This window comes from Vanellus vanellus (genome assembly GCF_965231255.1).
Source record: "Vanellus vanellus genome assembly, chromosome: 15".
Taxonomy (NCBI): Eukaryota; Metazoa; Chordata; class Aves; order Charadriiformes; family Charadriidae; genus Vanellus; species Vanellus vanellus.
This window is the reverse complement of record NC_138920.1, coordinates 13,838,367-13,973,762: the sequence shown is the minus strand read 5'-3', so window position 1 is coordinate 13,973,762 and position 135,396 is coordinate 13,838,367. Positions and strand designations below refer to the sequence as shown.

The following is a 135,396-nucleotide window of genomic DNA, read 5'->3' as shown; positions in this document are numbered from 1 at the left end:
TCCTCACCTGGGAGGATGAGCGAGGAGCCCCCCATACCCACCCCGTGCACCATACCCAAAGCCCCACGCATCAATCCCACTGCAGCTTGACCTGGGACAGCTTGGTCTCTGCTTGTACAGGGTAAATGATGCCAGCAGCCAGCTGGGACAATACCGCAGCAACGCTTTACGCCATGCTACGTCTTCAAATCACCAGCCACTGCTGCCACGGACAGGCTGCAGAGCCGCCACCGTGATTCAAGAGCCACCGCTGCAGCCACACCATCACCCTGTCCCAGTAGAGGTGGGCAGGGGCCAGCCTGCCCGGCGATGCCCACACGGGAGCCGGCAGAGACTGGGTGGGATGGACAGATTGCTGCTGATCACGACTTTGCTCATAACTGCGTCACCCAAATGCAAAAATAACTCCACAAATAGCCTGGCTGGCTATCGCACAGCTGGTTCTCCAGGCAGCACAAACCCAGATTTTCCTGGGAGGAGGAAGAGGAGGAGAGAGGGTGAAGGCAGAAAAGATGCTGGGCAAGCGGCTATCCCATCCCCGGGACAGCTTCTCCTCTTTCTCCAGCCACAGTGCGGAGCCACTGAGACGGCTCACAGGGGAACCGCCACCCTCCACTGGAGACACCGAGATGTTTCATGCAGGAACCGCCACCCTCCCCTCCCGCCTCCGGTCCCTCCCGGCTGCTCTCCCTCCCCGCGCCCCGGGGCGGTGCGGCACACCTGGGTAGTGGCCTCGCTGCTCTTCTCCGGCTCATGTAACCTGAAAGGGGGAACAAAACAAGTCAGATCGACCGGCTGCTGCCCTGTTGCCTCTTCCCTAGTGATGGAGCAGCCGGGGGGTTCAGATGCAAAACAAGGTCCTCGCAGCAGCACCCAGCGGGACGGGTCCTCACTGGTGAGGATTTGCTCACATGCTGGTCCAGCTACATCTCCGCAGGCTGGAGACCCAGCTCCCACCCGCTTCTTCAGCCTCACCGAAAGCCAAACGTTTGGGTACAAGATCGCCACGGGGGCAGCACCACAACCAGGGGAGATCAGCAGAGCCCGCGCTCCTGCCTTCTCTTTCACAACAAGCTTTTGGGGATCCAGCTCCATCCCGATCCCAAGGGGATCCCGTCTGTGGGCTGGAGGTGTCCAGCTCAGAATGCCCCCGTGGCTTACTCAGTGACTAGAGGAGATCTGCACTTACCTAGCAGATGGCGAGCTTTTACCTGCCGGAAGAGAAAAAGTTTAGGAAAGAAATAGTCTAGGAAACAACATACCCCCCCCTCCCTCCACTCCCCAGGCACGTGATCCCACATGCAGAGACTGCTGCAAGAGCAGATACGCATCTTTTCCCCAGAGGCAAGTGCCTGCAGTTTTCTGGAGTTTCACTCCATTTACTGCAGGACTGTTCCTGGCAGAGGGCAGGAGGTGCAGGGAACGGGGGTAGTCAGACATTTTTAGGTACAAGGAACAACAAGCACATCTGTCTCTGCTCCTGGCAGGCATTGGCATGCAGCGCAACCAGGCAGAGCTTTCCCAGCAGCCTGCAAGCAACCTGGAGAGCTCTGGGCCATCCTCCCCTTTGGGCACGAGCTGCAAGCGCACCACCATGAATTCAGAATCCACACGCTGATGCTCAAGAGAGTGAGAAGGGGGTCAGAAGCAGATACTTCCCTGTTGTGCACTTGGTTTCCTTACCCTTATTTTGCTTCACCCGGATGAGGTAAAGAATTGCAGCCACCAGCAGGGCCAGCACAGTGCAGACCACTGCTACCACGACATAGATCGCGAGCAAATTGCCTGAAACATGAATGCAAAAGGTCACCACGGGCCCGAAAATGCTGGTACCAACAGAGTCCCTGCAGCCTTACACTGAGGGTTAGCCTGGTGATGCCACAAGCACTGAGGACAACAGCTCAGTACCTGCCAGCATCACCGCCCCCCCCCCCCCCCCCCCCCCAAACCCCCCACTATGGGGATTTTGTGTCCTTGAACCAGATTCTGGTGGGACTTTCCCAGGGGAGTGATATCATACAGTCCCCCTGCAGAGAACAAATCCCAGTCGATCTCACGCACCGTTATTTGTCTGGGATGCATCACTCATTCCGTCCCTGGCTGGGGCAGTGATCCACAGGGTGGCCATCCTCTCGATGGGGGCCTGGGAATCATGCACCACACGGCAGGTGAACACCGACTCATTCTTCTCCTCCACTGCTTTGATCTCCACCACGCTACTCAGGTTAAACAAGCCCTGGCCGGTCTCCATCAGCCGGGACATATTCTCCACGTTCATCTCTGTCCCGTTCTCCAGCCAGGTGACAGCCACGACTCCTGGGTAAAAATCCTTCACGTTGCAGGTGAAGTTCACGGTCTTGTTCGCCTCAACGGGGCTTGGCGGGTCAGCGACCACACGGACACTGGGGGAAACTGGGAAGAGAGGCAGTGCCTGGTGCCTGGTGTCCCAAGGCTCTGCTGCCAACGGGGTGCCCTGTCCCTGCCCTGGGACCCCCAGCCCCACAGGAGCTGGACACCCCGAGCACCGGTGTCCCCCCAGCCCTCACCTCGCAGGGTTTGGCTGAGCCGGTACGTCCCCCTCAGCGGGGCCGTCACCGTGGGGTGCTGCACCTCACAGATGAGCTGCGAGTGGACGTCGTTCACCTCCAGTGTTATCATCACGGTGCTGGACATGTCGTAGGAGGATTTCGTCTGCCCAGGGGTGATCTGGGGCTGCTGAGCCGAGATCGGGGTCCTGTCCTTGAACCATTTCACCCTGATGTCTCCAGGGAAGAACCCTCCGGCCGTGCAGGTGAAAGGCACCGACTGCCCCGGCCCCACTCTGCGACGGGGCCCTGACACGACCGGGGCGGTGGGTTTGACTGTGGGGAGAAGTGTGGGGCCGTCACAACGGGCTGTGCCACCCCCGCCCGGCCCCGGGGCTGCAGGGAGAGGGGTCTCCCACGGGTGGCATGGATGTGCCTGGGGACGGCCCGTGGGACCCCCTCCTGGAACGGGCCCCTGAGCCCCTTCCCCGGCCCCTCTCACCCCGAGCAGAGCCCACCGCGCTGGGCTGGGCTGTGCCGGTTCCCACCGGGAGCTGATCCGGGAGCCCCACTCACCGTATACAGACACCTCCGTGCCCTTTCCACGCTGAAACACCTCATCACCCAACACCGTTTTGGTGAACTTCACGCAGTAATAGGTGCCGGCGTCCGCGGGTTGAACATCCCTGATGTGGATGGTGAAGTCTGTGTTGGACCCATCCGATGCCCTCGTCACGCGGGGGAAGGAGCCCGTCTGCTCATAGATGGTCTGGTTCCCACTGCCCCAGCCCTTCAGCCACTTCACGGGGCCAAGGGGTTTGCCTGGGGTCGAGGTGCAGTTCAGGGTGAGCGTCTCCCCCGCTGTCACCGACACGTTGTCCTGGGGCTGCTGCAGCTCGAAGCCCTGACCCACCTGGGCACCCGCACCTGGGGGAAAAAAAAAAACACCACAAACCCACAGATGGAGTCTCATATGGCACCGCAAACCCAGCCAGGCTCCCCTCCATCCCCCTCCGGCCGCAGGACAGGCAGAACACCCAGCTCTGGTTAGCATGGACCACAGGCAACAGGGCTGTGCCAGCCCCGGGGAGAGGCTGCGGTTATGGCAGCGGGCAGAGACCTCTGCCCACAGGTCTCGGCAGCGGAACCAGACAGAGCTTTGCTAGATGGCCGCATATCATGCTCCATAGAGCTAAAACATGGAACGAATCCCAGCTGCCCACGCCTGCCGGCACGCTGTGCCTCCCGCCACGGCTGCTCGGCTTTGTCAGTCAGAATGAAAAGAGGGTATAAATCACAACGCACTCCAAAAAGCAAGCTCCGCTTGCAGATGCGATTCCCTGTTTTCTGCACTGAATCTGTCCCATTTCTGCATTGAATCCAAGCCCCGATTCGTTCCGGCGGAGCACAGCCATTAGCCAAAGCCGGTGCCAGTCAGGCAGACGCCATTCCTGCTCGTCACCGACAGAGGAGAGCAGTCCCCTTCGAAGCATCTCAGCAACAAGGCTCCCCAACCCAGCCCACCGCGTTGCACCTCCCCGCACCAACAGAAAGCCGCCCTCCCAAGTGCCCCCTCACCCATGGGTGCCCCCGCACCTTCCCCCAAGCACGGTCAGGCAGGGAGAAACCCCTGAGGTCTCCAGGAAAACCGCAGGAGCTCCGCTCTCCCCGTGTGTGGGCAGTACCAAAATCCACCTTGGGTGGACCTGCAGCCAGAGCCGGCAGGGCCGGGGGTCCGAGCTCGCTGCCGCGCAGGAGAGATGCGCCGGGAGCCATCCGGCTCAGCCCTGTGGGAACCAGCAATGCCACTGCTCCCTAAAAACAGCTGGAGCAGCAGAGACAGCCACCCCCTCCCCACATGGCTCCTCGAGGGGTTAATTTCGGCAACACTCGCCATGCCAATATAGTTATTGCGACTGAATTGAATGGGATTTCAATATAGGTCACTGCTTAAAGAAACATTTTTAAGCCACATGGGAGAAAGGTGGCAGAACCCCCTAAATCTGCCTGCTGATGACAGGGGCCAGGCACTGCTGGCCACTGCAATCCCAGAGCCGGCAAGCGGCATGCAGAAACGGTGTCACGGTCACCCAGGGACAGTCACGTTTGAGGAGGTAACTCCTGCTGGAGCCAAGCGGTGCTGGGAAGGTACGGACCAGCATCCCGGGAGGGTGGGAGATGCATCGGCACAGCCAGATCTTTAACCTCACTGGCTGGAGGGCTGCACCCGCGCCCCACGGCTCTCGCAGCAGAAACCCCCAGGGCAGCTGCGCCTGTGAAGGCTGCCCTTGGTACCCCCCACAGCCTCCCCTGCCACAGCCGTCCCCAGGATGGGACAAAATCCTCGGCTGGATGCTCCCAGGAGGACCCGCTGTAGGATGAGCTGCTCTGACCTCTCCTGGCCACAGCTGGCTCCCGCAGAGCCTGCAGAGGATTTCTGGCAGCTGTTAATCCCTTCTGACTTCCAGCGGTATTTGGTGTACCCACAGATGTTCTCACTGTCTGTGCAATTACTCAATCTTGATGGCCAGAGTTACCAGGAGCACAGCTTCTCCGGAGTCCTCAAGTTAAAGACTTTTGGCCCAGGGCATTAGTCCGCTGCATCTCCAGCACAGGCTGATACTCGCAGCCGAAAGCTTCACCCCTTCAAAGGGTTGTGTTTCCCTTCGAAGTCACACCAGGGCTAACGCAGCAGCAGCGCTCAACACTGAGACAAGTCTGTTCCAGAAGACAAGTGTGGAAGGACAAAAATCTGGTTTGTGTCACGTCCAAGCGCATCATCCAGGCTGAGCCTGGTCTTGTGTCTGAGCAGCGGTGGTCTGGGCTTCTGCAAGGTGAGCCCATGTTTCTCGGGTGACACACGAATCTGGGGGAGCAGAGCCCCTGTCCTCGGCGGGGACGGATGCACCCCATGTGCCGAGCACGGCGGTGACGCAGGGCACGCACTGCCGGCTCCGCTGCTGCAGCATCTCCTCAGCTTCTCCATCGCCCACTTTCACAAGAGGTGGTTGAGAAATGTGTAGAGGAAGTTTGAAGGCACAGAAGCATCATCCACCGCTCACCATCCGCCTCCTGCTGAGCACCCACAGGGGGACATGACACAGGCGGGGGATGGCGCTGCTCTGGGCACAGGGACCTGGCACCCCCAGTCACCCACCGCACAGACCACCACCACCACCACCCCCCCCAGCCCCTTCGCATACCCAGAGTGGCCGCATTGCTAATTGCTCACTCCACCAACAAGCCTCACCGCTCGCTCGTCAGTGTGGGGCTTTGCAAGGCAGCGGGGGGCCACGGGAAGCTGGGGGCCAGGGACCAGGTCCCCTCCCTGCCACAGGGGCTCTGCACCCCCTGATGAACATGTTGTTCACCTCTTCCCTCTGCAATCCTGCCTAAGAGACTTCTGCAGGGTGGTGACCCCCCCCGCCATGTCCCCTCGAGGGTCCCCCGCACCAGGGAGGGCTGCCCTGCTCAGTGGGGCCAGCGCTGCACGCCTGCAGCGAGCCCAGCGCTTCCTCCTCATCCTCCCTCTCTCCATCTGTCCCTCTCCTCGCAAGGCACGCGCTGTACCGGAGGGGAGAAAGCCGGGGGAAGCGCCTGCTTTGGGGCGCTGGAACTGACCCCAGTGCCGGAGCGTGGTGGGGACGAGCGGCACGGGCATTGCTCAACCCCAAACCTCATTTCTTAGTTGCAGCGATGGGATCTCAGAGCAGCATCCGCAAAAGTTCAACTGAGCGCGGCTGGGTACAGCCGTGCCCAGTGCGTGGCTGGGGCTGTAGCTCACCGCCGCCTCGGCACAACGTCCCTGCCTTCCTGGGCTCACAGGGATTTGTCTTTGCGGGCAGCAGGGCCGCCTCTCCGAGAGCCCGGGTTTGCAGCCGGGCTGCGGATGGTCTGCGCGTATCTCGTACCACCGAGTCCACATCGCCTCCTCGCCGGGCAGCGGCGTGCGAGCACCCTGCCCCGCTCCCTGTGCCGAGGGATTCGCAGGCAGGGAGCATGCTGTTGTCCCGCGACAGGCTGCCAGAGGTGCTGCAGTAGTGGAGCCACCACCACACGGGGCTTTTCTGACAGTGGTGCTGCTCCCAAAGTTGGTCCCGAGAGCAACCAGGGAACAAGGGCTTCGTGCTGCCTCCAGCGCTGCACGCCAGGAGGCTTCCCTGGCAGCTCTCCGTCTCTTGGTCACTGCAGCAAACACTGCGTGGCTCTAGGTAACCTCTCAGGTAGGACTAAAATAGGGCTTTTTGGTATTTTTCCATGTGTTCTGCTGCGAGCCATCACGCTACTTTAGCGACTTACACACAGCTCTGCTCGGCCAGCCCTCTTCAGATCACCCCATTCAGGGTCTGCAGGACATCTACCGTACACGAGCTTCAGCCACGATATGCCACGGTAACACCACGCTGCCTTCACGAGGCCCGCTCACACCTCCCAGCCAAGGAGCACAAGTCCTGGCCAGACCGCCCAACTTCTCCACCTGCCGACCTTGCGCCCCACAGCCCTACAGCAGGACTAACCTGACTCACCGCATGCTCAGAAACATCTTTAAACTCCAGCAGCAGCGCACAGAGTGATGCCCCCACCCCACCCCCCCCCTCGCGATGGGAAAACACAAAGGGGAAGTTGATAGAAAACCCCAGAATATGCAAGTTAGAAAATGTAAAGTTTCCACTGAAGCTTCTCTCCTCCCTTCCCCCTGCACGCAGCTTCTCCTTGCACCCAGGAGAAGATGTCTCTCCTCCTTCCCCTTTCTGGCTGCTCACCCCGAGGCGCAGCGGGGCTCGGAGCCCGGCCGAGCCACCTCCCAGCGGATATTTGCCAGCAGCGCACACGAGCCCCGTACCCTCCCGACGTGCCTGTGCACCAGCAGCGGGACGTGGGGTGCCTTCGTGCTGCAAACACGCAGGACACGTGGAGATCTCTCGCCGCAAGCATCGGTTGAGTGCAGACCCGCTTCCCACCCGCACCTTCGCGGTGCCGCCCCATGACACTATTTTCTTCGACTTCGATTTCAAACCGCCCAGAGTCGGAGCGCAATCCTTTCGCCACCGAGATCGAGGGGAGTTTAGGTTCTCTGACCCTGTAATCTGCTCTATCCTATACACGCCAGAATTAGCAAAGGATTTTAGAGCCCTGAAAATCATCACCTGGGTGCTCCCACCTACGTGGGAACTGTCTCGCTACACAGACCCGGAGCGCTCCCAGCCCGGAGAAGAGGCACAAGCAGAGGCATCGGGCCATGCCTGGTCTGGCAGAGCCTCCCTCCTCCTGACATTCTATTTAAGTTGAGAACAAAATAATCCCCAGCTCTCCCGCTGTGCTGCAAGTTTTCCATCCCGGTGACACTTTCCTCCCCCCGCCCCGTATTCCACCTTTTGAAGTATTTGATACGGAACAGATTGCAAGACGTCGGGGTTTAATTCAGGAGAAGCTGCCTGGATGCTTCCTGATAAAAATAGATTATTTTTTTTTTTCCTTCCAAAGGAGCTGGGTAAGGAGCTGCGGGATGGCGAGGGAAGGGCTGCGTGCTCCAGAAGCAACGTGCAGCTGGTCACTGGCATCCGGAGCCCCACGGTCACTCTCTGAAGGAACGGGCCGACGGGCAAGAGAAGCCCCAAAATAATCCTGCTGGAATTTCACCTGCAGCAGAGCTGCCCACAGGGGGGAAACTAACAGGTGCTGCCTATAAAAAGGACGTGGAATCTGCAGTTTGGGGGAAGACAAGAAAAGAGACCCCGTAGCTGCTGAGAGCTACGCAGATCCCAGAGCAGCTCGGGGACGGTTATAGTAAAGGCTATATTTTACATACGTGACATCAGAGGAAGCCTCGGATCACACGCAGCCACCATTTGCAAGCTTCCCTCCTACAGCATTAGCAGAAATTCGGCTTGAAAGCCAGAGCCCCGCGACCAAACAGATTTCCTCTTTAGAGGAAGCTCCGGGAAACGCAGCTGAAACCCTTCATCGAGAAACGCCTGCACAGCAGGGTTCTGCACGGCACAGATTTTTTGCAACGAGGCTTTGCAGTGTGGCTTTCCCAGCATCTCGCTCCTCTTTGCCCTACAGGAAGATCTCCTGCAGGACCTTCACTTTTCCCTGCTTCGCTTCTGCGGAAGCGCTGTCGGAGCGGCCGCTCTCCGGCAGCGGGAGCCTGGGCCGGCTCTTCTGGAGTTCAGGCTTAGTTTGAGCCCCAGGAGGGTTCACCACAGGGTCTCCACCGCATGGAGTAAACAAAAACAAAACAAAACAAAAAATTTTAAAAAAAATCTGCATGCTTGCACCTGAAATCAGGGACGCAAACCACCCCGCAACCCAGGGCTTTCTGCCCCAGGATGGTTCTTTTCCTAAGGCTGGCTTGGAAATATGGGGTTCATACTCCAAGGCCATGTTTAATTAAACTCAAGAGCTTTGCTCCAGCCTTTCCTTCATGGCAGGAAATTACAGCGGTTCACTGAGAAGCTGCACTCGCCGCCAAAGCCTTCTTGGCTTTCAGCAACAGGGAGTTTTCAGCTTGGGGCCAACACTTCTCAGTTGTGATCAGGCAACTCAAAGCAAGGAGTGTTGTGCTGAAAGCATTTGCTTTCTGCTCGAGTTTGTGCTCAACTCTCTGCCCAAGTAACGCTTCGATGGGAAATATTTCCAACGGGCCTGGAAGAACACGGGTTTCCCCCATGCAAGATGGTGTTTCACCCGCGCGGGTGCCTGGGCTGGGCTATTTGCAGTGGGATGTGGCTGGAAGGTGGGAAATTCAGACAAACCAGCCGGAAATCTCAGCAGGAAGATGCTCCTGAACGTGCACTGCTGTTGCCCCAGGAGGTTTGCACAAAGCACCCCGTCCATCCCCAGAGGTGCAGACAGCGCAAGGGCGGGAAGGAGAGCGATTCCTTAGCCATATCACCCGAGATGATCAGCACCAAAATGAAACATCCTAGAAAGGAAACGTCCTTGAAAGCAGCAGCCACCACAGGGCTTCGTTCCTGGTGGGGCGAGAAACTTCCCACTGCTAACGAGGGAAGGGAAACAGCCAGGGAGCGGCGCGTGCCCCCATCATCCCTTTCCATGCTGCACCCCCAAGCTTTTATAAGGGGCTTGGGGGAGCCACAAGCCCTGGGGAGAGCTGGGGCACCCGGAGGGGAAGCAGCAGGAGCCTGAGGTGACCCAATGCTCGCAACGGGGCTGGGTGGTGCAAGGTGCCTGGGAAGATGGTGCAATCCCACCACTTTGGTGCTCAACAGTTGGGTAAAGCAGCAAGAACTGCATACTCTCGGGGGTAAAGCAGGGGGGTAACAAGAAAAACAAGTTTCCAGCAGAGGAGGGAGGCAGCCCTCCCCAGAACCTCCCCCCTTGCCTTCTCCACCATCCTCCCCATCTCCAGGCAGCCTCTGAGTGGGAATTTGGGCTGCTTGCAGAGATTTGCCTCTCACATAGCTGGCAGGGGGTGCGAGCAAATGGGTGGAAACGACATGCCTCTTCACGTCTCTGCCTAATTCCCTCGTCTCGCTGGAAAGGGGAACGTCTGCCTTGAAGTTTGCTTCTAGAGGAGCCACCGAGCGAGGGCCCTGCTCCCCCCTCTGCCATCACCGCGCTCTAGGTCATCTCACAGAAAGGTCAAACCAAACGTGCGCGGCGAGAGAGCATCATGTCGCGCGCAGGAGGTGTGCGGCAGAGGGGCAGCAGAGAGGAGAGATGAGGATGGAAGGGGGGGGGGGGGAAATATTAAAACAAAAAAAAAAAAAAAAGAAAAACCCAAGCCAAACCACAAGAGAACAGCAGGGTAAGAGGGAGCAGGAGAGCCCGGGGCCCGTGGCTTACCTGGCCAACCGCGCAGGGAGACCAGCAGCAGGCAGGTCAGCGGCCAGACGGCCCGGCCGGGGCCGCGGGGAGGCGGCTCCATCGCGGGTTGGTTCTGGGAAGCGGAGATGAGAGTGGCTTCAGAGCGCGGCTCCGGCTTCGGGCTTTGAATCACGGCTGGAGAAGGAAATCGCTCTTCTCAGCCCCAAAATGAGGAAGGAGGGCTGGGCTCCCGCCTTCCCCCCCCCCCCCCCCCTCCCGCCCCCCCTTCCCCGGCTGCGGGCGGAGGGAGAGCCACGCACACGCGCGGCCCCGTGTGTTTGCCCGTGGGCGCTGACCCGGCCGGGCTCGGGCTCGGGCTCGGGCTCCGCCGCCACCGGGCGCTGACGGGGCCGCCGCGGCGGAGCCCCGGGGCGGGCGCATGCCCCGGTGCCCAGCGGAGCCGCGCCTGCCTCCCCCGCCGCCGCGCCGCCTCCGTTGCCGTGGCACCGGGGAGGGATGGGGCCGGCCCCGGCTCGGAGACCCGACCCCCCCCCCCTCTCCCCCCGCCGCCTTCCCACCCCCGGCTCCGGCCGCTTCCCCGGCGGCGGGAGGGGGAACGAAGGCAGCACAGCCCGGACCGCAGCGAACTTGCTTTTGTAATGTCACCTCGGCGTGCCCGGTGTGCTGCTGCCTTAAGGTGGGCTGGGGGGGGGCACCCCCCGGGCCGGTCCCGGGACCCCCGGGGGTCGAAGTGGTTCCCGGCTCCCCCGGGGCAAGCAGGACACGGAGCCAGGGCGGAGGAAGGATGGTTCAGTGGCCCCAGTGCTGCGAGGACGGGGGCTGGTGTCCCCTCGCTTGCCACAGGCTTCCTGTGGCAGAGTCAGCACGGCCGCGGCACGCAGCCCAGCATCCCTGCGCTGGAACTGGGGGGCAAAAGCACAAGGGTGCCGGGGGGAACACACGGCCTTGGGGGTCCTGAACACACAGGACGTTTTGTGCCATCCAAGGGACCGCACAGGGCCAGCGGCTGAGCCCATGGTGGAGGCACGAGTGGCATTTTGGAGGTGCCATGGGGACAGGACAGCTCAGCCCACAGGGGTCAGGCAGAGCGAGGAGAGGACTCTGGTGCAGCACAAGCAGCTGGAGGGTGGGTGGGAAGGGAGAAGAGATGCCCCCACAAGCAAGGGATGCGGGTATGTCTCGAGTCACACCCTGGGAGCATGGGGGCATCCCTGTGACGTCCCTCAGCAGGAGCCCATCTGAGGGGGAGAGGACAGGAGCCCACAGCAGTGAGAGGCAAGAGCTTGAGGATGAGGCAGCTGAGATGGGGCCGAGGGAGGGCAAGGAGGAGGAGGAGGGTGTCGGGACATGAAGATCCATGGGATGTGTGTGCCCCTGCACTGCCCTGCTTCTCCCTGACACAAAGTCCTTCCCAGGGGAGGCACAAGGACATTCTCCACTATCTGTTCCTGCTGCAGCTTCTCCCACCACCCATGGGCACTTCAGTAAGGCCAGGACAAGGACCAGCTTGTTTCCCCCATGCCCTGCATGAGCACGGTCACCTGCAGCCAGACATGACCCTGGCAGTTCCCAGCAGGAGCTCCAGCAGGTCCCCAAACCACTCCGCTTTCCCCTCTGCCCACCCAGGGATGGGGTAGATGCTCTGCAGACCAGGGCTGAGCGGGTGCTCCCAGCCCCAGCACACCCAGGCAGCACCACAGCATCCCAGATCACACCCAACTGCTCTCCCACACCAGTCCGGGCCCAGAGGGCATCACTGGGTGCCATGCCGTGCCAGGGGACCGGCTGCCGGCTCCCTCCTCCCTCCCCAGGCAGCCGCTGGGGCTGTCAGCTTTATTTAGAGCTTCACACAAACACACACCAAAGATATCTGAAGTGACTTGGCACCATCAATCCGCGCACGGCGTCAGCCTGCGTGCGTTCCCATCCCCGCCAGCCTCCCCCTCGGCCCCAGCTACGCCCATGTGTTGCATCCAGCCTTAATTTAGCTCACTTTGCTGCTGGGAGCCGGGACCGGCCTCCCCAGGCATCTGCACTGCACCTCCCTCCGGGAGCACCCCCAGCAGCTGGAGGCAGCACTCACGGACTGCAGCCGGTGTTACTCCTACTGTAAAATTATTTGTGGCCAGCGCTGCTCCTGGGGAACCAGCTGCAGCCGTTGTTCTTATTTCCCCTTCGCACAGCTGGCGAGGAACTCGAGCAAGCAGCAGGGACCCAGAAGAACTGTCGGGTTTGGCCTTCGGCACACACAGCAGTGCGGCGCGGGAAATAATCAGTTTGCGTAGGGATGGGACGTGGGATTAGCGGTGGTTTGTGGAAACCGTGCAGCTACACGGCCATGGGCAGTGCGTCCCACCCATCCCATCCCAGTCTGGGAACAGGGACCCTCAGGGCGAGCGGGTGCCCAGCAAGAGGGAAGACGTTGGGGACATGCCGTAGCCGTTCACAGCTGCTTTCCTGGTTATTTTTAAATGGCAGCACAGTTCCCGGAGGCCCGGCTGACTTCAGCCTGTCTGGGCTGTTCTCCCGCTCGGCGTTGAAGGTTCAGACAACCTGTTTCGAGGCGATTACAAAGCAGAGACAGCCCATACGCGAGCAGCAGCCGCCGCAGAGCGCTCGGGAAGGAAAGTTAGAGCTTAAAAAAGCTCTGCGAGAGAAGGTACCGCGGCAGAGCAGATGGTGCAGCGTGAGCTTCCCGGGAAGAGCTGCTATTGCTCCCCATTAGGAAGCATATGGGCCGGCTCAGCTGCCTCCCCTCCTGCCCACGGCCCTTCCACTCAGCATTGCGGGAGCTCCCCCCCCCCCCCCCTCAAACACCGGGGGTTTGGGGGGAGCCACCCTGGGAGGGCAACCCCTGCCCCATGGGTTGGCAACCAACCTGGGGGAGAGGAGCCCGACGCCCAAGACGGAGCGAGAGCGCAGCGTTTCGGGGAGGCGCAACGCCATCATCAGTCGCTTCCTTCTGCACCAAACACCCACGGCGAGCAGGAGGCTGCTGCGCCGGCTGGCAGGGCGGGCAGCGCTGCCGGGCTCCCCGTGCTGCCAGTGGGCAGCGCTCGCTTTTGGAGCATCCTCAGGCTTTAGCTCAAAACCACTTTGCTCCCACAGGGATGTTTTTGGAGGCCGGGTCTCCCCAGGGAGCCTCGCAGCAGCCAGCATGGGGGCCGGGGCAGCATTTCGGGAGAGTTTTTTCAAGAATAGGTTGATTTTCACAGCTTTGAGGCACAACGAGGAACTTGCATCACGCTGCCGGCACCCTTTCGGGGAAGGCACATGCTCCAACCAATCTGAGCCAGACTCACCCACGCCCACAGATTTGGGTGCTGGAGGGATGCTCTGGTTCCCTTCCTGGGGACGAAGGCTCCAGCCAGAGCTGTCACTGCTCCCAGCAGGGGCCCAGTGGGCTTCTGCATGTCCCTTTTTCAGCTGGGCAGCAGGACCGGCTGTGCGAGTGGCTTCTTCCCCAGGAGGAAAGGGGGGGGGAGGGAATCCTTCCCCACACAGGGGCTCCCAGCCAGGGGCAGCAGCACCCCATATCTGGGAGGGCCCCCCCAAAGAGACCCTCTTGTCTGAGCCCAGCAGCATCCAACGGGGACAATTACAGCCTCACCAGGGCGATCCCAGCTGACAGTCTTGCAGCACTGGTTTTACCCAGACTGTTCTTTCATCCCCTAATTGGCAGCCTGTCTGATCCCCTCCCAGCACCAATAGCCCATGGGGGCAGCGGTGGCTCTCTCCGCTGAAGGGGGATTCACAGGTGATAGAGATGGGAGAGTTTTCAGTTCCTGCCCTGTGGTGCCAAACCTGTGCCTATTAATGAGCCGTGTTTCACTAACGATGGAGGTGATCACGGTTCTTTTCCTGCCCTGGACTTTTCCCCTCGGGGTCTCTGCTCCCCAGCCCCAGACCAGCATGGTACGCTGTGGTGGGAAGGTTACCTATCTCCTGACCAACTTGCCACATGGCACCAGGACACAGCATCTGTCCCAGAGGGCTTGTGGTCTCAGTGCAGCCTCAAAACCCAAACCAGCAAGAAAAGCCGAGATAAACATAGGAAAAACACCAATACTTTGGACATCAGCCTAGAAAACAGCCTAAAACCAGCATCCAGCAGTGCTGTTTTGGGGCTGCGGGTGCAGAACCATGCCCAAGCGTCAGCAAACAGCCAGCACCCGTGGGAACCCTCCATGTTAAACCCGAATAGCACATCGCACGCCCCCACCGGGGCACTCAGAGTTGCAGGGACTCGCTGCCCCGAGGACGCCAAGAGCCGCTCGGTCATATCCTGGCCCAGGCCCAGCCCCAAACACAACCCAACCCAGCCCAGCCCCAGCACCCCGGGAGATGCTGCTCTCGTGGTTCACCACAACAAAACGAGGTGTGCAACCACATCAGAGAGCTGAGACCGGCCCCAGTACCCACACAAGGTCTGCTCCAGTGCACGCAAGCCAGCACACCCTCCCTGCACTGGGGAACAACACGCGCATGGGGATGGGCACGCTCACCCCGTCTCTCCTCCAGCTCCAAAGCCAAACTTCAAGACCCCTCCAGCCTACGAGCCAAGCGGACACATCCTACAGCCCTCCCACCTCTTCCCATCACCCCTCAGGCTTCCGAGTCAGCACCCTCACAGGGCTTTTAGCCAGGAGAAAAACACACAAATGTCTTCTAAAGTAGGTAGCACCAATTACACTGCTGATATTTAGGGCTTCCAGCACAACAAATGGAGCTTCAGCTTCATTAGGTACCATGCCAATTTAATCCAAGACATCCAGTACAGAAGGAGCTTAAATTAGTTTATCCGATGTTAATTTCTACCAAGCAATATGTTAACACGGGGATGGAACGAAGTGACCTGCAGCCTGTTTGTGAGGAGCAGCACACAGGGGTGGCCGAGGCGGACCGTGACCCAGGGTAGGGGCAAAGGCACCCACCGCAGGAGCACCCCAGCCCTGCAAAATGCTAATTTAAGAAACAGGGGTGTGTAGCGTACCTGTCTGCTCACGGCATGCTCCTGCTGCAGCACCCACCTCCAGGAACACCTCACAGATAGGGGCACCCAGCCACCCCCTTATGTGGGAGAGACCCTGGGGGCTGTCATAATGAGCTGCAGGTGCTTCGTTAGGGCTGTGATTGCCAGAAGAAAGGCAGGGGTGGGCAGCGGAGGCTGCTGCGTGAGCAGCCTGTGCGTGGGCTTTGCCCCTTACCTTTTGGGGTGGGGGGGACGGACGGCTCATGGGAACTGCCTGTTATTGCTTTGGCCAAGAATTTACAGTGTGATTTAGGGCTGAGTTGAGACATCTCAGGTCCTTGTCTGGGCTCTCGGGTCTCGGCGGTGCAGATGGTGCTGGGGGCGAGTGGGGAGGAGGCGCTTCCCGGCGCGGGGGATTTTCCGAGGACGCCACCTCCACACTCGCCAGCCGGACCCACCGCCTGTTACCGCAGCCTCCTTGGGGAGCCGGGCTCCTCATCGCAGCCCACTTAATTTTAGTGGCACTCGAGCACTCTGTCGGGCCCAGCTGGTCCCAAGTCCATAAAAAAACTTTCGGGGAGGACGAGGAAGGGATGCCGGCACTGCCGGCCCCACACTGGACTTTGCTGGGCTGGAGTGGTGCTTGTGGTGTTCACGCACCATCACCCTCAGCTCCGGCAGCAGTGGCAGAGCCCGGCCGGCGTCAGACCATCCACCATCAATCATAGAATTGCTGAGGTTGGAAGGGACCTTTAAGATCATCAAGTCCAACCATTACCCTACCCTGACACAACCACTTCTAAACCATGTCCCCAAGTACCACAGCTACCGTTTTTATAAATGCCTCCTGGGATGGCGAATCCACCCCCTCCCTGGGCAGCCTATTCCAATGTTTGATAACCCTTTCAGTGAAAATTTTTTTCCTAATATCCAATCTAAACTTCATCTGACATAACTTGAACCTATTTCCTCTCGTCCTATCACTTGTCACCAGGGAGAAGAGGTCAGCCCCCACCTCTCTACCCCCTCCTTTCAGGTAGTTGGGGAGAGCAATAAGGTCTCCCCTCAGCCTCCTCTTCTCCAGGCTGAACAACCCCAGTTCCCTCAGTCATTCCTCATAAGATTTGTCCTCCAGACCCCTCACCAGCTCTGTTGCCCTTCTCTGGACACCCTCCAACACCTCAATGTCCTTCTGGTAGTGAGGGGCCCAACACTGAACACAGTACTGGAGGTGGGGTCTCACCAGTGCCGAGTACAGGGGGGGATGATCACTGCTCCAGTCCTGCTGGCCACACTATTCCTGATACAGGCCAGGATGCCGTTGGCCTTCTTGACCACCTGGGCACACTGCCGGCTCATATTCAGCCATCCACCGTCACTCGCCAAGCAAAAAGCGAAGCATGTGGGCTGCAGCGGGGACCGTATCCGCACCACGGCTCACCCATCCCAGGGCCGTGCAAGGCTCCCGCGCTGCTCCCGCTCGGCAGCGGCACCCTGCGGGATGCTGCAAGCCGGGCAACGCCGCCAGGCTTCCTTAACCCAGCCCTGCAGGCTTCCGACGGGGGGAATTCCTCCTGGCTGTGTCAGAGCAGGAAAGGTGGCTTATATCCTGTGCCTGGCCTGGAAGCTGCCCCGGGCTGACCTGGAGGCGATGGGCAGAGGGACTGGGGTTTTGGGTGAAACTGCTGACAGGTTGGGAAAATCCGGCTGCGTGGGGCGGCTCGGAAGGACAGGACCTGGCAGGGCTGGCGTTCGCTGCCCGGTTAGCTGCCGTGAGCGCTCGGAGGAGCCGCGACGACCTTTGTTCGCAGGCAGGATCCTGCCCCTTGCTCTGGAGGAGGATTTGCTGGCTGGCCGTGGGCACAGCGGTTGAGCAACGTCCGAGAGCAGTCCCACGCCGCAGCCCCCCGGGTCCGCAGAACGTGCGCAGCGCAGGGACGGGGACCGGGGTGAGAGGCAGCCCCCACCCAGGGCAGCTCACCGGGGGGCACGGGGCAGCCCCAGTCCCACAGCCCTTGTGCCAGCAGTTGCAAAGCTCAGGGGCTGTGGGGGATATCTGCGCTGGGGGGCACGGCTGGGGCTCACCCCAGCTCTCCTGGGCTCCCACCGCAGCACCGGGGCTGCCTGGGGCTCTGAAGGTGAGCGGCGCCTGCCCTGGGACCCTTCCCCACCCGGGGATGGGCATGGAAGGGATGCTCAGCCCCAGGAGCAGCCGTGCTGTGGCAGGGAGGGGAGAGCAGCCAGGGAGCTCCAGCCATGCAGGGGATGTTTCAGAGCCGGGTGTTAATCGTTGATGGGCTCCTGGGAGCTGTTTGAGCCGAAGCCTCCATCCCTGCTCCGGAGGGGGATGCTCTGCACCGTGTTGGCCCATGGGGACACGGTGACGGTGCCTCTACCCAGATCCCCACAACGCACAGGCAGTTTCCCACCCAGTCCATGGCCAAATTCTTGTACTGGGGGCTAACGGGTGGCCTTGTCACGCTGACACCAGACAAATGTACTCCACCCTCTCGAGCCCCTGCAGCTGTGGCTCTCCCCAACAAGCCAGGTCCCTGCCAGAGCTGCTGGTGGTTCCCCCGGTCGGATGCAGCCCATCCTCCTCCAGCTGCCCCCTGGTCTTAATTTGGGGGCCGCCAGTGCCGTGCCCATGCCCGGGGATGGCCAGGGACCTTGCGGGACAGCCTGGAGGCCAAGGGCTCCCGGGGTACTGTGAGTGGGGGGACGGGATGCAGACTGTGGAGATGCACGTGAGAACAGCTGGTACCTTTGAGCCCACAGCCCCGTGGAGTGATGCTAGAGAAGACCTTGGTCTCCCCTTGGCGGTACCGCTAGGACCGTGGTGGGGTGAGGAGCTTGGCCGAGGGAGGAGCGATATCATCTCAGTTTTCTTCTGCCTTTTTTTTTTTCCCTGCATCCTCTCAAAGTTCTTTGTTGATTGCAAATTGTTATCATGAAAGCGCATCCAACGCTGCAATAGCAGATAATGCTCCGCGCGCTCCCAGGCACGGCTGCTGTAACTCACTGAAGGCTGGGCTGCCTGATAAAGTCCTGCGGCAGCTGCAGATGAAAATAAAAATGCTAACGCGGTGGGATTTATCATGTTAAGCTATCTCAGCCCATCGTTTCCTGCTTGTCAGAGCTCTTACTGGAGGCACTGGGACGGCTGCGGGACGTTGAAGCCCGGGCTTGGTTGGGGCACTTGTGCTGTTGGACCTTGGCCGGACAGGGACCCGCACCTCCGCAGCCGGGGAGATGCCCCAGCGGAGGGCTGAGCCAGGACACATGGGGGTGTGGGAGACCCCGTACAACCCCACGTCACCCTTTACTGAGTGTTATTAACGAGGGTGCCGAGAGATAACGGCCTGGCTGGCAGCGAGGGCTTTTACTGAGGTTATTTGTGAAAGTGCTGTATCTGATGCATCACGGCGGAAACAGCAATTGCACAGCAGCTGGGATGCGGGGGGGATGCATACCCCCCCCGAAACGGCCAGACCCAACCCTGGAGGGGGGTGCTGCTGTCTTGACCAGTTCCCAGCACCGCCAGTGCCATCCCCAGCCCTGACACCAGTCCCTGTGGTGGCCGTCCCCATGCTGTCCCCACGGCAGCTTTGCGGCTTAGGGGCCGCGTGCCGGGGCTTGGGGCTGTTTGCTTTGGCCCTATTGAGACACAGCACATCCACAGTGCCTGACCTCCGCGGGGCTGGGGCCATGCTGGTCTGCTGCTGGGAGCTCGCAGAAAATGCTTCTGCAAGGGGTTTGTGTTGTTTTGTTTTTTGGTTTTGGATTTTTTTTTTAAGCTGAAGGGCAACAAAAAGCAGGAGGATTAATCCGGCTCTGCAAGATCCACCGCGCTCCTGGTGACTGCGTCGGTCCCAGGGGTCTGGCCTGGCCTTGATAAGGAGCTGCGAATCAAAGCTGCGAAATGCTGCCGTCCTGCGCCGGAGCTCGGCCTGCTGGAGCCGTGGAGGGGGATCAGGGATTTAAAGGGCCTGAGTGATGTCTAACAGGTTTAGAAAATATTGCCTGGGATTATCTACTAGCAGTGGTGACCAGAGATGTCTGAGCCGAGACGCACATTGTCACCAGCTGATGTCTGCTGGGGGGGTGCCTGCACATGGGAAGCCTGTTCTGCGTGTGTATGTGTGCCTGCATGCGTGTGCATGCGTGTGCATGCGTGTGCATGTGCGTGCACCCATGTGTATGCGTGTGCAGTAGCGACAGCTCTGGGATGGGGCTGTAGGTGCGAACAGGGCTGCTGGCCTGGTGGCAACGCAGGGTCTGAGCCGTGTACGGCCCCCGGCGGCTGCCAGCCCTGTGCTGGGTCTCAGGTGCCAGGAGGGAACCCCCAAAACCTGGTGGCAAAGCATCTGCCCTGCAACGCGCACGAGGGATGCTCCAGCCTTCGTGGCGCTGCAGCCCTTTAACAGCAGCTCCTGACCGCCAGCATTAATGATATCCACCCAATTAGCCGCTGCGAGCTCTGCCGAGCCCGAAGGATTAGCAAACGAAATCATCATCCCAAGGCGTAAGCAGTTAACACCGCTAATTAGTCATCGCGTGAATCCTAACCCAAACACCACGCCGGGCGCAGGCAGCACTGCGGGCAGGGGGCTGCTGCCCGCCCGGCCGGGGCTTCCCCCGGCTCCTGGAGACCGGGAGCTGTTTACGGAGAATTTACTGGGCTTGGGGATACGATATTTTTACACGTTGCCATAGTTACCGATACCATTATAAAATTAAGCCTGAACCTTGCAGAAGAAATGGATCTGTCAGAAGCAATTATTTTAGCGAGCGCGTCGTTGATGGTGCCGTGCTGCCCACCGCGTGGCCGGCAGCGAGGGGCCGAGCCCAGCCGGGCTGATGGAGCTCCCTCCCCGCCGAAGGTTCCGCAGGGGCCGCATCCTGCTAACGGGATGCTTCTGCGGGCCGAGGCGCCAGGCAGGCTGCCGGAGCACCGGGCTCGCCTGGCTGCGCCACGCTGGGAGCCACTGGCGCCGGCACAGCCCCTCCGTGCTGGCAGCGCTGCCGGGCACGTCTGGGGCGAACAAAAGCCCACTGAGAACACGCTTTCAGCCCTCTCCGAGGCTCCCTCCCGCAGCGCCTGTTCTCCCCTTTCTCCTGCCTCTCTAAATATTTTTTTTCCCCTTTCCCTGCACTTCTCCTCAGAGGGACACTTGTGCGGGGCTCGGGGCGCTGCCAGCGCCGGGGCTGCGGCCAAGCACGGCCAAGCTTTAAGGTCATTCCATGCCAGGAGGAGCGGGGAGCCCTGGGGACCCCCGCAGCATCCTGCCCTTGCTGCCGGCCGGGGATGCCCTGTGCCACCCACTGCCACGGGAAGGGAAGGGGATCTCCCCAAAGGGTTCCCCCATCCCGAGCAGTACCCCCCAAGTATTTTCCCCGGATAAAACCCACTGGAATATGCCAGGTTGCGTGCAAGGCTCAGTCAGGGCGTGATGCGCGTGCGGATATCAGGGGATGAGGACCACTCCAACGTGTCACTGCCAGTTGACCCACCATGAGGAGCCCCGGGCATCCCCAGTGCAGGCAGGACACCCCTCCTGCTCGCCCTGGGACCCTCTCTCGAGCACTGGCAGGACCAAGCGCAGCAGCTGGATCCACCTTCCCTGTGCCAGCTCTGGAGGGCTGTTGTCCCTGAGCAATGTCCCGTCAAACACCGAAAGCACAAAGTGAGCCTTTCTTAAGCACTGCGTGTTCCTGTTCGTCCCACAGTCCTGGAAATCCCTCTTTAATCATTGCCAGAGTCTTGGCCTCCACGACATCCTGCAGCGAAGGACCATGTGGGCCAAAGGAGCGTTGGGCGCAAAGGATTTCCTTTGAAATGTGTTTGACACTTTCATTTTCACTGTCTGCCCCTTCTGATGCGATAGAAGAGTTGGGGAACAGCTGGAGGGCAGCCCCCGATCTGCCCCACACCCCATCAGCTCCAGGGATTTAATGAAGATAATACCAGGTCGGACAGAGAGGTTCGCAGTAGCAATAGCTGCAATAGCACAACCTCCTATTAGACACCAGAGAATCCACACGGACAAGCAACATCCTCCAAGCACCTTCACTTATCCTCAGCTTAAAGCCCTGGATGGCAGCCCGGGGGTCCCGGTGTACCTCCCCGTGGCCGCAGGGCCAGGCTGCGGCGTGGGCACAACTGGGCAGTGCCCGGGAGCCCACCTCCCCCCCAAACACCCCCCGGGGGGGGGGTCCCACAGGGCGCCCCACTGCCAGGCGGTGGTTGTCCCATTATGTGTTTTTCACTGGGGCTGTGCTGGGGGGGGGCTGGAGCAATCTCCGCTGGGCTGGCGAGAGCCCTCACTCCGTCAGGAACTCGGGGGGAGGATGAGGCTGGCAGTGAGGCTGCGGCACCGAAACAGTTCCTATGACAACCCCAAATCCCAGACCTGTTTATCCCCTTTAATAAAAATCCACAATAACCGTGAAACCAGGGAATAAGATTCAATAAGTAAGACGTGAAATAAATCAGGAACAGCGTAAAGCGTGTCACTGTTTTACTTCGGCTTCGTTCCTTGCTTTCCAGGGAAAAGCCTGAGAAACGGGGAGCTGCAAAGGGGCGAGCTGGCGCGTTTGGAACTGGTGGGAGCAGGTCCGGCCATGCAGTATCCCAGGGCTTCTCCCTCTGGTTCCCTCTCCCGGCAGGAGCTCAGCCCGGGGCAGTCAATGGGCACAGGTGAGACCCACATGGCATTTCTTGGGGTCGTTCAAAGTGTCCCTGAGACCCTCTCGCCCTTTCCAACCCCCCAGAGCACCCCAGCTTCTCCCCATCCATGTCCCCGTGGCACAGCATCCCCATGGCATTGCCCGGTCCCCATGGCATCACGGGGCCCCCATGGCATCACTGTGTGCCTGTGGCATCATGGGGTCCCTGTGGGGTCCCTGTGGCTTCGGATTCTCTTGGACCCGTGGCTGCTTGGCTTATGATGCGCAAAGGGACCAGCCTGTCTCTCTCTGGGGATGGGCTTGTGGCCACCACAGTCTCACAGCGGCAAGGATAGGGATGGGGACAGGGATGGAGACAGAGCAGGAGCACAAGAGCATCTTGGACAGAGACATCCACAAATCAGGGCCTTGGCTAGAGCCGCTGCCCCGTCAGCCGCTGGAGGGGACAAGCTGGAGAGACATGGGCTCCCGGGAAACGCGATGGCCTCTGGGCACCGTCACCATGAGAGGCGCTGCCAGCTTGGGGGGGGTCTCTGCTTCTCACTGCGGAGCTGGAGCATCCTGGGGCAGGGCACGAGGCATTTATCCCTGTCTCTCCTCTTTTCTCCTTGCTCGGCCCTGGCTCCAGCACAAGCTCAGCTTTGTCCCGCTCCCCCGCGAGTGCTGCCAGCCCTCTCCTGTCCCCCAGGACACCAGGGAGATGCCCTTCTTCAGCCAGCCCCATGCACTAGCTGAGACCATGCTCTTCCTCAGCATTAATTAAATCATTGCTCCCCCTCCCCTCGCTGCTGGGACCAGCCTCCTCCATCAGTCACGCTCTCCGGACTAATTGCTCTCTGTTATTCCATGTTTTCCATTGGAGGCTCATGCTCCCTGCTGGCTCTCGGCACAGCCCGTGCCTCCCACGCTGGCTCCGTGGCACGGCACGCACCGCTGCCCCGGCAGGGTCTGACGGCTCTCTCACCTCGGCACTTCCATGAGCCATTTCCCACCTCCCGGAGCCGGGAGCGGAGCAGATGCTGGGGCAGCCCCTGAGCATCCCCTGGCCCTTTCCCGGCTCCCGCTTTCTGACCCTCCCCAGGGCGGGGGTCCGCACAGACCCCCACCAGGGCGCAGCCCAGCTCAGCCTCTCCCCAACCCCTTTGCTCGGCTTTGCCATCCCACGAGGTCCCAGCACCACATACCACATGGAGGAAAACCCCGGCTAAACCCCCCCAGCACCACCCACACGCCGGGAGCTTCTCGCATGGCGGGGGCTGCTGCCAGGCCCGTTTGCCGGGACACACCGCCGTAGCCTCATCCACCCCCCCCGCACCCTCACCTCAGCACAGTGCCGCTCTGGGTGTCCGGTGCGGGGTCCAGCGCTGGGACACTGCCCAGACCTTGGCTGGAGCTGGCATGTCCCCTCCCCTGCTGGGACACCGAGCCTCTTCCCACTGCCCATCCCGCCACCGCCTCTTCTCCACACCACGGCGAAGCCACCTTTGCTCAGCCGTGGCTGTGGGCAGGAGGACCCCGGTGGGTACCGGCCCCAGCATCGCCCCGCGCCCCCCCCAGCCATCGCAGCCCGCGACCTGGCGCAAGCACCCACCTTTCTCGCTCGAGCACCCAACGGGGCGACTCAGCGGGACGTGACACCCGGCGGCACCAGGAAACCACCGCGGACGAGTAGTAAATGCCTGACCCCAGCGTCGCCCGGTGCTGCCCCCCAAGCAAGGTATCGCCCCCCCCCGAGCGACGCGCTCCCCGGCACGCTCCTACCTTGTGTCTGCGCTCGGGTGCTTGTTTGTGCTTTCACTGCCGGCACACCCCGGGCTGGTGGCTTAAAGGATTTTCCTATAATAACCACCAAATCCCTCGCCTGGGCAGTAAGCCGCAGACCTGGGCCCTTTCCTAGGTGCAGAACGCTCCACGGTGCTCAGCTCACTCGCTGCTTTGCATATGCTTGTATCAAACTGGATTTCCCCCCTCCTGAACCAGAACAGTGCTTAAAAAGCCCTAAATCCCCTTGAATTTCGTTTCCCCTTGTCTGCGAGGTCTATCCCCGGTTTCGGTCTCACCCACATATTTTACATACTCCCGCTGGCAATCCTGACGTGAGCTTTTCGCGAGCTTCGGTCTCCTCCCCGCACAGAGGCCGGGCAACTCCTGCGTCCCGCTCGGAGCGGCTGCAGCCTCGGCCGGGAAATGAGCCCCTGCCCGGCGTGGCCGTGGCTCCGCTCGCGACCCGGCACCGCGGGAGGTTTTGTCCCAGTACTCCCACGCCACGGCCCCCCCGCTGCCACTGAGGCTGGCGCAGAGGGGGCCAGGCTGGGGACGGGTGCTGGGGGCAGAGGTGATGGACCCCCTGCCTTGGCAAACTCCCCCCCGCCACCCTGCTCACAGGGTGCTGAGTGTCCTCAAGAAAGAAATGACCCAAAACCACCCCCAGGGCATGTCCCCGGAGCAGGGGTGGCTTATTGAGTCATGCAAATGAATTTTAGTAGCGGATCCTCTCCCCCCATAACAATTCTCTCCCCGAGAGGATCTCTACTGGCAGATAAATCTCCCCTGGGTACACACACGCTGCTGTTTCGCACTGTCTTGTTTCACTTCTCTTTTTTGATTTCACAGTAAAAAGTAGATAAAGTTAGAAACCGGCAACTGCAGCAGCTTTCAAGGTTACAGGCAGCAGCAGTGACAGAAACACCAGGTTCCTCTGCCTGAAAAGTGTGTTTCACCCTCAGCCCGTGCCTGCAGAGGGGTTGTTCGCGTGTGGCAGCGCACGGCGAGGTGGGAGCACCTGCTGCCACGGGTGGGTGCGTGTGGGCTCATCGCATCAGGGTACACCCGGGTGCCGCCACCGTGCTCCGTCCTTGGCCGTCAGCCTGCTCCCCTCGGAGGTGGGCACCCAGCACACGTGCACGGAGCAGGAGGTGTGCGCGGAGCAACGTGCAGGGAGCAGATGTGCACGGAGCAGGGGATGTGCACGGAGCAGGGGATGTGCACAGAGCAGAGGTGCGCAACGCAGAGGTGCGCGGAGCAATTTTGCATGGAGGAGGGGGCGAGCACAGAGCAGGACGCTTGCACAGAGGAGGGGATGCGCATGGAGCAGATGTGCATGGACTGGCTGGGGCCGGAGCAGGAAATGCGCAGGGATCAGGGGAGAAGGGGTGGAAGGGCAGGCAGGCTGGTGCCAGCTGCCCTGCTTTTAACACAGCATCATGAGCCCCGTTCCGAAATACCGGCCCCTTTGGTAGGGCAGGGAAAGGCGGGCAAGGGCTCAGCCTCGGCCCGCGAGCTGCAGCAAAGCGGCACCGAGGGCTGTTCCCAACAGCTGCCCTGCACGTGGTTAGAAGAGGCAGATTTGGGGGGAGCGGGGCAGGGTGGGAGGGGGGAGCTGCCCGGGGGGGGAGCACAAGCCCGGCAGCAGCACAGGGTGAGTTGGCACTGGGCTGCGGTAGCCACATGTCTCCCAGGACCCCGCGGGACCGGCGCTATTGCTCTTGCTCTGAACACAGCGGGATGGGATGGGATGGGATGGGATGGGATGGGATGGGATGGGATGGGATGGGATGGGATGGCTGTTTGCTGGCCTTAATGAGGATAGGCACGGCATGGTGACAACACAAATTATGAACGTGCTGAGGTGGGAAAGTGCCGGTGGTGGCCTGTGCTGGTGGAGACAGGCGTACGAGAACTCCTGGAGCAACCGGCACCGCACGGCTCGCACAAGGCAGATGTGCTCAGCTCCATGGCCTGATGCTGTGCTTGAAGACTGGGTCCTGGGAGAGCTGCTACCAAGCCCTGGTACAGCAGGTCCAAACCTGAGCCTCATCTTACTCTGTGTGGCCACCAAGACAGGAACAAATGAGGGAAACTTTGCTGAGGACGACAAACTCGGACCGGGGTGAGCCATGCAAACACACGCACTTCTTTATTGTGCCCTGCAGAAATGTCCCTGCTGTCTCCCCCAAAAAGGGCTCTTCGGCCTTGCAGGCTGCAGTGTCACACATCACTTGGCAGCCACCCTGACGCTGGCGTACTCGGAGCAGGCTGCGACGGGGCTCCTGGTGTGCCGCGGGGCCGCGGACAGGGGCTGGAGATCAGCGTAGTGGATGTGGTTGTCCTCCTTGCTGCTTTGCTGCAGAAGCGCACACAGATGGTTAATGCTGTCACAAGTTCAATCTTGCAAAAATAACCCTAAAGGCAGGTTCACGCTGGGACGGCGGGGCCACGGCTGCACAGGTGGCCCCACGCTGTGATGCGGAGCGCGCCAGGACCGCGTGCAGGCGGCTGCTGCTCACCCAGTGCCCACGCCGGCCCCAGAGCCTTGCAGAGTCCCTGCAAGCTGGGGCATCGTCACAGGATGCTCTTCCCCATATTCACAGCTCACTCTTCCCCGTATTCACGGCTCACTCTTACCTGCCTGGGCAGATGTGAGGTCTCTGTGTCCAGGACTTCGCTGCTGGGGGAAAGGACGGCCATTAGAGCTAAAGGAAGCTCAGTCCCCTCCCCACCCCGCTCAGCACAGCGCTCAATTCCCCTTCCAAATTTTAGCCAGGTTCTGCAGCATGTGGCCTCACATGACACCCATGCTGAAGGCAGAGGAGGGAGCACATGCTGTCTGCGTGCCCGGGCCAGGCTCAGACACCGCGGTGAGGGGCTGCAGGGAGCTCCCTGGCGCCGGGTGCTCCCTGCTACACACTCCTGTGAAACGCAGAGAGAAGCGATGCAGTGCAGGAATGCGTCTGTTAGTAAAGGACCTTTTCTGGGGAAAATCACTGCTCCAGAGGATAAGGCAGGTAGATAAGGTTGTTCACTAATCTTGGGGTGCAGAAGGAAGAGGTGACGGGTACGAACCTGCGGGTGCTGGGGGTCCCTGCACAGCACCGCAGAGGGATGGGTGAGAAGCTGCCCATGGCTGCCGGACCGGCCAGGCACTGGCTCTCTGCCTCGCCTCTGCGCTTCCTCCTGTACATGTAAAGGGCGATGAAGAGGCCGAGGAGGAGGAGGAAGCAGAGCACTACAGCTGCAGCCACCATGCTGGGAACCAGGGTTGTCTCTGTGGAGATAGAAGGCGGAACGGGGAGAGCGTGGTGGGTGCAGGGCAGTGTGGGACCCCGCTGCGGGCAAGGTGGGGGCCGTGGGATGGTGTCCCTGGGAATGTCCCGCTGAGCTGCACTCACCATGTACGCACACCTCCGTGCCCTTTCCATGCCGAAACACCTCATCACCGAACACTGATTTGCTGAACTTTACACAGTAATAGGTGCCGGCGTCCGTGGGTTGAACATCCCTGATGTGGATGGTGAAGTCTGTGTCAGACTCATTCACTGCCCTCGTCACGCGGGGGAAGGAGCCCGTCTGCTCATAGACGGTCTGGTTCCCACTGCCCCAGCCCTTCAGCCACTTCACGGGGCCAGGGGGACTGCCACTGGACGTGGTGCAGGTCAGGCTGAGCGTCTTCCCCACTGCCACCGACACCGTGTCTTGGGGTTGCTGCAGCTCGAAGCCCCGACCCACCTGGGCACCCGCACCTGAGCACAGGGACAGGAGGGTTTGGTGCTGAGCGACAGAGCGAGGCGAGGGCTCGCTCCACTCACCCCAAGCAGTGCGAGCAGAGCTGCCCCAGCCCCCGGTTTGCAGCAGCTCAGCTGAGAAATATCCCTGGATATGGCAGAGACAAAGCGCAGGCACCGAGCGTGGCAGAAGCCAGGGTAAAAAATGAACAAGGGGCAAATTTACATCCCCTGTCGTGCGGTTATCAGGAGGCGCTGCGGGTGCTTGGAAGCCAGAGAGGTACAGAGGGAGCCAAGGGGAATTCCTGGCAGGAAAAACGCCCGAGTGCTGTTAAACATTAACGCCCCGCTCTGTACAACAGGAGCCAGGATTATGGGGGCTCAGTGAGGAAGCGGGGTTCACAGCCTGGGGCTGTGCGCAGCCGCCCAGGAGCCGGCTTAGAGCAGGGATGTGCAGCCCCGGAGAGGAGCTCAGCCCCTAAAACCCCCCTGCCCCCAAATTCCTTTGCCCAAAGCCCCCCCCTGCTTACCTTCGGCAACGGCTCAGCGGGGGTCGGCTCTACAAACCCCGGCGCTCGGGGCTGCGCACCCGGGGCTCTAAATCCCAGGGCTCGGGTCTGCAAACCCCGGGGCTCGGCTCTGCAAACCCCGGGGCTGGGGGCTGTAAAACCCGGGGCTGGGGGCTGTAAAACCCGGGGCTCGGCTCTGCGGACCCCGGCGCTCGGGGCTGCGCACCCGGGGCTATAAATCCCGGGGCTCGGGTCTGCAAATCCCGGGGCTGTAAATCCCAGGGCTCGGGTCTGCAAACCCCGGGGCTGGGGGCTGTAAAACCCGGGGCTCGGCTCTACAAACCCCGGCGCTCGGGGCTGCGCACCCGGGGCTATAAATCCCGGGGCTCGGGTCTGCAAACCCCGGGGCTCTAAATCCCAGGGCTCGGGTCTGCAAACCCCGGGGCTGGGGGCTGCAAACCCCGGGGCTGGGGACTGCAAACCCCGGGGCTGGGGGCTGTAAATCCCGCGGCTGGGGGCTGTAAACCCCGGGGCTCGGCTCTGCGGACCCCGGCGCTCGGCGCTGCGCATCCCGCCCGCCTTTCCCCCGACATCCCCGCGCAGCCCAAAAAGGTGGTCGGAGGAGGACCCCCCCCCCCCCATCCGGTGTTTATCTCCGCCGGCCTGCTCGCGTTAGCGATCTGCTGCGGCGGCCGGGCCTCCGTCCCGTCCCATCCCGTTCCCCCTCCCCCCCCCCGTCCCCGTCCCGGGGCAGCAGCCGCCAGCGGGGCAGCGAAGCGGGAGAACCGACGGGGGGCTGCCGCCGCCGCCGCCGCCGCCGCCGCCGCCCCGCTCCGGACTCACCCGAGAGCGGCAGCGGGAAGAGGCTGAGCTGCCCGAGCAGGAGCTGAGCGGCCGCGGCCGCACGCCAAGCCATGGGCACTGCCCGAGCTCGGGACTCCGGCTGCGGGAGAAAGGAAAGGAGAAGCTGCACAGGAAATGGAGGCGAGAGGGAGAGTCGGCTGTTAACGCTTGTGGTGCCTGCCCCGGGGGCGGGCGGGCGGCGGGCAGCGCTCGACCGGGCTTCGTCCCCGAAGGGCATCATCGTCCGCGGGCCAAGAGCCGCCCGAACCCGAGGGGCTGCGCTGGGAACGGGGCGGGAGAGCGGCTCTGCCCCCCAACCAGTTCGGCTGGGTGCAGGGGTGCTCCGGCGAAGCCCCGGGGTGGGTTTTGCATCACCTGCCCATCGGAGACGCCAGCCCATCGTGCCCCCAACCTGCTGGCGAGGGCTGGGTGTCCCCCCCCGGCGTGCCAAGCCGGGGGCTGGCCACATGTAGCGGGATGGATCAGGGCCTCTCTCTCTGGCTGCCCATTGCTGGTGGCCGTGGCACACATCCGCAGGGAGAGCGGGACCGACATCGCCAGCAAGGACCAGCCTTGTGACATGAGACGGCATCAACACTCTGGGAACGAGCTGGGATTTGTGCAAGCAGTTCTTGGAGGAACTTGGCCGGTGGTGAGCCCCTTCCTTCCCCTTCGCCAGGGGAGAGACCAGCGCCCTGCTGAACTGAGCCGAGCTGAGCCGAGCCGTGGGGAGCGGGACGTGGGAATCACCATGGCGTGGGCAACACGCGCGCTGCCTCTCGCCTGCCTGATGCTGCTCGTGCTCCGGAGAGCCCCGGGTGAGTGGGGGCCCCACACAGCCCCAGCGCCTTTCCCCCGGCACCCTCCCCAGCACCGCTGGCACAGCGGTCCTTCCCTGTGCCCGTGGGTATCTGGGGCCCTTCTCTCGCTGCCTCCCTTCCAACGTGCTTCCATCACCAGCCAGAGTTTTAGTCCAGCACATCCTGGGGACCCCCCTCCCCCTTCCCGTAGTCCCCAGCAGTGCTGGCTGCCACAGGGGGTGAGGAATGCGAATGTCCCCTGCTCTGGGATCGGGGCTGGGGGTCTGGTGATGCCCCGTGCTGTCCCCTGGCTCCAGGGCCCCCCGTCATCCCCAAACCCTCCTGTCCCTGTGCTCAGGTGCGGGTGCCCAGGTGGGTCAGGGCTTCGAGCTGCACCAGCCCCAGGACAACGTGTCGGTGACAGCGGGGGAGACGCTCACCCTGACCTGCACCATATCCAGTGGCAGTCCCCCTGGCCCCGTGAAGTGGCTGAAGGCCTGGGGCAGTGGGAACCAGACTGTCTATGAGCAGACAGGCTCCTTCCCCCGCGTGACGAGGGCATCGGATGGGTCCAACACAGACTTCATCATCCACATCAGGGACATTCAACCCGCGGACGCCGGCACCTATTACTGCGTGAAGTTCACCAAAACGGTGTTGGGTGATGAGGTGTTTCGGCGTGGAAAGGGCACGGAGGTGTCTGTATACGGTGAGTGGGGCTCCCGGATCAGCTCCCGGTGGGAACCGGCACAGCCCAGCCCAGCGCGGTGGGCTCTGCTCGGGGCGAGAGGGGACGGGGAAGGGGCTCAGGGGCCCGTTCCAGGAGGGGGTCCCACGGGCCGTCCCCAGGCGCATCCATGCCACCCGTGGGAGACCCCTCTCCCTGCAGCCCCGGGGCCGGGCGGGGGTGGCACAGCCCGTTGTGACGGCCCCACACTTCTCCCCACAGTCAAACCCACCGCCCCGGTCGTGTCAGGGCCCCGTCGCAGAGTGGGGCCGGGGCAGTCGGTGCCTTTCACCTGCACGGCCGGAGGGTTCTTCCCTGGAGACATCAGGGTGAAATGGTTCAAGGACAGGACCCCGATCTCGGCTCAGCAGCCCCAGATCACCCCTGGGCAGACGAAATCCTCCTACGACATGTCCAGCACCGTGATGATAACACTGGAGGTGAACGACGTCCACTCGCAGCTCATCTGTGAGGTGCAGCACCCCACGGTGACGGCCCCGCTGAGGGGGACGTACCGGCTCAGCCAAACCCTGCGAGGTGAGGGCTGGGGGGACACCGGTGCTCGGGGTGTCCAGCTCCTGTGGGGCTGGGGGTCCCAGGGCAGGGACAGGGCACCCCGTTGGCAGCAGAGCCTTGGGACACCAGGCACCAGGCACTGCCTCTCTTCCCAGTTTCCCCCAGTGTCCGTGTGGTCGCTGACCCGCCAAGCCCTGTTGAGGCGAACAAGACCGTGAACTTCACCTGCAACGTGAAGGATTTTTACCCAGGAGTCGTGGCTGTCACCTGGCTGGAGAACGGGACAGAGATGAACGTGGAGCACATCTCCCGGCTGATGGAGACCGGCCAGGGCTTGTTTAACCTGAGTAGCGTGGTGGAGATCAAAGCAGTGGAGGAGAAGAACAAGTCGGTGTTCACCTGCCGTGTGGTGCATGATTCCCAGGCCCCCATCGAGAGGATGGCCACCCTGTGGATCACTGCCCCAGCCAGGGACGGAATGAGTGATGCATCCCAGACAAATAACGGTGCGTGAGAGTCGCTGGGTCCCTGCGGCAGCAGGGAGTTGCGGGATTCCTATCCATGAGCCCCAGCCGCTCATGTCGCCTTGACCCCTCTGCAGGTTTGAACCTCTTGTTCAGCCCTGGCTTGTGGCTTGGCATCCTGCTGGAGAAGGGTCTCCTTGGTGGTCTCCTCATCTTTCTCTTCAAGCGCACGAGGGCCTGAGGAGGGAAACACCAGGGCAGCCACCGTTTCCTCCTCCGTGTTGGCCCCCCGGTTCCTTGAGTTGTGGTGCTGGGTGTCTGTCTGGGGGCCTGGCTGCCTCCAGCTTTGTCCTCTGTAGCTGGAAATAAAGGTGCTGGGATGCACAAGCTGCCCTGGGCTGATCTGTGCCGCTGTTCCCGGGACCCCAGCTCTGCCCGCAGCCCATGATGCAGACCCCAGTCTCTGCGGTACCCCCAGTCCCTGCAGCTCCTGCTGCACCTTATCCTTTGCAGCCCAAAAAGGTGGTTGGAGGAGGAAACACCCCCCCATCTGGTGTTTATCTCTGCCTGCCTGCTTGCGTTAACAACCTGCTGCGGTGACCGGCCTCTGCCCCCCTCCCCAACCCTTCCGGGGCAGCAGCCGCCAGCAGGGCAGGGAAGCGGGAGAACTTGCTGGGGGCTGCCACCGCCACCGCCCCGCTCCAGACTCACCTGAGAGCGGCAGCGGGAAGAGGCTGAGCTGCCCGAGCAGGAGCCGAGCCGACACAACCCCTCTCTCTGGCTGCCCATTGCTGGTGGCCATGGCCACAGCTGTGGCACACGTTCGTGGCGAGAGCGGGACTGACATCACCAGCAAGGACCACCTCGTGACATGAGACAGCATCAACACTACGGGAACCAGCTGGGACTTGTGCAAGGGGTCCATGGAGGAACTTGGCCGGTGGTGAGCCCCTTCCTTCCCCTTCGCCAGGGGAGAGACCAGCGCCCTGCTGAACTGAGCCGAGCTGAGCCGAGCCGTGGGGAGCGGGACGTGGGAATCACCATGGCGTGGGCAACACGCGCGCTGCCTCTCGCCTGCCTGATGCTGCTCGTGCTCCGGAGAGCCCCGGGTGAGTGGGGGCCCCACACAGCCCCAGCGCCTTTCCCCCGGCACCCTCCCCAGCACCGCTGGCACAGCGGTCCTTCCCTGTGCCCGTGGGTATCTGGGGCCCTTCTCTCGCTGCCTCCCTTCCAACGTGCTTCCATCACCAGCCAGAGTTTTAGTCCAGCACATCCTGGGGACCCCCCTCCCCCTTCCCGTAGTCCCCAGCAGTGCTGGCTGCCACAGGGGGTGAGGAATGCGAATGTCCCCTGCTCTGGGATCGGGGCTGGGGGTCTGGTGATGCCCCGTGCTGTCCCCTGGCTCCAGGGCCCCCCGTCATCCCCAAACCCTCCTGTCCCTGTGCTCAGGTGCGGGTGCCCAGGTGGGTCGGGGCTTCGAGCTGCAGCAGCCCCAGGACAAGGTGTTTGTGACAGCGGGGGAGACGCTCACCCTGACCTGCACCACGACCCCAGGCAAACCCCTTGGCCCCGTGAAGTGGCTGAAGGGCTGGGGCAGTGGGAACCAGACCGTCTATGAGCAGACGGGCTCCTTCCCCCGCGTGACGAGGGCATCGGATGGGTCCAACACAGACTTCACCATCCACATCAGGGATGTTCAACCCGCGGACGCTGGCACCTATTACTGTGTGAAGTTCATCAAAATGGTCTTCAGCGATGAGGTGTTTCGGCGTGGAAAGGGCACGGAGGTGTCTGTATACGGTGAGGGGGGCTCCCGGATCAGCTCCTGGTGGGAACCAGCCCTGCCGGGCACAGCCCAGCCCAGCGCGGTGGGCTCTGCTCGGGGCGAGAGGGGATGGGGAAGGAGGGGGTCCCATGGGCCGTCCCCAGGCGCATCCGTGCCACCCGTGGGAGACCCCTCTCCCTGCAGCCCCGGGGCCGGGCGGGGGTGGCACAGCCCGTTCTGATGGCCCCACACTTCTTCCCAGTCAAACCCACTGCCCCGGTCATGTCGGGTCCCCGTCGCAGTGTGGGGCAGGGGCAATTGGTGCCTTTCACCTGCACAGCCGGAGGGTTCTTCCCTGGAGACACACTCACATCCCCTTGTCCCCACAGAATGTGTGAGCCTCCTGTCCAACCCCGGCTTGTGGCTTGGCATCCTGCTGGAGAAGGGGCTCCTCGGTGGTCTCCTCGTCTTCATCTTCAAGCGTGGGAGGGCCTGAGGAGGGAAACACCAGGGCAGCCGCTGCATCCTGCTTCGTGTCAGCCCACGGTTCGTCGGGTCATGGCGCCAGGAGCGGGTCCCGGGACTCACGCCGCCAGCTTTGTCGCGTGTACCTGGAAATAAAGGGGCTGCGATACACAAACTGCCTTACGGCTTAACGCTGCGCACCCCGGGGCTCGGCTCTGCACACCCGGTGCTCGGCGCTGCGCAACCGGTGCTCGGCGCTGCGCACCGCCGGGCCGCCAGGGGTCGCTGTTCACAGCGCAGGGCGGTGCGCGTCGCTCTGGATTGTTTCCGCCCGGCGGGGTTTGGCGGCGCACACGGGGCGGGGCGCGGCGGGGCGGGGTCGGCGCGGGGCCCGGCGGGGTTTGAGCGCTGCACCGCGGTAAGATGGCGGACAGGGAGGAGGCGTTGAGGGAGTTTGTGGCCGTGACCGGCGTTGAGGAGGAGCGAGCGCGCTTCTTCTTGGAGTCCGCCGGCTGGGACCTCCAGGTAGCCCCGTCGTCGCCTCGCTTCCCTCTGCCTTCCCCCCTCGCCGGCTCGGCCCGCTGAGGGCGGCCTGGCGGCGGGGGCGCGGCCGAGGTCGGCGCCGGCGCCGGGCGGGGGCCGCGGCCTCGGAGGGCGGCGCGGTGGCGGAGGGGGCAGCGCTGGGCCCGGAGCTCGGTCTCCCGCAGGCTGAGGCCTCGCTCGGCGGCCGTCGCCGTGCCGAGAGGGTCGGGCTGAGGCGGCGCCGCGGGTGCGGGGGCTGGCTGGGGCTGGGGCTGGGGCTGGGGCCGGAGCCGGAGCCGGAGCCGGAGCCGGAGCCCGTCCCGCTTCTCTCGTTAATTTGAACATAGCTAATGTTCAAATTGACGGCGAGGAAGCGGGGGGTGTCGGGTTTTGCCGGTATTGCGTAGGTTTTCCTTGAACGCTCGCAAGGCTGTCCATACTGCTAGCAGCAGCCCCTGCACCCCCGAATCAAGGGGGCAATCGGCCACTGCTCTGACCCGCTCCTGTCTCCCATCCCCCTCAAACCATCTGCCTGTGTTTAATTAACTCCCAGTCTACTCACGGGTGTCACAAAAGCAGCTGTTTCAGAAGAGTAATCTTAGCATAACCCCTGTAGAAATATTGCAGAATAAAGGCCTCCCGTTGGGGAAGTTGCTCTGGTGTACCTGTAGTGGTGAATGTCCTACAAAGCCAAACATTAGAAGTTGGCAATGCTTTGTCTTTGCTACGATCTCCAAATGGCGAAATTACATGAAATGTCTTTAGTGTTGACGTGCCTTAAGTAGTCCAACATGACATAAGCTTCAGCTATGTTATTTGTGTGTGTTTTTTCCACTGTTCTGGAATGTTTGCTCTCATCCTGAAAAGCTCCTGCGATGTTCCTTTCCAGATTGCGCTTGCCAGTTTCTATGAGGATGGGGGTGATGAGGACATTCTGACTCTTCCCCAGCCGACTCCCAGCTCTATATCCAGAGGCACTGCAGCCAGGTGAGGAAGGAGCTTCAGCTCAGGCCAATCTGTTTATCGGCAGCTTGTAAATCTGACAATGAAAACTATTTATGTAAAAACACAAGCTCCGTCTAAAGCATTTATATATATTAATTTTCAGGAGAAATAGCTCTTTGTTCAGATCTATTTCTCCCCGTTTGCCTTTCTAGAAATTGTTAAAACCTCAGCATTTATACATCACAAGCATAGATGTTATTGCACAACTAATCCAAAGATCAGTTAGGGCAACTTGCTTCACTGCTCAGGAAAAACTTGATTTGTCTTTTGAGGGTAGAAGGCAATTGATTGGTAATGCCTTTGTTGGTGCAGATTGTATCTCCACAGGAAAAATATTTTCTAATTTTGTGTGACACCTAGTCTGATCAAGTTGAGCATTTTACCAAAGAAGTTAATTTTGCCGTACCAAATCCCTGTGCAGTAGGGAAATACTATCCAGTTTTAAAGAAAAGGAGTTACTGGTGTAGTTGGCAGAGAGATCCAAGAGTTTGATTAACCACTTGGTTACACCACTGCTGACCTCTCATTTCATAGAGTAATGAATCAGATCCTTAAAGTAGAACAGGGTCAGCCTAACTGCGGCGTTCAGGAGCTTTTGCTTATGTTGTTGAAATGTGTCATGAGGCTGACGTACTTCTCTGACTTTTGCAGTGACCATAGAGTAACATCATTTAGAGACCTTGTTCATGCACAGGAGGACGATGATGAAGAGGAGGAGGGACAGCGGTAAGTTTTCAGTTAAAGACTTAAAACCTGTGTGTTTATCCCTGCCACTTTTGTGACGGCTGGCCACTTGTGTACAGTTTTGGTTTGGTTCGTTTTGTTTGGTTTTTTTTTTTTTTTTTCAAAAGAGCAGATTTAAGTTGAGATGAAATTCCTGTTGTGAAAAATCTGAGGTTTGACATGGAAAGGTTGGTCAGTACAAAGTCTGTGCACAAGCATGTGTTCAGCAAAGTTGTATAAACATCAGTTTTCACCGCTGAATTAAGGTAGGATGTGGAAGCCCTGGGTTAAGAATAGAAAAAAGCCCAGATCATCATTTGTGTCTGTAGAGAACGGAAATGTGGGAATAATGCAGGGATTGTTTTTCTTTCTGCTTGGGGTTTTGGGGTTGGTTTTGGTTGGGGTTTTGAGGTTTTGTGTTTGTTTTTAAGCAAGTAGTACTTACTGCTGTAAGTAGTTAAATACCCTTAAGGTTATCAGGCAAGGTAAATTGAATGGAACTGATGGCTCAGTTTAGGTAGGCTGTGTGGTTTTCTGCAAACAGATGTGAGCTTGCTCTGTATGTTTTACAAGCCATCTGGAAGCTAATAAAACAAATCTTCCATAAGTGCTTAATTGCACTTCACTGCATTCATTGCTTCTAGTTCAGATCCATCCTGTGTGTGGTGATCTTTCAGTGTAGCATGAGCGTGTGCCTTCCCTCAAAATACCAGTTAGATGTTGCCCATCTTCCATCTGACAGGCCAGAGATTTGCTGGAAGTCTTGTTGAGCTTAGTAATATAGCTGGTATTAGCATTTGAAACTGAGCCATGTCCGTCTGGGCTGTTTCTCTTGCTAGGTCTGAGACAGTTATTATCACTTTATTGTTATTGATCAATGGATAATTTTACAGTAACTGACATAAAAAGAAAGTCTCTGCAGTACAGGAACATGTAAGTGGCTATAGTAGGTAGCAGCTAATATTTGTAGATCCAAGCTGTACAAAAATGAACTGAACCCTGGTATAAAACTGCTGGGTCCTGTCACATGTGTCTCCTGGAGAAGCAGCGGTCTAGTCTTACCCAGAAGCTGTGTGCTTTCTCTTAGGTTTTATGCCGGCGGCTCAGAGAGAAGTGGACAGCAGATCGTTGGTCCTCCAAGGAAGAAGAGTCCCAATGAGCTGGTGGAGGATCTGTTCAAAGGAGCAAAGGAGCATGGTGCGGTGGCAGTTGATCGGACAGCCAAGAGTGGTGGCGAGACTAGCAAGCCTAAAGTGAGGAGTGATGAGTTCTTCCTTCTGTTCCCCGTTTCAGTTAAAGCTCCCACCATGACAGCTGTTTAGTACTGTGGAGTCCTGGAATTATCTTAAAAGGACAACTGAGTCTGGACTGCTCTCTTAGTGCAGCTCCAATTCGTGTGTCACAGTGGCAAGAGAAGACACTTTCTTGTGCCATATTTATTAACTTGTTCAAGCTGGTGACTGTGCCTGAAGGACAATCGTGCTGATGCCACGAATCCCCCCTGTTCATCCATAACGATGTTGGGGAAAGGGAAGCAAGCTGTCTTGGGTTCATGTCATTCTATAACCTCTTTGCCTGCCCCTCTCTCTTGCAGCCTTTCGCAGGGGGAGGCTATCGCCTCGGGGCTACTCCAGAGGAGGAGTCTGCTTACGTGGCAGGAGAGAGGAGACAGAACTCTGCTCAGGATGTGAGTATCTCTCTGTTCTGTTTTGTAGATGTCACCTGAGGGATTTCTCTGCTATAGCTACACAGCTTGCAAGCCCAGAGAGTTGTAAAGCTTGATAGAAATTCAAGAGGACAGAAGTATGGTAAATCCTGCTTCTCATGGGATTTCTGATTAGAAAATAGTAGATGCTTGGATCTTGGGTAAGCGGTTTTCTGATGAACTTTTGATTAAGAATCTGAGTGTTCCTTAGAAATGCACATTGTGAAAAATAGTGAGCAAAGAGCCCTGGGTGATTAATTGCTTATTATCCATTGAGGGGATGTGGAGCTAACAGCATCAATGCAGGATTCTCTTGTGCTTGGTTTGTGATCAAATACACATCTAGGCAGTGGTGGGAGTTTGGTTTCAGGTTCTCACCTAGCACACTCGACTCTTCAACCATATTTATCAAAAACGGGTTTGTGGTGCCACCTTCTAGGAGTTGATGCATGACCGTTACATAGCCAGTGCTTTGGGTTTTTCCCTCAACCCAGAAGAACCTGGCTGGAATGTTTTCTGCCTCTTGAAATTCCTCTGCCAGTCTGGAACTTTGTGTCTGGTTATTATACTTACTGAGATGTTTCAGTGAGGCTGATTGTTGTTTGGGGGCTGCTGCAGGTGCATGTTGTACTGAAACTCTGGAAGAGTGGATTCAGTCTGGACAGCGGAGAACTGAGGAGCTACCAGGATCCGTCCAACGCCCAGTTTCTCGATGATATCCGCAGAGGGTATGTAGTGAGAGGGGTGGGAAAGCATAGCTGTTTTCTGAGATGCAAGAATCTGTGGAATCAATGGCATATTTCACCTGAGCTTTCTTATAAGAACTAGCTTCTTAATATGGAACCTATGGGAGGGCAGACTTGAACATTTACTTCAGATAAACGGGAAGTGGCCTTGGTTTGTATGGGGCCTTGAGAGTTTGAAGTGAACAAACAGACTTTCACATTGAGCTGAGGATTTCTGAGGCACCATGTCACTCCAGGTGAGGGCCAGGGAAAAGTAACTTAATTTGTGTCTGTTAGTGGGGAGGTGTGCGTTGCCCTGTTAATTAAGCAAGAACTCGCTGCGATTCCTGAAATTCCAGAGGTCTGTGGCTGGCACTTTTTCTCCACGCTTTCCTGACTTATTTCTTCAGGCAGCTGCCTTAGGACACTCTCTTTGCAGGGAAGTTCCAGCAGAGCTGCGCAGGTTAGCACGGGGCGGACAAGTGAACCTGGATATGGAGGATCACCGCGATGAGGAGTATGTGAAACCTAAAAGTGTCTTCAAAGCTTTTACTGGAGAAGGACAGAAGCTGGGCAGGTGAGAAGACAGCAGTGCTGGTTTGCTGTGTGTGTGATGCGAGAGTCACTTGAGAGTTTTGCTAGATTGAGCCTTTTCATTCATCTTTCTGAAGAAAAGGCACTTGATGCCTGTGGTATGGAAGGTGTTCCTCTAAGAGAGGAAATGAGGTTTACTGGCATGTACTATGAGATGGCTCAGCCTTTCCGTGGCAGGAGGCGGAGCCCAAACTAGGGAACCACCACAGCTTGTCATGTAAAAGCAGCGTTTCCAAATTACACCGCTCCTGTTCCTGTGGGTGTGTGAAGACCCGTGGTGTGGTGCTCCAAAGGGACATGGTAGAGGTGAAGTTCCAGACAAGTGCCTGCTGGCTAGCTGACTCCTAAATTCTCGCTTCCCAACTTGCATTGGTGTCTCTTGACTGGGAACCCTGGTAATTGGGGCAGCAGGTGTTAAGCTCATTGCCTGACTCCTGGCACCCTGCAACCAGGTGAGTTGTTTGGTTTTTAACAGCTTGTCGTGTGTCTTCCTGTTCTCAGCACTGCGCCCCAGGTGATGGGCACTAGCTCGCCAGCCCAGCAGGCAGAGAACGAAGCCAAAGCCAGTTCTGCCATCGCTATTGATGAGTCAGAGCCCATCACCAACATCCAAATCCGGCTTGCTGATGGTGGGCGACTGGTCCAGAAGTTTAACCACAATCACAGGTACAAATGCAACGGGAAACACAGGTTGCTAACTGGGAAGGCCTGGATGACACTGCAGACTGTGCACAGATGGAGCAGATGTTAAAATCCTGGGTAGCCTGCTAAAGGGAGCTCTGGGGATCCTTCTGTATAGGTGAATAGGAATAAAATTACTGTGGGGTTTTAAGTCATTAAACAGTCATTAACTGTTGGAAGGATAGGATTTCCTTTCCAAATAGTGATGGATTATAGCCAGTGATAGTGCACCTGAAAGTGTCAGTATTACCAGCAAGTATTATTCCTTGATGTCACCTATAAAAAGCTGAATCTCTTCTAAGGGCTTTAGAAGCTGTCAGATAATTAGGAACTTGGTTTCTGACATTCAGTTCAGACTTTTCTATTGGGCTATTCCCTTTGCAGAATGGAGCACCAATTCTGAACAGAACAGCAGTTCGGTTCCCTTGGACGAGCAAAGCTGGCTTTTATACGCTGCTGCTTTGTCAGACTTCTCTCCTGAAGTCCTTCTCACCTACATGATCTCAAAAGAGTGTGGCCATTTGTTGATACTCATTCCTTGAGTTTCTATATGAGAATCAAGCATGGTGCAAAAAACTACAAAAACCTTCTTCTGTGATAGGGTTCAGGAAATAGATCCAGTGTTGCTGTTGTGGCTGCTCTTGGGAGTTGAGGTCATCTAGGTTATGCTGTGTGTGACAAGCTCAGTCACTTACAGCAGCTAGTGTCAAGCAATTTGTTAATCTGTTCATCTTGAAGGGTTCAGAAATTTTCAATTTCAAATAGCCACCTGACAACACAGATGTTCCCATTGGGCAGTGTAAAAGAATATTTAGTTATAAATCTTTAGCTTTTAAATCAGCTTGTGTTATTTCACTAAATGGGAGTCTACAGAGGAGTAGATTAAATCAGAATTGTCTGGCTGTGGCCTCTATGGTTAGCTGAAAAACAAGTGCAGCGATTGGAGGGTTGCATGCTCTGGAAAGGTTGAATTTAGGCTGTTGCCATGTGTTTTTACAGAACGTTCAGTAACAGGATCACCCTTGTGTGTTTGATCCCTTTGGACAGGATCCGTGACATCCGGCTCTTCATAGTAGATGCTCGGCCAGCGATGGCTGCCACCAGTTTCGTCCTCATGACCACCTTCCCAAATAAAGAGCTGACTGATGAGAACCAAACCCTGAAGGAAGCCAACCTGCTTAATGCTGTCATTGTTCAGCGGTTAACATAAAGGAACCCACCTCTCGCCACACGCCTGCCTGCAGTGCGCATGTGTCGTCTCGTCCTGTGCGTGCATCTGTGCCATGCAACACAGGTTCACATCTACTCGTAGCTCTGGGTTCTTAGGTCTTGGTTGGACTTTTTTCTCTTTAGTTGCATTTCCCATGTTGGTTTTTTTTTTGTGATGATCAGTGGACTTTAAAATAAATAAACGAAACGAATCCATTTTGAAAGGAGCTGCAGCCTATTGTGCCAGAAATTCTCCCACAAGAGTTCAGTTACCTTTGTGGATTGTGTTACTTGCTCTTTAGAGGGGAGGAAGGTAAGGGGGAAGGGAGCTCCCAGGGAGCAGTTTCTGTCCTCTGCCAATTGACTGCTCATCAGAGTCGTCTTGCTCTTCCCTCTCCTCCAGGGACTGCTGCAAAGTGCTTCCTTTATTTTCGCACATTAAATATAAACTATACAAGAATGGGTGATCTGATTGTCAGGGTAATGGTTACACTGCTGTAAAAGCACTGGAGGGGAAGTCTTTGTGAAACAGCTGTTGCTCAGTGTGGGGAAAACTCCAATGTGTGTGTGCAGGTGCAAGGTTTAACACTCCTCTTGGGCTTTTCCAGAGAGAAAGTCCTGACTTTCCTTCCCTCAGCGGAACTCTTAGGGGCGTTCATTGCAGTACCCACCTGCTCTGCCTGCACTTTCTCCAGCAGTCCAGACTGACTGCAGTTTTGGTTTGCTGTATTGCATTTCTCTGAGAAACTGCTGCTGACTTTTTCTTTCCAAGAAGGTACAAAGGTGAATCAGCTTGAAGTGTCTGAAAAGGCAAACAGGGTCTATCTTACTGGAAAGCAAGTTTTATTTTAAGAGGTGAATTATTGAGATGATGGAAACAGCTCAGGTGGAAAAACTCAAGGCTGTAGTACTCTTTGATTTATTTCCTGTCGTCTGCTGAGGACTGACATAGCTGAACACCTGGAATTCTCCAGCTTTGGTCTGTCCTGTGGTTTGTGTTTTGGGCTCAGGTCTCCATCTCTTTCTTTCCTTTGAACAGAATCCTGCAGGTGAATTCTTTACGCCTAGACATGAGGGACTGGTAGCACTGGTGTAGCGTCACGCATACGAGTTGCCATCTAGCGTTGTGCCACGGCACTTCGGAGCAGAACTCAGAGCTGTGCTGAACCGTGGGCCTCCAGGCACCAGCCGTATCCCTGTGAGAGAGGCTGGATCGCTGCCCTGTGGAGGATTGGAGCATGCTGTATGCTTCCTGCCTTAGTCACACTGGAGCCCTGCGGCTGCTGCGCTGTAAGTCCACCGCCCCTCAGCACTCTGAAGCGTCCAGGTCCTCACCTTGGTGCGAGCAGAGAAGTAGCTCTAGGGACGTGCAGGCTGGGGGAGGGCCAGCAGGTTGGACAGGTTCAGCATGAGAAACTTGCTTGGCTGCCTGTATTAATAATACAAAACTGCAGGAGTAGATGCCAGACCTTAGTAAGGGCATTTTTACAACAGTTTCTCAACTGAGAGCTGAATTAACTTACATTTTTAGTTACTAAATGGATATATAATGTGCATAACAGCAAATTTGTAAATTATTGTGAAAATTACCATTAAAAGCCTGCAAAATAGGAAAACAGTGTTTGACCCTTTCTAATAATGGCTACCATATCTTCTTGTATTTTGGATGATGGGCATATAGATGTCTACACTTACCGCTTTGGGTGGCTCGGCAAGCAGGCTTCCCAGTGCTGCGCTGTTTTCAGCTGAATGAGATCAAAAATCTCAGCATCATTTTAAAAGAGTTTTTCTGACAGGTGAACATGGGGTTTGCCTATCACTTGATGCTGTGTATTATAATCATTTAGTAATCTGTGTGAACCAGTACGGAGATAATTCAGAAAGGGGATTTCCCTCAAAGCTAAATATAGTCACAACTGCCTTCTGGGAAGTCACTCATTTTTAATTGTTCATTGGAGGAGTTCTTGTATCCTGATCTTCACATGTCCCGTTTTGGGGACCTGGGACAACATCCTCTAGAATGCTGGCCAGAATGCGCCCCTAGATCCAGAAAGAAAGTTTATCTCACAGGAGTATGAATTATTTGTCTCCTGCTTCTGCCTTGGTTAGCTGGTGGCATCAGAGGGCTGAGGTGGTGACTAGCTGGCATTTGTGGTCTTTGGCTGGATGAGCTGGAGATATTGATGCCCCCAAATTAAATGAGGGTTGGGAGCTAGACAGCAACTCATCTAGCTGCCGACCCCGAGGATTTTGTCGCACAGATTCTGCTCGCTGATGGGAAGTTTCACATCCAGGTTTCCTACCAGCTCTCTCCTTGCCAGTGAGACGGAAAGGTGCTAAATTCAGAGAGGCTCCAGGCTCGGAAACGCTGCTCTGCCACGAAAAGCCAATTTTCCCCCTGAGCCAGAGGGTGGCAGTGCTGCAGAGAAGCCACTCCACCTCGAAGGCTCCTGCTGAAAAACTGCCGCCTCCTTGCTGCCTGCGGGGACCTGCACCTTGTGCTCTTGGGTGTCTGTGAGACCTTCTGGCATGCCGCTGCCGACTCCTTCTTCCTCTGATTCTTTTCTTGGCTTTTGTTTTCGTAAGTAACGAGCAGTCCTTATCTCCTGGTGACCAGGATCAGCCCTGCCCTGCCGCCAGGCTATCTGAAGTGTGGCCGAGTGGAGCACTGAAGCGGTATCAGTAACCAAGACAGGCGTATCTTCTTCCAAAGTTGACAAAAGAGCCTGTGGAACAAATTGGAAGCAATGTTTCACTATAAAACAAGCTATAAAGCAAAAATGACAGCCAGGCTAATTAACAGGGAAGGGTTAAATTACCAGAACAGGAAAAAGGGGGATGTTGGTGGAAAGACACCTTTATTTTGTAAAGGAAATCACCTTCCTTGTTACTTATGCAGCTCTTTGGTGTTTGACGTGCTCCTGCAGGAAGGTAAATGCTGGTTTCTGATGCTCCTATTGTTTGTGATGGTTGTTAGTGAGTTTATTTGCCTTTCTCTCTAGTAAAATCTTCTTCCTTTATCGTTCCGTTTCTCTGTTCTAACAGAGTCATAGGTTGAGATTGGGCTTTTCTAAAATTGACCTTTACGCCTGCAAAAAAGTGTCTTTTTCTCCTTTTCCCGGAAGAGAAATTTTGCTTTTTTTTCTCTGATCATTCCCTCCACAGGGGAGTCTTGGTGTCTTCCTGGTCTTTCACACACTGATGTTAAGGCAGTGTTCCATGTCTCATGCGAAAACTTGCTTCTTTTTAATTTCTGTATGATAAGATACAGCCCAGCTTTACGACTGTGCTGTCCTAGCTGGGGCTGATGTCTTTGACTGTATCGGAGTATTTGAGTGCTGTATTTTAACAGTTTTCCCTTCCTCAGATGGGTAATTGTAGGACTTCCTTGGATTTTTTTCCTTCATACGCAGTTCATTGTTTCCTCTTCTTCCTTTTCACATGTCTGCGTTACTAAGTTCCTGTGTTTTCTGATAGCATTTTGCACCGTTTCCTGGGAACTTTGCCTCCCCTCTGTAATGCTGCTTTTCCCATGGGTTGTTTTCTGGTCTATGTTTCTTACATGGTCTGGGGTCTGCCTACCTCAGCAGGTTGCGCTACCCCATTTGGTCAAGTAGTTTTTCAGTGGTGTAGGAACATCCAGGTACATAGCACCTTCAGCTGCTTCTTTGGGTAAAAGAACTTTAACAGCATAAAGCAGCTAGCTGCTTGGCTTGTTTTGGCACAAAACTCAGGTGGCTCAGCTGGAAGATAAATGGAAGCAGCAACAAGAGATAGGGAGCAAGAAATCACAGCGGGGACACCTGCAGCTACAAGAGGGTGACGGTAAATTTTGGTCTAACTCCTTTTTTCTTGTTGGCTTCGGTTATACTCAGTTATATTAAATTTAATCTTTGCTCCTCACTGCTGGAAAACAATAAATTTTTCCAGAAGGAGAAAGTGACCTTCATGCCATGGCTGCTTCTTGGGTGGGTCTTCAGCTCCCCAGTGTCTTTATATAGAGGAGTGGTTAAAAGGATGTCAGTCGGCTCCTGAGATGTTCTTCGGAAGTTCAGTCAGGAGGGTTTTCTTTCAAAAGCAGCACTGCTTTACAGATCCTTCACTATCAAAAAAAAAAAAAAAAAAAAAAAAAAAAAAAAAAAAAAAACGGACCTTGATTTGATGTTTCTTCTGAGTCTGTAGTTATAGTGGAAAACTGGCTTGGGGGATTGGTGTCATAGTAAAACAAGATGCTTACGGGTTTCTTCAAAGCCCACCACCACAAGGGGAGGACCTGGGATATCTGCGTTAATCCTTGGGCAGAAGCTGGTGTCTGTTCAGGAGTTTGCTGTTTAGATAAGCCCGTTGAAGGATTGCTAGATTGTGAAAGCAAAACAATGCTACCCCCTTACTGCTTCTAAATGGTCTTGTTTCTATTGGTGAACCCGAATGTTTATAGATGGAGACTGGTAATTTTGAATGACAGATTTAATTAAGCAACAAAGTTGTTTTTCTTACCAGGTTGTGGGTTTCCATTGGCACTTGTATGGTAAACACCTGGCATCATCCAAGGAAGGGTATCTGAGAGTCACTCGAGGCAGAGCTGGGAAGCTGAAGCCTGCGGTTCTCAGCCGTGCCTGCTGCAGGTGGCTTTCCTGGCGACCCAGCTGCATCCCTGATGAAAGAGAAGCCTTTCAGCTCCTCTTGCGCTTTGAGACTCAGAACAGACTTCTGTGAGCTGCATGCTGCTGTACCTGTCCTTCAGGCACAGCAGCGATGAACGTGCGCATCAGTGCTCTGCCTGGTGTGAAGGGAATTAGCCATCGCGCACACACTCGCTGAATCACACAGAGCTGGATCTCCTCACCTACAGCCCTTGTTAATGAGGTGTGATCACCCTGCCAGCTTTCGTGGTGTGTTTTATGCAGTTTCACTTTACTTTATGAAGGAAAAAAAGCCTAAAGGTAGTTGATGTCTGCTGGGACTTCAGCTGCAAGTCTCCTTGCTCTGGTAAATAATGCATGTGCTGTACCACGTGGCATAAACGTACAGAGCAGGCACGATGGCAGTGAGTGGCGCTGGGAGCTGGTGGACTGTGTATGTCACTGCAGACTGCTTGGGGACGTTTGTATGTTGGCTGCTGCCAAAGTGCTAACTGGGCTCCTACGGCAATACTGATGGAACAAGTGTAAACACACACCGCCTAAACCGAGGTAGCAGCTTATTGCAGCTGCTGGCCGGGTGATCGGGCTGCCTCTCAGCAGGGATTCTGCAGACTTCAACAGAAACGGGAAGAGAAATCCTTTCTAGTTACCTGTTAGCAAAAGTTTTTTTCCGAATGAGTCCCGGGTTTCCCAATTATGCTTTTCTACAGAGAGTAGTATGATACTAATTATGCAACAGGCCCACATCTTTGGTAATTGAACAGCTCCTGTGTCAAGCACCTCTTGATTTACTAATTTATCATTTTCTGACTTATTTACTACATTCCTAAATGCTTATCTTATTTGCTGTTCTGTCTTGTCTGCACTGAGCCTGTCTGTCCCAGTGCTGGGAGTTCCTGAATAGATTCCAGATGTTCTTATTTACTCAGGTACATTTCATGACTCCTTGTTAAATTAACTCTTTATTGGCTACAGGGCCTACAGTAGCTCTTCTTCTCCTGTCTCATCCACCTTTGTGCCGGTTGAAGTCACAACTCCTGTTCCACCAAGAGAAGGCAACTGTGCTAAGGGGAACACGAGAGCTGCTGGCTGTGCTTAGAGTAGTCAAGGAGGGGTCAACCTCCAGAGAACTTGCTAGTGGAACGTATCCAAATGCTGCCACTTGCTTTTGTGCCAAAATATTCCCATTTGCTGGCTTTAGACTACTGTTTTTTTAATTATTTTTTTTTTCTCCAGCGGGGCTCCCTTGCCTGAGCCGCCCATCTCTAGGTCATAGTACCCTGAGAAAAGCTGTCGAGCTAGCATGGCTTGGATTGTTGTTGTTTGTATCGTGCATTCCCGGGCCCCTGGGCTGCCTTCAGAGATAAGATCTCATGCTTCTGCAGTGGAGAAGGGGGTTCTGGGGAAGGGACCTTTCCTTTGCAGTGAGTAAACTCCAACATGACCTTGTTTCTTAAACTGCAGAGCTTTGGCTTCTCTGAACCTTTTGCTGCCATTTGTGCAACAGAAAAATGGGTGTAGCTGCAGTGTTGCCGAGTGCTTTCCCTATTCTTTGAAAACCTATTTCTAAGCAACCGATGGCAGAAGATTAGTGTAGCAATGGAATAAGCATCGTCCTTTTGCCCCAGACCCTTGGTGTGCGCAGGGTACGGCAAGCTGGTTTGGCTAGATTTCAGGCCTCGGCACACAGCGTTATTAGAAAGCTCGTTGCTTGCGGCAAGTAGCTCAGTGTATAGCAGTGATTAACAGTGTGATTGGTGCTTTTCACCAAAATCTGCCTTTCCAGCACAAAGCTGAACCCCGCTCCCGCGCAGAGGCGGGCTGAGAGCTCCCCGTGCTGCACTAGCAATCGTGACATCCTGTCTAGACCCAATGGGTGACGCTGCCTTCTGTAAGGCACTGAGCAATGTGACAAAAGGCTTTGGGAGGATCTGAGCAGAGCAGAAATAAAGCTTTCCTGTGTTGAAGATAATTGTGCACTGAACTAGCCAGGGAGCGAGAGCTACAAAGCTGCTCTGGGAGGTAACTGTTGGTCATCTGTTGGCTTTCTAGTCTGTGAGCAGAAAATGCAGCTATTTGCACCTGGAGAGTAAATGAGTGCCAAAGAGCCAGTGGATTACGTGCTGAGTACAATTTCCAGAGGTACCTTGTGTCTGTTCAAATGTAATTGTGTGTGGTGAGTGGGTACAAAATGGCCTAGAAAAAAATAAAAATCAGGGTTTTTATATTTCCTTTTGAGTTTCCCCTTTCCTCTTGGGTGGGGAGAGATGTATTTTGCTTTCTTATAGAGATGTATGCTTAGATATGCTGGTGGGAGACAGGGATTTGGCTCCCACTCCACTGGCTGTGGTCCAGCGTGAGTGATATTTGTTATCTGGGATGTCAGTAAAATAGCAGTGAGGAGAGATGCCGCTGACTCAGTTGTACTGTGACTTATTAACCAAGTTCTGACTCAGCCTGCGAAATTCAGGGGTTTTAGATTAACCCCCACTGGACAAGGCAAGGCTGAGCTGAAGATGACGCATTTTTCTAACAGCATTGTGATGAACCTTGCAGAATGGCTCCTTGCGTTCCCCTTGGGTACGGGTGGTGATACAGAGACACTAACACAGATTTAATGCTCCCAGTGGCTCTTGGTAACCTGGGAGGAGAGCAGGGAGAGGGGTTTGCCTGTATTCTTCTGCCCCAGCTGCTGCATATAAGTTCAGTCTTGGAGACTGAGTTTGATCTAGCTAGAGAAGCCTGGTTTTGAAGAGCTGCCTGACGAGGCTAAATGTGCCAAACAGATGATTAGCGGACAGAGTGGTGGTACGATCCCTTTCCTGCCAGCCTTTTGCTGTGTGCCTTCTGTCCTCTGAAGCTGGTTTCTCCCTCCGCTTTTGCCTTGCCAAGTGCTTGTAACGGTGACTGGCTGCGTGCTGTGAGCACCGCTGCCTTGGGAACTCGGCTGCTCCCACATAGCCAGCGCTGAGTAACTGGGCTCTCACCGCTCTTAATGTAGGAGTAATTTTTGGGTTGTGATACCGAGGCTGCTGGTCTCTATGCGTGATGAAGGGTCTGTGAAAGGGGACTAAGAAAAGCACATTTCTTGTCACCAGGCTAAAGCATACTGTGTACGGTCTGCATTGCCATGGGAGATCTCTGAGGAGCTCACAGACTGAAAGAGGTTGATAATTGCAGATCTCGTTTAATAGGGAAAGGAAAATGTATCCCACGCCTCCTACTCTGGGTGACGTCCTCGGCTATGGCAGTGCCAACACCTTGTACCCATTAAGGAGAGCCCAAAGCAAAGGGGCAGGTGAATAAGAAGCCAGAGCTGGGCTCCTGGTCTTCCTGGGATGCTTGGGAGAGAGAGGGCCTTTTGTCGGGGAGTGACCCACAGCAAGAACCTGCCTGTATCCGCTGCCCTCTCCGTGGCTGCTCCGGCCACTTTTGTTGCCCACACTGGTTCTTTGCAGCTAGTGTTTGCTGGTGCTGAGGCAGGAGTCCTGGGGTGGCTTGAGCGTGTTCCGGCAGTGGTCTGGAGCTCAGGCAAAGGACTTCTCCCCACCCTTAAAATCTCAGTGTGGCAGCAGCCCTGGGATGGGGAGGAAGTGCTGGACCCAGCTTGACCTTTGGAGAGTACCAGATTTCTCCACTTACCTGCAGAGAGCCTGGGACCTACTGCCCCAAGTACATGCTGCACTGTGAGTGCTGCCAGGCTTCCCGCCTCCATGGGCAGGGTCTGGACACGCTCCTCCCTCAGGGACAGTCATTTCCCCTCCATCAGCTCCTCCTGGGGCTCTGCAGATGTGGTATCTTCACTTGTCAAATCTCCATCCAGCTCTGATCTGTGCCTGCGGTGTGCTTTTTGACGTAAAAAGCAACTTCTTCCTCACCCTGGGCAAGGAAGCTTCTACTTCCCCACCGCTGAAGGACACGGTTGTGTCTGCAGTCATGCTTCCAGGTGGTCATGAAGATGCTGAGCTGCACAGGTTAACCCAAGAAGGAGCTCTTCCACAAAGGAAAGTGGTCCACAGTGAGGTAAGATCAACGTCCCAGGGTGCTTCTTTCTTACACACAGCAATGCTTTTCACACGTGCATGCTAACCCTCGCGAGTGTGCACACCCACGCAGAGCCTCCCCGGATCGAGCAGCCGCAGGCTGTGGGGGTGTTTCGAAGTGTTTGTGACTCAAGCTCAAGAACACATTGTTAAAGCAAGGCTCTGCATTTTGTTGTTGTTGCTGACTTTCAAGTGAAATGGGCAGAGACATGCAGAGCGTTGTCCTACCTGCTGAGAGCATAAAGGGAACAAAAGCTGCCACAAAACCCTACAGCTGAGAGAAATGCCTTTGTAATTTTAGAAACAGAATTGCTGTGGAAATAAAGATGTTGTATGAGTAAGTGCTCCGCAGCGGTGGTGCAAACCTAATGCTTCAGCCATCCCTGCGGGACAAGGTTAGTCTGCAATTTGAAATACAAGGGACCTGACTCTTGCTGTGTGCTGTAAAAGGCAGAAAGTAAACTGGGAGCAGAAGCTGAGAGGCAGAAGCAGGCTGCCGAGGTTATCTGGGTGTGCAGGAAGAGGCTGGGTCCTTCAGCCTGGTGGGCACAGCAGCGTCGGTGCTTTTTCCATGGCGTGGGCTGTGGAGGAGTTACTGCTAATTGCTGCACGAGGGAAAGGCACTCAGTGCCTTCTGGAATGCTGCTTTTTGGGATTGTGCTTGTGTCTTCAGAAGCTGCTCCCTAGTACTGTTACAATGAAGGTCTGTCATCCCTCGAGGGTGGCTGTCAGCTCAGCTGATGTTAGCGGCACAGCCAAGCCATCTCCAGCCCAAAAAGGCTGGGGAACCAGCAGGTTGCCCCCTCACCCCACAAGAGATGAGGGCAAGTGGGAATTTGAAGTGATTCCTGGCTTGATTTCCCTGTTACCCAGCTGTTGATGTGACCACGCAGTCTGTCCCTCAGCCCAGCCTCTCGCACAGCTGCTTCTGTGCCAAGTGTCCATTCCTCTTTACTCTCTGCTTTTCTGCAGAACTCTTGCTGGAGGAGCTTGCAGCCTTTTTTAGCCATGTCTGGACCTGTTGTGTGGGGATGGCTGTGCGCCGTGTGTGAGCAGGGGAGCCTTCTGCATCTTTCCAGAAAGGGCTGTGTATTTTTTGAGTGCAGGACAGCAAACTGCCTGCCATACTCTGAGCTGCGCTGGAGCTGCTCGGTGATCGGGAAAGCCAAAATAAAGTGTAGACCGGGAATCCGAGATGCTGACAAGCGCATTAGCCCTGAGCATCATCCAAGGTGGCCTGTGCTGAGATGGGAGGTCAGCCCCGATCCCCAGGCATCTGCACTGCAACCCCACCACTGCTGACCCTATCCCAACAGAAATGGCCTCCAGCAATGGTCTTGCTCATAGGAGAGCCAAGCTGCCGCCAAGGCCATGTGCTGCTTCAGCCAAGGGGAAAGCTGGGCCCAGACAAGCCGTCTGCTTTCTATGTGGTCTCACCCTGTATTCTGCAGTATACTCCCGGTCTTGTGTGATGCAGAGGTGTGTCATGCTAGACAGTGAGTTCGTTTCGGGACTGGGGGGAAGTCAGTGCTGTAGGTTGCTTCTGGGAACCTGCCAGATACTTGAGGCTTGGTATGGTATTTACTGAAGCTAACCACATCCAAATAAAATAGAGGCTTTGCCATCAGCCCTCTTCCTGCATGCTGAAACGTTCCTTGTGCTTTCCCTGTTGATCTAGAGAAATCCCCTGGGCTCTGGCCTTTGCAGGCTCTCTCCTCGGACTGCCTCCATTACAGTCACTTTAAGCCTGATGCAGTTTGTACTTTTTAATATTAAAGAATTTGAACCATTGGATTGTGGCTCAATAAAATAGGAAAGAACGTTAGAGCAGCTCAGCAGATAGCTCGGTGTCTGGCTTTAGATATGTATCTCATTTACATTAGCAGCCTGTGATCTCATGCAAACATGCCTCCCAGGAGAATCAAGGTGAAACACCAGGGATGTGGCCCTGGTGACAAGACAAGCCCAAGACATGCAAATGAGATGGATGCCCGCTGCTCAGCTCTTGCCTTGGGGCTTTGGCTGGTCGAGGAGTGGATGTGGGCTGGTGGGCTGGAGCGAGGAGAGAGGCTGCCGGTGTGCCCGGCCCCTCAGGGTGGCTGTGCAAGAGACCCTGAAGGCTTATGAAGATGAAACTGCTGAGCAGGATCTCACAAGCCAGGCTGCTGCCCTGTTGTGCGCACCAAGATTGCCAGCAGATGGGGAAGCACCCTACAGCACCCCAACTGCCGTGTCCACCGTGCTTGTGGGTATCAGGTGGAGTGATGTCCAGCCAAAGGACAGGTATGTGAGTCATGGGTGGGTGCGTGGGGGGTTATGACATGACTCAGGGTTTAAATGGGCCTTGGAGAACCCAGCAGATGGAAGAAGCAGCAGCTGGAGGTTTGCTGTCAGCCAGAGGTGCGTATCATTTCTCAGGCGGGCTTGTTCCCTGGTGTCTTGGCTGCAGGAGAAGCCAGGACTGCCGCTTTGCAGAAAGGTTTGCTATGCTGTTGGGGGCATTCCCTACCAGATGACAGGAAACGCCCTCGGGTTTTTCCTCCAGATCTTCCTGTTGGATGTTGTGCAGGTGAGTGGCCACATGAGATGGGGTTATCTGCAAAGGGGCTTGGCATAAACTCACCAGACTGGGTCAAGGGTAGGATTTGGTGGGTGGCCAAAGCGCTTGGAAATGCTCATCAGAATTAGGCATTCAAACTGGATCAAAATTGCATGATGCAAATATTGTTGGTGGGCATTCAGGAGATGTTTCTGGGCCATTTTAACAGTGGAGTCGTCTCCAGGGGATGCAGATGAAACATTGGCTAGAGCGACCTGCATCATGCTGACTGCCCGCTGCTTTTTGCCAGGACTTCTTTCTCTTTCGAGCTGTGGTTTCCGTTTCCCCCCAGCTGGAGCCATTCCATGCCTCTTTGATCATTTTCCTTGGAAAAGCCTGGGATGCAGTTACTGACCCAGCTATTGGCTTCCTAGTCAGCAAGAGTCCGCGGAGGAAATATGGCAAGCTGATCCCATGGTGAGTATCTGGGCAGGAGCCTCAGGACGGTCTTTGCTGCCTCAAATTCTTTCAGTGCTAGTGCAAGGAGGTAGAAGGGATGCCTCACTGGGAGTTTAATGTGATTGTGGCTTATGGAGAATTACAAAAACTTAACATCACCAGGACGCTAAAGATAACATAACTTGCAGTGGGGTCCATATGTCATTGCAATGGAAGAGGAGGAGTGTACTGCAAACTTTTACACTTGCTCTTTCCCTGGGGCCTCACGTTTTCAAGGCCACGAGGTTTGGTGCTCTGAGAATCCTGTGTGGTGGGACCTACAGGGTTTGGTAGTCAGCTGTGCCAGCAGCTCTCCAGCAGGCTCTAACCACGGGCAGATCGTGCACGTAGAGGGTTACCACTGCCTCCAGGGTTCTGCGGCAGGGCAAGGACCTGAAGTAGTTAAGCAAGAGAATAAGAAATGTTGGACAACTTAGACGTTACTTTTTCTCTCAATGCTTGTGTTTAGCCCCGCCCCCAGCCTGACTGATGGATGCTGACTTGAGCAAAGCTGTTTCCTCTCACAGACCTTGATGTTGCAGTAGCTGGGCTGTGGTTTGGAAGCCGGGGAAGAGGCTGTGCTATATAGCTCGGCTTGTGTAATGAGAAGTGTGACCACCTTATCTGAGGGTCACATCTGACCAGTTCTGCTTCCTCCCCAGGATTGCATGCTCCATGCCCTTCGGGGTGCTCTGCTACTGCATGATGTGGTCCACCCTCTTGGATGCCACCCCCACCTCCCTGAAATTCCTGTGGTACCTGTTCACGTACAGCTTCTTCCAGACTTGCATGACTGTAAGGAACATGGTGCCTGGGGCTGACTGTCTTATACTGCCAGGAACAGGGGCACGCTGAGCTGGGGAGTCCCAGCCCCAGCCTCTCCAGGAAGGAACGTGGAGCAGAGTCTGGGAGAGCTGTAGCTGGGGAGCTGTGAGGGATGCAGGATGGTGCAGACCATCCCTGCAGGGATGGTGAGATGGAGTGGTGGGTGCATTTTAATCTGGGGCTGGGCTGCCTGTATATGGTGATGTGACCTTCTCTTTCACTAGTTTGTGGGAACAGAGCAAATCACAGAAGAGGGTGAAAAGCCACCTGTGTTCAGGGGTGGCACAGAAAGCAGCATTATCTGCTGTGTGTAGGGGTGAGGGGTGTCATGACCAGCAAACCAGGGAAGCAGCAGCCGGAGCTGTGTTTGAATTGTGCTCTCCCTAGTGCCACCATGTGCCATACTCTTCCCTGACAATGTTCCTGGGAGGAACCCAGAGAGACCGTGACTCAGCCACTGCCTACAGTAAGTGTCTGTGCCCCTACAGCCCTGGCTGCCTGCGTTCCTGGGACACCCTCCTCAGAGGAGAGGTGAATAAGTTCCTCTGGCTTTGATCGGGCTGCAGGGTGGATGGGGTAAACAAGGGATGAAACCAGTCATCTTCTGCAAGGAATTTACCTGCAGAAATATTTCTTAAATCTGCATCATCCCTAGGGAGCTCAGGACCCAAATTTATTGATTCGAAACATTAAAGCATTTACTGCTGGAGCCAAGGGAAAAAAATCAGAGCAGGAAGAAATAGCAGATCTCTTCTGAGGCAGCTCTGGATGTTGGTGCCTCCAATTCCATTCCCAAAGATGGTCTCTCACCCTGAAGGATGTATCCCATCAGCTGGGGAGTAGGAGTGAGGTTTCTCTCCTGATCATCCTGGCAGGAATGGGGACGGAGGTGTTCAGCGCGCTCCTTGGGTCAGGAATCCAGGGGCAGATTGTGGGTAGTTACCATGCCCGCATGATGAATGGCTGTTACGTGTCGAACGAGACCCTGCCCAACACCAGCACCTACAGCCTCACAGACTCTCTGGAGAACACGGTAAGGGCTGGCCTGTCTGCCCTCTGCTCCTCCTGTAAGCTCTGGGGCAGGTGCCACTGGCTGTGCTGTAAGCTCTGTATGTGGTACCCGCACTGTCACTGTGTACTGTCTCTTGTTCTCCAGCGTAGGGCCTATGTATTTGCATCCCTGGTCCTGGGCTCAATCTATTGCCTGTCCTGTCTGATTCTTATCTTTGGAGTCAGGGAGCAGCCTGGTAAGGTCCACTTAGATCCAATTTGAAAGGTGCCGAGTGGCAATGGGTGGTGAGGAAGGTGTGAGGCAGAGGGAGCTGGGCTCCTATGTGGGGGACAGCTCTCTGGGGGTGGGGCTCAGAAACACACACATACGTGGATGCCAAGACCCTCCTTGGTTTGTGCTGGCAGCGTCTTGCTCCCGCAGAGGAGAGGGGAGATGCTCTGGAGGAAAGAAGGCTCCGGCTGCCTGGGAGCTCCTGCGGGGAGCTGTGGGCCTGGGACAGGGTCTGCAGCTCACTGCTTCGCACTGAGCAAGGCTCGCCGACACACAGCCTGCAGAGCTACGCAGGCCAGCCCGAGTGCGCAGTGTAAAGAGGCAAAATCCTGCCTGTAGCTGACACCAGGGCTGTTGTTGCTGCACTGAGATGTTAGACTCTGATAGCTCCTCACCCAGCTGAGCTGCACCCTGGACACAGCAGTAGAATCTCCCTGTGCCTCCCACCCCATCACGTTCATTCTGGCAGCTCCAGTGCCAGCCCTGCTGTCTCTCCTCTCAGGGCCCCTCAGTCCCCTGGGGAAGGTTGAGCTGCCCTTTGCCAGCTGCCTGAGGATGATCATGGGACACAAGCCCTACACCCAGCTGCTGTGTGGCTTCCTCTTTGCGTCCCTGGCCTTCCAGGTGCGAGACCTGCTGTGGCAGGAGAACTTGAGGGATAAGATGTGCAAGCAAGTTATCCAGACAGTGAACTCGGGACTCTGTAATTAATGTCTCCGCATTGCTTTCCCAGATCACACAGGGGATCTTTGCCTTCTTCTGTATTCATGCCGCAGGGCTGGCTGGGAAGTTCCAGCATTTAGTGCTTATCATGTTGGTAAGTAAGCCCCAGGCAGACCTTCCTGGTGAAGGAAGGTCTACTTCCCTGGGTCACCCCAGCCCTTCAGCGCGGGCAGCTCAGCCTTGTGGAGTCCTGTGCTGCTGCTTCTGCCCATCAGCAAGGATGTCACCCACGCAGAGACTGGCAGTCCTGGGGGTCATTGCTAAGATTCCCCTTTGGTTCTCTCCTCAGGTCACAGCTTCCCTCTCTATTCCCTTTTGGCAGTGGTTTTTGGGGAGATTTGGAAAGAAAACAGCAGCATCACTGGGTCTGGCGGTGAGTTTGCCCATGGTTGTGGCTGTCGACTGAGAAGCCCTGCAAAGGGAAAGCCTTGTCCCCAGCTGCTTATAGAGTCTGGGGAGAAGAGCTGGCTGGTGGCTAAGGGTGGCCCTGTGCATGGTGTCCTTTGCACTGCAGGTGGCCAGGAGTTAACCCAGTAGTTGATGGCAGCTCTGCACTTCCTTGTATCTGGCCACTGCTGGTATCGGTGGCCATGGCTTTGCAGAGCTTTGCAGTAATGGTGCAGGGAGGCTGAGGGACTGTCCCTGGCACAATGGGGAAATGATTTTTTGCAGCATCACCCAACCAAGGGCTCAGGCTCTGAGACTCCATGGCTGCAGATCTGGTGAGCAGCGTGTGATCAGACACTGTAGCAATGCACCAGTGTCATGTGCACACACAAACATTGTCCTGTGGCCTCTGTCCTGCTCCAGGATCTTGCACGCTTGATGCAAGTCATCTTAATTCTGCCACCCAGCTCCACAAGAGGCACAGGGAGGGAAGGGAGGGCTGTGTACCACACTTGGCAGTGGCTGGGAAACAGCCTGCTCATCAGACACACATCCCAGCTGCTGCTTGGCTCTGCAGGTCAGCAAGGAAATCCCATTTGGCTTCCCCCCTCCCCTCCCCCCCCCGAATTAGGTCCTCAGATCCCATTGAGGATCTATCTCCAGATGCCTTCCTCACAGACATTGGGTGCAGCCATAGCAGATCCAGCTTTCCAGTTTAACCACTCGGCTCCATTGCCCTTTATAACCATCCCTTCTTTACCCAAGAGGAAGGTTTTGCTGCCAGTGTCAGCCTGTCCAGGGCCTCCATGCTGCACTGCACAGGGGACAGGAGCCGTTCTGTTTATGAAATGTGTAGAGAAGGGTGGGTCATGGCCTTTGGTTGGGGCAGACCAGTGCAAGCTGCCTGTGAACAGCAGAAAGGGCCCATGTGCTTTTGTTTCTCCTCTTCCTCTCGCCGCTGCAGTTGATCATGCCAGCCCTGGTAGCCGTCACCCAGGTGATGCACAACTTCCTGGCCTTCGTCTTCCTGGTGATCATGGCAGGCTGCAGCATGGCTGTGCTCTACCTTTTACCGTGGTGAGCAGAGGCACCTCTGAGCCACTTGACAGGTGGAGAAGAGGGGAAGGTTATTGGGAAAGCAGCACCCACACCGTGCCAAGGCTGCCTGTTTGCTCAATACAGCAGCTTTTGGGCTTCAGAGGGATCTGTGGAGGTGGGACTGGGAAGGGATGTGGATGTGATCCATGGTCCCCCAGCAGCGTCATTCAGTCTGTGTTTGGGTTCAGCAGCAGGATGCCAGTCATTGCACAAGGTGCTGGTTTTTGTCTCAATTTTTTCTGAAGCAGCTGCCCACACCCTCTCTGTAAGATGCTCTCCACTGTGTTTGCCTAAGGCAGAGGACAGGCACAAAACAATCTCCAGAGTGGGGTTCTGCAAGGGGTTTCTGTCTCTCTCTGCTGCTTGGGGACGCTGCAACTGAGTTCAGCTGGCCCTGGCGTGGGTGTCACTGACACGTCTGTGGGGCTGTCTGTCCCCAGGTCCATGCTGCCAGATACGGTGGATGACTTCATGCTGAGGAACCCCAGTTGCCTTAACCTGGAAGCTCTCTTCTACTCGTTTTATGCCTTCTTCAACAAATTTGCAGGTGGCCTTGCTGTGGGGATATCAACACTGAGTTTACAGTAAGCCCCAAACACTACCTCCCCTATTTTGTCAGCCCAGCACAGGTACTTTCCACTGCTGTTTTCTAGAGTGTTGATAGGAGATGCTGGAATGAGTCACAGGGATATCCAAATTTGTCCTTCCAAAATCCACTGGGAGCAAGAGGAGCAGAAAGGAGTGGGAATTCCCCCAAACTGGGCCTTTGATACCAGACTCTAGAGGAGCACAATGGAGGTGTCTGCTTGCTTTTCTGCAGTGGTCCAGTGGGGCTGGGGGAAGGAAAACCATTCTCCTCTTCAGTTTTGCAGGTTACCGTGCTGGAGATTGCATGTACAACCCCTCCGTCATCCTCACCCTGCAGCTTCTCATGGCCCCAGTTCCAATAAGCCTGCTGCTCATTGCCATAATTATCTTCTGCCTCCATCCCATCAATGAGGAGAGGAGGAAGCAGATGAGAATGGAGATGGAAGCAATGGGGTAAATTCCAGCTCCCTGAAGGAGCCAGGTCACCTAGCACTAATCTGGGTGTCTGCCTTGGTCCTAGCCTGACACAGAAACGTTCTACAGGGGAGGGACTGTGTGTCCAGTCCAGCTCCCCATGCTTGGGCTACAATCCTCTCTAGGAGTGCATTTCCTGAAGGGCTTTGGGGGTATTTTGGAGACTGCTGACTTCACACCAGATTTCATGAGTGCTCATATTCCTTTTAACAGGCATCAGGTACAGCGTGGCAGCCGAGAGTAAACCCAGGGCTGAAATGGGTGAGTTCATTGGGAAGGACACGGCTTTGCTGTGCTGTCAGGATGTGCTGCTGTCGGGGAAAATCATCACTTCCTGTTGTTTCCTGTTCCAATGGCCTGTTTTGTATCCTGACCCCCTCCCTCTCCCGGCTGGCAGGCACAGGACCGGGAGAGGGTCCTGCTGCAGCCCCAGGCCTGCCACCTCACCAGAGCTGCTTTCTCCAGGGCTTGGCCTCACCGGTCTTTTGGCAGGTCCTGACAGATCCAGGCAAGGCAGATCTGCGCTCTCCTTCTGGGGAAAGACTGCAGTGCCAGGGAGGAAGAGCCCCCGCCAGCCCCAGAGCAGTGCTTTTGCACACTGGGGTGTGGAGGTGTCACTTAGCCTTGTGGGAAAGCATGCACAAAGAACACAGGGATTGTTTTTGAGAGGAAACTATTTTTGACCAGTTTTTAGGGGAAATACTGCCGAGATAGTACATGTCTTTGTGCTTAGACACAGGGAAAGGTTTAGAATTTCTTTGAACAAGGGTGAAGTTCAAGCCAGCGGTGTTTTAAAGTATGTGCAGAAACAATGACACCTGGCAGCAGGGTAGTGGAAGCCCGCTCTGTCCATCTACCTGGGCCGTGTTAGCTGAGTCACTTCTGGGAAACCAGGAGCTTCTCGGCGCAAGAGGTTGCAGGAATGAGCTGTGCTGCCTCCGGCCAGGCAGCTGAGGGGGTTTCTGGCAGCTTGTCCTGATTTTTGCCAGGTTATGGCAGAAGTGTCAAATGAATGTCAAGAAGAGCTGAGTTGCTTTTAAATCATAGCCCATAGCTAGATCTCCCACAGCAGCATCTTGCGAGAGCTGCTCAGCACCCCCATGTCTCTCCTGGCAACAGTGAGGGGGCAGCAGGGGAAAGAGAGGAGAAATCAGCCATCTCGTGGCTGGTAGCACTGAGTTGTGTTCAGCCTTGTGGAGCAGCAGAGAGTGAGGCGGGTTATTTTTAGGGCTAGAGCTGTATCTGACCGTTGGTTGACCTTGCAGCTCTCCAGTCTGGTGCACACTGGCAGGATCTGAGCAAATTACTCCCCAGTTGTGCACTGAATTAATTTGAAGCCTGAAGTCTTGTGGTGCAACTTCTTGATCAGTGGGGGGGATAGTGTTTTAGAGCTGCGTCAGGGCACGCAGGATCCTCGCAGAAGTTCAGGTTCAGAACAATTTCTCAGACGCACAGAAGGCCTCCTTTCTTTCTCCTCTTCTTTTGTTGTTTTGTTTTCTGGAGTGTGAAGGATGTTCCTTGGGATCGCCTGACTAAACCTGTGGTCAGGTGTTGGGATGCACTGCCCTCTGCCCACCGCGTTGCTTTCAGCTTTGCTGCCTGTGGATTTACAAACAAGCAAGCGCCTTTGAGCATCCAGGAAACGCTCCAATTGCTGAGTTTCAGATCCTGCAAAAAGCATGACTTACATTCAAAGGTACACACCCCTTGGGAGAGGGGAGTCAGCTTGATATGGAGCTCCCAACCTGCAGCACAGGCCGTGAACAGGCCACGAGCTGCTGCAGGGCAGAATCCGACCCACCACAGGGCAGGGAGCTGCTGCTGGCGTGCACAGTGCTGGCCAGCCCCGCTGCTGCCTGTGGTGGTGCTTCTGTATATCCAGTAATGCCCCATTTATTTTTTACACTATTAAATATGAATTGTCATGCTTTTCCCTCTTGGTATGTCTTATTTTGTGAGTTCTGCCAGCAGATGATCCACAGAGCAGGGAGCGGGTTTATGCAGAATTCACTCGTTTTCAAGCCTTTGGGCTTTCTCCAGAGTTTAGATACCAGAATCTGACCTGAACCTTTCCTGGGTCTCAACCAGCTGGCCCCTGAGTAGTTGAGGGGTGGTCAAACTTGGCTGAGCTCCTCACCTCTGTCGAATTACTGGTTGTTGCAGTGGCTTTGCTTGCTGGTAAGATGAGCAGGTTATGCCAGGGAGTTCAAAAACAACAACAACAACAAAAACCCAACACCCCACCCAGGGTGAGAGAGAGCTGCAGTGCCTGACATGTGCAAGCGTGCCTGCACCAGCATGGCAAGGGCTCGAGCATGGGCATACATTGTGCAGTATTTTCCCTTTCCAGATCCTTGTTTATCGTTGGCCCTTGAAGGGAGAGCAGGCCCAGCCCTTCACCAAGATAGCATTAATCAGGAGGGATGACAGCGTGCCCCTTTTTCTCCCCTGTTATTTTTCATCTCGACTCTGGGCCTCACACATCTGCTCTGCTGATGGGTGTGTGTATGAAAAGTCAGGGAACACGGGCAACATCTGTGTGTTGCGGCTTTAACACAAAAATGCTATGGTATGAAAGCAAGAAAAGAACCCTACCTTGCTATTTCAGTATTTAAAAGATGCAAGCAAGGAATAGAAGCAATTAAAACTTGCTTCATCCCATTAGCTGTTATTTTAAGAGTCTCCTCCTCTTGTGTCCCATTTTAATGCACTTGCTGAAAATACTGGCTTTTTATTAGTCTCCTGACTGTCCTTGGAACTTCTCTGTTCCCTTGTGGACACACAAGTTCATCTCCTTGAAGTAAGAAAATAGGACGCTTTGAGGCAAAAATCCTGTGCCTGGAGCGATTCTCTTTTTTTTGACCAAAAAAAGAAAGTAGTTGCTGTTGTTCGCAGAAGAAAGTCCTTTTGAATGTGGGATTGTTCAAACCTATGTGTCTTTTTGTTGAACCTGCCCCGGTAACACGGGGCCGGTGCTGACTTTCACCAGCGCCCTGAGGAGCCGTACAGGGAGCGGTGCCAATATAGAGCTATAAAACTGCATCATACCTGGCAGCTGGCATCGCACGTGCCCCACACTCTCAATTTAGGCACAGCCTAGTCTTGGGAATTGTAGATATAATTAAAAGTCTTGACTGGGCTTAGGGTTAGAGTTAGGGACCGGTGTGTGCTGGTACCTCGGGGTTCCCCGCTCTGGCGGCCTCGGCAGCGGCCTGCGCTGGGCCTCATACCCGGGGCTGGTCGGGCTCGCTGCTGCCAGGCCCTGCGCTTCTCGGGCCTATAAATGACGGAGAAACGGGCAAAGCCTACAAGGACCCGGACCCTGGGGGGTGGGGGTTGTCCCCCTGGCGATACGGCGGCGGTGCGGAGGAAGACCGGACCGGGCCGGGCCCCGGGGGCGGCTCGCCCAGGCCCGCCGCTCCCTCACGGCGGGTCCCCGCGTTTCCCCGGCAACCGTGCGGTGCCAAGATGGCGGCCGGGGCCGGGCAGGAAGGAGGCTGGGGCGGAGGGGTGCGGGGGGGAAAAGGGAGGGGGTGAGAGCGCGGAAGATGGCGGCGGGCGGGGGCGGGGCCGGTCCCGGCGGCGGGCGGGCGGGCTCTATGGCGGCGCGGCGGCCGAGGCTGCGCACACGTGGCCCCTCCTCCCTCGGGCTGCGGGCGCTGCGGGTGCGCGAGCGGCACCGGCACCGGCACCGGCATGGGCGTGCATGTGGAGACCATCGCCCCCGGCGACGGTGAGCTGCGGCGTGTCCTCCCTTCCCCTTCCCCTTCCCCTTCCCGCCGGACCAGTCCTGGTCCCGGTCCCGGTCCCGGTGCTGGTGTTGGTTCTGGTGCCGGTCCCGGTCCTGGTGCCGGTGGGCTGACGGTGCGTTGTCTCTCCGCAGGGCGGACGTTCCCCAAACGCGGCCAGACCTGCGTGGTGCACTACACGGGTGAGTGCCGCCCGCCGCGGGGCCTGCAGGGCGGGGCTGCCCCGCTGGTACCGGGGGAGGGTCGCCTCGGCCCGGCCCGGCCACCGAGGGACGCGATGGGGGACCGGGTTCTGCCCTCAACCCTCCACACACGCCCGCACCGGCAGCCTGGGGGGGGACCCCGGACCCGGCCCGTGTGGGCGGCCCGGCTGGGCCGCGGCTCTCCCGGGGGAACCGGGGGGGCGGTCCGGCCCGCCCCGGGGGTCAGGAGGGCATTACCGGGCGGGGGGGGTGTGCTGGGCGGTGGGGTGGGGGTCTGGTTGTGCCCAGGCGGGGAAAAGGGGGGTCCTGGCTGTATCCCGACGCCGTGGGGAGGCCCCGGTGGTCCCCGTGGACCCATAGATGGGGGGGCTTGGCCACCCGCGTCCAGCTCTCTTTTGGGGGGTGCACCGGGAAACGGCCCGGGGGGGGGAGCAGGCAGGGACACCCCCCTCACCGCGGCCGGCGCCCGGTGGGTCCCTGGGGGGTCCCAGGGCAGCCCAGAGCCTCCACGCTGGGTGGTCCCATGGGATATCGTGTCTCCCCGGCTGGAGACGAGTCACATCCCCCCCACCCCCCGGGAATTTTGGGGGTTCGCTGTGTCGGAGCAGGGTCCCTGCACCCCCAACTCCATCCCTGCTGCCCCGGCCCCTTCTTCCTCGTGGGGGGTGACACCCGTGGGGCAGACCCAGACCCGCAGCCCACCCCGGGCTGTTTTTCAATCTGGACTATGTGGGCCACTGATCCTATGGAGGGGGGACACCCCCGTATGGGTAATGCAGGGTTATTTTGGGGGTTCAGGTGTAGAATTTCGATGAGGGGGGGCTGCCCCGATGACTGGGGAGGGTCATACTCCACAGGGTCTCCTCCAGCAGCCTTCTGCGAGCTTGGGGGGGGGAGGAAGAAACCAACATTGGGACCCCCAAAAATGCTTTGGGGGGTCACCCTGGGGATCTCCTCGCCCCCTCGGCCGCCTTTTGAACAGCTCTGGCTCATCGGGGTAAAAACGAGTTGACCTGTTTGTGGCCGTTTCTGCTAATAATTGATTCGCCTTCCCGCCCCAGCGCTTTCCGCCCTCCCCTCGCCTGTGGTGGGGGGCTGAGGGTGACCCTCTCTGTGGAGCGGGGCCCGGGCAGTGCTGCCTGCCGGGAGGACTTGGTGGGCATCCAGCCCATCTGCTTCTCCTCCATCTCCCCCCCCCACACACACACACACACACACACCCCCTGCCCAGGTTCTTCCCGTTCCCTCGTCAGGAGGGAGAGGAAGCAGCTCGGTCTCCCCCGGCCGCCCCGTTTCCTCCACCGGTGGCAGAACAAAGGGAGGCTGGCAGGCAGTCAAGTGGCTCCCGGTGGGCCAGTCCTTGCCGCCTGCCAGCTCTCCCGGCGAACGGTTCTCCTCTCCTGCAGCGCTGCCGAAGCTCCGGAGCTCTTCCCAGCTCTGGACCCCCCCACCCTGGCAGAGCTGCTGGTGGGTCACCGCCTTCCCATCCCCACATCCCGGTGCTTCGGGCAAAGTGCTGCGTGGTGACTTGCTCCTGATGGACCCTCCCCAGCAGCACTCATCCGCTGTGCGTGGGAGCGGTTCTCTAATTTCCCTTTTTTTTTTTTTTTGTTATTATTGTCTCCTTTTGGCCTTTATTCCCCCAGTTCCCTCTGCAGGCAGCTTCTGCCCCCCCTTCCCCCGCCTCAGCAGGCAGCAGAAATCAAACACCTTCGGGCCCTGATGCCATTTTTGTTGCTGAATGCTGTCCCTGCGAGAGGCCAGAGCGGGGCTTGGCTCTTAGGAAACCTTAGAAACCTTTGATTCCTCAACCCCGTTACAGTGCTTGCTGAGCCCGGAGCAGCATCGGGGACAGCGGCAGAGTGCAGTGCGGGAGGTGCTGTGCTCCAAGGCTCCTTCCAGACCCCCGTGTCAGCTCCTACCCTTTGCTTCCCCGTGCAGAAACCTGCCAGCACCGGGGAGATCCAGCCCGTGGTGTGCCATGATGGGTTTGCGGCGATTCAGCTCTTGCTCTGCTGGGTTATGAACGTGCAGCGACTTAGTTAAAAAACATTTTGGGAAACAAACCCAGTGACCCACGGGTGAGGGAGTGTTGGGAGCCGTCTTGGTTGGCCATCTGACATCTGCTGCTGCTTCTGCGGTGGCCCAAGCCCCTGTTCCGTGGGGCTTGACCCCACCGAGAGAAGCCATTGCGTCCCAGGGGTGAGGGATGGACAGGCAGACAGCCCCAGTGTGGGAGGGTCGTACTGGGGAAGGAGGTTGGCGAGCCGAGCATCCTCCAGGCCTCCGATTCGGAGATGCTGGTTGCTCCTGCTGGGGTTGCAGAGGTGGTGGAGGTGCGTGGGAGGAGACAGGAGAATTGGGCCTTTTCCCCCTCCTTCAGTCCCGTGTCCCCGCTCTTTACGGGAGGTCATGCCTGCTGCTGGAGAGCTTGCGCGGCAGGGCATCCGAAACAGCCTTTGATGTGAAATCTGCTACAAAGGGCTGTTAAAGAAACTAAATCAAGGATAAAGTTCCCCGATGTGTTCGGGACTGCTCGCAGTAACTGGCGTGTGGCAGGAGGGCCGTGTATAAGCGAGTAGATAGGAGCCAGGGGGTGTGGGTTGGGGGCCAGCAGCCCTGAGCCCCCCGTGGGTCTGGCTGCTGGGGTGGGAGCTGGGGCAGAGTGTGATGCTGTGCTGATGCAGTTGGGGCTCCCGCGGTGCCCCGGAGCCCTGCTGGGGCCGGGTACGGTGCTCCCCGGGAGCGGGATGGGGGGTGAAGAGAGCTGGTGTGAAGGGGAGCCGCTGTCTGAGTGTGTTGGGAGACTGCGACTACCCCACTGTGCTTCTGGAGGGGAAACTGGAGCCCATGGCCATGCTGCTGAGCACCAGGAGAGGGGCAAGTCTGACTCGGCTTGGCCGAACCGTCTTGCCCAAGCAGCAAAGTGCACCAAGCTTGTTCTGTCTGTGGGTGTGTCTGGAGGGAGGTGGGTTCAGAGTAGAGGGATGGAAGTGCTGGGAGGGACACTCAAGAAAACTGTCTTTCTCTGGCAGGATAGCGCAGAGGGGGACCCTCGTCCTTCCCCAGGACCCGTGCGTTGCTGCGCAGGCTGGATGCAGCCTCGGCTGCCGGCTCTTTCTGTTGTCTGCGTGGCACCTGGCACAGTGGGGCTCTCCCCGTTGCATCTGGGTGCTGCCACGCTCGGTCAGCAGCAGCCAAACACTCTGCGGTTGTGAGACGTTTCCTACCGAGGCGTGCGACTGCCAGTCAGTGGGTTCTGGGGAGCTCAGCGCCTTCTTCCGAAGCATCCCATCCTCACTGCGCTGAGGTCCTCTCTCCTGCCAGGCCATGGCGAATGGTGGGCAGAGCCCTCTCCTGCGTCCAGCTGCAGTGATGGGGGTGGGCTGGGTGATGGGTGAGCTGGTGCAGGCAGCTCGGGCCCCGGGAATCTAAAGCATCTGGCAGAAGTTGCTGGTGGAGGCAGGATTTAACCTCAGCTGGGCAGCCCCATCCTGACACAGAGGGTTGGAGCATGCCCTGGTCACTGCCTGGGTATCCCAGAGCCTTTCCCATCCTGTCCCTTCCTCCCGTTGGAGCAAAGGTGCCTGCTCCGGTCTCTGCTCTGTGCAGGAAACCCTGGGCAATGGTGGTGCCGGGATCGGCACCCCAGGCCAGCGGGGATGAAGGGGGTGTGGGTGAGGCTCCGTGCCCCACTGGCAAAACTCGAACCTGCAGGTTTATCTCGGGGGGTGGGGTGGTGGTGGTGGTGCCTCTGCCTGCCTGCTCCCAGTGCCTCTGCCCGCCCAGGGGGGACTGGAGCCAAGTCGCACGTTGCAGCCGGCGTCTCCCGGCTGCTGCCTGCCAAGTGTGGCAGAGACCTGGCACGGCTGCACTGCCTGCACCTCCGGAGCTGGGGCTGCTCTCCAGAGCCCTCCCTGCCTCCATCCCACGACTAGTGCACCCCTGTCTGCAGGGCTACTCCGTGCTGTTCCTCGTTCTGGTTCCCCTGAGACCCCCCCTCCGCCCTCCCCCCCCCCCCCGATGTCTGTATCACCCAGCTGAGATCTCCAAGGGAGTCAAATCTTTCACTCGAGGTGGGAAATGGGGTGGTGGTGGGGGGTGTCTCCATAACCCACCTCTTTAGGCTTTGCTCTCATCATGGGGCCAGTGTTGGCAGGGGGCAAGGGATCCAGCCAGGGGCTACGGCGAGCCAGGATGTATCGGGGGCTGGCTGCTTCTCCTGGAGCTCTGGTGGGGCAACTGCTTTTGCCAGAGGATACTTTGCCTTTGTAATAGCTTTAAGATCTTGTTATCTCCTTGCTAGGGATGGCAGGGATGAGGAAATGGTTGCTCATACTTGTCCAGGGCTGGAGAAATCTCCTGGGAGTCTCGTGGGCAGAGGAAGTGCCTGGGATAAGGATGCTGTCTGTGAAGCATCAGAGCTTCTTTGTTTTCCCCGCTGGCATGATGGGGGGAGTGCAGCAGCCCCATGGTGGGGAGCAGGGACAAGCTTCTGTGTGCAACCTTCGTCATCCTGGGCCAGGGGAAGCCCAAGTGATTGATACCCCTGGGCTGCTGCAACCAGCTTAGTCCATTAATCTCTCTCTCATGCCACTGGGGTGCTGCCGGCTCCAAAACAGTTCCTGAGGCTGGATTCGGACAGGTGAGCTTAGTGGCAGGGGCAGGCAGCTCCTGCAGGAGGTCTGCAGCATCTCTGTTGCCGCTGGTGGTGCTTTTACATTCCCCTGGCAAAGGCATTAACCAGGATGTCCTGCAGGCAGCAGGTGCCCCGCAAGATTCCCACAGGTCCGTTTGCTGTCATAAATGGGGATTTGCGCTCTGTGGTCCCCGGGGTTTTTCCACTGTGGGTGCCTGGGGAGAAGGGTGGCATGCACGAGCTGCTCCCTCCGCCCTCCCGCAGCCACCCCAGCTCGTTGCGATGCCTGAGGGCTCAGAGCTGAGCTCAGGGTCAGCTCGTGTTGTGGCCAGGCGGCGCTGCCTGTGCCAGCCAGCGTGGCCTGCCCCGTGTTCCTGCTGCCAGCGTCCCCGCCGGGCAGGAGGAAGGCCAGCGGACGGGAGCGGGGAGCGGTGCCAGACGGGGCTGGAAGCAGGTTCAGCGACAAGAGGTTTATCCTGGAAGGAGGAAACAAGAAAACTCCAGATTTACTATTCCAAAGTCCAGGGCTGTGGCCTGACTGGCTGAGCTGGTGCTGATGCTCAGAGCCCTGGAGGGGGGATTTTTCCTTTCTGTGAAATCAGAAGCTTAATTCCACTCCCTGACTGAAACGTGGGGCTGTCGGCCCCCACCCCCTGCATCTTCCGGGAGCCCGGGGCTTTTGGTGCTCATTGCCCTAGCAAAGGTGATGTATTTTTTTGCATTCCCTTCTTTCAGTTGAGTGCCTCCCATCATGACTGCCGTCACGGTGCAAACTGGAGCTGAGATGCCCTGACTCATCTTTTGCACGGATGCATTTTCTCTTGCCCGTGGGCAGTGCCCTGGTGAAGGGAAATCACTCTGCCCTGTGCATTGCTGGATGAGTTTGGTTTTGCAAGACTATGGAGCTGTTTCCAGCCAAGCAAACAAGGTTTTGGGCAGTGAAGAAGTGAGGAGCGTTTGCAGGAGTTTATTATCGCTCTTACTGCATGGGGTGCTGGCTCTGTTGATGTGGAGCTGTAGCTGCCTTATAGGAGCAGCAACTCCAGCGGCCAGTGGAGTTGCTGCTCCTATAAGGCAGCTCCGGCTCTGAGATTCCCCAAGAAGGTCAGACAGGGAGCAAGGGAGGGGAGGAAATTCCTCCTTTGCTCGTGCTGGGGAGTTATATTTAGCCCTGGGGATATCAGCTTTGCTCAGCCCTCACCATGCAGCGTGTTCTGGGGGGACAAGGACTGCCCGGGGCACATGTGGCCAGTGCTTGGTGCTGCCTCCCCCCATCATCGTTCCTGGGTACAGGAGTGATTTGGCTGAAGACCAGCAGGTTGCAGCTGGACATGGGGGGGGATGGAGGCCAGCAGCAGCTGAGATGGGGCACCTGAACCCTGACTGTGTTTTGGGTGCCCAAGCATGGAAGCCTGCCCATGGCGAGAAGCGGGATGTGTGTTTGCTGGTGGGATGGGAAGTGCCATGTGTGATCCTGCTGCCTGCATAATGGCTGGCAGCAGTGCTGCGGAGTGGAGAAGGTTCCCCCCCACCCCTCCATCCGCTCCTCTCATCTGTCCTCGATCCCAAGCCGGAGGAGCACGTCTCTCTGGGTCAAAGCAGTCAGGAGCAGGAACAGTCCAGGCTGCTCCTGCTGGGCTGGATGATACCCCGGGGGGTGCTGGTGGGGGGTTTTCCCCCCAGGCCGCCCAGTGCGGGTGTTTCCCCAGAGGAAAGGAGGCTGAGCTGAGAAACATCTTTGACTCAGGGCCACGTGAGCTCTCCCAGGGGTGACTGTCACCCGCTCAGGCTGCCAGGTCACAGCCTGTTTCACGCAGATATGTGTGGCTCTGTCCCTGTGTCACCATCATCTCCCTCCCTCTGTCCCCAGGTATGCTGGAGGATGGGAAGAAGTTTGATTCCTCCCGCGACAGGAACAAGCCGTTCAAGTTTGTGATGGGCAAGCAGGAGGTGATCCGCGGCTGGGAGGAAGGAGTCGCTCAGGTGCCTGGTGCTTCTCTGCCTCGCAGTGTCCCTTGCAGGGCTGCGCAGAGCCTTGCGCCTGGGGAGCTGCAGCGTGGGCAGAAATAACTGTGTGCCACTCTATTTTATTTTATTTTTTTATTCCCCTGTGTTTTCCGCCCCTCCGCCCCCTCGGCTCTGGGAGGTGTGGGTGTGAATATCACCTTCTGCATTGCCACCTGCCAGATGGCAGGAATGGAGCAGGGCCGGGTCCCAGGAACACCTACGGCACGTCAGTGACTCAGCGGTGACATTTCTCTACTGAATCAGCTCTGAATGAACGCGGTGGGGAGCGCTTGGGCCTCCCGCTCCGAGCGGAGATGGCTCCCGGGCTGCAAAGCCCACATGGAGGGAGGGCTGGTGGGCACAGCACAGCTTCGGTTCCTGTGTGCATGACTGCGGCTCACTGTGTGCTGCTGGGGATGCAGCACGAGGGTGCCGGTGGCTGTAGGGAATGGCCTGGCATTCCCTGCCTTCAGCTGTATGAAGGACATCTCAAGCCCTGCTCCTTTTCCAGCCTGTGCTGCCTGTCTTTTCCTCCTGATGTTCTTCCCGTTCCTCTTCTGTCCCTTCTGGTTTGTCCAGCCTGGGTCCTTGCTCTTGCCCAGTGTAGGGAAAGGGGTGGGGACAGGTCTGTGTCCCTCTTGCTGTCACTCACCTGGTATTTGTGCACATCTCCTGACATCCCTGTGTTTCTTTCCCTGTCTCCAGATGAGCGTTGGTCAGCGGGCAAAGATGACCATCTCCCCAGATTACGCCTACGGCTCTACTGGCCACCCAGGGATCATCCCACCAAACGCCACTCTAATTTTTGATGTGGAGCTCATGAAATTGGAATGACCTACCCCAGCACCCTGTCCTCGGGTAAGGAGGGGCAGCTGATACCAGGGGGTGTCATGGCTTGGGGGTGACTCAAGGCCCCCATCTTTTGTCTCGGGCTAGTGTGGGGAGGTGGGATGGAGGTGTTGGCAGTGGTGGGGTGTGAGAAGGAGGAGGCGGGTTTCTGGCTGTGGGTAGAAGTTGCTCTTGGGGGGCTGGTGAGCTGGGGATCGCTACAGTGGTACGAGCAGAGTTCCCAGCCTAGCAGAGCGGGTTCAAGCCATGGAGGCGTTGCAGTGCCGGCTGACCGTGCTGTGGGTTTCTTGCATTGCATTGCTGCACTGCGGGGCCCGGCTGCCTGCTCCCCCTCCTGCCTTTCTTGCTCCTGGTGCATGGGTCCAACAGTGCGGGCAGGATGGGGCTGGGCTTGGGAGCGTGTGGGTCCTGCGGTGTGGGCAGGATGGGGCTGGGCTCCCCCTTTGTAATCGGGGCTTGACTTCTGCTTTGAGCAAACCCTGCGGTTTGCAATGAGACCGCAGTTTCATGAGCGCGGTCCCTCCTCTGCTGGGTTTCCTCCACAGGCGGGCGGGCGTCTCTGTCACGCTGCCTCTCCTCTCTCCCGGCAGGTTTGGCACATGGAGGAATCCAGAATCTCAGCTTCAAGAAGAGTGCACATGACTTTGTACGGAGCTTTTCCTGATAGTCCACTACACTCATTGTATAACCTTACACCTTGATTGAATGCCTTTGGTCACTAAGCTTTGCGTCTGACTCTTCCTCCTTGTATCGTGTTTTTATGTCTTTTTAAACTATACGCCGTAAACCTCAACTCTTTTTAGAGAACTTTGGGTCAAGTTCTTAATCTTATTTTTGTTCCAGGTGTAGACTATGTTTTACGAGTAGCACGCAGATGGGCTGACCTTAGATAGGAGTCATTTGAACAAAAGGAAACCTGTTAGTTACTGGTTTTGGTGCAGATCTCTACGGTCTTTTCAAACCAGAAATTGCTGCTGCTGCAAAAGCCATAGCAGAGTGAGGCTGTCGAGGCTGAATGGATGCGGAGAGCAAAGTAGCGCTAGGATTGTGTGTAGGTACCCTGCCTGGAACCGGGGCAGCGAGGGAGCAGCGTGTCTTTTCCCTGCTCCCCGGGGAGGGCGCAGCATCGCTGCGGGCACCGTGGGTTTGCATCATTCTGCCATCTCACGGTGGGCCTTCCTTCCCCCCCCCCCCCCCCCCCCCCCCCCGCCCCAGCCCGCTTTCGGATTTATGGAGATGGGTTTCCATCAGAGCTCCACCACACCCTGAAAATTCAGTAGCTTACATTGAGCTTTCTTTAAAGAAAAAGGAAAACAGCAGACAAACGGAAGGTGCTGTCTACAGGGGAGGTGGCGGGGCTGGTGGGGAGTCAGCTCAAAGAAAATGTCCCTGTCCCCTTTCTCCCCCCTGGAAAGGAAACATCAGACCCCAGTTGTCCCCGGTCTGAGCACACCTGACCGTTCTCTCCTGACACCTGATGCTGGTCATCGCCGCTTGTCTGGTCTCATACAATGCATAGCTTCCCCCGCTGCTGTCCTATCTGCCCCCTCCCTCCGCCCTGCCTAGTGATTTGGTAAGAGAAATTGCCGCCGTTCACTTCCTTCTCCACCGCATAAAGGTATCAAGTTTTATTATTGCAATAAAAACGCTTTATGCTGGCTTTTCTCAACCCTGTGTCTTGGAGGTTTTTCCCTCGCCTGTCTGTCGCTCAGCACAGTGGGTGCCGTGCCGGGCTCGTGGGGTGCTGTGGGGGCTGTGCCGGGGTGCTGTGCCGGGCTCATGGGGTGCTGTGCTGGACTTGTGGGGTGCTGCGGCAGCAGGAAGAGCCGACCTCTGCCTGTGCCGCTTGCTTTGGCGCGAGGCTCAGATGCTTGGCCCTGGGATCACTGAGGGATGCCTGGGGCTCTCTGGGTTCTGCGGGAAGGTGATGGTGGCCTGCTGGAATTCACGGAATTAATTGCCTCACTATAACCTATTAAACGGTGCCCTTGCAGCCTCTCGCCATTGTGGCTATGACTCAGCCTGGTCTGGGAATGTGAAGGGCAGACAAACGCGTGCTCCCGGGGTCCCTCCAGCTCTGGAGAAGCATATCGATATCTCTCTATGTATTTATTTCAGTCCTCTTTGGAGGCTGGATGTCGCAGCATGGCACGTCCAGCAGCCAGCGTTTGCAGGCCACATCACCATGGGCCTGAAAACCCTCTTGGGGTGCTCTTTTTCAGTGCCTTTCTTCATGATTCACTGCGCCTGGTCAGTGGGGCTCCCGGAGTGCCCCCCCCCCCCCGCTTCTGATCCTTGCTGCTGCACCTCGGATGTTTGCCGGCGACGGCGGCGGGTGAACGTGGCTCACGGCGTAGGCGCTGCAGGGGCACCGCTGTGTGCCAGCACCCGGCTCCTCAGCAAACGGCCTTTGCTCCGCTTGCCACGATCGATTATGTGGCTGCGATCGATAACGCAGCAAGTCCGTGACTCCCGAGTGGGTTTGTTGGGAGCAAAGTTTAACAGGGGCTCTGGAGGGACCGCCGGCCATGGGACAGGAGCAGCTCTGCCGCCTGGGCTGCGTTCGGGAGCACCAGTGGTTGCACAGGGTCATTTGGGATCGGGGCCACGCTGCGCAGATATTAGCACTACCCTTAATTGCTACTCAATTAAGCAGAACGGGGAGCTGCTGGGGCGCCAGCATCATGCTCTGCCCTTTGCAGCAACCACTTCTAGGCGGAAACTCGAGGCGAGCTTGGGTTTCTCTTCTTGCAAAGCTTTTTGCTTTAATTATTTACCGGTGCCAGGCAGTGCTGTGGCTTCTGGCTGGAGATCAGCCAGGGCTGGCGGAAGACCGGAGGGAGCCCAGTGCCCCTTGCCCATGGCACGCAGCCCTCCGCGGTGGCTCCCGCAGCACCCGCAAGTGCAGATGGGATGCGGGACCTTCCAGCTCCGGTTCGGCAGGGATGAGGATTTTGGGGCAGACACAGACTCCCCGGCAACCGTCCTTCTCTGGCTGCTGTAGCATGTCTCCCTGCCCCTGCTCCTGGCAGTGTTTATCAGTGGTCGGGCCGCTCTCCTCCCGGGCTGGCTGAGGCAGCCGGGCACCGTCTGGCTAAAAATAACACCAGTAAATAAAACGCTTCCTCCTGGCCTGGCACGCAGGAGCGGAGGCGCGGGGAGCTGGGACGTGCCCGGCTGCTGCTCCATGGTGGGGCTGGCCCCGTGCCGGCGAGGTCCTGGGCTGGTGCCACCGGCTCCGGGCCCGTCTGGGTGCCCGTAGGACCAGGCTGCCCGGCTTCTGGGGACACGGTGGCCCGTGGCATCCCCTGTGCTGGCAGCGGGATGTCACAGGTGGGAGCTGGAAGGCTGGATGCCTGGGTGACGTGTCAATGTCCCACAACAGTGGGATGCCTGTGTCTGCCCCGTGCCCTGACTCAGGCGAGCTCCGTGCTCGCTCAGCTTTTCCACCTGCAGCGCGGGACTCCCACGGGGCCGTCACGCCTGGCGCGTGCCCCGGAGCCACCGGTGACAGCTGGAAGGGTGCGGGACACGGCATCGCGGTCATGGCCGCGTCAGCCCCATGCGCCCGGGCGGGCAGCGAGGTGTCAGCGGGTGCCAGCCGCCCACGCGGGGCTGCTCGTAGTGGGGCACCCTACTTCACCCCCCCGGCAGCACCCTCGGTCCCCGGTGTGGGGCACCGAGCTGCGCTGGGGCCAAGCCGGGTGCCACTGCCGGCAGGAGTCGTGATGCAGCGGGAAGGGGGGGCCACCATGGCGGCTAGGGGCAGGGTACAGCCCTGTCCCTGCTCCCCCAGGGAGAACCCATAGAAATCCATCCCAATCCTTGTCCCCATCCCCATCCGTGCAGTGCCAGGACCCTGCGCAGCTTTGCCTTCACCTTCCTCTTCCTCTTCCTCACCTCTGCCCTACCTGGCGGGGGTGGCGTCAGCTGAGGCTGCCTGGCCCCTCCCTGGGCTGCGTATGGCCATAAAAGCCCGGTGTCGGGCAGAGGGTGGCACAGAGAGCCGGGAGCTGTTGGCAGGTGAGTCCAGGGGTGCCAGGGTTGGGCTCTGGGGGTCTCGTCTGTCTGGGCGTGCTGCTGCGGTCCCTGGGCTGCAGGGGGGGGGGAATGCTGCCCAGTTCCCGCGGGGCTCGGAGCTGGGGAGCTGGGTCTGGGTTTGGCCCCTACCCCCCGAGTTTTGGATGATGCGTTTCGGGGCACACGATGCTGTGGGGCAGGACTGGGTGGCACAACCTTGCTGTGGGCACAGCGCGAGGCACACTGAGGGGCAGAGGGGACTGCGAGGAGCAGTCGGAGGGGCTGTTCCCATGGGATGACCTGCTCCTGTGTGCGGGTGATGCTGGAATGGCCCCGCTGGGCAGGTGGGCATGGGGAGTGGGACCTGCTGCCAGCCGAGCGGTACCCGGAGTGCCTGTGTCCAGCACACCGCCGCCTGTGTCCCAGCTGCTGGGAAGTGGCAGAGGCGGTGGCAGCCCTGGTGACACAGCCCTGAGTCACACTGGAGGCCTCAGGTGACAGCCCGTATCTGGCACAGGGAGCCAGGCACGTGGCATGGGAGGGATGCTCTGGGAGAGGCGCCCTATCCCTGAACCGCCCCGTCCCTGTCACCAGGCACGGCCACAGCAGCAGTGATGGCAACGCTCTACCCTTCCCTGGAGGACATGAAGGGCCACCAGATCTTGCAGGTCAGTGTCAGCACAGCAGCATTATAGGGGGGTGAGCAGAACCCGATGGGTCCTTGTAGTGTCCCACCATCGGAGGGTCCCCAAGGCTGGGGGGCACAACCTCGAGCAAACCCCATCTCTTGGCAGGCGCAGGCAGCTGCCGGGGTGAGGACCCCCGCCACGACGGTGGTGACGGAGAAGCCAAAGCTCGTCTCGGGCACCGGTAATGTGGGTTGCGATCGGCTCTCCCTGTCGAGCGGCTGTCAATGGGGGTGGGGGAGTGATGCTTACTTTGGAGGGGGCTCAGCTGAGACCCTCCACAGCTTAGTGCATGGGTAGGGGATGGGATTTGGGGGTCTCTTTCTGCTGGCCCATCGCCTGCCATGTCCCGTGTGCTGGTCACTGGCCCATGGTCCCAGGGGGGGAGGTGATGGCTGTGGGTTGGGGACCCGGTGAGCTGAGACCACTCTCGGTGTTCCCCACAGCGCCACCTGTGCTGTACCCCAACCTGGCCGAGCTGGAGAACTACATGGGGCTCTCTCTTTCCAGTGAAGAGATCCAGAAGAACCTGCTCCCAGAAGGCAGCACTGTAGGTGTCTGGGCTGGTGGCTCTCGCCCTCACCTGCCCTGTACGGGGCTCCCCCTGCATGCCACAGCAATGCTGCTGAGGGGGGTCCCTCTGGGGCCACATCCTGCCCAGGGAAGGGATGCAGCATCCCCCCGAGGGCTGATGTGCACGGGGTCCCACGCCGCTGCTGGCCCCACTGATCCCTGGCTCCATTGCAGGCACTGACCCCCGCTGGGCCCTCCCCGGGCCAGCTGGTGGCCCCCCTGAGCGGGAACAACGTGGGGCTGCGCCGGGCAGAGATCAAGCCGGGCGTGCGGGAGATCCACCTCTGCAAGGACGAGCGGGGCAAGACAGGGCTGCAGCTGAAAAATGTCGACCAGGTGAGGGGGCTGGGCCGGCACTGGGCCGGGCATGGCATGGCACGGTGTGGCATGGCATGGCACAGCACGGCGTGGTGCACCATGGCATGGCACGGTGTGGCGTGGCATCATCCAGCTCTGGAGTCCCCAACATAAGAAGGACATGGACCTGCTGGAGCATGTCCAGAGGAGAGCCACGAGGATGATCCGAGGGCTGGAGCACCTCTCCTATGAGGAGAGGCTAAAAGAGTTGAGGCTGTTCAACCTGGAGAAGAGAAGGCTCCGGGGAGATCTTATTGTGGCCGTCCAGTCCCTAAAGGGGCTACAGGAGAGCTGGGGAAGGACTTTTTACTCGGGCATGTAGTGATAAGACGAGGGGGAATGGCTTTAAACTGGAAGAGGACAGGCTTAGATTAAACATTAGGAAGAAGTTTTTCACTTTGAGGGTGGGAAGGCACTGGAACAGGTTGCCCAGAGAGGTTGTTGAGGCCCCATCCCTGGAGGTGTTCAAGGCCAGGCTGGACATGGCCTTGAGCAACCTGGTCTAGTGGGAGGTGTCCCTGCCTATGGCAGGGGGGTTGGAACTTGATGATCTTCAAGGTCCTTTCCAACCTAAACCGTTCTATGATTCCATGGCATGGCATGGCACGGCGTGCTGCACCATAGCATGGCACGGGGGAGCATGGCATGACGTTGCATGGCAAGGCAGGGCACAGCATGGCACAAGCATGACAGTACAGGGCAGGGTGACATGGTGTGATGCACAGCAATGTGTGGCACTAAATGGCACTGCATGCCATGGTGTAGCACAACAGGGTGCAGCATGACAGCGTGGCATGGCACGGCTGCCCAGTCCCTGTGCCATCACTCCCCCCGTGTCCCCAGGGCATCTTCGTGCAGCTGGTGAAGGCCAACTCGCCGGCGGCACTGGTGGGGCTGCGCTTCGGTGACCAGATCCTGCAGATCAACGGCAAGAACTGCACGGGCTGGAGCAGCGACAAAGCGCAGCGGGTGCTGAAGAAGGCGGCTCCGGAGAAAATCGTCATGGTGGTGCGGGACAGGTGAGTGGATGGGTGGACGGGCGATGCTACCGGCGGTGCCAGAGCTGACCGCGCTCTCCCCGCAGGCCTTTCCAGCGCACTGTCACCGTGCACAAGGACAGCAACGGCCACGTCGGCATTGTGGTCAAGAAGGGGAAAATCGTGTCGCTGGCCAAGGACAGCTCTGCCGCCCGCAACGGTCTCCTCACCCACCACTACATCTGTGAGGTGAACGGCCAGAACGTCATCGGCATGAAGGTAGGGGCTGTGCACAACCGGCGGTGCTGGACACACCCGGGGGTGCTCAGGATCCATCCAGGAGAGCCGTACGGCACTGCCGTGGGATGGTGGGCAGAACCGGGGACCCACCTGCTCTCTCCCGCAGGATAAGCAGCTCACGGAGGTGCTGTCAGGGGCCGGGAACGTGGTCACGCTGACCATCATCCCCACCGTGATCTACGAGCACATGGTCAAACGGTGAGACCGCGGGGCCGCAGTGCCCACCCCCACCCTACTGTGCCCACGGGGATCCCCAAGGAACCCCCCGGGCTCCCCCCGCTGAGCGCCTGTCCCTGTGCCCAGGCTCTCCTCGGGGCTGGTGAAGTCGGCCATGGACCACTCCATCCCGGACCTCTGATATGATCGCTGCCATCCCAGGGGACCAACGCCGGCGTGGGCAGCCCCAGCGGCCAAGTCTGCACATCCTCCTGGAAGTTGGAGGGGCCGCTGAAGGTACCCCTGCAGCATCTCCAAAAGAAGCTGTTTTAGCACAAAATCCCTCATCCCTACAGAGAGGCTGGTGGCGGCAGGGAGGCACGGGGGGACTGCCAGCCTGTGATGTCCCCCGTGTCCCACCGGCCCTCTCCTCCCTCTCATCAGCAGGGATGGGGCACTGGACTCTCCCCATCCCGAGGTCCCCGTGTCCCCCTGTGTCCCCGCTCAGGCCAGCCCCCTTCGGGGCAGACGCCAAAGGCTGGCTCCAGCCGAAGCAGACACAGACCCAGCGACATTTATTACATCTACCACAGACAGCGAGTACAGGACAGGGGAAACAAGAAAAGGGGGGTTACAGCTTTTTCAGTTCTGTATTTAAAAAATATATTATATAGATTTGTCTTTCAAATATAATCATTACATTTATTTCTTGGCAAAGCTTTGGATAGTCTAACAGACGTGTACACAGATCCACAAATACATTGCACAAGAGGCGTATATCCTAGCTCCGCTTACATCGACCGCCCCGGCTGCCTTGCCACCATTTTTCCCCAAATATTTCACCCGGCACCCGGTGCTGTGCCAGCGGCTGCCGCTGCCTCTGCCACCCCCCAGCGCCGGCAGAGCCGCCAGACGGGGGATGCGGGGAAGCATAAGGGATGTGGGACGCAGCGCGTGCCCACAGGGGGACCAGTGGATGCCGGTGCATGGAGCATCACCGGCTCGCAGGGCACCCCGCTGGCAGCACCCATGGGTGGCGGAGTGGGGTGGGGTGGGGAAACACCGTTAGTTCAAGTCACGAAGAAGCCACAGACATTCATGGGGGCGGGAGCACCATGCGCCTGGGGAGCCCCAAGTCTCCCGCCTCGCCAGCCCCCGCTGAGCAATCGTTGCTGTCTTTGCTTTTCAAAATAAGAAGGCAATTTTTTTTTTTTCCGGAGGCCACCAGCAAAGTGGGGATTTGGCTGGGCCGGGGCAGGCAAAGGTGCTCAGCTCTGCCCGCACAGCCCTGCCCGCACCCCCTCGCTGCCTCCCAGCAAAGGCATCCTCAAGCTCCAGCACGGGATGGGATCACCGGCATCACCGCTGCTGAAACCGCAAGAGCCCCCAATCCCACTCGACGGTGGCCAGAGCCGGGGCCGGGGGTTTCCCTCCCCTCCTCACCGCTGCTTCAGCCCTCCCCAACAACAGGGCTTCAGTCCGTACCAAAAAAAAAAGTGAATATAGTGCAAAGCAAAGGGAGGGAGGGAGGGAGGGACCGAGGCATCCCCCAGGACCACTCGGCCGTGCAGGAGCCACAGCCCGGCTCCATCCCGGTGCGGGGAGGCATCTCCCAAGCGATGGGCGGCTTGAAGAGGGGCTGAGCAGGGCCCGGCCAGGGCACCGTCCCGCCGGAGGGAGGAGGACAGACACCAAAGTGGGTCAGTGGCCCAGGGCAAAGGTGTCCTGTGGGGTCTCATTGCCTCCCGAACTGGTCCAGAGCTGGTCCCCGTGTCCGGGTGGGTTCCCACTGTCCTCCCACCCCCAGCCAGACTTTGCTGTCACGGTGCAACCTGCACCTGGAGCAAGAAACGCACCCGGGGGGGGTCCCACTATAGCCTCCCTGGCTCTCCCCACTGCGGGATGGCTCCTTGCCACCACCCACCCGTGGCAGGGCTGGCCCTGGGGCAGGGCAAGGACAACCAAAAAGCGAGTGCAATGAAGGGAGAACCCACCCAGTGGGGTGCAACACCCCCCCCCCTCCCCCACTGCAGCCAGAGGCACCGCGGGCAGGTGGAGTCCATCAGGCAGGGGGGCTCAGCGTGATGATGCCACGTCCCGCATCGTCGCTTGGCACCTCTCTTCCAGCAACGCTCCTTTCCCTCCTCCAGGACAAAGGAGAGGGGGGGAGGGGGGGGCAGCATGTCCCCACGCACCCACATATCCCCCCGGCCCCTTCCCACCCTCCCCCAGGGCTGCATAATGAGCTGGAGCCGATGAAGGACCCCGGGAGAGTGGGGACACGCCGGGGCTTTACAATCAGCGGTCGGGTCCGTGGGGGCGGGCAGGGGGTGTCGGGGGACGGGGGGTGTCAGGGCTGGGTGCTGCCCCCGGGGCTGGCGACGGGGCGACAGCCCATCCTGCGGATGGAGTGGAGGGCCACGGTGCAGCAGCCCCGCAGCAGCGAGCTGATGTTGTAGATGGGTTGGCCCTGCCGGCGCTGCGAGCGGCACAGCCAGGCCACCGTGGGCACCGCCGGCACCACCACCGCCAGCAGATCCACGATGAAGTGGCGGCTCCAGTAGCTCTTGGAGGGGGCAGCCTCGCAGCCGGTCACCTCCGTCGTCTCCTCCTCCGCCACGCAGGCGATGGCCACGGAGGGGCTGGCGCTGGGGGGCTGCCGCACCGCCGGGTTGCAGGCGGCACCCCCCTCGGCACCGGCCGTCGCGGCGTCGGGCTCGGCCACCAGCAGGTCCGTGGCCCCAGCGGGGTTGGAGAGCTCGGGGCCGGGCACCATGTCTTCCATTTCGGAGACCCAGGCTGAGGTGGGGCTGCCTAAGCTGCAAGCCTGGGACTTCATCACCTTCTCCAGGATGGTGTCCAGGTCGGGCTGGCAGGGCACAAAGTCCGTCTGGATGGCCCGCTCCTGCATGCAGCTGGCTTGCACCCCGGCCTCCACGCTGCCCCGCAGCCCCAGCAGCTTCTCGTAGGTGGAACTGGGGGGCAAGCGGGTGCCAGGCTCGCCCCCCACCTCCAGCAGGTCCGTGTGGCCAGGAGCCTCCTCCGCCCCCACGAAGCCGCTGTCGGCCCCCTCGTCCAGCGAGATGGTCTGTGAGCCCCCCACGTTGCGGTCCCCGGCCCCCTGGTCGCTCAGCTTGGTGTAGGTGGAGCTGCGGGTGAGGGATCGGGCTGGGGACCCTCCGGCTGACTCGCCAGCCCCCTCCTCCTTCAGCGCCCCGTTCTGCGCCACCTCCATGCTGTGCAGCAGCGTCTCCAGCTTCTTGTTCTGGATGTTGATGTCCACGAAATACTTCTGGAGGCCCTTGTCCTTCTCCAGCAGGTTGTTCTTCACCGTGTCGATGACCTGCTTCAGCTGCTTGATCTCCTTGCGGGCCTCCTTCAGCGCCAGCTGGGCTTCCACGCGGTGGCACTCCTCCTCGATCCAGTCCTCCTGCATCCGCGACAGCTGCGTCTTCAGGTCCTCGATCTCAGCATCCCTGCGAGAGATGGGGAGGGCACCGCCATGGCGCTGAGGGGGCTGAGGGGCCAGCCCTGTTCTCACATGCCCAACACGGAGTTGGAGCCAGATCACCCAGTAACACTCGCGGCTGGGACCCAGGGATGGACCCAGGGGCTCGGGGACCCTCAGGAGCGATGCTCAGGGACCCTCACGAGGGATGCTCGGGGACCCTCGGGAGGGATGCTCAGCCCTCTCCCAGAGGGGATGCAGAGCCCAGGGCTCCCGAGGGCTGTGTGGGGACAGGCAGGTGCCCCAGGCGGGCGCGTGGCAGCTGGCACGCTGGCGAGGACGTGCCTAAGCCCGAGAGGAGCAGATGGGGATTAGCCACTCTCTGACGCTGAAATTCAGAAAAAGCGTGGCACAGACTTAACTGGGGCCGCAGGGGAGAGCACAGCCACCGCAGGTGGGACGTACGGGCTCCGCAGCCCCCGGAATCCAGGGCTCCCTGGTTGGACGGGCAGCCATGCAACGCCGCCGCAAAGCTGTGAACCTGACGCCTGGGCACAAGCCCGAGGACAAGACGCGGTGCTGGGAACTGAGAGCCCCCAGAAGGACCAGTCCCACAGAGGCGCTGCTGCTGCGGGTGGCGATTGCCGGTGCCGAGACCCTTCCCGGCAGCTCCCGTGCCAGGGGGGTCTGTGCCCGCTGCGCCCGTGCTCACCTGTCCTGCAGCCGCTCCTGCGTGTCCTTCAGGCGAGCTTTCAGGTGCCTGATGCAGACCTCCTTCTGCTGCAGGGGTGTCAGATACTGCTCCGGTGTCGGCGGCTTTATCCCATGGTTGTCACTGCAGAGGTTGTACTTGGCCGAGCGCCTGCGGGGACACAGGTGTCACCCACCCACCAGTGCTGGTGCCGGCACGGGCTCGGCAGAGGGGCCCCAAGGGAGATGGGGACATGGGGGTGCAGCCCCACAGCGCACCCCAAAGGAGCCCCGTGGGCCGGAGGGGCAGGGTGGGTGTCTCAGGGTGCTGTGCCACTGGCAGGAGGGTGGGTGCAGCTCCCGAACCCGCTGGTGCTGCCCGCGGCCGCTGAGCCCTCCACAGAGCTGCAGGCTTCGCCGGAGCAGCGGGTGCATGAGCAGAGCCGGGCAGGCACTGAGGTCTCTGCATGCCCAGAGTGAGCTTTCCGAGGAATGAGATGAGGATGGAGAACCCAGGGTAGGATCAGCCCCATCAGAAATGGAGGGGGAAGATGGGTAATGGGAGGGTTCGGGATGGAGCAGGTCTGGAGCTGACGGTTGTCCTGCCCGTGGAGAGCAAGTCGGGGCATCCAGCATCTGCTCTGGGCTGGGACAGTGACACATCTGGACCTCCCTCGTGCCGCCACCGGGGCGGATGAGGTGACGTCTCTGGCTCAAAGCCCAGGGCAGCACAGAGAGCAGGAGCTGGCCAGGGACAGGGCTGCATGTCGGGGCTGGGAGGCACGCGGAGAGCTGTGCGCAGCACGAGATGCTCCTGCATTGCAGCAGGCTGTCCCCAAACCCCTGCGAATCGCAGCAGGGTAGTGGGTACGCTCTGTGCACGGCAGCAGGGCAGCCCCAAACCCCCGTGGCACGGTGGCAGGCAGCCCAGCAGCCTTCAGCCAGAGACATAAGCATGGCGTTCGGAGCAGCCAGGCAGGACCGTGGCCTTGCAACACCCCATGGCAGCAGGACGGCCACCCGCTCCCCGCTGCGCTGTGCGCGGGCTCTGTTCCCAGGTTGCCCTCAGGCTTATCATATCCTCCCAGATGTGATGCCATCTCTAGGAGCTGGAAGGTATTTGGGGACAAGCAGGAGGAGCCGAGCCCAGGGACGGTCCAAAACGCCAGCGCAGGGCTGCGGTGCCTGTCCCCGCAGCTCGGTGCCCCGCTGTTTATGCCCCGAGCACACCGGGAGGTCCCCAGTGAGAAGCCAGGCTGCCACCCGCTCTTGCCAGACCTCCACTGGGCCGCACGAGGGGATGGAAATGACCTCTTGTCCACCATGCCCTTGGTCCTGAAGGACCCGGGGTGCCCCTCGGGATGCAGGAGCGGAGGGAGGGATGCGTGCAGCGTGCAAGCCACAGCCACGGCAGGACGGAGGGAAGGGGACGGGGTGCCGGGCTGGCAGGCGGGGGGACGGGGAGGGAGAAGACACAACAAAAGCGGTGGAAAGGTTTGGCGGAGGATGGTGGGGATCTTTGGGAGACACACCAGCGGCTCCGCCGGCTCCGGCTCCCCCAGCCGCCAAGCGCACAGCCTCGCTCCACCGGCCCCCGTTCTCCTGTCCCTACCGGGCACCGGCACCGGCAGCACGGGTGCTGCTCCCCCCTGCCCGGGGACACCCGGCAGCCACCCTGGGGCCACTGGTGATGGGTTACCTTGGGGTGGGGCTGCTGTCGCTGCCCTTGCAGGAGCCAGAATTGCTGCTGCTGCTCAGCGAGGAGGTGCCGTAGGTGTCCCTCCCGGGGGGCGAGGGGCGCCTGGAGGCAGGGAGAAGAGGCTGTGTCTCAGGCCGAGTGGCTGAGGGCGCTGAAGACTTAAAGAAGGAGGCAAAGCCACTCCGTCCATAAACCCCGCGACTGCCAACCACCACACCGAGAACACACAAGACAAAAGGACAAAACAAACAGCAGGGATCAAAATGGCACGGACACGGCGACAGGCGCAAAGGCAGGGCTGGGGGTCGCTGCCCACCCGCTCCCCTGGGGAAGTGTGGCATCCCCCGGCCACCGGCATGGCATCCCGGCACCCCGAGGACCAGTAGCCCCTTGGGAGTCCCCTGGGAGCATGGCCCAAGCGGAGCTCGAGCCACCCTGCTGCCTGCTGCCAGGGAGGCACTTACACGTGGGCAGATCTGCCTTTTCTCTCTGCCCACCCTGCCAGTGGCAGCCAGTACCTAAATAAACGGCAGCCCAGGTCATGGAGACATTTGGAGGGGAATAAATGCTTTTTTTCTCTCTTTTTTTTCCCCTCTTGCTGTTTATCGCTGCAGCTCAAGGAGAGGCTTTTCAAGGGCTAACACACCTCCCAGCTTCACTGCCCCAACGCCAGTGCCCTGGCACTGCTGCCGGGGCTCTCCATCACCGCCTGCCTTTGCCCGGACGGACAGAGGGGTTGGTCCCGGCTGCGACAGCGACGGACAGAGAGAGACGGGGTGTGCAGCGCTCAGGGGGCTGCATGCACGGGTGGGGACGTGCTGTGCGGCGGGCGGCGACATGCAACCCCCCCGAAAGCCGGGCTGGGGGTTCGTGCTGCAAAGTGGCAGCTGGTGGTGTCGGTGGGGATCATTCCCTCCCTGCTGCCAGCCGGGAGAAGTGCCGGGCAGGCGCCGGTGCCCGGTCCCAGGGGCCAGAGGCCGAAGCATATTCACCTTCGTGATCCGGTAGATGAGCGTCTGCTCCCCGGCAGAGACATCGCCGCTGTGCCGCGGGTCCTGGGCGCGGGGGAACTGCGGGTTAAACACAACAGAGAGAGGAGGTGAAAGCAGGGAAACGGCCCCGGTGAGATGGGACCCATGCAAAGAGCTGGCACAGTCTCCTGGACCACCTATACGGGAACAGATGTGGACGGCATCCCCTGCACATCTGGGCTGTGCTCCCTGCCTGTTCCCCACGGCCCAGGAACGCCAGGGTCTTGCCCAGGGTCTTGCCCGGGCACAGGGCGAGGGCTTTCTTAATTTATAAGGCAAAACAGAAGCATAGCAGGTACCCGCACATGGTCTAAAACCCCTTTCCCACCAGTCTCCAGGCACGGGACAAGCTTTTCCCTGACCCTAGGTCCCCATCCCTGCCAGGGAAGGGAGATCTGCTGCAGGGACACAGGGTGCCTGCAGCGGTGGCATTACTCGGGGCAGAAGTGGGACAAGGGACACCCAGCCCTGGACCTCACCGAGTTTCCACCCGGGCAGTGGGCTGGGCGCCTGCTTTTCCTTAATTAAGTCAGAATCAACCCATTCAACAGCAAAATCGGGTAAGGAGGCACAGATGCCTGCATGATGCAGCAGCAGCAGCTAATCCGTCGGGAAACACAGCCCGTTTTCCTGTAAATAAATAGGCCAGACCCAGAGGCTTGCAGCAACCGGCAGGAGCTGCTCGAGGAGGCAGCACCTCGGGCACACGCAGGGATGTGAACGGCTGCAGCGGAGGGGAGCTACGGAAAGCATCCGCTCAGCGCATCCATCCCAGCGAGCATCCCACGGCACCGCTGTGATGCCCCACTGCACTCACGGGGTGCGGAGGACAGCCGGGCCGGGGGGGGCACCGTGCGGCCTCCCCCCATCCCCAAGCCCATTCATGATGCCGGTATGTGTCCCAGATTTTGGCAGCTCCAGCCCAGAGCAATGCAAACGATGGGACCGGCCAGCTGATAATCGATGGGCGATTGGAAACGCTAAGTGCTGCTCGGCCCCGATCCAGGGGAGTGAGGAGTGGGACAAGAGGGGGAGGCAGGAGAGGAGGAGGGAGCGCGGCCAGCTCACCCCAATGCAGCTTTTTGCATTTCCCACCTCAGGGCTGGTTTTTTTTTTTTCCAGGCTACCTCCTGCCTAATGCTCAAAGCCGAAAACGGGCAGCCCGAACCTCTCCTTTGCCCAGGATGCGCCTCTCCCTGATCCCCAAACCAGGACATGTGCAGCTGCGGTGAGCCCCGAGCCCCGGTAGACATGGTGACTCACACCACAGAGGTGCCAGCACCCCTGGGACACAGTGACCAGGATTTGGGGGTCCTACTGCTTCCCTCTGGGATGGACACACCGGGGAGGACCTGGGCAGGGGGAGGCAGCGCTCTGCCCTGCCGGATAACTGCTCCTGGGCCGACCGCGTGTGCGGCCGGGCAGCTGCGGGCTTTGCTAATGCAGCAGCGTGAATCAGCATCCAGTGCAAGAGCTGAGCGCAGCCCCGGCACCAGCAGGAGCATCCTCCGGCAGCACCACGCGGGGCTGCGGCACAGCCCAGGTCCAGCCACGGGACCCCGCAGAGCCCGGCGGGGAGGACAGCCCATCCCTCGCTCCCGGAGCAGCTCTCAGGCAGAGCTTTAGGGAGATTTGTGACCACAGGGATTAACTCCTCGCCCTCTCGCAGCCCCAAAGCCCCGTGCCCCGGCTCAACACAGCCCAGCATCACCGCCTCCTGCTCTGCCCCATTCGCAGCAAATTTACCCGCACGCAAAGCTGCTCTGCTCAGGGGTCCCTCTGCTCTCCCCGGCAGCACTGGGGGTTTAATGCAGCACCGGGCAAGTGCCAGCACCGCAGACGGCATGCGTGCGTCCGGCACATAGGTGGGTACCGTGCCGGGGGCTCCTGTGAGCACCCCACGCTGCACCCCAGGTGCCCTGCCCCAGCATCCGTAGCCCGGAATGGCTCTGTGGGGAAGTCTGGATTCAGCCTCGTGCCTGGCGAGCTCAGTTCCTCCTCCTCCTCCTCCTCCTTCCACTGCTGCAGACTCGCCTGGCGCCCACGCCAAGGCTCCATGCCTCTCGCGGCGCCGGCAGGTTTAGGGGGTGAGAAACTCAGAGCAGCCCCGTGCTGCTGCCGCAGGGAGCCCGGCCACGGTCTGCCAGCGGGAATTGAAATCCCACAGAGCGGGGGAGGACGAGCACCATCCTGCGCCCTGCCCGGGTCCCCGTCTCAGGAACATGATGGGCTGTGCATCCCCTCCCGGCTGGGTACCGGCTCTGCCTCGCCAGCCTGCCCCAGGGTGGCTCGAACAAGCAGGTTGGAATTTAATCACTGGTAATAAATTGTCACTGCCTTTACTCCCAAAGAATCAATGGGCCATTTCGGTCTCCCCAAAAGCCTCACCATATCCACAGGCTGCCAAGGACAGGCAGGTTGGGCAGACTTAGCACCAAAGCTGAAAACACACCTTCCCACGTGCTACATGGCTACTTTGCCTCTAAAGGCAAAGGGGATTACTTAATTACACTCAAAATTACCACTATCGCACGGACCAGGATGAGCAGCTATAGTGCAAAGGGAGCCTCGCCATGAAAGCAAGAGGAAATCCAAGATTATCTTATCACATTTTAAATGCAAGAAAGGGAGAAGCGGTGAAGACCTCTGCTTTGGCAGTGATTTGCGGAGGGGTCTGCACCCACAGAGGGGATGCCCCTGCCCTCCCGTGGGACCCCCACCAGCCCAACCCCCACCTCCCCGCAACGCCTGGCACTTCTGCCGGCTCCGGCAGCGGCTGCTCATCGATTAGGCATTAGGAAAAACACATGGAGAGGAAATGGAGAGCGTTTAAAGATGAATAACCACGTCCCCGAGCACGCCGCACGCTCTCCAGCGGGGAAGACGAGGGCAGCCGCACGGGCCAGGAACTACAGGGAAGTAACCAAGAGCAGGTCACCAAAACCTAAAAACCATCTAACAGATGGGGCTTGGGGCAGGAGTCGGAGCAAAGCTGCCAGGGCAAGCAGAAGAGAAGAAATCCCATAAAAACATGGGGGGGGGAAACGACTCCAGCCGGGGCAGAGGGTGGGCAGGCTCATTGCGCCATGTCGGAAGCATCGGGGACGCGGCCAGCGGAGCTGCTCATGGCCGGCCCTGTGTGAGGAAGGCAGCTCCCGCTCAGCACGGGGACAAAACCCCAAGAACGAACATCGGGAGCTTTGGCAGCAGGAGAGGAAACCTGCAGGCCTGGAGGACAGCGTGCCACTGCCACCCACCCTGGGACTGCAAACCCTGAGTCACGCAAAGGGGGGATGAGATAAAGCCAGGTCTCACGTGCCAGCCGAGATGCTCAACTGAGAGCCAGTGTGGGGATGGATTTCCCCCACCTTATTTTCATCTTTGCAAAATGAGGAACCTGAGGAACGCCTTGCAGGACACGGAATAAACGCGGTAGAATCCCCTGCTTGTGGGTTGATCCTTACACAGCTGACGAAAACAGCTTGTGCCCCAGGAGAAGTGATGCGTCTGCGGCACAGGCTCCGGAGAGACCCCGAGCAGCTCTAACCCGGCGTCAGACACCGGCGCTGAGCCCAGTGACACAGACTGCAAATGCTCATCCCTGCAGCCAAAGAGTTCATCTCCGCACACGCAGTCCCGGCCCCGTAGCACAGAGCTTGCGATTATACAGAGACTTTAACAGCCACCGCCAGTGTGAGCGCACAGACACCGGGGTAAGGCTAGTGTGATTTGGGGAGTGCCGGCTTGTCCCCATGCCAGGGTGGGGGACCAGCAGGACCCTGCTCTGTGTAGCACCTCTGCAGCTGCTCCCGCTCTCCAGAGGTGCAGGTACGGGCCAGGCTCTGACGGTCCAACTTAGATCCAGAGATCACGCCGCAAACCACCCCTATTTGTTCCAGCGTCTTGCAAATCACCCCCAAAATGCGGCTCAGGGGACGGGCGGGACAAACGCTGCCCGTTGCAAGGTTTAATGCTCTCTCCTGGAGCCACTGACAGCAAAACCCACCGTGAATCTCCCAGCCCACAGTGGAAGAGAAAGGCAGCTCTTTCAAAAACAGCAGCACAAAATAGTGCTTACCCTGTGCCACGCAATTAGCCTGGGGAATTCACGCTGAATAAAAGCAACGGTCCTTGATAAGGAAACAGCCGGAGTTACAGCACGAAAAGCTGACACCCCACGCAGGGGGGGGGATGGAGCACAGCCGGGCACAAGAGCCTCCCGCTCCCCGGAGTGGGAGACCCCCCTCACCGGCATGTTTTGCTGTAACCGCTCTGAACACTTTCTGTGGCTTCTGCCGTCAGCAGCGCCCAGCCCCAGGCAGTGCCCAGCCCCAGGCAGCGCCCAGCCCCAGGCAGGGCTCAGGCAGCCACTGCTCCCCACAGCAGCACCGGCGTCCAGCACCGGCACCCCCACCCATGGCATGTGCCGCATCCCCGCCAGCACAGGTCACTCAGCCAGCTCTCTGCCAGCGCCTTGGCATGTCCCCTGTGGCTGAGAGCCCCCACACGCCACCACCATCCTGGTCTGGGTGACACCACAGCGCTCCAGGTGCTCCCGAGCTGCGTCCACCAGTGGGTCCCCAGCGTCTGCTGGCCACAGAGGGGATCTGGGCCACCGCTGCTCCACAGATCACACCACGATGGCGATGCAAAGCCAGATGGGTGGGCAGAGTGGTGACAGAGTGCCAGCAGAGCCCCCCAAGGCTCAGCCCGGCACCCCAGAGGAAGATGTCCCCAAGAATTGAGGCTCAGCCGTCATTCTGGGATGGCTGCCCCGCAGAGATGCCTCTTTGGCTTGAATGCAGCTGCTTCCCCGCTCCACGCTGGATCCCCCGGTCGTGCCAGTGACAGACAGACGGGGCTGGGCAGGAATTGCTCCTCCTAGAAGCTTCATGCACGGGAAACGGGTCCACGGGACCACTGGAGAGACCCTCGCCATCAGCTTGGTGAAGCCTCCGACGATTCCTGAGCCCGTTCCTCTGGAAGTTTCACCACCGCGTGTTCTCGCTTCCGAGGCGTCTCCCTTTGCTCGCCTTCCGCAGGGTTCAGTAGGAACCGGCTGCTGCGCTGGCCCGAGCTGCCCCACCAGCTCGTCCTGTCCCCGCGGGGAACCAGCGGGGAAGGTGCAAGAGCAGGCGGGCCCGTTTGGCAGCCCCGGCCCCCGGCGCGCAGCCGCCCCGGCCCAGCAGCCGCTGCATTTCCTTAGATTTCTCGCTCACTGCTTCTTTTGTCGGGGTTCCCATCACCCTGCCCACTGCCGGATTCTCTTGTTTTCCTTGACGCATCCTGCGTTAGGAGCGTTTTGCGACAGTGGCACCAAGCCCAAGTGTCTAAGAACGGCTTTACCGATTCTGCAGAAACCTTGGGAGAAAAATCATGCCCGGCACACGCCGGCATTCGCCTTCCCTGCGGGTCCCTCCCCATATCTTCAACCTTCCAGTACTAACAAGATTAAAAGCAGAGAGCAACAGGGGGAGGGAAATCACAGCTTTGTTTTTCCGGGGAACAAAAAGGGCTTCTGAGGAGGAGACATCCCTGCCTTTCCGACACAGGCTCTGCTTTTCCTTCACACTAAAAATAAGCAAAGTGCTGAACGTGGCAACCAACCAGCAACCTGACCTGGGACATGAGCTCTGTGCCTCCAAGACAGCAGCAATGTCAGGATCGGTTCGTGTTTGAAAAGGGACTGGGATGCATTGGGCAGTGGTGGGAAGGAGCAGGATCCAAGGCAGGCAGGAGTCCGGCCGAGGAGGGGGTCAGCATCACAGGCACCATTGGAGCTGCCGGAGGCAAACACCCGCTGCCCGGTGCACAGCAATGACCATGTCTGTGCTCCCCCTTCTACCATGGGGCATTTTTTGGGAGACAGGGGCTGCTTTGCTCCTGCTTGGGAGTTTCCAAGGGGGCGGCGATATCTCCAGGGGCTGGGAAACTCCGCTCCCTGCTCCAGCAGAGATGGGCTCATCCCAAAGCAGGCAGAGCTTCACCTGGGTCCTGGACAGACGGAGATGCTCCGGTTCACACCAGAGCAGAGTGCTCAGGGCTAGAGCAGGGACAAAACGCACAGGATGTTTATGCAACACCACCAGAAAAATCAATTTTGCTAAGAGTTGTTGTATCACGTAACGAAACACAGGAGCATCTCCTTTTATTCTCTTGTTTGTTATAAAATGCTGAGTTGACACCCAGAGATTACAGGAAAATAGAGACCATTCGAAAAGATCGGGTTATGCAGATCATCACTTTTCCAGCTGACCTGGCTGCAGTGCCAAAGGGGGAGGTGACAATTTCTGGCCCTCATTAGCTAAAAATAAGGTGCCTGACCAGAGGGAACAGGCTGGTCTCTTGCTGGGGCCTCTGGAGGTAAAGGGAAAAGAGCTCCATGCCAAACGCTGTCGTAGCAGCTATTGCCGTGAGAGTAGGAGCAGCACACCCGGGGCGCAGACCCTGCGGTCTTACCCAAGGCTGGGAAGGTTGGCGGGTTGGGGGTGCACGTGAGGTTACACCCCACAGCCCATCTCGTGCGGGGGCTCTGCCGGGGAACCGAGCTGAGGGCCAGTCAGCAGAAGGAAGAGCCCGCTCCTTCGGAATATGCAGGGAAAAACATGGAAGAGAAACCCAGCTTCCAGCGCAACAGCCACTCCTCCCCTCCGCGCCCCCGCGCAGCCTCCGTGCGGTGGAAGCCAGTCTCCCCTAACCACCATCCACCTTGAACCAGGGCTGGGAAAGACGGTGGGTCACGGAGGATTAGCCCCGGGTCTCCGCACCTCTGGAACGGCCTACTTTAACAACACGCCAAATCTGCCGGCTCAGCCCGCTGCAACGCTGCTGAGGTGCGAGCACAGACATTGCCCCCTCCTGAACCCCCCCACACCCCCCGGCCAGGGTCCTCTGCAGCCCTGGAAACCAGGATTTGCACCTTCTTGCACAAGGTCATGGCACGACGCACCCATTGCCTAGGGAGGGTGGGAATGCCGGTATTTTATAAGCACGACAATCGCACGGCAGCGGGTTTCTGTGCGACAAGCAGGCAGCACTGACCTTGCGGGGAGGAGAGAAAAAGAGCACCCGGCTCATCAGTCAGCTCGTGTATTTTCTGTGTCCCTCCGGAGATGGAGCATTAAGCCATTAAATAATAAAATCTCAATTGCACAGCAGCTCCGGCTCCTGCAATGCCCCACGGTGCCGGGAGATGCGTTTGGATGCTGTACGAGCAGATGTGGGTCTGGTGCGTGTGAGATGGGTCTGGTACATGCAGGGAGGATCTGGTGCATGTGAGATGGGTCTGGTGCATGCCATGTGGGTCTGGTGCATGCAGAGAGTGCGCTGCAGGTCTGGTGAGCGTGATGTGTGTCCGATGCATGCCGTGTGGGTCCAGTGCATGCAATATGGGTCTGGTGTTTGTGATGCAGCTCTGGTGTGCGTAATGTGGGTCCAGGTGTGTGTAACGTGGGTCTGGTACAGAAGCTGCGGGTCCGGTGAGTGTGACACGGGCCCGGTGCATGCCATGGGGGTCCGGTGCATGCAATGCAGGTCCAGTGCGTGCGCTGCGGGTCTAGTGGGTGTGATGTGTGTCCGGTGCATGCTGTGGAGGTCCAGTGCATGCAATGCGGGTGTGCCACGGGCCCAATGCGTGACCCACCCCAATCACCCTCTGCCCCAGGCCCCCCCCCCTCACCCCCCAATGCAGAGCAGCACCGGCAGCTCCGTGCTGCGGCCACCACCCCCCAACCCCCCCCTCCCCCGAGTCTGCAGCCAGAAAGGGATGAGTCACGGCGGCCGCCGGTCCCCGCCGCCCCCCGCCCGCCCCGCGCCCCGCTCACCTGCGCGGGGCCCCGCCGATGTCCGGGGGCGGCAGCGCCGGCGGGGAGGGGGGGAGGGACGAGGGGGGGGGCGCTCAGCGACCTGGCGGGGAAGGGAGAGAGCGGGCGGTGAGCGGCGGTTGCGCGAGGCGCGGTGCGGGGTGCGGTACCGTGAACCCCCCCCCGCCCTCCGCCCCGCGCCCTCCCCCGACTCCATCACCTGCGCCGGCTTCCATGGGTGCGGCGGGGCGGCCGGGGAGCGCGGGATGGATGGAGGGATGGAGGGACGGAGGCAGGGAGGGAGGGAGGGATGGATGGATGGAGGGATGGATGGATGGATAGAGGGAGGGAGGCAGGGAGGGAGGGATGAGCCTTGCAGCTGCGTAATTTGCTTCCCTCCTCTGCGCTCTTAAAGCGACGGCGGCGCGGGTGCCCCCTCCCCCCCCGCCGGGTTTTCCCCCGTTTCTATGGCAACTCCTCTCAGTCGGGGCGCAGCGCCTCCCAAAAAAAAAAAAAAGCCGGTTTTTGAGGTCCTTCCCCGGCGGCGGAGCCCCGCGGGCCGGGTGCGCCCGGGGCCGGCGGGTCGCGCTCGGCTCCTCTCCCCGCGTAACCCCGGAGGAGGAGGAGAAGGAGGAGGAGGAGGATGCGGGGGGGGGAGCCGGGGCAGCCCCGCTCTGCGGCCACCCGGCCCTCGCAGTTCCCCCCACCCCACCCCGTAGCGTCGTCATTTTAATCTAACTTGTCCAATTCTGAGGACATCCGTACGCCTAATTAATGACGCACTTTCATAAAGTAAAATAAATAAATAAATGAAAATCTTTTCCCTCATTTAAATACCTACGGGTCAGCCCGGCGCCAGCTGCGGGGCTGGCATTGGGAAGCAGCGGCGGAGCTGAGCTGCTGCCCCACTGGCTCGGTGGGCACTCAGGCTGGTCACCGCCGGCACGGCGTGGCTACTCTTCCCGGCACAGTCTGGTTACTCGTGGTACTACCTACAGGTTTCCTTCTGTAGCCATCGACCTTAACCTTTCCCAATTATTTAATGACCAAACGTCTAGGACGAGGCTGCTTGGCACTTACTGGGAGCCACCGAGCCACTGGCCGCGGCCACACGGCGAGCAGTGGGGCTTCAGCTCCAGTGCTGCTCTGGTGACCACGGCCGAGGTCGGCTGCAGAGATGGGGAGAATGGCGAGGTGCACATATACATTACATACCTACTCATAATGTCCTACATGTATGCATGCACATATAGACCTACAGAGGGAAATTGTTCACGTCAGCACTATCGGAGCAGAACCTGCTCCTAGTTTGGATCTGGACCCGAGGCCAGCAGCTGTGCACAGCTGGGTGAGATTAAAACCCCGTCTGACCCCACGCACAGGGACGCAGAGCTCACCGCTCGCCATGGCGGGGCACTTCCCCGGCCCTCACAGCTCCCTTTGCAACTCCCCCGCGGTTATTTGGGAGTTCTGACAAACCTGTTTTGTAAATATGCACGACTCTCTCTTCCAGGACTATTTCCTGCAAGATTTGTACTTCATTTATTCCGATGCACAGACTGTTTTCAATGTATATCTCTCCTGTCTCTCATTTATTCCTGCCTGCCGCCTGCTCGCCTCCAGCCTCCTTTTGTTTCCCTCTTTCCTGGTGAATCCAATGCACAGCCTCTCTCCTTGAAAGGAAAATTAATGAGTTATCGCATCTGCTGCCACTGGAGCTGCTCTTACCATGTGGCAGTGGCAGACGTGGCGCAGGCAGGAGCTCTGGTGTGAGACGCAGAGTCATTTTGGATGCCTTTTTGGGGGAGAAAAACAGTTTCTCCTTCCCTACCCGGCTTGCAGTGCTCGGTTTTCTGGGAAGCGTGGTACGGTGCGCTGGCCCACTGAGCAGGGGCGTCACCGGGAGACGCACAGCGCCAGCGGGGATGGGGTGTGCTGTGGGGAACAGGGGAGAGGTTCTCACTCCTCTTCTGCCACAGGCTCGCTCCAAGATGCTGAATGTGAGATTTGGAGAACCGAACCCTTTCCTCACCCCGGGTTGGCACTCGAGTCCTGAACAAAACCGCCGGGTCTGGCCCCAAAGAGGAGAGGGAAACGAGCCACTCTTGATTACAGTCGGGCTACGCTTGGAGAGCACCGCTCCCATTCCCATCAGAAAAGGAGAAGAGCATTTCTTTTGCAGAGAACAAAAAGGTTTTTACCAGAGTCGCTTTGCCCTCCGTTATACCCTGAAATGGACCCTCCTCAGAGAACAGCAGCAAAGGCTTCTTATTGCTTATTTTATCAAATATTCCTAACATGGGGAAAACCAACTGGAACCACCCCCAACCCCGACCCACCCCTTCCCGCCCAGCACAGGGCCGTCAGCCATTTTAAAACCTTCTTCCTCCCCTGAACAGTCCTCTTGAAATCAATTCCTCACCTGCCCTAAACCCCACGCACGCAAATAAATCAGTGCATGACAGGAACAGCACACGTTAGCAGGACCTGACTGAGGCGAGCGGACACCCGGCGAGCCAGGATGACAATATCATCCATCTTTTCAAATTTTAAGAAGATCACCAAAACCACCGACTCTGAGACGGTGAACCCAAAGGACAGTTTAAGCAGCTGCCAGTTTTGATCTTTCCGAACAAATGCCGACGAGCTAAGGAAACATCTTCTGATTTTTATTGATTTCATCTTAAGAGCTGTCAGCACACACTGTAACACTCCAGAGCACTGAACGCACGCAACCATCCCGTGCGTCGCAGGTTTGATGCAACTGAAAAATGCTAACTTTACAAAATGACAGTAAAAGTGTTAAAACATATCCCAGATTAGATAAAAATGCAAAGAACTAACAATGTTTCAGTTTAACATCCATTTTTAAATAGGTCTACACATAAATAAAGTGTTAGTCTTTAAGTAGATGTGCTCCATGAAACCGAAAACTGCAGGATTTCTAGGAAAGGGGATTTCTTTCTGAAGCTTATGTGACTCTTCTAGGGGTAGTGTAACTTCCCTCTGCCTGAACACACGAAAATGATGCTGGAGACAGTAGCTTGCTAGACCTTAAAATAACAAATACTGAACATTTTTTGAAAGGAATAGTTTCAAACGGACTAAAGTTTTTGATAAAGAGAGCTTAACAGACTTCTCTTACTGATGGCATTAGATAATTAAAAATAGTTTAACTTCCAAAGCTGGTCTCTAAGAAAGGTTTTTAAGGACTTTCATTAAATCCCTCACAATGTAACTGTCTTATGTAGAGTATGTATTTTAGCGATATTTTATTAACAGAATAAGGAACTGCTTGTCATATAAACATATATATTAAAAATAAACATCCTAGTGAACACCTTGGGAACCAATACCAAGGCAGTGCCCCTGCACAAGGCAGTTTCTTGGCAGTTCTGAGAAAATGAAACACAAGAGAGCTCTGCTCACTTACCATGGTTTGCAAAGATCATCAACCATTTTCCAGGAAATATGTTTTCTGGAAAATTTAGAGTAAGATTGATTTTCATTAGCTTATGCCACTACTACATGATCTCAGCGAGTGTTGAACATGGGGCCGATGGTGGCTGTAATGTCAGCGAAGGGAGCACTCTGTCTGAGCTCAATAACCAACTGCTTCTTTAGAACAAGAAAGATGTAAAACTTGACTGCAACTTCTTTCTGGTTGTTTTTCCGGCAGAGCTCCCGAAAACTGAAAACACACACACCTGATCTCTTCAGGTGCTGCATAAGGGAAAAAAGAGAATCAGTCAGGTCAGCTTCACTGCCAGTAACACCAGAGCCCATCCAGTCTGAACTGAAGAGCGCTGCGCGGAGTATTTTCTGCTTGCAAGCCTTAAACAGGTTCCTAACTTGGCACTTGCATTTGTATAAGTGGCTCTTAACATTTTATAGCCGTAACATTGCTAGCACCTACATATGTTACTAAAATCTACATAGCCCCACAGTTCCACTGAATTCAATGAAACTGTACTGAGGCATGTGATGAAGTGCATCTGAAATGGGTTTCACGATTCAAAACAGTAAAAATCATTGCATACCCTGTGCTTTGGATACAGAGTACCAGCTGCATTGTAGGCAATTTCAGTCACAGCTAACTAAGTGTTATTACTGCTTGTTTTTTAATGGCCACGCTTATATGGAAGTATTTATTTATGGGCGTTGCACAGAACCTTTGAAATGCGTTCACATAAAATGATTATTAAAAAAACAATATGAAGACCGCGAAGTCAAACTCCATCCCTAGGGAAAAGCTAGGCTTGGACCAACGTTCAGTGTGTTTTGCGGACAAAACCCACTCCCCATGCCCTCTTGCCCACGCTCGGATTTCTCCATTGCTTTCCTCCATTCTCCGTTCAGCCATGTGGCACTTTGGATTAGAGAAGTGACCCGAAGGAAAATAATTTTTTGCCATGTTTTTTTCCATTCCCCCCAACTAGATCAATGCTGGAGCACCATAACGCTCATCCAGGCAAAAACGACAGAACAGCCCTGGGCCGTTAGGCCAAGAGTTTGGACATTCAGCATCAGGGCAGCCTGTGGTGGCTCCTGTTACAGCCCTGTCGATACAACATAGGATATCATATGTTACAGCTTCACCAGTTTTACAAGGATTTCTGCAAGAAAAGCAGAATAAGCCCTCCTGATGTAAAGACTAAATTAGGATATTTAGCTCCCTGCTAAATTTCAAGCACCTTGAAAGCACTGGGGCATTAAAACCTCCTAAAGAAGGGGTCACCAGCTTTCTTTTTAACATCACCCTCACTCATTTCCCTGGCCTTCATCTCAGAAACAGCTCAAGCAGATGAATAGCCAAATGACGGCACCCTGTAGGGCTCAGCTGAGATCTGGCAACCTGTAAGCAGCTAGGAATTGGGTTTTGTAGAGATACTCTAGAACATACTCATTGAGGGAAGAGAGCAAGGGCTTAGCATTACAACAAACACTGCCATGGAAGCAAACGTTTAGAAAATTCTAGCGATTCCAGCAGCTGTGGGAGAGGACACTGTGTCAGGTGCTCAGAATCCTGGTTTCCTACATAAATACCCAATAAAATGCAGTTACACTGTGCATATGAGAGGCAGCAATATGAGCAAGAGTATAAGTAAGAGATTTTCTGACATGGTTCAATTGAAATCAACACCTGGTTTTGGCATCTAATTACAAAATCCAGCACTGGTACCTGTAAATTTTTTAATAACTGAAGAGTTCTTTTGCTCCACCTTATTTCTTCATTGTCTTTCCCATTCCTCATTAGCTCCTTGAGAAGAAATAGAACAGAAGGTTAGACAGCATGTGTAAAGTCACACACGATGATGATAAAAAGGACAAGAGATCTAGCCTAATTGAAAATCCAACTGGACCTGGATATTTTGATGACCATACTCAGGATATCTGGGACCTCTGACACCTCTGTGGTCACACCAGGCTTTGTGAAGCAGAGAAAAGAATGCTCACTATGTTTTTTTCTGCTACAATGAGACAGATCAGGTGCAACAACACGTTAGGTATTACAGAAGCAGTCCCAATGAGCCTTGGGGAGGCAGCTTCAATATTCAGAAGATATTGTTCTGTGTGACCGGGATTCTGACAGTATTTGTACAGGTCAGGGGCCAAAAAGGATGTCAAAAAGTTTGGCTTTAGATTTTGGGCTTAACCTCTGAAGTTGGCAGAACACTGCCCTTGTTTCAGCGTGTCTGAGTATCCTCGTAGCCAGTAAGTTCAGAAACTGTTCCCTTCTTACAGGAAGCACAATCTCTAAGGAGCTGTTCCCTCACGGACTGTAACATTTGAATGTTGGAATACACGTGTGCCCGATTACCAAGCTATAAAATTTTTGACTGGCAAAATATGTACTAAAGATGCTGTTAGTACACCAAAATTCACTGTAAGTTCATGATGTCATGACTTCTTTTTTTTAAATATTTCTGAGAAAGAATACAGTTCTGTTCTGAGTCAGAGCTGTCAGCTTTGAGTACACATACATTTGCTAACTCAGCTTGCTGTGGTTCAGCTTCTTGGCGCAGCGAACTGTTCACCAGTGGGGAGCTCTCAGAGAAAGCCGTTCCACCCTGCTGTTGGAACAGAAAGGACGATCAATAGGCATTACAATTTATGCATACTATGTAATTCTCAATTACATAATTCTGCTCAACAAATTTATTATAATAAACATTTTCCAAAATTATTTCAGAGTTGCTATTTCTACCACGTCTTTTCTCACATAAGAAAGGACCTACAGCTGGATCTACACCATGGGCTCAGCTCAGGCACAGACACTACATTTTCTGCTGCCATTAGGTCCAATTTTGTCATTCTTTTTCAACTTTAATGAGCCTCAAAATCTCTAAAGAATGCCCTGTCATGTTAGCCTAAATAAAGATGGCAGAAATAGATAGTTTGTTATTGCTGAAGTATTTCCTCAATATGAGACACAAAAGGTAAGTTTTATCCTTTATAAAGATGATTATATTTATCTCTTCAGTACAAAGAGGCTATATTTCATATTAAGGTTTCATTTATGCTTAGTGAGTAGACTGTAATCTATACTCATTAATAGACATTTTAATTAATCGTTCATTCATTGTGAGAGTCTACCAATGTAAATAAACTTTCACAACACAAGCTACTTAATGCTATATCGACTGTCTCTAGCATCCCTTTCAAATATATATTAGTAATTTCTTAACATGTTTTAAATGGAACCCTAGAGTAAAATGAAACCAATAAATACATTTAGGTCTCTAAAATTTATGGAAATGGCTCACTATAGTTTCACCACAGTTATCATCAGTTTCATTTCTGTTATTCTGTGATGTCAACATAAACGAATCATTTCTAATTTTTCTCTCAGTCTCTGAATGAGCTGACTCCTGCAGGTAACTTGGCTCTTCTACTGTCAGCATCTCTGTATTAATAAAAAAAACAAGGTTTAAGAGGAAATTACTGTGAATCTCTGTCCTTAAAAAAAAAAAAGAAAAAGAAAAAGAAAAATCACACTCTAGTCTAGCAATCTTTGAGAGTAAGAGCCAGAATGAATAAATATAGAATAAATATTATCCCTAATAGGAGCACAGAACAAGAATGTTTCAAGCAAGTTTTTCCTGGAAGCATCTAAAAGTTGAACTTTATGGACTTGCAGGAGGTGATTTTGTTGATTAACTTCTGAGACAGATGTATGGATTATATTTCTAGCAGAGCAAAGAAGTGAAAGCAGATACATCACCTTTTCAGGAGATCTAAAATGGAACATTTCTTCTGGTTTGATATTAACCAAAACACAATCTCCAAGATGCAAATAAAAGTTATCTACATGGATTTGGAAATTTGGACAGTGGTTTGATTAAGCTCAGAATAAATGGAAGCTTTTTAAAAAAAAAAAAAAAAACAAATAAAACCACACCAAAAAACCCACACGAAACAACAAATCTGCTGTTTGGTAGCCAATTACAGAAACCGAAGGTGTAACCAGAAACACATCCTTATGCCACAAGGAAAAAAAAGAGTTGCATTTCATTTCTGATCTCGGGAACAAAAGAAAAGCAAAGTACTTAGAAAAACAAAAAACTTTTTTTTTTAATAATTAACAGTTAATTTCCTTAATGTTTAACTTTTTTGGCCTTTTATTTGCAGAATACTGCAGACAAACACCATGCATGTGTCTCAAACATTATGTAAAATATTTTCTAACAGCTAATTCTGCAACAACAGAATTAAAATAGTACCTGTGGTATCTTTCTCTTTTCTTGTTTCTGCCATTTCAGACTCCCTCTGTATTCCATTTCTTCTCATCTTAAATCCATGACTCTTGAAGCATTTTGCAAACAACTGAAAACAATTATTTTTATTTGTTTGCTTTCAGAATATCATGTCAGATTATTTGGGAGCATCAACAAAAAGGCATGAATATGAGCTGTATCTTAATTCCTGCAACCTAGATTTTAGAGATTTGAATTAGGTCATTCCAGAAACCTGCAATTTTTTAAAAAAAGTAATTTCCTTCTGCAGCTTCAACTTTGGCGTTGAACTGCATGAAGAAATATCTTTGGAACAGCTTGGATCATTTTTCCTTGAAGCCAGCCAGTAAGGAGGGATGAAAGAATAAAACCATCTGCAGTTATCGCTGTGTGGATTTCTCTCCCCATGTACCAGTGTGTGAGTATTTTTTATCCTCATAAAGAGCAAGTTGTAATTCTGCACCTCGACTCTAAGCGGTGAAGCTGTGCTGCTGTAATGAACCTGCAGAGCTGTTTTCCCGCAGACCCTGCCTCCCTGATCTCTCACAGCCACCCAACAGAAGAAACACAGTGCAACTCACATATGGTTGCTGCAGAGTTTACACCGTATCTTTCCGTATCACCTTGTATACACATTTATCTCTTCTTTATCTTATCACCAGTTCTAAACTTACAGCTTCTTTGAATGCTCTGTCAGATACTACGTGGGGACACCAGACCAGAGGTTTTGATAGATCGTATTTCCATGAAACAAGTACATCATTCTTGTGCAAAAAGAGCAGCAAGGTCCACAGCCACAGCAAGGGTGGTCTGGCCCACCCTTCTAGCCAAAGTGATGGAGTGATCAGGAACCTTTTGGTCTTCTGAAAGGCAAATCCCTGACGGCTTTACAGCTACAAGCTTAATCTCCAATTCGGAAAGTACAAAAGAAATTGACATAACGTGTTTCCAAAGCCATTAACAATACAATAATAATAATAACAACAGTGTTTAAGCCTCATGTACCTTTAAAATAAATGCAGAAGACGTGGTCTCATATTGATTACAGAGCAGAAACAAAACAGAAAAGAATAAAAGTAGAAAATAAATTGTCAGAAATCTCAGAAGTTGTGTATTAGTGTACAATCAGTCATGTGCCAGTATGTGAACTGAAACATCAGCTCTCAAGTTCCTTTGTCATTTTTTACTTCTTGTTGGAGTGCTAGAGACTAAAGCTGGGAGCTCTACAGATGGTCTTTCTGATGGAGCAATTAGTGGTGAGTATGCAAATAATCATCAGATATGCAAATAAACTGCACTGCAAAGCAATACTTTCAATGACACTACACACTTGCACTTTGCTAGGAGTTCACATAAAACTAAACCTGCAAAATCTCTCACAGTTAGATTGTAGATGTGCAACAGTCTCATAATCTATACAGTGGCATAAAAACCTACAAGGAATGATCTGTACCGTTTGCAGCTCAGCATGAAACACAGGCTGTGTAGCGTGGGACAAGAGTTTATCCACACCTCCTGATTTCTTCCACATCATTGTTTTTTTCGTTGGGGGTGCAAGGTCTAACGTAGCAAGGATATCTGTGCAGTTGTTAAGTTGGTTGTGTATAGCGTTGCAGCCAAGCTCCTTGTTTACATCCACAAGCAACTTCCTCTTTCTTCTATTTTTTTTACTCTGGGTGACAGCTAAATAGAGCAAGTATTAATAAAAAAAGTCAGTCTAATTAAAGGTCTATTCATAGAACACTTAAATGCACAAAAAAACCCCACTGTGAATCAAACAAATAGGCTGCTGACCTCCTGAAACACCGCACAATGTTGAAAATCAAAGTACAAGTGCATGGGCCGTTTCTCCAAAAGTTTTCATAAAGTATACTCTTTGTATTCTAGTACAGGAAACTCACATATGTTTAATTACGGAAGACATATGACTGTTGTGCTAAAGAACCAGGAACATGACTTAATGAGAACACATGATATACCAACAAGACTGAATAAGCTATCGTTAATCCATTAGGAAGTTAATTGTTCCAAGAATTGCTGAGGTACTCAACAGGTTTCATTACCCTGTAATTAATATCTGTATTTGTCAGTTGAATCCTTTAGCAATTTAATTAAGATGTACATAGTAAACACAAAAGAGAGACATAGTTTGGTTATATAGCCATAACTTCCTGAATATTATTTTGGTAGGCTGGAAAATTCCAGTATTCTAAATATTAGTGTCAACACGAACTTGTTTGCTTGCTAACAGTCACCAACGTGATAGGTGACATTTAGATTTACTCACAGAAGAAATGAAACATTTTTCTTTTTCGATCTTATTAAAGTTAGAAGTTCACAAAACAAACTTTCACAAAGGCCTGAAAGTTTTAAGATTGTTATTTTACACATAAAAATCACTGATGTGTCACTAGCAATAAAAGTTCTTCAGTAATACTCATGAACAGGCTGGGCTTGCCCTGCTAGCAGAACTGCAGAGAAACAAAACTTGATTTGGTTTGTGGAAGAAACCGTAAGCAGAGATTTGGGCAGATCAGATGAATGACCTGATACTGCTTTTGTATAATAGTTATCATAAGATGGAACTCTGACAGCAGTAGCAGGTGAAATCTACACTGGGAATAATCTGTTTTGTAAATATTTTCACTAACAAGAAGAAAACCAAACCTAGTTAACACAAACATTCAGCAAGAAACTGGTCAAGTTCTGACCTGTATCATCAACCGGCTCAAGCACAAATCCTTCTTCTTTCAACAAAAGTATAGTTTTGTTCATTACATGACTGACAGTCTTATCGGTGATATCTGCGCAGTTGGACTCAACTATAAGAAAACCCAGCAAATAACCCAAAGAAACAAAGTTTACAAGGTGGAACAATGTCTCAATCTCATGACATAGAATGAAATCGGACAAAAAAGATCAGAATTAGAAAACTATGATTTTATCTATAATTTCAGTCACTTAAACCAGTAATAACTGGCAGTGCTGCTGCTCACATTCTGCACTGCACGCTTCCCTTTGCTGACACTGGAACCTGTATGACTGGGTGGTGGAACAGACTGAAGAACTGACCCACCTGATGAAAAATGGTTAGGGGGAAAAGTGTTTCTCTTCAATACCTATCTGTTTCCAGTTCCAGGCAACTGCACGTCAGTGTGGGCATTTCTGTCAATGTAAAAGGAACAGGTAGTACCAGGACTAGTGCAAGGAGGGGCAAGTGCCAGTGTTTCCCTTTAAAGCTGTTCCAGAATTCTCAGTTTTAAATTAACAGCGTGCTGAGGGTATAAGGGTTTAAGATATAAAAAAACTTCCAAATTCAAAAATTAATTTCATTGATATCAAATCAAAAGAAGACTAACTACACCTTTATGAACTGTGAAAGTGTCATTTTGTTGCTGAAATATGAAGCCAGAACCACTCATACGTAAAATTCAAATTTACAGCATACCCTTATTCAGTTTCCTTTCCCCTTCAAAAGTGCTATCATACTGTCTGAGCAGCAGGGTGGATCAACAGCGTATCCAACAGGATGTCACACAAAAGTGTTTCAAAGCAACATCAAGTTACAAATCTGGAATCCCTAGGTCAAATTAAATTATAACTAAAATGATGGATGAAGCATTAGAAAAAAAACAAAGGACATGAATGAAGGAAACAGGCACAGGATATTACACAAAGCTGAATGCTTTAGGCATTAATACAGGAACAGAGGGTTCATGTGAGCAAGAGGGAGTGGACACTGCAAACTCACTGGCTGCGCTGTTCTCTGGCAGATCTTGTGACAAAGGACGTTCTTCCTCCATATCAAGAATGTCATTATCTAGGCCATTTTCCTCGTCCCTCAAAAGGATTTCTTAAATTCAAAGTGCATAGTTTTAATCATTGGAAGCCTTAGTAGTCATGAAATAGCCTGATAGAGCCTAACGTTACTTATTTAAGGTTAATTCTGTGCAAACAAAAAAACTCAGCTTTCACAGATGGCGTCAATGATAGGGTTGTCTTCAACAGTATAAAAAGAACATTAGTCTTAATTTTGAGATTTCCACCTTTTCTTTGAAAAGTATGATACTGATACTGTTTAAAAGATATAAATCTATAAAGGGTTACATAAATACTCTAAATCATAAAGATGTAGGAGCTACTTTGCTGCCTTTGTTATTACAACAATAAAGGTAAAAATGCTGCAGTACTGTACCTTTGAAAATATGAATTAAATTGGTAAACATTAAGTATAAATTGAATGCCTTTAATTCTAAAAAATTTAAATATCTTCTTTACTACAATTTTACTTGGCAATGTCTAAGTGATCATAGATTTAGTGACAAGTAGAAAAAAAAGGAAGTATGAAAACAAAAAGAAAGAATTTATGTTTGAAAACAATCAATTTCATGCTGTCTTATTTGTTTTCCTGTAAGAATAAAAATATTTGGAAAGAAACTAATTCTGTTTATCTGTGGCAGACCCTACCAATCATATCTGCAGCATCCTCCTCATCTCCAAAACAGTCACGCTCAAACCAGCAAGTATCTTCATGCAGTGCAGACTTGTCTCCATCCGTGCTCGCAGAGTGGTGAGCAGCCACAAGACTGTTACTGCTTGTTAAGATGCTGCCATCAAAGAAGCTCTGTTTTCTTAGTGCAGCTGGTTCTTCATCTGAATAAACACAGAATTTCTGATGCTTCATCTGCATGAATTTTTGCAACACATCTTTATCCATTTCCTAATTTTTCAAATAATTTTTAAAAGATTGTAAGATAGCCCATACCTCAAATGGAATAAACTATAAACAATTTAACTAATGCAGTAAAAAGCAGTAAATGTTGGGTTTGATTCTCAATCTCCAATATCAGATTACTTAGGCAGAGTACTTACACAAAAATTTAAGCATAAGACAGTATGACAGGCCAATCAGCACAAATATGAAATAAATGCACTTTTAATAATAGCTTTTTCACATGTGGAAAGGACTCAGACTGCACAAAGTGTTGCACAAAACACACTTTTCCTTATGGAATATTTCTAATTTCTCAACTTCTCTCACCAAAGTTTCTATCACAGAGAAGTATATTGCTTTCGTAATCCTCTGTAAGTGTGATGTCTTCAGCTCTGCTCTGATTCAAGGTAAAATGTTCAGCAACATCAATGGCACTGATGAAAAAAACATTATACAAAATATAGTGTGAACTGAAACCCATCTACCATTTAGCTGGAATGTGAAAACTTGTTTCTAAACACTCTTAGACCCTGACACTTTATTGTAAACCTCCAAAATATAGCTTCCTTTTTCTATGGCATTGAAAGTACTGCGGCTGATACTCACTTCTGTGGAGAGAGAACAACTGTTTCCCAAAGCTATTTGCATTCAGGCCATTTAAAGTTTTATTGATAAAATTCACTGCTTTGAATTCCCTTTAAAAGCTAAAAATAAGCATATGGAAAACAGGTGCTATATGTTTTTTTTTTTAAATTGATACCTCTAAGTAAGTAGGCAGCTGCTTTCTTTGCTCGCCAAATCTCCTATGCAATCTCCAATGTACATTGTACAGTGAAGACTGAATCTGCAATAGCCATAACAGGAGATAGCAGGGGAGAGGTCCACGAGGAGTGGAAAGCATTCAGCTAATTCAGCTTTGAAATACCCCCCTTCACCTGGAACTCCATGAACAAACCATCCAGATGTATGCTCAGAAAGCAACCCCTCTAGAAACAGCAAGCATATTTATAAGAACGAGGGAAGCACCCATCCTCCTCTCCGTATTTCATATTTCTCCACTCTGTCCTGCCAGTAAACTCGGGCTTGTGTGAGTTTGTTCATGTCCAAGCCCTGCTATCTACCAACACTTATCCCATAGTGGGCATGTAATTAGTGTAACACCATTATCTGTAAATCAAACCACACAGACTCTTTGGGTAAGCAGAAAAGGCACACTTTACAGAGTTAGCACACTGAGGTACTTGAATAATAGTATTACATCACAGCTGTGCTTACAAAATACTAGATGCTTACAGAGCCCATCAAACTGTATTTATGACAAGATACAGAGGAAGCCGCGGTAGAAGTCTGTTACCCTTGACTTTTGGGGGCATCACAGCCACCAGAAACATGTCTTGGCCTCCTGCTTTTTATCAGTTTTTCTACATTAATGGTGATTCATGTCAGAAAAGCCAAAGAAATATGCTGGCTTTTCATCAGGAGCCAAGCTGACTACTGCTGATAAAATACCCAGGCCCAAAGAGCAATGGAGGAGAAATTAAATGCAGTTACACAATGGAACAGTACAACATTGTGAGGTTACTAGCCACAGCTTCTTTGGTCTTACAGCAGGATTTATACTAATTTTATATCTGCTCTTGAGGTCAGAAAGTTGTTTGCAGGCTTCACTCAGACAATTTAAAATTAGAAAATCCTGAAGTCTAAGTTCAATACATTATTTCATTGAAAAGGTCTGTTGATTAAACAGACTTTGAGGAACTCTACAAAAGTACAATTTCTGTGACCGTAGCCTTGTAAGCTGATTTGGAATTTAGGAGAATTCAGTTATCAAATCAAAACAATTCCATCTGAGTCTTGATCAGATAACAGCAAGGATATCTTTTACTTCTGAAAATACTAAAATAACGAATAAGAACTAGGGAAGCATTTACTTTAAATCCGGTAGTGGTGTTTCAAAATCATGAAATTCTTCAGGTAACGTAATGGACTGATAAGCAGCCTCAAAGCTCTCTTCAGGAAGGTCAACAAGTCCTAAAAGAAACAGACAACATAGCAAAATAAGCATCAATAAAAGAAAAGTAATGTTCTCCCAAGTACATATAATAAGACTACAAACCTGTCAGGAAGGTCTGCTGCGATTCTAAATAACAAACAGGCAAAGCTTAGGCACTTTGTCAACATGAGTCTGAAGTGGAATTAAAATCCTTAATTTACATGTACTGTAGAAGCCATATTTTTACAGACAGATACAGACGAGTATGCTGCTACAGGACCTGAAATACTGTAAATACATTGGGTTTATGAACAGCTGCTTTAAGTCCCTGAAAGATTCTCACAGCTGACATTTAGCCTAGAGTCTTTTACAGCACTTCAAATGAATTATTGTGTTTTCTTTTTTTCTCCAGTGTCTGTATAGTGCTATTCTCTAGCATCAAATAATTATGAAGTCAGACTGCAAATACTTGGTTATCAGAGAATCCTGGAACAATTCAAGTGAGAAGGGATTTCTGAAGGTCATCTGATCTAACCTTTTGCTCAAAACGAGGTTAATTTCTAAGTCAGATCACTTCTGACTATTTCTGCTGATGGAGATTCGACAGCACACCCTGGACAACCTGTTTCAGCATTTTATCACTTCCACCGTGAACTTCCCCCCAGCCTTATACCTAGCTGGAGTTTCCCTTGATGCAGTTGTGACCGTTGTCTCTTGTTCTTGTGCTGTGCAGTCCTCTCTAAGCTACTTTTGTATCTATTAAAAATAGATAGTACAGTGCCCTTAAGTGTTCCTTCTAGAGATTTCCAAATGTTTACATATACTAACTAACTAATCACAATCCTATCCTTGAGAATAATGTAGAGTGGGCATTAACTATTCTGCAAACAGACCAGGTCACAGAGCATGTTAAGGCTGGCAACAGATCCTGGTGTCCTGTTCTAAGCCCTTTTTTTAGACAACAGTGCCTCCCCGTTTGGTGCCTAAGTATGACAAACATACAGCCCATTGGAAAATGATCCAGCCATCTCTGCTCCCTCCTCGCTGGCTACATGGCTAGAGCTCAAAGCACACTGTCAGATCTGGCACTAACACACTGTTAGACATGTTGTTGGTGTCATCAGAGATTAAAATTAATTATCTAGCAATTGAGGCTGAATTCAAGCTTCTTCTCATAAGACCACGTAAGATACTGCTTCTTTTGAAGGAGTTAAAGACCTGAAACGGCATTAAATTAAGCCAGACTAAACATCAGCAGTAAGCACTAGTATGTTCAATTTCCTTTGGGATCAATAATGTGTATTTAACAGAAATATCCAAAATTAACTTTTAAAATGAGAGCTGTAAAGGCCACAGATGGAAAAATGCAGAATTCTATACGTACCTGGGCGAAAGGCTGTCTTCATTTTTGTCAAAGCTTCACTACAGTCTGCTAATAGGTACTTTGCTTTCCTGTGGTAAATCCGCACCACTCCTAGGAGTAAGTGTCCAGAGGTTCGCAGAGCTATTGTAAACTTTGATGATATAAAAAAGTTGTTCAGGAGTTAGTATTTTTTGCAAAAACATTAAAATGAAAATATTACACAGTAGTAACAGAGTTCCAGTAACACACACTAGTACAGAGCTCTATGAAATTCAACAGGGCTTCGTACTGATATTTCGTAAACAGAAATGAAATTTTAGAGCCAGGAATTTCCAGTTGCTTCTGTTCCTAAATGTTGCCAGTCCTGAACTGATGCTCTTACTTTATCTAAAACATCTCAGCTGACTGCCAACAAACAGTGTAACACATCCTGAAACAGAAAGTAGCTGCACATCTCCTGGTATTTGACACTGGTTATTTCAGTGAGCAGACACTATACCTATGCCCCTATTTACGCAAATAAAGGCCATAACTATACCCTTATTTATGCAGTCTTCTGCACCAAGCACATTCAGTGTGGTCATGGTGATGCTAGCCAGGACAGGGCAGCATGAAAGGCAAAGTAGAGGATACTTAGGTAGTACCTCTTGGAAAACACTTCCAAATAACATCAGGATCACTTTAACAACATCATTAATCATAACCATGCAAGACAGACGATGAAATTTGGGGTACCAAATATCAAGAAGGTATTTTCATGGAGAAAATAAAAAAAATCTGCTTCCACCAGCTGAAAGCCTTGGCTCTCCTGAGCCATCGATTAGTGACAGTGCAAAGTGTTCCTCACTGTTCCCTTGGATGCAGTTGCAACAGCGAGGCCAAGGATTGACTCATGGGTACTTGACTGCCTGCATCTGTGCTTGCTTGAGTCATACCTTCTCTGTGATACGCAGAGGACTTCAGCCTCCGGGACTGTTCATACAGAGTCTCTCGTAAGTGCTACGTATGCTTAATTATATATTTAATGGCTTATAATGGGGGACCTGGAAGGATTCCACTGAAAGTGGAAGTATGGTTACAACCTGTCAAAAGTTATTTATTACAAGATCAGCAAAGGCATTCTCCTCGAACGGTCTGTGTACAATTTCACAGCAGTTTTCTTAGACCCTTGACTTTGGTTAAGCAGCAGCCACCATTGTTAAATGGGATGGAGATCCTTGTTAGGGATGGAGATTTTATCCGAGTGAGAACTGAATAAAATCAGAGTAGGAATTTACCTCACACTGGTTTTGAAATAGCCACAAATTTGTCCTACTAAGCCAGTCTCCACAATAGCAATAGTCTCTACAGAAGATGTATACCTCTACTCCAGAACTTACCAGAACGCACCTCATCATTTAATAGCGTACCTTTGGTGAGATGATCTTTTCAACGGTAGTCTCTAAATTGCACTCAAATATATGAGCTTTGGTGAGCTTCTTCTCCCAGTGGGCAGCAAGCCATATTTTGGCCAATGGCCCGCGCTTGTTGACGAGCAAATGCATGTAGAACATGGCGCCTGGGTCCAGGCTAACAGGCCAACCCTGCTGCCACCTCCCTGGGCCGTTCCCCTTCCAACACGAGAGGGGTCCTGGGGCACAAAGCGGGAAGAGGGATTTAGCAGGACCCTGAGGGGATGGAAGGACCCAGCCAGGTGCTGAGGGGAGAGGGGGGTTTAGTGGGATCTGAGGATGATGAGGGGACTGAGGTGGCACTGAGGGGATAAGGGGATTTAGCAGGATCTGAGGAGATGGGGGAACCCAGGCGGGTGCTGAGGGGATGAGGGAATTTAGCGTGATCTGAGGGGATGAGGGAACCCAGGTGGGCACCAAGGGGATGAGGGAATTTAGCAGGATCTGAGGGGATGGGGAGACCCAGGCGGCGCTGAGGGGATGAGGGGATTTAACGGGACCCTGAGGGGACAGGGGAGGGTGGTGGATTTGGCGGGACCCTGAGGGGATGGGGCGGGGGGGATTTAGTGGGGTCTGAGGGGATGGGAGGATCCAGCCAGGCCCTGAGGGGATGGGGGGGATTTATGGGGACCTGAGGGGATGAGGTGATGCAGCTGGGCACTGAGGGGACAAGGGGGATTTAGTGGGATCTGAGGGGATGGGGGACCCAGGTGGGTGCTGAAGCAAGGGGGGAGTACTTAGCGGGATCCTGAAGGCATGGAGGGACCAAGAGAGGCGCTGAGGGAACAGAGAGAGCTTTAGCGGGGCCCTGAGGCGCTGAGGGGACCCAGCCGGGCGCTGAGGGGATTGGAGAGGATTTAGCGGGCGCTGAGGGGACGGGGCGGGGATTTAGCGGGACCTCAGGGGATGGGGGGACCCAGCCGGGCGCTGAGGGGACGGGGGGATTTAGCGGAGGTCAGTCACCACCGGACTCCCCTCAGGCTCGGCGGCGGCGGCGCGCGTCTGGCGGCGGCTCCTGCGCGCTCCCGCCGAAGGAGGTTGGGGGGGAGAGAGACGGGCACGCGCGGCGGCGGGAGCGCGCGCTGAGCGCCGCTCCGGTCCCTGCAGCCGTCCGGGCTCCCGGGGGGGGCTGCGGCGGCTCCCGGGGGGCTGCCGGGCCCGCTGCCCTCGGGCCTAGCCGGTAGCCCCCCGGAGAAGCCTTGGCAGGGGCAGGGGGGCACCTCTGGGTTTTGCGTCCATCTGCGGGGCACGGTGCGCCGTGCAGCTGCACCGGTGGTTCATAGAAGGGTTTGGGTTGGAAGGGACCTTAAAGATGATCTCGTTCCACCCCCCCTTCCCTGGGCAGGGACACCTCCCTCCAGCCCAGGTTGCTCCAAGCCCCGTCCAACCCGGCCTTGAACACCTCCAGGGATGGGGCAGCCACAGCTCCTCTGGGCAACCTGCGCCAGGGGCTCACTGCCCGCACAGGAAAGAATTTCTCCCTGATATCTAATCTAAATCTCCCCTTTTTCAGTTTAAAACTGTTAGCCCTTGTCCTATCGCTCCCCTCCCTGATCCAGAGTCCCTCCCTGATCCAGAGTCCCTCCCCAGCTCTCCTGGAGCCCCTGGAAGGGCTCTGGCTTCCTGTAGGCACTGGAAGCGGCTCTAAGGTCTCCCCGGAGCCTTCTCTTCTCCAGGCTGAACCCCCCCAACTCTCTCAGCCTGTCCTCCCAGCAGAGGGGCTCCAGCCCTCGCAGCATCTTTGTGGCCTCCTCTGGACCCTCTCCAACAGGTCCATGTCCTTATGTTGGGGGTCCAGAGCTGGAAGCAGAGCTGCAGGTTCCCAGAGGCCTCCCAGACAGGGACCTGCTGGTATAAATAAATCCCCATTACCTTCCTGGGGGTTACAGGGAGCACACACACGTCTTCCAGGAGCACAACGGTGCTCATCTCATTTTAGGTTCCTGTGAATGGAGAGCACCTCCCCAGCACTCTCCTCCTCCTCACCTCTTTTTGCCCTTGACATTTTAGAAGCCCTCTTGGGAGACACAACCCCATCTTTCTCTGCCAGTCCTGCGTAGCTCCGGGCATGTTTGATAAAACTGTGTTGGTGAAGGAAATTTGCAGAAGGAAAAAAAAAAAAAAAGAGCTTCAGACCTGATCTCTGTGCATGGGGATAAGGGTAAAGGTGTGCAGCCACCCACCTGTGTCAGCCACAGCCACCACCGAGAGGAAAAGGCAGCCTGTTTGCACACTTACATGTCACCAACCAGAAAAAAAAAAAATTAGTTTGTCAGTGTTCTGATTCATGCTTTCCATGCTTTGCTTTATATTCAGGCAGAGCACAGTGAGTCTCCTGGTGCTCCTGAGCCACAGCCCAGCGCATCAGCTGTTGCCATATCACAAGGCACCTGTGGTTTTCCCCATCTCCCCAGCAGCCTGGTGTTAGCTGAAGATAATTAGATCTCAATTATCACCAGGAAAGTTTTGAGCCTCTTCCCAGTGTGGCTCTGCAGCTGATCTTAGTGGAAGGCAGGGCTCTGTCCCTCCGGCTGCCTGTGGGCAGAGCTGGTACCCTGGGCTGGGATGTCGCTGTTTGGGGAGGGAGAGGGGTTTCTGCTATAAAACACCCTTGGAGCGATGCATCCCCAATGGGGACCTGGAGGAGCCCCCCCACGAGCTCCACAGCAGGCGTCCACTGCCCCTGCAAGGGCACCAAGCCTGCCCTGGCACCCAGCACCCTGCCAGAGAGAAATGATCCATGCCAGTGCCCAGTTGTGCCAGCTCCAGCCCGCCCCAGTGCCACGGCTGATTTCCAGCCCTGGTATGCAGAGCCACCCTGCCTGCCTTGCTGGTGGCAACAGCTCCTGGAGGTAGTTTGCAGCATCAGAAACCCAACAGGCACCCGGCACTGCGTGTGCGTCTTTGTGTGCATGGGGAGCACTGGGGTGCTGTGTCGGTGGCACACGGGGACTGGCAATGCCAGGAGGGGAGGCCACAATGTGCCAGACGTCTCCAGTCCTGGCAAACCACTGGATCTCCCTGCCAGTGTGGAGCCAGTGGCTGGCTCCCGAATTGCATGCCTGCTTTTTCCCTGACCTCTGAGTCACCTTGAGCTGTGCTGGCTGCGGGCGTTCGCGCTGCCATGGGTGCTGTGAATACTAAGGAGGCAGGAATGAAACTTCACCTCCGCGGTGGGGCTGGATCCAGGTCAGCTCTGCCAGAGGGCACTGGGCAGCTGCAGCAGCTGTGTACACCCCAAAACTTGCTGGGCTGCATGGAGGTGTGCTGGAGGGGCCCAGAGGGACAGAGATGTGTCCACAGCCCTCCCAGCTCCCTCCCATTCCTGCTCCTGCTGTCTCCGTGCTGGCTTGGGGCTCCCGTTTGCTGTCCCTCTCACCCCCATTTAATCATTTTGGCTGAGCAGCAGCGTGTCCCCTTTCCCAGCAGCCCCATCCCGCTCCCTCACCCTGCTCTGTCTCCCAGGCTCTCCCTCCCTCCTCTTTCCATTTCTTTCCAATCCCTCCGTCTCTCTCCTCCAGCACTCCTGCAGATTCATTGTGAATTTTGGCAGCACTGTCTCTGACCTTGGCTGTCTCCCTCCTCTCTTTGCTCCTGCGCTGGCAACATAAATCTCGGCTGTCTCCATCTCTCCTCCCCTTCCCTCAGTTCCAGTGCCCTGGGGATGGAGCGGCCCTTGCCAGCCCCCAGCCCCACACTCAGCTGGCTCAGGACCGGGCTGGGGAAGGCTTTTGGGCTGCCCACCCCACACCCTCCAGTCCTTCAAAAGCCTGAGACCATCTCCCAGCTCCCATCCAGCAAAGGCAGTGGGACCCAGGGGCAGCACAGTGAAAGCAGTGACATGTGCAGGATGCGTCCCTCCACCTCATCCATTGCAGGTGTCTTCTCAAGTATCTCTGCGGATTTGGGGTGCAGGAGCAGAGCAGCCCCCCGAGTGGCACAGAACCCTGACCCCATGGCAGAGCGTGGCATGGATGCGACTGCCACACCGGCTGCCTCCGCGCTCACAGGTTCATCCCGGTCCGTGTATGAAGGCAGGTGGGAGCCACGGCACGAGTGGCTCTGCCTCTGCCCCCCAAACCCCTAACCTCGCGGGGGTCCCAGCCTCCACACCCTGGGCACCCCTGGGTGCATCATCAGCCACAGGGCTTGGGTGCTCCGAAACGGAGGGCTTGACCACGGCTCTGCTCAGGAGCAGACCAGCAGCGTTTCTGCATTTTCCCAGGGAATTTGGCGATGCGAGATGCAGCAGTTCCCAGCACTGGCGCGTTCTCCTCTCCGCCCTGCCCCTGCCTGCCCGTCTGTTCGCAGCGATCACAGCGATGTGCCCGCCTGCTCCAGATCCATCTTTTCCTGCTGATTCGGGACAATCTGTGTCCCGTGACCTACTTGTCTCCAAGCATCTTCTGCCTTCCTGCGGAGTGGGTTGGTACTAAAGCCTCTCTAAACGTGGTTAACGTGTCAGGATGCACTTACATTTATTTTTAATCCTGCTTCTTCCTCGGCCCGCTTCTGGATGTGTCCCCAGGGACGCTGTGCTGGGAAGCCTCTGTGTTTCGACACAGTGCAATGAGAGGAGACAGGAGCAGCGAGTGGGTGGGTCGGAGCATGTACAACCTCTACTGCAAACTTAAAAAATAATAAAATCGTGTGTATCCCTGTCCCTGATAAGACAATAGGTGGTGGAAGACTCCAGCCCACCCCGCAGCCCCCAGCCCTGCCACAGCGTGCGGACCAGAGGTTGGTCCCGTTTAGGGTAGTGCCACACAACCCATGAGGGTGCTGGTCAGCATCGGCCACAATGTGAGCTCATCGCAACAGGGAACCTGCAAACCCATTTTGCTGAGCTAAAAGAATAATTAAAATAGACAGAAAACCTTCCCAGGGCACCTTGGAGGAAAATAAAAAAAAAATAAAATGTGAGGAAATGGCTAAAAATTATCCAGAGGTTAATTTTTAATAGCAACTTTAGAGTTCAATGAGGGAGATGTCCAAGGAAGGATAATGTTGTCACCCATCATTAAGCTGCTGAGCAACAGTGGCACAAGCCAATCTGGCCCTGCCGGGACCCTGCCAGCACCAGCGCCTGGGCGGGTGCTGAGCCTGCCCTGGCTCCCTCCAAAACCACAAATGCACCTCTTTATTTGTGCGTGCATCCCCCCTAAACTCTCTGAACCTTTTTGACCAGTTTTAGCTGTACTTGACAAAGACTTCAGAGAAAGTCCTTGCCTGTGTCATGAAATGGGTGGTACGAGACTCCCATCTGCTGTCCCCACACAGGAAAATGCCCTGGCACCATGGGTGGCATGGAGCCCAGCGCAGCTGAAGGACATGCTGTGCGGGGGGACAAGGGTGCAGGGGGGGGGGGCTCAAGGCACCGGCCATGCATCCCTGCAGCCCTGGCGCTGCAAGCTCACCCAGCACCAGCGTCGGTGCATCATCTAGCAGGATCGCGGGTGAGCTTGTGAAGATGCTGGAGGCATGTGAAATGTGCTGAAGGGAATGTCAATGTGACGGACAAATCTTCCCGGCAGCTTTCAGCAGCCCACCCGCTATCGCTCAGAATTTACATCCACAGCCCCATCTCCAGGCACCGCTCCAAACACGGAAATAGCACACGTCTTATTAACAAATGAGCTAAAAGCGTGCTGTTGCCAGCAGGTCGCTGCTGGGGCTCAGGCCTGGATCCAGTTTCAGGTCAGCGAAAAGCGGAGCGCGGGCACTAACACAAGTGCTCTGTGAAAAATGGACTAAATAGTGCGGGGAGAGGCAGGGATGCGGGGGGGGGTCTGTGTCGTGAGACTGCGGTGGGACCATGGTGGGACCGCAGGGACCAGCCCAGCTGGGGAAATGGCTCTGGGCAGCGAACACCACCACGGGCTCTTCTGTCCCAGGCTGGGGCATCTCGTGCCTGGCCCAAACCCAGGTCAAGCCCTGAATGTTTCCCTGGGGATTTGGGGGCAGGCTGGGCTCTTGCAGGGGCTCTCGGTGGGCAGGTGGCCGGGCTGGAGCCCTCCCTGCTGCATTCGGGGCTGGGGGCTGCGGGGACTCAGGATGCAGTTGCGGTGTCCCCAGCCCAGTTCTGCCCCAGCTCCCCGATGGGGACAGCTGGTTGTGGGGTGCCCAACCACTCGGGCATGACCCACACTTTCCCCTGTGCAAAACCTGACGTCCTGCTCTGTCCTCTTCACTCGTGCCCCTCCCCACGCAGCCCCCCCCCGGGGTGCCCACAGAGGGTCCCAGTGCTGCCGGGGGGTGCACGCAGGGGTCCCCGTTGCAGGTCGGGCATGCACAAACGGTGCCGGTGTGCATCCGGGCGTGTGTGCGTGTGTGTGCCCCCCGGGGCAGCGCGTGTGTGTGTGTGTGTGTGTGTGTGTGTGTGCGCCCGCGGGGCCGCCAGCCCGCCCCATCCGCCGCCGCCGCTGCACCGGCACCGGCCCGGGGAACCGGGGATTCGGCGGGGGTAGGCAGCCCGGCGCCAGAGGGCAGCTCGGGGCGGGCACCGGCGGGGCGGGCAGATCGAGGAGGGACCGGAGAAGCGGGAGCAGAACCCGGTGTGGGGACCGGGGCGCCAGCCCGGTGCGGAGAGCGGGGAAAGCGGGCGGGGAGCGGCTGGGTGCGGGGACCGGGGAGGCTGGGTGCGCTCCGGGGGGACCGGAGGGGACAGCCCGGCGGGGTCACAGGGACACGAATCCCCGGGGGGGGGCGGGTCAGCCCGGTTCGGGGAGGTGGGTCGCCCGGTGGGAAGCCGGTTGGGGGAGGGGGAGACAGGTCAGTCCGGTTCGGGGAGGGGGAGACCGGCGGGGGGAGGGAGGGAGGGGCGGGATCAGCCAGGTTCGGGAAGGGGGAGACCCGGGGGCGATAGGGTCAGCCCGGTTCGGGGAGGCAGGTGCCAGGGAAGGGGAGCAGCCCGTTACGGCGACCCGGGTCCGGGGGGAGGGGGGGACGACACACAGCCCGGTGCGGGTACCCAGCTCCGCGTGCAGCCCGGTTCGGGTAAGCGGGATCCCGGGGGGAGGAGAAACCTGGTTCGGGGACGTGGGGGGTGGGGTTGGCATCCCGGTCCGGGTGTTCGGCTGTGGGGAGGGGGAGCATCCCGGTCCGGGGAGAGTCGGCTGTGGGGAGGGGGAGCATCCCGGTCCGGGGGGAGTCGGCTGCGGGGAGGGGGAGCATCCCGGTCCGGGGGGGGGTCGACTGCGGGGAGGGGGAGCATCCCTGTCCGGGTCCGCCGCTCACCTTTGGCCGCGCAGGGCGGCGGCGGCTCCATGGCGTCCCCGCGGGCGGCGGAGCTGCGGAGCCCGGGCGAGGCGGCGGCGGCGGCGGGCGGGGGCGGCCCGGCGGGTCCCGGCGCGGGCCCGGGGCTGGCGCTGGCGCTGGGCTGTGCGCTGAGCGGCGCGGCGCTGGTGGTGCTGGCGGGGGCTGTGCCGCGGGCGGCGCGTCCCGACCCGACGGTACCGGCGCGGCAGATGGAGCGGTTGGAGGCGCGGGCGGCTCGGCTCCGCGCCCGTCTCGACCGCTGTACCGTGGCCGGCTTGGCGTTGCTGGCTCTGGGCGGGCTGTTGCTCGCCGCCCTGCTGCTGGCCGCCGCCGCTGCCCGTCGCCGCGCCCGGGCTGCCCGCCGCACCGGCGGCACCTACGGCTCGGTGAGGCTGAGGATGCGGAGAGTGTCGGCCGAGGGGACGCGGGCTTTGCTGGAGAGCCAGCTCAGCCCACCGCCCCAGCCCCCCGAGGCACCGGGCTCTTAGTCCTGCATGGCCCGGGGAACCCCGTGCTGCCCTGGGGACCCCACACTGCCGGCAGAAGCAGGACTCTCCTCGCTATGCCCCAACACTGATGCCATCCGGTGAGGCTTCACCCACGTCCACCCGGCAGCCTTCGGCCACCTTCCTCGCCTCCCAGGACCCTTCTCAGATGGGGGTCCATCCAGCAGCACCGGAGTGATGTGGCTTTGGGATGCCTCGCTGGACTGCACAGCCTCTGCCAGGCGGTTTCCCACCACCAGCACTGGGGCAGCGCGGCCTTTGGATGCCCCGCTCGCTTCCCCGCCTCCTTTTTGGATGGAGTCCTGCCTGGCAGCGTCGCAGCAACAGCACCTTCGAGACACCCATGGGATTTCCACGCCATGGCCTGTTGCAGCCTGGACTGGACGCGAGGCTGAGCTCCCCACTGTAGGCAGCTCCTTTTCCAGCAGCTGGGGCTGGCTGCGCCTCTTTGGGATGGAGCTTCTCATTTTCTGCCACCAGTGACCTTTTTTAGCAATAGTTTCTAGTAAAAATCTGTGGCATAGAGTTGGCACTTGCACCGTTCTGGGCAGAAGAGAAGGAGAGAGCAAGAGTGACCACTGTCCGTGTGGTGGGGTCCAGCCCCCTACCACCCACCAGCCCTTGAACCTCACCAGCCCCACTCCAGAGAGCAGGATGAAGGCTGGGACACGTGCCCACACTGTGCTGAGCATCCCGCTCCCACCAGCAACCCTGGAACGGCCTCCTCAAAAATCATGGTGCTCTGTCTGGAGGAAAGAGGACAATTCCCAACACCTTGGAATGATGTGGTTCTTCTGTTCCCGTGTTAGACTGGCAGCTCTGCCTGCCGGGGTGCCCGTGCGTCAGCCTTTGTGCTGATTGCGAGGGCCATTGTCTGCGGCGTGAAGGTAAAATTGCATCTTGGGAATTAAACATGAAGCATCATTAAAGCACGATGTTCTGTGGAAAGAAAGATTGGTATGAGCAGGATGCTGAGAAAGGGAAATAATTATCCCATAGGAAAATGCAGACCCACAAAAGGTGGTGTTTGTCATGAACTGCCACTAGTTTTTAATCCATCCATAAATTACTCACTTCAAATGTTTCCACGTGGAGACAAATCTCTCCAGACATCCTGACACGAGAGGAAAGTCTTTTTTACACACAGTGCAATTGCCTGGGTCAGCTTTTATTTCAGGGCTTCCAGTGTCCCCCTCAGATCCTGGGGACAGCATCCTCCACCCGGTGTTTTATAATACTTCGCAGCTGATTCCTCCTGTTTCTGTGAAGGGCCATGTGTCCCTCCCTCTGCCACCACGTCACCTGTCCACACTCCATAGTTATTGTAGAGTCCTAGGAAACAACCTCGAATGGCCTCACACCCACAGCCCTGGCAACCTTTTCCTGGGATTAAACCACTCTTGGGGCGAAATGAGTGGCTGTGCTCTGCTGTCCCCTGAATAGGCATCGCCTCTCCCCACGGGGAGGGCAAACGGCCACAAGCAGAACCTGCGAGGCCAAATGAAGGGCCCAAGCAGGGCAGGGGGAGCAAATGCCATCGTGGCTGTCACAGAGGGGCTGATCCTGGGGGCAGCAGGAGCCACACCGCGGGAAGAAGGGGAGGAAAGACACTCAGGAGAGCTGCGGGTGTTAGCAAGGAGACTGCCCCAGGAAAGTCAGAAATCCCTCCTGCAGCTCTCAGTGCTGGCTGCATGACCCTGGAGTAGAAAATAAATCTGATAGAGGGAGAAATCATCCTCATAAATTTTATCCACTAAATAAGATGGAAGGGGTCTTTCTAGGATGAGAGGCTGAGCCTGTTTGGAGGTTACTGCTGCTGAGCACCTGCTTTGTGAGAGCATGAGAAATGCTCCCGTGGATTAGAGCGTGCGGCTGCTCGAAAGACTGCGAGAAGGGGCTGTCATTGCTTTGTCAGCGTGTTGCTGGGCTGTCCCTCAAGGACCTGCAGGACTAGGGGGAACGTCTCTCAACTGAAATATATATATTTAAGGTGAATGAAGTGTGTCAAGGAAGGAGTGTCATTAAAGAAGCTCCCCCATCAAGAGCTCCAGGATTGGGAAGTGATTTCATACAGAGACCCCTCGGACTGAGGTGGAGGGTGGCTGCGGTGGGGGGACACAGAGCTGCCAGTGGCCCCAGAGCTGTGCTGCCACAGCTGGCTGCCCCAGGCTTCCTCCCTGCACTGGCCTGGCTGTCCCTTCGGTGCTCCCAATGGTGTATTTAGGAAGCAATCAAAAATATTCCAGGGTGGTGAGAAAAATCTGGGTGGGAAAGGGGGGCTGATGCTGCACAGCCTGGGCAGGATGAGGTTTGCTGGCACCTCAGTGCAGGGGGGTCCGGGGGCTTCATCCACCCATGGCACTTAGGTGTTGGTGGGTGACTCAGAGGCAGCTTTGAGGTACCCCAGAAGAAGTCCTCCACCATCCCCTGGATGTGCAGAGAAACCAGCCTGATGGGAGAGTGTTTCACACCTGCATACCATTTCTGGATCCTCTCCAGTTTCCGCAGGAGAAGCCGGTTTTGCCAGAGGAGGTGGGAGGTGCGGGATGGGCACTGGGAGGAGTGGGTGATGCCATGCCCAGTGACACCAGCTTCGGCCCCGCTGCCTTCCTGCAAAGCCAAGGACAAGGGCAGCTGCCTTGTGCTTTGCACTGCCGCACCCCGGGCAGGTCGCCCCGATGCCATGGGGATGGGCAGCATGGCTGCAGCGAGAGGAGCTGGGCAGGGCATGAGGCTGGGTCCCCTCTGGCAATGGCACCACACCGGGCTATGGAGTACGGTGCAATGGCAGGCAGGTGGCAGGCAGCATGTCCTCATCCCCTCGCTCAGCACAGAAGTCTCCAGTCCCCCAGCTCCGGGGCTTTGGGGGTGTCTTCGCTTGTGCCAGGGGAGAGCAAAGAGGGAACAGCCCAGCACGCCTTTCCCAGTCCCAAATAACGGGAGCTGCTTTGTTTTCCCGTCTGTGCAATATGCACCAGTTCCTCCCTCACGCCGTGCACAGGACACACAGGATCCCAGGGATGGAGCATCGTCTGCAGGGTAATTAGCAGCGCCGGGGGCTCTGCCTTTGGGAGCGTGTGGGGCAGGTGCCGCTGGGCTGGGCGGGCTGGCAGATGGCCTGAAGGACTCTCTGGGGATCTCAAGTCATTACCAATAATCCAGAGTCTTTCTTCAAACATGATGTGGAAGTGCCTCGCCGGTGCTGCGGGAGGAGGGAGGGCTGTGCCTGTGCCAAGACCGCACACACCAGCCCCAGCCACTCTTCATGGCCTCCCCATAAAATTAACTCGAGGTGTGTGGCTTGATGTGCTCCCTTGCATGGTAATGCTTTCCATCACTTACATTAGCAGCAGCCGTGCCGTGGATGGGGACACGTGGATGGGAACCTGGACTGTCCCTCCGGCTGGCCAGAGACCTGGCCCTTGTAGCCACAGTGCTCGGCACCATACGAGCCCGTAGCAGGGACGGCTGCCCCCCAGCCGCGCTCAGGGAATGGGGTCTGTGCCCAGCCACCAGCCCTGCAGATGGAGTGAAGAACACACTTAGGATCGCTGGTCCCTGGGAACCACCTCTGCCACGCTCTGGGCAGCCGCCCTTTGGCGAGGGCTAAGCCAGCCACAGGGACGGTCTCCTGCCCTCCCAGAGAGGAGGATCCTCACCTCCTTTTACCCATCCTCTTCGGAGAGCGGACAGTGCATCCCTAGGAGCCTCCAGGCTCAGGCACGGGCCTGCAGCGAGCACGGCTCAATGCCGGGCACTTGCCCTCTTTGAAACCCCTCTCCTTTCCCACCTGCTCCCCCAGCTGCTCAGCACGACGAACCCGCTGGGGTTGAGTGCTGCAGACAAAAGATTGTTTATCAGGACCCGCCGCAGCCTCTCCCGGCGCTGGCTTGCTTTAATTAGCCCCATCAAAGCCGGCTGCGTCTCTCCCTCCTGAAAGGTTGCAGAACATGATTAATTCAGGCTCAGAAAGCAGCCGCCTCCTGCAGAGAGGGGCCCCTCTGATAAGGCCAAAGCTGTTTCCTCTCCCCAGGGCACCCTGTGTCTCCCAATCCCACGCAGCGAAGTCAGGGGCTCCTTTCTCCTGGGGCAAAGCTGTGGATGGGCTCAGGCTGCCCCAGGAGCCAGAGGGGACAAGCGGGAGTGATGGCCTCACCGAGCCCTGGGTCTCTTTCCCCATCCCACCCATGCCACCAGCACAGCCAGTCTGCTCCGGTCACAGGCATCACCCACTGCCCATCTCTGGGTCTGCAGGTGGGACTGTCCACCAAAAGTTCCAGGGACATGCCGTGGGGATGCCACATCCCCACTGGATCTGGTCTCACACCAGCTCTTGCCAATACAGGAGTTCACACAAGAGCCCCTGGGAGATGCAGGGGATGCTCCAGCTGCCCCCAGTGCTGAATTCCTACAGCCAGTCCTCCCTACTCCCACCTCTGTGCAGCCCAGGGTTACATATGCTGTAACTCAGCTTTATGAGCTGTGTTTGTAGGCAAAGGGGTTTTAAAAGGAAAAAGCCTTTGGGGAAAAGAGATAGATGGGGGGATTGCTTCCCCCTTTTTATTTATGCCAGCACAGCTGCATGCAGCGTACCGACAGCGTTCAATACCCCAGAGAGCCAATTACCGCAAGGAGCGCAGCCAGAGCCAAGGCTGGGCTGTTCTCCACTTAATTTTCTTAATACAGCCACATCGTCTCGGAAAAGCGCTGCTGCTCAGGGGAAGGTACAAAGCGGGTTCCCAGCGTGAATCCTCTGCCCCTGGGAGCCCAGGCAGAGCTCCCATCAAGGGAGCCCAAGGGCACCTTTGGGGCTTCCCTTCTCATGTTAGGGAGAAAGGGGCTGGGGCAGGGAAGCAGGGCAGGGGCCACCCCCAGCAAGCACCAACACAACACCGCTGTCAGGTTTTTATTTCAATCTCATGAACATCCTTCCAAGAAATCACACCATGAGGAGAAAAAAATAGTATGAACCCCTGACAGGACAGACGAGCTGCAGCCCAAAAATTAACTGACCTGGGGGGAGCTGCGGGGAAGGGGAGGGGGTTTCCAGAAAGCTCAGGAGGCTGAGCCACAAAGATCTCACCCGTCTTCCACAAGTTGTTTGGCAGCATTCAGCCAGGCAGAGCCACACCAGCCTTGTGCAACAGGGCTGATGGTAGGGAAACGTGGCCCTACAAACCCCTTCTGCAAAGCAAATCCCACAGCCAAGCAAGCGCCCCTGTGCACATCCCCAAAAGGGTCCCAGCTTGGTGCTGGGCTCAGCTCCACCACGTCTGGAGAACCAACACTGGACCCAGCTGGTTGTGTGGGTACCGAGCACCCTCTCTCCTAGCCCAGCCATGCATGGTGCCCTGTGGTCAGCTCGTGCCATGCTGCCCGCGGGGCTTTGCGCGCACCCCAGGAATGAAAGACAACAGCGGCAGGGAAGAGAGGGTGCAAGGTGGGGCCAGGAATTCAATATATCTCATGCACATTAAAGATGTTGCTGTGGTGCTCTTTATAGCCAGTGGGCACGGCCATGCGGAGGCTGATCACAGCCACTGCCAGGGGGGGTCTGCCCATGAAGACCCCGTGGGATGGGCCTTCTGGCCCTTCACACTGATCAACCCTTCACTTGGATAAAGAGCAAGAGAGAAACCATCTCTGCATGGGGAGCTCGCTCCAGCTGCCACCTTCAGCCCGGTTACTGCAGCTCCCCAGCACAGGAGCAGCAAGAAGCCAACTCCCTCCTCAGCACCGACCGCTTGTGTAACCCCAGCAGCGAAAGTGGTGCCACCCCAGAGAAGCAGAGGAGGAAACCCCACAGCACCTGGGCCATTCTTGGAGCACCAGGACGCACCCCACACTGCTGCCTCAACGCAGGGCAGGACCAATTCAGCTGGGTGCAAATGGCTGGGCACCCTCAGAGCAGCATGGAAATAAATGGACCTACTGCCTCCTCTTCTGTTCTGCACACAGAAAAACCTTTATAGCTGGTCTGACACAGGAAGGTGGCCCCGAGTGCAGAGAAACAAAACGCTGCTGATCGAAGTGCACCAAATGGGGAGCAAAGAGGGGGAGGCGCCCCTGCTTCCCAGGAGACTGCTCTGACCGCAGCCATGAGAAGCCACGTGGTGACTTCTCACATGAACATGTCATCGTAGCCTGGAGGGGGAAGGTGGTCAGGATCTGGCCTGGAAAGAAATTCAGAGCAGAGTCAAACCAGGACCAAGAGCTCAGTCCCACAGCAACAGGGACAAGCCAGGAGATCAAGGGGCAGCCCAGAGAGCAGGCTGGGGATACCAGGCACGGCCAAATACCTACCCAGATCTACCAGCCCCTAACGGGCCAAAGGGGTCGAATCTGGCACCTGGTGGAACTGCTCCCGGGGGAAGTCGGCCCGGGATGCCCGATGATGGGTCGATGCCGGGCTGTGGGAAGCCAGACCGGAGAGGATCCACGATCATTCCCCCACTCCGACCTCTGGGGAGAGGAAAGGCAGAGAAGGAGATGAGACTGGCACTGGTGAGAGAGAAGCAAAGTGTGTCCCTGTGCCAGACCTCTGCTGCAGGAATGCCAAGCACAGGAACATGGGGTTAAGTCATCACACAGCATGTGGGAAGGAAAGCACCCCTAACTCACCGCAATATGGGCGAGGACAAGCCAGTGAGGCGAGCCCATAGCAACAAGACAGAGAGCCCTTCATGTGTGTACGTGTGTAAGTGTAAGAGTGCTGGGGCACATCTGATTCTTGTCCCATGGAGGCTGCTGTCTGCAACAGGAGGGAACCCAAATGCATGACACCCTGATCCTGCCCAGGGATATCACAGCCCTGCAGACCTGCCTGCACTACAGCACAACACAAGGTCAGGGGCAGGATGCGAATCACGGCTCATCATCATGCTAAGGTGGGAGTCTTACTGCTGCAGAGCATGTGTCCAAGCCAGGGCACCAGAAAACACCCACGTCCGGGGCACCACTGTGCCAGCATACCCCAGAGCCTCGCTGGAGACATGCACAGGGAAGCAACAGCCCTCGCCCGCCTGCCTTCCCCAGAGCCAATGCCAAAACAGACATTCAGAGCAGCGAAGAGGCAGCTTCCCTCTTCTCTTGGTTCCTTCAAGGAGCCATTTAGGGCATCAGCAATGGCTGGTAAGTCTTGGTGGGCTGCTGACTATGTCTGGGGGAAACGTAAAACCCGCTGGCCCTCACTGCCGGCTTGTACTCCCATCTCTCCTTTCCGCTCTCTGGGTGAGCAGCACGTCCTGCCCTGCGCAGTGTTGCAAGAGAGAAGAGCTGCCTGGAAGTCATTTGCTGACCACGGCGGCTCCTCAGAGCTGCCCCACGCTGTGAGTGCCATTCCTCATGGTCGGCTTTGTGCAAACTCGGCTGGAGCCTCTGGACACCGCTGCCATCATACAAGTCATTAACAACTGCGCTAATGAGTTCCATTACGCCAGGCCGGCTGCCCAAAGTGCCCCGGGACAGCCAGGCCCCACGAGCATATGCCTGGGAGTCTGGGTCTCCAGCCCCAGCACTGGCAGGTGTCAGCACGCAAATCTGCTTCCATTTACAATCTTTTTGTCATTTACAGAGAAACTTCTGATGAAGGGCTGGAGGTAGCGAGAAAAACAGTGTCCCCCCCCACAACTGAACCCCCTCTCCTCGTGCTATCAGGTTTCCTTCCAGCCACCCAGGCTCCAGGCCTCTCCTTCCAGCCAGGCAGGACGTTTTTAGCTGGCCCTTTTCTAGCCAAACCCATGGAGAACCAAGTCTTGCAAGAGGGGAAAATATGCGATCCTCACAGGAGAGTGGTTCCAAAGAAGACTCCCCTGGGCCACGGGACGCTCTGCAATGACTCCAAGAGCTGTTTTTTGTCTGACTATGGGCTTTTAACTGGAATGGAAAATGACAGGTTGTCCTTGCCCAACCAAACCAAAGACTCAGAGATGTATCAGTGAAGATCAGTCCCCCAGACAGTCCTGCTTCTACTCAGGCGTTCTCTCAAGTGCTTCAGACAGCTGGGAGGCTCGCAACCAGGACTCGAGGATCTGTGGACTCGGCTTTAAACCTCCCCTTCTCCAGACTGCTGGGCTGTAGACACAGCAGCTGGTAACATTTTAAATTAGAGGCTTACATTCACTTAATGATGTATTCAGCTTTGATTTACTGAAGGAATTACTGCATGTTAAATGAATACAAGCTGATTATTAAACAGACGCAGATTGCAACCTATCATCTATGCAAGAGATGGGATCTTATTACGATATTAGAACCATACTGAGGTTTAGCAACTGTCAATTGGTCTCTTGCAATTTGCACTGAGCAACTGTCCCATTGCTGTCTGCACTCAGAGACACTTTGCTGGGTGCCTGAGCCAGGCAGACTCCAGCTGTTCCAGAGAAGGTTCCCAGCAACCCCCACACATCCCAAGGGCAGAGCAGGGGATGCTCCCCAGGCACGCAAAGCATGACCTCTCCCAGCCATACTCACCCAAAAGGGTCCAGGTCTTCCCCACCAACAGCAAAGGGACTCAAGGGGGAAGGCCTGAAACACAGAACAGACATTCAGTGAAGGGGAGACTGGTTGTGTGGAGCGAGCAGAAGTGAGCAAGCAGGCAGGGCAGTGCAGCCAGCTGTGCTCATGGGTGCTCTCCCATGGCAGACAATGCAGCACCCAAAGGGCCCTGGGACCTGCAGGACCCTGTGTGAGCAAGCTGATGTTGGGAGTCACCCATGCCCAGAACACAGCATTCCCTGCTCCAGGGTGCAGCTGGGTGTGGACACCGGTGTGCATGGCAAGCTTGCGGAAAGCTTGCTGAGATGAAGGGGGCCCTGCTGTTCCCATTGCTCTGGGCTGGTGCTGTCTGTGGACTCTGGGAGTTTCCATGCCAGGGGCTCCCCAAGTGGTGCCAGGCGAGGCCAGGCTCTCCAGTATGTCCCAGTCAGAGACACAATGACAGCCCTGCTTCCAGGAGTGCGAGGACAGTGGGGCGGTGAGCCTGCAGCCAGCTGTCACATCTCCTTGCCAATAGTATGTGCCAATAACATGGTTTCAGAGCCGTGCCCAGCTCCAGCCTGTCTGCCCAGGCCTCCCCAAGGAGTATCACGCACCCTGAGCAGCCCTGAGCACCAGCAGACAGCAGTGGGATTAAAGAAGCAAGAGGTGACACGCAAGACAGAAGCCATGGCCAGTCCCCAAGAGAAGGCAGAGCCACTGCAGTGTCTCTGACTTCAAGCCAAAAGGGATTACAGCTTGTGGGGAGCCCGCCTGCCATGTACGAGGGATGGCTGAGCACAAAGGCGCCAGGGAGGGATGGTGAAGTGGGTGCCATGTGTCCCCTCTCCCCAGCTTTGCCAGCAAAGGGTTTCAAAGGAAAGCAGGATCAGGAGAGCAAGGAGAAGAGGTCTCTGTTGCCTTCCACCGAGCCTGCGCCTCTTGCGCTGGCCCCGAGCTCTGGCTGGGTGCACCATCCTGGGAGGGCAGCTTTACTGGCCACAGCAGGCAGGAGGCTTAGAGGCAGCCCCAGCTCTGTGCCAAGCAAAGGCAGAACTCTGCACCCACCACACGCCCTCCCCCCTCTGCCATGAGCACAAACCCCATAGCTCTGATGGAGCCCAAGGCTCGATCTGACACCTAGCACTCTGGAGTCCCTCCTGGAGGCTGCCTGGCCCCACAACAGCACTGTCCTTCCCACTGCTGTCGCTGCTCTGCCAGCCCCGGAACCCTGATGGTCCTTCAGCCAGCACAGAGCAGGGTCTCCCTCCTTCCACCCTTCACCTTCCCTCCAGCCCTGCATGCTGCCCTCTCTCTCCAGGGTCTGTAGGTCTCCAGCTGCACCCCCAAGCCCCTCCCAAAGGAGGGTCAAGCAAACACACAGCTCCAGAACAGGCCACCCCTCAGTGGGCATCTTAAATCAAACCCAAGCATGTGGCCAACAAGGCTGACATTGGCTGGGGAGGGTCTGAATCCCCCTTGCTCCCTACCCCACGTGTGCGAGATGGAGACCAGAGATGAAGTTTGGAGAGCTATGCCAGGACCACGTTCCTTCTAATGGAGGACCGTCAGCAGCCACCCGTTCTTTACTCACCTGGATGGTACTCTTGTGCCTGCCGGCTGCCGGGGAGGGACCCTGAGAGGGTCGTAATCCCGGGGCAAGTCAGCATCTTTCTTCTCAGCCTCGGGCTCCTTTTTGGTCTTTTCTGTGGGGGCACTGAGGGGAGCAATGATGCCCGAAGCAATCCTTGTCCTCAGCTCCTCGGTGTTCTTGTACACCCTGCAGGGAGGAGAAGTGAGGTGGTAGGCTGGAGAGGCCACAGCACCTGGGTGGTGAGGTGCTGGACAGGCTGCAAGAGGTGTGGTGCGGTGACAGACAAGCCCAAAGCATCCCTGGCACAAAACGTGTCCCAAACTGGCAGCACAGAGGGGACAGGAAAGGGTAACAGTACTCAGTGGCACCAAAGCCCTCACACCATTTAAGATGTCAGAGATGCCACCCAACCCAGGGAAATCCCTTGTGCTGTGGCCACAACCCGACCAGTTTGCATGGGAGGAAACCGCAGCATGTGGTATTTAGCAAGGCCAAAGGGTGTCCGGGCCATGGTTGAAGCTGTAGCACCACTGAGCAGTGTCCACCCAGCACAGACAGGCAGGCAGAAAAGTGCTGGGCTGGCCCAGCCCGTTCCCAGGTGAGGTGGCTCTCCCCTGAGCTCCGACCCATGGTCCCACTATCTTCTAAATCTCTCTTGCCTGCCAGCAGTGCAGAGCAAGGCAGGGGAGGCAGCTCTGGCTGCATTTCAGGGTTGGCGGGCCTGCCCCTGCAGTTTGTACTCTGGGCTCCTCCTAACCTCATCTCTGGCCCCCTCCCCATGACTATGGGACATTTTCTCACACGGAAAATGCCAGGAATCTGAGATTACTTGTGGAAATCATCCAGGTGATCTGGGTTGATGTAGTCGGCCACTGACAAGGTCACATCTGCCACCTTCTGAGAACTGCGATCCTGGCAAAACACAGATGAAACAGAGAGTAAGCAGCCTGGGAGAGCAGAGAATGATGGAAGGAGCAGGTACAATCGCAGCCAGGGGCCTGCAGGCTTGGGACACAAGAAACGGGCTCAGCTGTCCCTGTGCTATGCCCGAATCTTCAGGAGCAAACTCCAGTGTACAGCGAGGCTCTCCCTGCTCACTCCCCCAGTCCAGGCTGCAAAGTGTGAAAGACTAAGCAAGAACACCCTGGGCAGGTGCTTGTGGGGGACAGAAGAAGAGATCTGCAGACATTCTGAGCTGGGAAAGGGGACACAGAAGGGGCCAGGTTATGCAAGGCAAACTGCATCGCTGCCCCAATGCAGCTGGTGTTTCATCAGCTTCACACTGGGTCACACCTGCTGCACAGGCAGGTCTGCAACCCCTAACACCCCCTACGTCTGCCCCATCCTGAGGCACAAACATCGCTGCAAAGTAGAACAAGTAACAGCAAAAAATTTAAGAAATTGGCCTGGTTGTTCTTTGCATATTTTGGGTGGCAGCAGCCGCTGCACTTGAAGGACCCCACATGTGCAGGGACCAGCCTGGGTGCTCTACCATGACGTTGAGGATCATACTGTCTTCCACCATGATGGCCTTCAGCAGCAGCTCACGGGCATCGTCTGTGGATTTGTAGCGCAGTGTATACACCTCCTTGTTGGCTTCCCAGCCGGTGGGCAGCAGCTCCGACTTCCTTTCATTAGGACCTGGCTACAAGAGGACAGACATGCTGCTGAGATCCTGCCCATGAGCCCAGCATGCCACAGGGTCTGGAGTACCTGTCGCAACTGCACAAAGATCTGGGAGGGGAGCTAGGTCTCTGGGAGTAGATCTAGATCTCCTAGTGAGGATCTCTCAGTGCCTGCCAGGTTTCAACTGCAGGAGCAGGGCATTATGTTCTACAGGCAGGCCTTGCCTGCCAGTCTCACACAGGGTCCCTGCGCTGGAACAGGAGGGACACAACCACCCTTTGCTGAGCAGGAGGAGGCAACAAAGACCCAGACTAGGGGATGACACTTCCCTGCCTGGCACCTCTCAGCGCCCCAACACAGGACAGAGCTGTCTGGGGTGGGGGGGAAGGTTGTTGTCCTGTTTGTCCCAGTCCCACAGTGGGGCTGCCAGGGGACACTGCCCCACACTGACCCCTCATCTAGTACTGGGGGGTTTATCTGTCAAGACAGTGCCCTGCACCCCCACCATTGCCCCCCAGCACCGCACCAGGCTCCCAACCCACTAGACCCCCCGACCCTTCACACTGGGTCCAGCACCGCACTGTCCCCCTCCCTGGTATCACACCAGGGCCCCCACCACTGGGACTCCCCCGGCACCAAATTTCCCCCCAATACTGCATTAGACACCCACCTTTTGGTAAGGGGCCCAGCACCAAGATCCCTGCAGCACCAAACTGACCCCCTTCCTGCTATTGCACTGACTTCTCCAGCACTGGGACACCCATCATCGGGGCCCCCACCACCACTCTGCTCACCCCCAGCAGCACTGAGACCCCTCAGACCCCGCACCGGTCCGCGTGCCCCGCCCCCCCCGGCGCCCCGCCCTCCCCCGGCAGCCGGTGCCGGGCTCGGCCGAGCGGCGGCGGCGAGCGGCACTAGGAAAGGCCGGGGCTTGGCCGCGGCCTACACGGCCTCCGCGGCTGAGGAGCCCGGCCCGGCCCAGCCCGTACCTGGTCGCCGGCGCCGAGGCAGCGGTAGCCGTGCCGGACCAGCTCCCAATGGACGCCGCAGATCAGCGCGTCCTGCGGGCGGGAGACGGCGGCCCGCGCCCAGGCGTAGAGCGGCTCCAGCCCCGCCATGGCCGCCGCAGCACCGAGCAGGCGCGGCCGTGCCGGGCTGGGCCCGCGGGGGAGGCGCCGCGGGCAAGGCCCCAAACACCGGGCCGGGGAGCGGATGACCGCACCGGGCAGACCGGGGCGGGACCGGGCCGCCCCTCACTAGAGGGCCCCCGATCCCTGCGCAAGGCCCGGGCCCGCCTCCCCCGAGGGCCCGGCCGGGGGTTCCGGCCACCGCGGGTGGGTGAACGAGGGGGTTTTCTTCCCCCCTTTGGAGGAATTTAATGTTTCTTTTCACAGTGGGCGGGACCGGCCTCGCCGACACCGTTCGGTAACCTCTGGCTTGGGGTCTGCCCGACCCTTCCTGCCCCTGGCCCTGGTTCTTCCTCCACACTTGTTCAAAAACCGTTAAAGACTGTGGCAGGGTCTGCATCCGCTGCCGCAAAAAGCCTTTTCTCTGGGACCAAAGGGACCAAAGCACCGAACGGCCATCTGCAGGGTTATTTCATTCCTTCCGCAGCTCCTTTTCTCTGGGCCATGGTATTCGTAACACCTAAATTCTGTTAAAATTGCCACTAAGGGATACTCAGGGGCTTTTCTCCCTGCTGGTGTCCTCGGTGTGGCTGGCAGGAGGCTGCGGCTCAGGGTGAAGCAGCCCCGTGCTGGGGAACGCCATCGTCTGCTGCTTTCCCAATCCAAGCTCCAGCTCCTTGGGGACGCTCATCTTGACTTCATTATGCGTCAATTAATTAACTTGCACTGTCCGCTCTTTCCATTTTCCCCTCAAGAAGTCACTGAGGCTGAACAATTGACCGCAGACCGGCAGGCCAGCCTGCCCGGCAGCCCCTGTTTGCACGAATCATCGCCGTGCTGGCCGGGGAGCTGCCGCACCTCTCGCTGTTCCCCCATCCAGGCCCGGCCCTGTGGAAGATGGATGTGGCTTGAAAGCCGAGTGAGCTGCGCGGGCAGTTCTGGAGCCGGCAGGAAAGCTATCACTGATTTTCCATGGGGCCGGGATTTCGGCGCGGGAGCCTCGCGAGGGAGGCATCGGATGGGGATGTGATGAGAACATCAGGAAATGCCTCAGCCGGAGCTTTTCCAGCGCTGGGCTTGTGATTCACAGCAGCAGTCAGCGTTTCCGCCCCACGGCTCGCTCCCGGCAGGCAGCAGCCGCAGTTGCAGGCTTTGACGGCATCCACATTTCACTTTCCCGGCCTGGCCTGTCCCTGGGTGGGTGAGACGGGTACCGGTAGCTTCATCAGAATGCCCCCTCCTGAGGCAGAATTTGAAATCTTGGGTCTCCCTCTAGAAACCTGATCCTAAATCCTGTATCCCTGCACCACTAACAGGCTCCCCCCGTCTGCCTGTGGACCTGCTGCAGGTGCAGGCATGTGTGGGTGTTTGGGATCGGCGACTGCGGGAGCTGGCAATGCCTCGGTGGGGAGAGAGACGGCAGGAATCACACAGAAGCCATGCCGAGTGCTTACCAAGCTTTCTTTTTTCCATCCAACTTGCCACCATCGGTGTTCACCCACAGTCTGCTGTCCACCCTGTCACCTATCACTGTGCGTTCCCATCCAGCCATCGGCTTGTCCTCCTGTGATCTCACCTCTGTGTCCATCCTTAATTTATTTTCCCTTCCCCGTGTTGTCCCGACTGCCCCGGACCACACACAAGGGGTGAGTTTTGGTGCTGAGACACCCCCCTGGCTCAAACAGACCCTCTGTGGGCACAGCATGGGGTAAAGCAGGATGCCTCCATGCATCCCCTCACCATAGGACCCTCCTTGGAGCTGAGCCCCCACCATACCTGAGCCGGCAGCCCTGGGGCTTGCTGCCGCTACATCAAAGCCGCCTTTCCAGCGCCCGTGGTGCCGTGCCACGCCAGCCCGCGCTGCCTGGCTCCCCATCGGCTCCTTCCTCTGCTCCAGCGTCTCACTCATTCTGTGGCTCATTGATGATGAAAACCACTGGCCACATGAAAGCGGCTCCCCTAATGCGAGTTAGGGGCCTGCAAGCTATGTGGGAGGTAGTGGACAGCACAGCCCCGGCTGGGATGCAGCGGCCAAGTCATTAACGAGGTGATGAGGATTGCAGAGCCGTCTCATTAGTGCTGCAAGGCAAGTGCGTCACGTTGGCAGACGGGCATGCCGGTGCCGTCATCGGAGCAGTCCGAGCAAAGCTGGGAGCGGGAGCGATGCTGCGAGAGCCGGGTGAAGCCCCCGGAGCAGCCTGTGTCCCAGATGCCTGCGCGTATCCATGAGGATTCATGACCAGTTCTTGTCACCAGCCAGCACTGACCCCCCTGCCCATGGAAATGCAGGGGAAGCTGCGTGTGGCCCTTCTCCTCCCTCTTTTACCTGGAAATGGAATCAATGTGGCTGTGTGGCTCCAGGAGAGCAGCTCCCTGCAGGAGCGGGGCCAGTGGTGATGTCCCAGGGGAGGCGGTGGCTGGAGCCCAGCAGGGCAGTGGTGCTCAGAGCAGGTAGAGGGATGTATCAGCCGGGGTCACCTCCGTCACACAAACCACAGCCTCCCCTGACCTTCATACTTTCCTGCTGCCTCACTGCTCCCGGTGGATGAGCCCACTGTGGTGTCGTAACGAGCAGAAGAAGAAACAGATTTCCCAATCACCCGCCCCGCTGGCAGCCCCTGAGCCCTCCGTGCTGGGAACGGCAGCCGGCACAGCTGGGGCAACTGGCTCACCCCCATGCCGCGCTGTGCCGCATGCACCAGGTATGGCCCGGTGCCTGGTGGGAGAAGGCAGAGAGGGGCTATGGATAATCCCTGGCTGACATTCAGGTGTTGCGGGCTGCTGTTATTTAAGAGCGTTGTCCCTCCCTCGGGATCAGCTCACTGTTGCTCCTTTTCCGTGGATGGGAAAGCCTATGCGCATCACCTCACCCGGGGTGAGCAGCATTGGGTGCCGGGGGACGACCCCCCGTGTTTCCTACCAGGCTGCCCGCACTGCTCTGTGCAGGCAGTGGTTCCCAGCACACAGCTGGAGGGAAGGAAGGGATCCCCCGCTGCAGAGCAGGGAGAGTCAGTGGCGCCAGGGCAACCTCCTCCATGGTCTGCTCAACCGCCTGGGGCTTACTCGCATGTAAGGAGCCACCTGAAGGTGACCAAAATCTGTGTGCCAAGGGACATCGGGAAGGACAGGGCATCGCTGGCTCCTGGAACAGGCTTCGCTCCTCGCTTTCGTGGGTCTCCCGTCATTGCCTTGAGAAGGGAGGTAGTCACTCCGTGAAAATTTGGCCTCCTCTTCCTTTCCCCCAAATTCAATTCCAGGGAAAGATGACACTGAGGCAGGAGAAAGGGGGTTTTTCTACGGGGAAGAAATTCAAACCACATGCAGGCGGGCTCGCCGCAGTAGCAGGAGGAGGCACCGGGGCTGCGAGAGAGCAGGCTCCCAGCAGCAAGGCCAAACGTAAAGTCAATTAGCACTTTCAGGACTCCGAACATGCTTGAGTGCTGTGCTTCAAGCAGGCAAAATCCCTGTTGGAGGGAGGCTGCCAATAGGGTTTGAAAATAATTAGGAAGCCCAGAGCCCCACTGCTTCCCAGAAAAGCCTGTTAGCTCTGTGGTGGAAACCTTGCTTGCAGGGAGCGCGACGCACACACACAGTCGTGACTCATCAACTGGATGGAGCTAAACTCAATTTTTTGGAGGTCAACCCGCTCGAGTCCTCATGAGCTTTACCCTTGGTGGGGCTCCTGTGCTCTCTTTGCCTGCCTCAATTCAGGGGATGCCCAACACGCCTGAGAATAACAGGGCTAGTTTCATGGGATGTGTGTCATCCAGAGACACCAACACCTTCCTAAGGGGCAGTGGTGATGGGGAAACTGAGGCACAGAGTGCTCGAACCACCTGAGCCAGTGGCCCGGAGGGCAGCAGCAACTTTGGTCCCCCGAGCTGCTGCCCCCGGCTGGAGCCTGCACCCCACCAGCCCCATCCCCACAGCCCGGGCGGACACTGCCATCCTCCTCTGCTCTCGAGGGACCTCAGACGTGAATCCGAATGGCCCGGGACAGCCTTGGAGGAACAAAACAAGACCATCAATCACCCTTGCTTCACTCCCGCCCCAGTCTGCAGGCTGAGCCTGGTTGCATTGTGCGGAGCCGGAGGGACCCCACATCAAAGCGGGGACCAGCTGGCTGCCGGGCCGCCCCAGCGCCCAGACGGGCAGCGCCCTGCCCACGAGCTGCCTGTCTGCGCTGCCTGCGCGGGGCTCTGCCTCCGCTCGCTGCCTGGGGCCAGGCGGCAAAGCTGGGATGCAAAACTGCTCCCTGCTTGGGGTACGGCAGGGGGATGCCCGAGGCCACGTCAGCTGCGGAGACCATCAAAGGTGGGGGCGAGCGGATGCTGCCCCGGGGCAAGGACTCCGCCGCAGCATCCCGGGGGCCAGCAGCACCTTCTCTCAGCGGGGGTGAGGAGGAGGAGGAGGCACTGCATGCAGAGGAAGAACTGGTCCCATCCTGAGCTCGTCCCGGAGCAATTCAGAGGCTGCATGAAGCCCGCGGAGCCGCAGGGATGGCACAGCCTGCTCCCGCGGTGCAGCTCCCGCTATCCTCACAAGACCCTTTCCTTTGCAGTTCCTTCCATGACACATGGCGGTCGCTTCCCCCAGGCTGCTGCCCCGGCTCTGCTACAGACAGTACATTCATTTTTGGATGTCGTTTGCAGCTCCCCGGCGTTTCTCCCCATCCCAGGCACGCACGGATGGTATGAGGCAATATTCTCAGGGAGTATCAGCTTCCCGGCGCAGCGCTGTTGGGTAAGCGCCGCTTTGCCTTTCTTCTGAGGAGCTGGTGGCGAATCTCCCCTGGTGAAACCGGCCTGACGTGCTGCCCGGTGGGGCTGGGGATGGTGAGGGGGGAGCAGGAGGTCTGGTCATGGTGGGCTGGGCTGGGCCATGGTGAGCCAGTGAGGGTAGCTGTTTGGGATGCGGGGGTCTGGGCCAGGGAGAGCACCCAGATCCCCCCGGAGCAGTGCCCATGTGGGGATACAGCAATGCAACAGCAATTTAGGTGCAAACCCCCAAACAACCCCTATTTCCCCACTAGCAAAGGGTCAAGGTGGCTCTGCCCTGTGGCCCACAGCACAGGACAGAGTGGGGAGGACCACATCTCTGCGTGCAGGGAACCAGCCTGAGTCCCAGCACCTGCGTCAACCGGCCATGCCATGCACAGCTCCCTCCTGCACCCCAAAATAGGTCTGCACCCTGGTCCAGCCCCACTCTGGTGCTCACTATGAGGCCACCAATGCCACAGCATCATGGATGCAGCTGGAAAAGACCCATCTGGGCACCCAGAGACCATCGACCTGCCAGTGGTACTGGCAGCCTGGAGACCCTGAGCATTGTCGGGGAGGGGATGGAGGCAGCGAAATCTCATGGGTTTTATCATCTGGGTTGAGGGCGGGGTGGCGTGGCAGCCCGTGCCACCAGCATTCACCCTCCCCGAGGGCACAAAGTGTTGTGTGTGCAGTGCTGGGGGAGCACCTCCTGCCATTGCAGCCTGCGGTACACGTATCCCCGTGGTAGGTAACAACTGACATTTTTTTCCAGTTCACTAATTAAGACACAGAATAAAAGTCACAAAAATGGAAAGCTGGGTATTTAAAGGGAAAATTCTCCTCCAGGTGCCAGGTCTATTAAAAGAAGAGGAAAAAACAAGGGGGAGAGGCAGGGCCACAAGCTGGACAAAGAACATATGGAGAAGCAGATGCCTTTGTGGGGTTGGATGGTGTTGGGTGCACGTGGGGGCAAGGTGAGGATCGGGGCTGCAGTAAGACCCTATGTCATCATGCCACCGAGACACTAAGGTGCTGAGTGGCACCTGGGAAGCCATACCCTGGGCATCGCTGCAAGGTGGGAAGTCCCCAGCTCACCCCGTGTGCCCAGAGCATCCTTCAGTGGGTCTGACACCCTGGCAGGACTGATCTGGATCCTTCAAAGGTTTCCCTATTAACTGGTAGGAAACTGCCCCAAACCAGGCAGGATCCAGGCTGCTGAAGCAGGATGCACTCTAAGCACCGCCGCCCGAGCTGGAGCTGCCAGGGCAGGAGGAGGACACGCTCAGCTGGGGGCCATGGTTTGGTGTGATGCTCGGGGCAGCAAAACACCCCCTGCTCCTGCAGCTGCCCCCGGGAAAGCAGGGACCCCTGGCAGTGCCGGCCGGCCAGGCTGGGGGTAGCCGAGCCATGGCCCCCAGTGCCCGCGCCACCCACCTCTGCCGGGTGCCTGCGCACAGGCTCGGCATTTGCACTTACACATGTAAAGCATTAGGATTTGTTTAGAAGCCCTTTATTGTCATATTTTGTTCTTTATTTCCTACAAATTAAATTTGCTGAGGGATATGTGCGGATTGTGAAATTATTTTGAGAATAGTTCCTCTGGGTTTTTTAATTTCCTTTGTATTAAATTTTTACAGTGTTTAAAAGACTATGAAAAATTTTAAATAAAAAAAAAAAAAAGTAGGACAAAATCCCAGGGAGGAAAGGAGAAGAGCCCGAGAAGGTGACCAGCCGTGGGCTGGCGCTGGGACCAACCGCTGCCGCCTCTGT

General features: G+C 56.5%; 12 protein-coding genes across 12 annotated transcripts in view; 7 read left to right on the top strand and 5 right to left on the bottom strand.

Annotated features, from left to right (window-relative positions):
* LOC309677988 (tyrosine-protein phosphatase non-receptor type substrate 1-like) overlaps nucleotides 1-10,419 on the bottom strand; it is a gene marked incomplete at its 5' end in the record, with an annotated part of 12,038 nt that extends 1,619 nt beyond the window's left edge. Inside the window, 7 exons of the mRNA XM_082490899.1 lie at nucleotides 721-760; nucleotides 1,190-1,211; nucleotides 1,684-1,785; nucleotides 2,062-2,412; nucleotides 2,547-2,861; nucleotides 3,102-3,452; nucleotides 10,338-10,419. Of these exons, the coding sequence (XP_082347025.1) occupies nucleotides 721-760; nucleotides 1,190-1,211; nucleotides 1,684-1,785; nucleotides 2,062-2,412; nucleotides 2,547-2,861; nucleotides 3,102-3,452; nucleotides 10,338-10,419 (1,263 nt within the window). The remainder of the gene's footprint in view (nucleotides 1-720; nucleotides 761-1,189; nucleotides 1,212-1,683; nucleotides 1,786-2,061; nucleotides 2,413-2,546; nucleotides 2,862-3,101; nucleotides 3,453-10,337) is intronic.
* A 15,446-nt stretch (nucleotides 10,420-25,865) lies between these two features.
* On the bottom strand, nucleotides 25,866-29,075 carry LOC309677987 (uncharacterized protein; the record flags this gene model as incomplete). Its single annotated transcript, XM_082490898.1, has 5 exons — nucleotides 25,866-26,104; nucleotides 26,386-26,428; nucleotides 26,824-27,025; nucleotides 27,150-27,500; nucleotides 28,835-29,075. 5 exons carry the CDS (start codon nucleotides 29,073-29,075, stop codon nucleotides 25,976-25,978), a joined length of 966 nt encoding a protein of 321 aa, XP_082347024.1. The 3' UTR covers nucleotides 25,866-25,975.
* Nucleotides 29,076-29,537: 462 nt separating this feature from the next.
* On the top strand, nucleotides 29,538-31,844 carry LOC309678300 (tyrosine-protein phosphatase non-receptor type substrate 1-like). The gene is made up of 5 exons (XM_082491295.1): nucleotides 29,538-29,652; nucleotides 29,993-30,343; nucleotides 30,584-30,898; nucleotides 31,033-31,383; nucleotides 31,479-31,844. The coding sequence occupies exons 1-5, from the start codon at nucleotides 29,586-29,588 to the stop codon at nucleotides 31,580-31,582; spliced, it is 1,188 nt and encodes a 395-aa protein (XP_082347421.1). The 5' UTR covers nucleotides 29,538-29,585; the 3' UTR covers nucleotides 31,583-31,844.
* Nucleotides 31,845-32,191: 347 nt separating this feature from the next.
* On the top strand, nucleotides 32,192-33,725 carry LOC309678270 (tyrosine-protein phosphatase non-receptor type substrate 1-like). Its single transcript, XM_082491257.1, has 3 exons — nucleotides 32,192-32,450; nucleotides 32,791-33,141; nucleotides 33,496-33,725. The coding sequence occupies exons 1-3, from the start codon at nucleotides 32,213-32,215 to the stop codon at nucleotides 33,600-33,602; spliced, it is 696 nt and encodes a 231-aa protein (XP_082347383.1). The 5' UTR covers nucleotides 32,192-32,212; the 3' UTR covers nucleotides 33,603-33,725.
* Nucleotides 33,726-33,992: 267 nt separating this feature from the next.
* On the top strand, nucleotides 33,993-40,951 carry NSFL1C (NSFL1 cofactor). The gene is made up of 9 exons (XM_082491225.1): nucleotides 33,993-34,096; nucleotides 34,983-35,080; nucleotides 35,750-35,824; nucleotides 36,909-37,074; nucleotides 37,416-37,508; nucleotides 38,145-38,254; nucleotides 38,691-38,828; nucleotides 39,347-39,511; nucleotides 40,574-40,951. The coding sequence occupies exons 1-9, from the start codon at nucleotides 33,995-33,997 to the stop codon at nucleotides 40,734-40,736; spliced, it is 1,110 nt and encodes a 369-aa protein (XP_082347351.1). The 5' UTR covers nucleotides 33,993-33,994; the 3' UTR covers nucleotides 40,737-40,951.
* Nucleotides 40,952-48,582: 7,631 nt separating this feature from the next.
* Nucleotides 48,583-59,405, top strand: LOC309677985 (sodium-dependent lysophosphatidylcholine symporter 1-B-like; the record flags this gene model as incomplete). The annotated part of the gene is made up of 16 exons (XM_082490896.1): nucleotides 48,583-48,676; nucleotides 49,202-49,401; nucleotides 51,871-51,990; nucleotides 52,313-52,437; nucleotides 53,121-53,253; nucleotides 53,671-53,749; nucleotides 54,159-54,316; nucleotides 54,440-54,530; nucleotides 55,068-55,189; nucleotides 55,299-55,382; nucleotides 55,578-55,661; nucleotides 56,640-56,752; nucleotides 57,214-57,357; nucleotides 57,638-57,814; nucleotides 58,049-58,096; nucleotides 59,339-59,405. The coding sequence occupies 15 exons, from the start codon at nucleotides 48,583-48,585 to the stop codon at nucleotides 58,077-58,079; spliced, it is 1,755 nt and encodes a 584-aa protein (XP_082347022.1). The 3' UTR covers nucleotides 58,080-58,096; nucleotides 59,339-59,405.
* Nucleotides 59,406-61,431: 2,026 nt separating this feature from the next.
* FKBP1A (FKBP prolyl isomerase 1A) lies at nucleotides 61,432-70,951 on the top strand. The gene is made up of 5 exons (XM_082490991.1): nucleotides 61,432-61,568; nucleotides 61,719-61,766; nucleotides 68,297-68,409; nucleotides 69,139-69,291; nucleotides 69,873-70,951. Exons 1-4 carry the CDS (start codon nucleotides 61,532-61,534, stop codon nucleotides 69,265-69,267), a joined length of 327 nt encoding a protein of 108 aa, XP_082347117.1. The 5' UTR covers nucleotides 61,432-61,531; the 3' UTR covers nucleotides 69,268-69,291; nucleotides 69,873-70,951.
* Nucleotides 70,952-73,916: 2,965 nt separating this feature from the next.
* Nucleotides 73,917-76,595, top strand: SDCBP2 (syndecan binding protein 2; the record flags this gene model as incomplete). The annotated part of the gene is given in 9 exon segments (XM_082490980.1): nucleotides 73,917-73,970; nucleotides 74,097-74,159; nucleotides 74,161-74,177; nucleotides 74,412-74,538; nucleotides 74,736-74,897; nucleotides 75,762-75,937; nucleotides 76,003-76,174; nucleotides 76,302-76,393; nucleotides 76,499-76,595. Coding segments are annotated over 9 exon segments (918 nt in total). The 3' UTR covers nucleotides 76,554-76,595.
* Nucleotides 76,596-78,701: 2,106 nt separating this feature from the next.
* On the bottom strand, nucleotides 78,702-83,224 carry SNPH (syntaphilin; the record flags this gene model as incomplete). The annotated part of the gene is made up of 4 exons (XM_082490960.1): nucleotides 78,702-79,827; nucleotides 80,512-80,661; nucleotides 82,189-82,389; nucleotides 83,181-83,224. The coding sequence occupies 4 exons, from the start codon at nucleotides 83,222-83,224 to the stop codon at nucleotides 78,702-78,704; spliced, it is 1,521 nt and encodes a 506-aa protein (XP_082347086.1).
* Nucleotides 83,225-94,555: 11,331 nt separating this feature from the next.
* Nucleotides 94,556-108,380, bottom strand: RAD21L1 (RAD21 cohesin complex component like 1; the record flags this gene model as incomplete). The annotated part of the gene is made up of 13 exons (XM_082490895.1): nucleotides 94,556-94,744; nucleotides 96,204-96,281; nucleotides 97,006-97,092; nucleotides 97,789-97,928; nucleotides 98,746-98,848; nucleotides 100,211-100,440; nucleotides 101,469-101,579; nucleotides 102,509-102,610; nucleotides 103,225-103,410; nucleotides 103,799-103,905; nucleotides 105,403-105,502; nucleotides 106,849-106,978; nucleotides 108,237-108,380. The coding sequence occupies 13 exons, from the start codon at nucleotides 108,378-108,380 to the stop codon at nucleotides 94,556-94,558; spliced, it is 1,707 nt and encodes a 568-aa protein (XP_082347021.1).
* Nucleotides 108,381-113,051: 4,671 nt separating this feature from the next.
* On the top strand, nucleotides 113,052-116,023 carry TMEM74B (transmembrane protein 74B; the record flags this gene model as incomplete). The annotated part of the gene is made up of 3 exons (XM_082490894.1): nucleotides 113,052-113,081; nucleotides 114,679-114,741; nucleotides 115,529-116,023. The coding sequence occupies 3 exons, from the start codon at nucleotides 113,052-113,054 to the stop codon at nucleotides 116,021-116,023; spliced, it is 588 nt and encodes a 195-aa protein (XP_082347020.1).
* A 4,910-nt stretch (nucleotides 116,024-120,933) lies between these two features.
* Nucleotides 120,934-128,942, bottom strand: PSMF1 (proteasome inhibitor subunit 1). The gene is made up of 7 exons (XM_082490978.1): nucleotides 128,726-128,942; nucleotides 127,603-127,755; nucleotides 126,940-127,022; nucleotides 126,111-126,296; nucleotides 124,514-124,567; nucleotides 122,345-122,503; nucleotides 120,934-122,214 (listed from the first exon to the last, which is right to left on the bottom strand). Exons 1-7 carry the CDS (start codon nucleotides 128,852-128,854, stop codon nucleotides 122,163-122,165), a joined length of 816 nt encoding a protein of 271 aa, XP_082347104.1. The 5' UTR covers nucleotides 128,855-128,942; the 3' UTR covers nucleotides 120,934-122,162.
* Nucleotides 128,943-135,396: the final 6,454 nt, after the last annotated feature.

Excerpts from the sequence above, each read along its gene's own strand:
- FKBP1A (XM_082490991.1), top strand. The coding sequence starts at position 61,532 with ATGGGCGTGCATGTGGAGACCATCGCCCCCGGCGACG. Across the intron at positions 61,767-68,296 it reads CTGCGTGGTGCACTACACGG|GTATGCTGGAGGATGGGAAG; the intron begins GTGAGTGCCGCC and ends CTCTGTCCCCAG. Across the intron at positions 68,410-69,138 it reads GGGAGGAAGGAGTCGCTCAG|ATGAGCGTTGGTCAGCGGGC; the intron begins GTGCCTGGTGCT and ends CCCTGTCTCCAG.
- LOC309678270 (XM_082491257.1), top strand. The coding sequence starts at position 32,213 with ATGAGACAGCATCAACACTACGGGAACCAGCTGGGACTTGTGCAAGGG. Across the intron at positions 32,451-32,790 it reads CGTGCTCCGGAGAGCCCCGG|GTGCGGGTGCCCAGGTGGGT; the intron begins GTGAGTGGGGGC and ends CCCTGTGCTCAG. Across the intron at positions 33,142-33,495 it reads CACGGAGGTGTCTGTATACG|AATGTGTGAGCCTCCTGTCC; the intron begins GTGAGGGGGGCT and ends TTGTCCCCACAG.
- NSFL1C (XM_082491225.1), top strand. The coding sequence starts at position 33,995 with ATGGCGGACAGGGAGGAGGCGTTGAGGGAGTTTGTGGCCGTGACCGGC. Across the intron at positions 35,825-36,908 it reads GAAGAGGAGGAGGGACAGCG|GTTTTATGCCGGCGGCTCAG; the intron begins GTAAGTTTTCAG and ends GCTTTCTCTTAG. Across the intron at positions 37,075-37,415 it reads GCGAGACTAGCAAGCCTAAA|CCTTTCGCAGGGGGAGGCTA; the intron begins GTGAGGAGTGAT and ends TCTCTCTTGCAG.
- PSMF1 (XM_082490978.1), bottom strand. The coding sequence starts at position 128,854 with ATGGCGGGGCTGGAGCCGCTCTACGCCTGGGCGCGGGCCGCCGTCTCC. Across the intron at positions 124,568-126,110 it reads GGCACAAGAGTACCATCCAG|GCCTTCCCCCTTGAGTCCCT; the intron begins GTGAGTAAAGAA and ends TCTGTGTTTCAG. Across the intron at positions 122,504-124,513 it reads GAAGACCTGGACCCTTTTGG|AGGTCGGAGTGGGGGAATGA; the intron begins GTGAGTATGGCT and ends TCCTCTCCCCAG.
- LOC309678300 (XM_082491295.1), top strand. The coding sequence starts at position 29,586 with ATGGCGTGGGCAACACGCGCGCTGCCTCTCGCCTGCCTGATGCTGCTC. Across the intron at positions 30,344-30,583 it reads CACGGAGGTGTCTGTATACG|TCAAACCCACCGCCCCGGTC; the intron begins GTGAGTGGGGCT and ends TTCTCCCCACAG. Across the intron at positions 31,384-31,478 it reads TGCATCCCAGACAAATAACG|GTTTGAACCTCTTGTTCAGC; the intron begins GTGCGTGAGAGT and ends ACCCCTCTGCAG.